General features: G+C 47.1%; 29 protein-coding genes and 1 non-coding gene across 30 annotated transcripts; 16 read left to right on the forward strand and 14 right to left on the reverse strand.

Moving 5' to 3' along the window:
* Positions 1–991: 991 nt before the first annotated feature.
* On the reverse strand, positions 992–1312 carry MYCTH_2128640 (uncharacterized protein; the record flags this gene model as incomplete). Its single annotated transcript, XM_003664768.1, has 2 exons — positions 992–1207; positions 1262–1312. The coding sequence occupies 2 exons, from the start codon at positions 1310–1312 to the stop codon at positions 992–994; spliced, it is 267 nt and encodes an 88-aa protein (XP_003664816.1).
* A 21471-nt stretch (positions 1313–22783) lies between these two features.
* On the reverse strand, positions 22784–24632 carry MYCTH_2307982 (uncharacterized protein). The gene is made up of 2 exons (XM_003664769.1): positions 24012–24632; positions 22784–23881 (listed from the first exon to the last, which is right to left on the reverse strand). Exons 1-2 carry the CDS (start codon positions 24186–24188, stop codon positions 23000–23002), a joined length of 1059 nt encoding a protein of 352 aa, XP_003664817.1. The 5' UTR covers positions 24189–24632; the 3' UTR covers positions 22784–22999.
* Positions 24633–25823: 1191 nt separating this feature from the next.
* Positions 25824–26438, forward strand: MYCTH_2307984 (uncharacterized protein). The gene has a single exon (XM_003664770.1). The coding sequence runs from the start codon at positions 25933–25935 to the stop codon at positions 26389–26391; it is 459 nt and encodes a 152-aa protein (XP_003664818.1). The 5' UTR covers positions 25824–25932; the 3' UTR covers positions 26392–26438.
* On the reverse strand, positions 26439–28027 carry MYCTH_2307985 (uncharacterized protein). Its single transcript, XM_003664771.1, has one exon. The coding sequence runs from the start codon at positions 27666–27668 to the stop codon at positions 26487–26489; it is 1182 nt and encodes a 393-aa protein (XP_003664819.1). The 5' UTR covers positions 27669–28027; the 3' UTR covers positions 26439–26486.
* Positions 28028–29669: 1642 nt separating this feature from the next.
* MYCTH_2307987 (uncharacterized protein) lies at positions 29670–31584 on the forward strand. The gene has a single exon (XM_003664772.1). It carries the CDS (start codon positions 29720–29722, stop codon positions 31499–31501), a length of 1782 nt encoding a protein of 593 aa, XP_003664820.1. The 5' UTR covers positions 29670–29719; the 3' UTR covers positions 31502–31584.
* On the reverse strand, positions 31585–32674 carry MYCTH_2307988 (uncharacterized protein). The gene has a single exon (XM_003664773.1). The coding sequence runs from the start codon at positions 32424–32426 to the stop codon at positions 31668–31670; it is 759 nt and encodes a 252-aa protein (XP_003664821.1). The 5' UTR covers positions 32427–32674; the 3' UTR covers positions 31585–31667.
* Positions 32675–34103: 1429 nt separating this feature from the next.
* On the forward strand, positions 34104–35845 carry MYCTH_2307990 (uncharacterized protein). Its single transcript, XM_003664774.1, has one exon. The coding sequence runs from the start codon at positions 34530–34532 to the stop codon at positions 35334–35336; it is 807 nt and encodes a 268-aa protein (XP_003664822.1). The 5' UTR covers positions 34104–34529; the 3' UTR covers positions 35337–35845.
* Positions 35846–36071: 226 nt separating this feature from the next.
* Positions 36072–36738, reverse strand: MYCTH_96254 (uncharacterized protein; the record flags this gene model as incomplete). The annotated part of the gene is made up of 2 exons (XM_003664775.1): positions 36072–36370; positions 36456–36738. The coding sequence occupies 2 exons, from the start codon at positions 36736–36738 to the stop codon at positions 36072–36074; spliced, it is 582 nt and encodes a 193-aa protein (XP_003664823.1).
* Positions 36739–38340: 1602 nt separating this feature from the next.
* MYCTH_55581 (uncharacterized protein) lies at positions 38341–40167 on the forward strand (the record flags this gene model as incomplete). Its single annotated transcript, XM_003664776.1, has 1 exon — positions 38341–40167. The coding sequence occupies one exon, from the start codon at positions 38341–38343 to the stop codon at positions 40165–40167; it is 1827 nt and encodes a 608-aa protein (XP_003664824.1).
* A 332-nt stretch (positions 40168–40499) lies between these two features.
* MYCTH_2139925 (uncharacterized protein) lies at positions 40500–42115 on the forward strand (the record flags this gene model as incomplete). Its single annotated transcript, XM_003664777.1, has 3 exons — positions 40500–40507; positions 41355–41641; positions 41709–42115. 3 exons carry the CDS (start codon positions 40500–40502, stop codon positions 42113–42115), a joined length of 702 nt encoding a protein of 233 aa, XP_003664825.1.
* Positions 42116–43738: 1623 nt separating this feature from the next.
* Positions 43739–44975, forward strand: MYCTH_88807 (NADP-dependent dehydrogenase-like protein). Its single transcript, XM_003664778.1, has one exon. It carries the CDS (start codon positions 43851–43853, stop codon positions 44592–44594), a length of 744 nt encoding a protein of 247 aa, XP_003664826.1. The 5' UTR covers positions 43739–43850; the 3' UTR covers positions 44595–44975.
* Positions 44976–45631: 656 nt separating this feature from the next.
* MYCTH_84164 (sugar transporter-like protein) lies at positions 45632–47671 on the reverse strand (the record flags this gene model as incomplete). The annotated part of the gene is made up of 4 exons (XM_003664779.1): positions 47381–47671; positions 47068–47277; positions 45857–46942; positions 45632–45750 (listed from the first exon to the last, which is right to left on the reverse strand). Exons 1-4 carry the CDS (start codon positions 47604–47606, stop codon positions 45632–45634), a joined length of 1641 nt encoding a protein of 546 aa, XP_003664827.1. The 5' UTR covers positions 47607–47671.
* A 109-nt stretch (positions 47672–47780) lies between these two features.
* MYCTH_2128653 (uncharacterized protein) lies at positions 47781–48080 on the forward strand (the record flags this gene model as incomplete). The annotated part of the gene is made up of 1 exon (XM_003664780.1): positions 47781–48080. The coding sequence occupies one exon, from the start codon at positions 47781–47783 to the stop codon at positions 48078–48080; it is 300 nt and encodes a 99-aa protein (XP_003664828.1).
* A 4690-nt stretch (positions 48081–52770) lies between these two features.
* On the forward strand, positions 52771–54080 carry MYCTH_2307998 (uncharacterized protein). The gene has a single exon (XM_003664781.1). The coding sequence runs from the start codon at positions 52801–52803 to the stop codon at positions 53917–53919; it is 1119 nt and encodes a 372-aa protein (XP_003664829.1). The 5' UTR covers positions 52771–52800; the 3' UTR covers positions 53920–54080.
* A 375-nt stretch (positions 54081–54455) lies between these two features.
* Positions 54456–54758, reverse strand: MYCTH_2040301 (uncharacterized protein; the record flags this gene model as incomplete). Its single annotated transcript, XM_003664782.1, has 2 exons — positions 54456–54521; positions 54609–54758. Coding segments are annotated over 2 exons (216 nt in total), but the record flags the coding sequence as incomplete, so codon positions are not given.
* An 850-nt stretch (positions 54759–55608) lies between these two features.
* Positions 55609–56935, forward strand: MYCTH_2128656 (uncharacterized protein; the record flags this gene model as incomplete). The annotated part of the gene is made up of 4 exons (XM_003664783.1): positions 55609–55764; positions 55879–56070; positions 56178–56808; positions 56898–56935. The coding sequence occupies 4 exons, from the start codon at positions 55609–55611 to the stop codon at positions 56933–56935; spliced, it is 1017 nt and encodes a 338-aa protein (XP_003664831.1).
* Positions 56936–58488: 1553 nt separating this feature from the next.
* On the forward strand, positions 58489–59229 carry MYCTH_2308000 (uncharacterized protein). Its single transcript, XM_003664784.1, has 2 exons — positions 58489–58795; positions 58905–59229. Exons 1-2 carry the CDS (start codon positions 58601–58603, stop codon positions 59046–59048), a joined length of 339 nt encoding a protein of 112 aa, XP_003664832.1. The 5' UTR covers positions 58489–58600; the 3' UTR covers positions 59049–59229.
* Positions 59230–59333: 104 nt separating this feature from the next.
* On the reverse strand, positions 59334–60766 carry MYCTH_2128658 (uncharacterized protein; the record flags this gene model as incomplete). The annotated part of the gene is made up of 2 exons (XM_003664785.1): positions 59334–60321; positions 60459–60766. The coding sequence occupies 2 exons, from the start codon at positions 60764–60766 to the stop codon at positions 59334–59336; spliced, it is 1296 nt and encodes a 431-aa protein (XP_003664833.1).
* Positions 60767–61628: 862 nt separating this feature from the next.
* On the reverse strand, positions 61629–63152 carry MYCTH_2308003 (uncharacterized protein). The gene has a single exon (XM_003664786.1). The coding sequence runs from the start codon at positions 62838–62840 to the stop codon at positions 61920–61922; it is 921 nt and encodes a 306-aa protein (XP_003664834.1). The 5' UTR covers positions 62841–63152; the 3' UTR covers positions 61629–61919.
* A 536-nt stretch (positions 63153–63688) lies between these two features.
* On the forward strand, positions 63689–64741 carry MYCTH_2308004 (uncharacterized protein). Its single transcript, XM_003664787.1, has one exon. The coding sequence runs from the start codon at positions 63857–63859 to the stop codon at positions 64508–64510; it is 654 nt and encodes a 217-aa protein (XP_003664835.1). The 5' UTR covers positions 63689–63856; the 3' UTR covers positions 64511–64741.
* MYCTH_2308005 (uncharacterized protein) lies at positions 64742–68528 on the reverse strand. Its single transcript, XM_003664788.1, has 2 exons — positions 68003–68528; positions 64742–67936 (listed from the first exon to the last, which is right to left on the reverse strand). Exons 1-2 carry the CDS (start codon positions 68193–68195, stop codon positions 64974–64976), a joined length of 3156 nt encoding a protein of 1051 aa, XP_003664836.1. The 5' UTR covers positions 68196–68528; the 3' UTR covers positions 64742–64973.
* Positions 68529–70323: 1795 nt separating this feature from the next.
* Positions 70324–75168, forward strand: MYCTH_2144606 (uncharacterized protein). Its single transcript, XM_003664789.1, has 5 exons — positions 70324–71504; positions 71571–72113; positions 72165–72407; positions 72470–72656; positions 72708–75168. Exons 1-5 carry the CDS (start codon positions 70908–70910, stop codon positions 74228–74230), a joined length of 3093 nt encoding a protein of 1030 aa, XP_003664837.1. The 5' UTR covers positions 70324–70907; the 3' UTR covers positions 74231–75168.
* A 42-nt stretch (positions 75169–75210) lies between these two features.
* On the reverse strand, positions 75211–75973 carry MYCTH_2082154 (uncharacterized protein). The gene is made up of 2 exons (XM_003664790.1): positions 75847–75973; positions 75211–75760 (listed from the first exon to the last, which is right to left on the reverse strand). Exons 1-2 carry the CDS (start codon positions 75953–75955, stop codon positions 75591–75593), a joined length of 279 nt encoding a protein of 92 aa, XP_003664838.1. The 5' UTR covers positions 75956–75973; the 3' UTR covers positions 75211–75590.
* Positions 75974–76259: 286 nt separating this feature from the next.
* MYCTH_2308011 (uncharacterized protein) lies at positions 76260–80976 on the forward strand. Its single transcript, XM_003664791.1, has 3 exons — positions 76260–76505; positions 76573–76880; positions 76938–80976. Exons 1-3 carry the CDS (start codon positions 76447–76449, stop codon positions 80543–80545), a joined length of 3975 nt encoding a protein of 1324 aa, XP_003664839.1. The 5' UTR covers positions 76260–76446; the 3' UTR covers positions 80546–80976.
* A 543-nt stretch (positions 80977–81519) lies between these two features.
* Positions 81520–81603, forward strand: MYCTH_t134. The gene has a single exon. It is a non-coding gene; the product is annotated as a tRNA-Lys (tRNA).
* A 294-nt stretch (positions 81604–81897) lies between these two features.
* MYCTH_2308014 (uncharacterized protein) lies at positions 81898–84083 on the reverse strand. The gene has a single exon (XM_003664792.1). The coding sequence runs from the start codon at positions 83839–83841 to the stop codon at positions 82168–82170; it is 1674 nt and encodes a 557-aa protein (XP_003664840.1). The 5' UTR covers positions 83842–84083; the 3' UTR covers positions 81898–82167.
* A 1231-nt stretch (positions 84084–85314) lies between these two features.
* Positions 85315–85857, reverse strand: MYCTH_2067166 (uncharacterized protein; the record flags this gene model as incomplete). The annotated part of the gene is made up of 1 exon (XM_003664793.1): positions 85315–85857. One exon carries the CDS (start codon positions 85855–85857, stop codon positions 85315–85317), a length of 543 nt encoding a protein of 180 aa, XP_003664841.1.
* A 943-nt stretch (positions 85858–86800) lies between these two features.
* On the reverse strand, positions 86801–87499 carry MYCTH_53945 (uncharacterized protein; the record flags this gene model as incomplete). The annotated part of the gene is made up of 1 exon (XM_003664794.1): positions 86801–87499. A coding segment is annotated over one exon (699 nt), but the record flags the coding sequence as incomplete, so codon positions are not given.
* A 1877-nt stretch (positions 87500–89376) lies between these two features.
* Positions 89377–90946, forward strand: MYCTH_2308015 (uncharacterized protein). The gene is made up of 2 exons (XM_003664795.1): positions 89377–89950; positions 90033–90946. Exons 1-2 carry the CDS (start codon positions 89455–89457, stop codon positions 90605–90607), a joined length of 1071 nt encoding a protein of 356 aa, XP_003664843.1. The 5' UTR covers positions 89377–89454; the 3' UTR covers positions 90608–90946.
* Positions 90947–91940: 994 nt separating this feature from the next.
* On the forward strand, positions 91941–93713 carry MYCTH_2308016 (uncharacterized protein). The gene is made up of 3 exons (XM_003664796.1): positions 91941–92261; positions 92345–92903; positions 92977–93713. Exons 1-3 carry the CDS (start codon positions 92079–92081, stop codon positions 93420–93422), a joined length of 1188 nt encoding a protein of 395 aa, XP_003664844.1. The 5' UTR covers positions 91941–92078; the 3' UTR covers positions 93423–93713.
* Positions 93714–136745: the final 43032 nt, after the last annotated feature.

Here is a 136745-nt window from a genome sequence, read left to right on the forward strand (position 1 = left end):
CGATTCCTTAGGTGTCGGTTGTCTACGATCTATCCTGCCTCTACGTGACTGTGAAACCCTACTACCTCAAGGCTAGGAGAATCGAAATTGGCGGCGCATACTCTCCTACCATATCCCATTCGGCAAGACCTGTCTCTAGATCTATAGTGACTAGTTCGGAGTATAGTGCTTGTTCATCTTCACCGTTGCCGTTATATCTAAGACTATCCGTGTCACTGCCCTTGTCTTTGTAGCTCGTAGCCGCTATTTCGATGACGTTCTTAGTAGTTTCGTCGATAGCCGTAATTTCCTTCCTAAGGGCTGGTTTCTATTCTTTCTTCGGGCTTTGGTATTCTCGCTTATAGTGCCCTTTCTTTCTATAGTTATAATAGGTAACATTAGACTTGTCTTTGGTCGTCTTCTTCTGGTCCTGCTTTTACGCTATATCTATATCTATAGCTCTAGGGTATATCCTATACGAGGTACTGACGTATGCTCGCTTTTTCTTATCGTTAGCCTTAACCGTAGTTCTATTTATTTAATCTCGTTTCTGCTGCTCTTGTATATAGAGTCGATCATCGATCCTAATAGCCTATATAATATATTTATCTAGAGTCTTAGGCCGATCGTACTTATATAGCTCGTCCTTAACCTTTTCCTTTAGGCCATTATAGAACAATTACATTAACACCTTATTATTAAGCTAAGACTTGAGTATATCCTATCTAAACTATATAGCGTAAGAGGCTGCTAACTTAGTCTGTCGGAGATTAGCAAGTCTTTCTTATATATAAATCTTCTCGTCTTTGTCGCTAAAAACCTTCCGAAGCTCTTCTTCGAAACGGTTATAAGATTAGAAGACTACCTATATAAATACGTCTCGATCGTCTTTATCTTCCTCTATAAGATAGTCGTTCTATATAGGCTCGAACTATCTAAGTACCTTGCCCTCTAATCTTATAGCTATATAGAGGACTTTGGCTTTGTCATCTAGAAACTTGTCATCATTAAGCTAGAAGTAGGATCGGAGGTTTGTCAGGAATCCTGCAAGATCCTCCTTAGTTCCTCCGTATTTGCTAGGTAGTTCGATCTTGATACGCTTCGCTTTAGCGCCCTCAAGTGCCTCGATTTTGGTATAGGCCTCGTTAACCAACTTCTGCGAGTACTTTTCGCGGTTCTCGAGTTCCTTGATTCGAGCTTGAGCAGCCTTGTCTCTCTGGTCTAACTCCTAGATCCGCTGCTAGAGTTGACCAAGCTAAGCGAGCAGCTGTTCGGCCGTAACGTTGGTAGCCATGTCGATGTCGAGGTCGAAGTCACCTCCGTTCTGAACCATGACAGAACAAAGGGAGTAGTAACAACGTGTGACGAACCTAACTTAGACTTCTTCTAAAAGGGTCTAGATAGAGGTAGATTAGGCGGGACAAGCAGGCAGGTTGTCTAAGGGATTCGGTAAAGCTAAAGGGTTTATAATAACACTTAGAGTTATCTCTTATAGTAATCAATAATGCTCGGTATAAGTATTATGATTATAATTATTACCACTAGCAAACTCCTAGAGTCTACTATAACGAGTGACTAGCTAGCTATATATATATAATTGTCTGTCCTTCTTCAATAGTTATCACTAGTACTACTTCTCCTTTCACTTCGTGATTCTGCGTTGTCAACGGTGACATGTTATTATCACCAGTGAAGACCTTAGTCTTGGCGGTGATAATCTTCTGATTGGTCCATCGAGTGATTGGCTGTCGGAATGTCCCGCGTCCTGGCTACAGCCTGCCAGGCTGCCTATGTGCTTATTCGTGACACTAATACTCTTTAATCTATATATTAGTAGCGCTCCCTTTAAACTTCTTAAGTTCTTTATAGCTTAAGGGAGTTAGCTTATATATACTAGGTATATCTAGCCTATATCTTCTTACTACCTTTCTAATATATTAGTTATAGACTAACTATATCTTATATATAGGTCGATCTTAAATTACCCTAATACCAAGGAACTAACTAATATTACCCTGCTTATAGACGTTATATCAAGCTATAATTCCTTCTATCACCTACTTAGCCGCTATAGCATTACTTTTATAAAAGAAGACTAAGAAGTCATCGATATAGAAAATTAGGATAACGTATTTATTATAGCTTAGGAAGAGGCACTTCTCTTTGCCTAATGATTCTATACCTAGATCTGATAGCGTTTTATAGAACTCCTTATACTACAAGAGTAGCAAGTTTCTTAAGCCGTATAAAGCTCTTCGTAACTCTATATATTTCCTTAGCTACTTAAATCCTTCTAGTAATTCGTAGATAATAGGATCGTCTTCCGGTCGTTTGGCATTAAGGAACGCTTATACTATATTAAACTACTTGACTTCCAAGTCGAAATATATAGCGATCGCTATCATTATACGGAATAACTATACTACTAGAGTAGCTACGTATGTACTTTCTACTAAGCTAATATCTTATAGATCTCCTTATATATAGATCCTTGTCTTGTACTTCTCTAAGAAACCGTCCTTATCAAACTTATACGTAAAGACCTATTTTAACGGGATAGGTCGTGCTTTCGCCTACTTATATAGTACGATCTTCTATATTCCCTTGCTCTCTAAGTTATATATCTCCTTACAAGCTATATCTTTGAACTATTATTCTAATAGGTAGTTATATAGGTCTTACTAATTAATAGGAACGCGAGTAAGATCGTTAATATACTAATATAGCTTATTTAAAGCTACCCTAAGGTATATAGTATCTTTCTATCATATAGTAGTAGCAAACATTATATATATTATTCTTATGCTCTAGTCCTCTAGGTAAGCTTCCTATTGATTAGGTAAGTAAGTCTTATGGAACTATTACTAGAGTTCCTTAGTTATATAAATAAAAGAGTAGTAATAATTGACCTTCTCTTTGTTTTATAGCTATTTACTTAACTATATAAGGTCCCTAGGTATATAAGCCCTCCTCCTACCTCTGCCTCTTCTTATATGAGGTTACTAAGTAGCTTCTCCTTTGCTTCTACCTTCTAGAGAATACGTTAGCTAGTCCGGACTTTACTTAACGCTCTACTCCTCTAGCCTAGCTAGGTATAATATATTAGTAGTACCGTCCCTAGCTTCTAACTCTTTCGTCCACTTATCGCGTATACTAGATTCTTCTATAGAAGGTATCCCTCTATTAGATTCGACGGCTCCCCTGCTCTCCCTAGCGTCTAATTAGCTAGCTAGCGACTAAGAAAGCCCTAATTCAAACCTTCCTACTTCCTAGTAGATATCCCTTTTACTAGCTATCGTAAGGCAAGTTACTAAGGGCTTAGGTATATATTTAGGGGTCAAGAGTCTTCTAAAGCTCTCTATCCATTTAGTAAGTTTATCTATTACCTATATTTCTATTATAAGAGTTTCTAGAACTAATTACTTGCTTATAAGCTATATATTAGAGAGCTCCCTTACCCCTAAGTCTTGACCCTATTAGAGAGGTTAATCTACTACTAGACTCTCTTACAATAGGGGCGGCTAAGCTACTATAATAGAGTCTTCTACTAGTTATCAGGTGTAACGAACCCAACTCAGACTTCTTCTAAAAGGGTTCAGACGGAGGTGAATTAAGCGGGACAAGCGTACAGGTCGTCTAAGGGATTCGGTAAAGCCAAAGGGTTTACAACAACACTAGAGTTGTCTCCTATAATAGTTAGTAATGCTTAGTATAAGTACTTGTGATTATAGGTTAGGTTACTATCACTAATAAACTCCTAGAGTCCACCATAACAAGTGACTATTTATATATATATATACTTCTGCCGATCGCTCATAGTCCCTTTTTATCCTGTTCTTGGATCGCCTTTAGTAGCTAGCTATCCTCTGCTATCTTTCCCTTTTTAGTAATCGTTCGCCTGTGGTAGCCCGCGCTCCCTAGCGATCCCATGTCAGCCTTGCTTCGTGCCCTTCTTGATTAGTGGCTCATTTAGCCTTCTGTGCCCCACCGGGTCGTAGTATATAGTTAGCTCGTGATACGATGCCCCCTCTTTAGGGCTTTCGACCCGAAAGCTTCTTATAACTTGTTTTAAATACTACTAATACCCCCTTTTTCTAGTAAGTAATATCCTTCTTCTATTAACTTCCTTTTATTATAGCTAATCGTGTTCCTAGGAATCATCGCGATCTTAAACGCAAACGACATACTATTACGATCAAGATTAAGCGAGAGGGTTACAAGGTTACTATACCTTGTAAGCGTTATTAGAATGTAAAGCTGTAAAAGCATTATATAATGATAGAGGGTTTAAACAAGTGTCAAAACTGTATTTATATAGGCAAGAAGTATAGTAGTCTAAACATTGTAGATACCTATAGGTTCCTCAGTTTTTTTTTTTTTTTTTTTTATAGTCTTAGGTTATTAACTATCTTAGTCCTTTCGAATTTGTCAGAGCAAGAGAAGGTTTCGAGAGAGATTACTAAGACCAAGGCGCTACTTACTCAGATACTAAGCCGTTTAAGTCGATTATATCGTTTATAGTAATCCCTGCGCGATCGTAGTACCGAAGTTTTTCGTCGTGGCGTAGCTCGTCTGGAGGAGGAGGAAGAACTAGATATTCCTCTGCCGATGTCGGAGACGCAGACCCTTGCGGGTCAGGCTTAGGCGTTAGGTGCTTTTGACGTGTTCGATTAGGAGTCGATTAGGTTAGATCCTGGTCCTAATTCTAGCGTATTCCCCTCTTTTTCTATCGAGGAATAGGCTTTGGAGCCGGTTCTTATAGCCGGTTAGGATTCCGTCGGTAGAATTACTCTAGTTTCTTAGGGTAATTTAGGTTCTTAATAGGTTCCTATAAGTTGTCTTCTAGTCCGAAATTAAGCCATTTAACCAGATACTATAGTTCTCTATTAATAATGTGTAAATCTAGAATTTCTTTAACATCCTATTCTTCCTCTTTGTCCTCTGCTTCGATATATATAGTAATCTTAGCGTTCTTTAGTGCTGGTTCGAGAAGTGAAATATAAAAAATATCTATCTATAGTTATATAGATGACGGTAACGATAGTCGGTAGTTAGATGTCGAAATTTGTTCCTTGATAACGAAGGGTCTAACCTTCTTAAAGTCTAGCTTTATGCTTAGTTATTTAGTTTATGAGTTTCGTGTAATCAGGTAGACTTTGTCTCCCCTCTCTAGGCAAGGTCCCTTAAGCCTATATTTATTATAGTAGTTCTTTATTCTAGTTCTAACAAACTTAAGTTCCTTTTTAAGCTTTTCGTATAGTACGTACATTTGTTCTGCTTTGAATACTACTCTTGGCACTATGACCTCTAGTCCTTGCCTAAGGTCTGCTTTGTATCTGTAGTTCGTAAAGAACGGTATAACTTTAGTTATTTCTGTTAGCGTTGTGTTATAGGCGAGTTATACTATTAGTAATAGCATGACCTAGTCGTCTTACTAGTAGTTAACATAAGAATAAAGGTATTACTTGATAACTTGGTTCAGTCGCTCCGTTTGTCTGTCGGTTTATAGGTAATATGCTATTAATAGCTTGCTATTAACGTCTAATCGTTATATTAACGCTTGCTAGAACTTCGATATAAACTTGGTATCTCTATTAGTAATCTATTCCTATAGCCAAATGTATACTAATACGACTTGCTAATAGATTATATCTACTAACTGTTCCACTGTCTAGGACTCCTTATAGGGAAAGAAGTATACCTATTTAGTTAGGCGGTCTACTATAGTAAGAATACTATTATAGATTACCCCTATGGCCGTGTCCTTAGATTCTAGCAGTTTTGTAATAAAGTCTATCGTAACTAAACTCTATAGTTTGTCGGCTATTAGTAGTGGCTAAAGTAGCCTATATGGCTTATATTGTACCGTTTTGCTTCGATTACAGATATCGTAGTTCCGTACAACTTCCTTAACTTGTATCGTTAGCTATAGAAAGTCGTAGTGTTTCTTGACTTGTACGATAGTCTTCGCGACTCCTTTATGTCCTCCGAGTTTCGACTTATGGAGTTTTCGAATCATTTGTAGCTATTAGTCTTTATCGTAGATATACGCTTTGCCTCGGTACTAGAGTTTCCTATCTTTTTCTTCTACTCCGTTAGGTACTACTGGTCCGGGTGTTACTTGATACTATATCTCGTTAATCCTTTGTTCTCGAAAGATTATATAATATTCTAGGAACGAGTCAAGTAGATCGTCCCTTATAGGTGTCTACATTTCGTGATATAGCGTCCCGTCTATTCGTTCCTTGAATAATAGTAGCGTTATTTCTATTCGTCCTTCTGTATAATCCGTTTATTAGCTTAAGGCATCTGCTTATACGTTCTCTTTGCCCTTCTTATAGCAGATCTCAAAATTGAATTCCGTAAGGAATTCTACCTATTATATTTATTATCTATTAAGCTCCTTTATCATTATAAAGTATCGTAAATTCTTATAATCCATATATACTTATACTAGTTCGATCGTACTACTAAGGTATAGTTACTATTCCTTAAAAGCTTTGACAATTACAAGTAGTTCCTTATTATAGATCAAATAATTAAGATATAGTCTATCGAGCTTCCTTAAAAAGAAGGCTATAGGATATAGCTTCCCTTGTTCGTCTTGTTATCCCAATTGTCCTCCGATAGTATAGTCTAAAGCGTCCGTTTCCACCTTAAATAGCTTCTTAGGGTCTGGTAGCACTAGTACTAGATCTTTAGTAATAGCGTCATAGATCTACGTAAATGCTTGCTCATATTGCTCTTCCTATTAGAATTTAGCGTTCTTCTTGGTAAGTTCGTATAAGGGTTGTACGATCGCTCTAAAGTTCCTGATAAACATCTGGTAGAAGTTCGTAAACCTAATAAAACTTCGTACTTCTGTAACTAACGTCAGTTATAGCTAATCCTTAATAGCTTTAACCTTTAAGGGCTTTATCTAGATTTGTCCTAGGGATATTTTGTATCCTAAAAATACCGTTTTCCTAATATAGAATTCACTCTTTTCCTTGTTAACTAATAGCTTATATATATATAATGTGTCTAGTACTACTTTTATATACTTCTGGTGCTTATCTATCGTTTTGGAGAAGATAAGTATATTGTCGAGATAATATACTATAAATTTGTCAAGAAAGGGTTAGATAGCTTGATTAATCAGGGCTTAGAACGTTACCGGCATATTTATCAGTCTAAATAGCATGATGAGGTACTTATAGTGGCTATAGGGTATCCTAAAGGCCGTTTTCTACTTGTCGCCTTCTTTGATCTATATATAGTTATAGGCTAATAGCAAGTCAAGATGTATAAAATATTAGGCTCCTACTAACTAATCTCGGAGCTGTAAGATTAGCGGTAATAGGTATCGGTTTTTCATAGTCTATTTATTAAGTTACTAATAGTTAATGTATAACCGTAGCTTTCCGTCTTTCTTAGGTATAAATAGGATTAGGTAGCCTACTAGCGATATCAACAGGCAGATATATCCTCTTCGAAGGTTCTCCTCTAAATATCGCTTAAGTTCTTCATTCTATATCTAGCTTATATAGTAAATCTTAAAGAACTTCAATTATACTCCTTCCTTAAGCTTGATCTCGTAATCCTATAGGCCGTATTCTAGTAATCCTTCTAGATGCTTTAGTTCGAATGCTAGATGTCCTTTATATTCCTTCGGTACTTTCCTAGTCTTGTCTTGTCTCTCGGCTTTCTAATAGTATACGAACTTGGTTCTATCTATAGCGATACTAGCGATTTCTCCTATCTTAACCTACTACTCTAGTTATAGTGTTCCGCATTCGTTAACGGAGAGAACAGCTATCAGCGGTTTAGCTTATTCCTCCTATCGCAACGTTGGTATCGTTATACCACTTCTTCTAGAGTCTGTAGTAGTCTGCCTACCACTGTCTGTCTCTTACGGTAGATCTATAGGATATGCCTTCCCCTGAGTATCGTCCGCTCGCGATCCTTGTATACTCCCTATCTTGCTAGTTAAATACGACTCCGTTCGGGGTCGTAGGTAGCTACTATTCTTCTAGCTAATGTCTAGATTATAATCTTTATACTATAGTAATCCTAATATTATATCTTTGTCATTGCCTATATCTACGATACTAAATATGACTATTATAGTTTTCCCTACTATAGTAATATCGATTAGTTCGGTCTCCTTATATACCTATTATATTAGAAATAGCCCTTTGACTATACTATACTTCCGCTTCATTCTCTAGGGTATCTATAGCTAATTTATAAGCGTTGGCGAAATCAGGTTTATCTCTACTCTACTATCTACTAATACAAGCATTTCGTGCTATTTCCATTATACTGTTATCTATAATCGCTTATCTTGCCGCCGTTATCCAAAGATTACGGCGACTTCCTATATTTCTGCTGGGAAGTCTCGATATAGTGGTCTCTTACGCTAGTTCCTCCTATACTACGCTACTACTTGCTACTATACGGGCATTAATGGTTTTCGGGCCCCTTAAAGAGCCCTAACCCGTTTCCTAGGTTAGTGCTAACCTCTTCGGTTATTTAGCTAATAGTAGCTTCGTCAATTATACTTATTTCTATAAGCTATTAAGTACTAGTAACTTCCTACCATTAGGTCTGTTCTACTTTCCATTGTATATGCCATAGCTTCATCTGAAGCTCCTAGATCTGCGATTTCTTTTCGTCTATGTAGTAGAGGTAGTCGTTACTCTAGCACGAGTCCTATATATCTCGTCCTGTTCCGTAGTGCCTAGGCTAGGCTCGTTTTAGAACTACCGTAATGCCTTCTAGATCGCAGGCTTCGATCTTCTAAAGCAATTCGGCCGCTCTGTTTCCTATATCATAGACCTATTCCACAGGGCAGAGGCTTCCGTCCTCATTTCCTTGTTAGGTCAGCTAGTAATTGTTTTCAAATTTGTCGCGAAAGTAGTATTAGCATTTATATACTACACACTAAAACTAGGGCATTTGTATATATGTCTCATATTATAGGTATAGTCGTATAGTGTTACCTAGAAGGTATTAGAATTCTTTTCCAAATCCTTCTTACTATATATAGACTATAGATACTCTAATGCTAAGGTAAGAGTATTTCTTCTAATAGCTTTCCTATATATGCTTATCTTTTCTATAGTTTGTGTATATAAACTAGTACTCGGGGTTCTATACGTCGTAGCTAAGTTGCTAATTGTCAAAATGCTTAGCGTAGCTATTAGGCCTATTGTATATCACAGGCTGTTCCCCTTTAATAGTTTCTACAATATATCGGAGTTTCCTTATCTTGTCCCTTATTTCATTGCTCTGCTAGGCAAGTCGAATCAAGCGTCTATCCTGTTCGCGTAGTTCCGTATTAAGCCGGGAAACTTCGTTATAGTACCATTCGATTCGTTCCTAGAGGAATAGAACATTAGGTCTAGGTCTTTCGATTCCTTAGGTATCGGTTGTCTACGATCTATCCTACCTTTAGGTAACTATAAAACCCTACTACCTTAAGGCTAGGAAAATCGAAATTAGTAGTATATATTCTCCTACCATGTCCTATTTGGCAAGACCTGTTTCTAGGTCTATAGTAACTAGTTTAGAGTATAGTGCTTACTTATCTTCGCTATCGCCGTCACGTCCGAGACTGTCTATATTGCTATCCCTATTCTCGTAGCTTGTAGCCACTACTTCGATGACATCCTTAGCGGTTTTATTAATAGCTATAATTTCCTTTCTAGGGACTAGTTTCTAGTCTTTCTTTAGGCTTCGACATTCTTATTTATAGTGTCCTTTCTTTCTATAGTTATAGTAGGTAACGTTAGACTTATCTTTAGCTATCTTTTTCTTGTCCTACTTCCATATTATATCTATATCTATAGCTCTAGGATACGTCCTATGCGATATACTAACATATGCTCGTTTTTTCTTGTTATTAGCCTTAACTACGGTTCCGTTTATCTGACCTTGTTTCTACTACTCTTATATATAGAGTCGATTATTAATTCCAATAGCCTATATAATATATTCATCTAGAGTCTTAGGCCGGTCATACTTATATAGTTTATCTTTAACCTTTTTCTTTAAGCTATTATAGAATAGTTATATTAATATCTTATCGTTAAGCTAAGACTTAAGCATGTCCTATCTAAACTATATAGTATAAGAGGCTACTAACTTAGTCTATCGGAGATTAGCAAGTCTTTCTTATATATAAATCTTCTTATCCTTGTCGCTAAAAACCTTCCAAAGCTCTTCTTCAAACCGGTTATAAGATCGAAAGACTGCCTACGTAAATACGTCTTAGTCGTCTTCATCTTCCTTAGTAAGATAATCGTTCTACATAGGCTCGAACTATCTAAGTGCCTTGCCCTCTAGTCTCGTAGCTATATAGAAGACTTTAGCTTTATCGTCCGGAAACTTGTCATCGTTAAGCTAGAAGTAAGATCAGAGGTTTATTAGGAATCTTATAAGATCTTCCTTAGTTCCTTTATATTTGCTAGGTAGTTCGATCTTAATATAGCTTACTTTGGCGCCCTCGAGTGCCTTGATTTTAGCGTAGGCCTCGTTAGCCAGCTTCTATAAGTGCTTTTTGCCGTTCTCGAGTTCCTTGATCCGAGCTTAAGTAACCTTATCTCTCTAGTCTAACTCCTAGATCCGTTGCTAGAGTTGACCAAGCTAGGTAAGCAGCTATTCGGCCGTAACGTTAGTAGCTATATCGATGTCAAGGTCGAAATCACCTCCGTTCTGAGCTATGACAGAATAAAGGGAATAATAGCAACGTATAACGAACCTAACTTAGACTTCTTCTAAAAGGGTTCAGATAGAGGTAAATTAAGCGGGACAAGTATATAGGTCGTCTAAGGGATTTGGTAAAGCTAAAGGGTTTATAATAATACTAGAGTTGTCTCCTATAATAGTTAGTAATACTTAGTATAAGTACTTATAATTATAGGTTAGGTTGCTATTATTAGTAAACTCCTAGAGTCTACTATAACAAGTGACTATTTATATGTATATATATTTCTGCTGACTGCTTATAGTCCCTTTCCATCCTATCCTTAGATCGCCTTTGGTAGCTAGCTATCCTCTGCTATCTTTCCCTTTTTGGCAATTGTTTGCCTGTAGTAGCCCGTGCTCTCTAGCGATCCTATGTCAGCCTCGCTTCGTGCCCTTCTTGATTAGTGGCTCATTTAGCCTTCTGTGCCCCACCGGGTCGCGGTATATGGTTAGCTCGTAACATTAGGTCTATTATAACACTTCCTAGAGAAAATTAGTATCCTAGGAATCTTTGCTAAGATCAAATTAATTGACTTCCTAGCTTGCTACTACTAGCGACGACTCTATCGGCTACTCTTTACCTAGACAGTAGAAAGTCTTCTTATTAAAGCGAACGTTATAAGTTATAATGACCTTGTCAAGCTTAGGTATCTAAATACAATAGATATTGGAAGTATAATATTCTATAAGATACCCTATTAGCCTATATAGTAGTACCTTAAAGTCCTTTATATACTACTTAGCTTCCCTATCCTTATAGAGGATATATACCTAGTATTTATATATAAAGATACTACTCTAATCTAGATATAAGTTACTAGTTAATGTAATTATTAAGCTAGGTTTGTACTAGCGAAAATACCATTTAAACTAGCTATAAAGTACCTTATTAGGAGTTCTAAACAAGTAAGCACAGCTTAGGCTTATTATATATAAGTACGCTACTACTTATATACTTTTTAACTAGAGCTTTATAGGGAGATTCGTACCATTAAGTATCTTAATTAAGCGTAAGATCAGTTCTTGCCTTACTTACTCTGCTAGTCCATTAGGCTTATAGGTATATAAAGATAAGAGTTTAAGATCAATATTACTTTCTATAGCCTAAGCCTAATAGCGTATTAATATACGCCTTACTAAACTAATTATCGTAATATTATTATCCTACTTAATCTTATAGATAATAAGCCTATATTAACGTCTTACCTAGCTCTCGAAGTTCCAGATAACTCCTATAATCTAGTCTAGCGACTTCGTCGTCAAGAGGAAAGGGAAGAGCTTCCTACTATACTTATTAATAATTACAAGTAGCCATCGTAATCTATTAATCGCTTTAGGATAGTCGAATAGATCCTAGGCTACTTGCTAGAACAGGTGTATAGACTTCTACTTAGGTAGTATTTTTCTAGAGATAACCTTACTTACGTAAGTACAAGCGTAGCTCTTATACTTAATATACGCTATCCCCTTAATATAGACGTTTCTAGCGTTATTAATAAGCGCTTTTAACGCTTCTAGTCCGAGGTAGCTAGCTCTTAAATACTAAAGATCCTTAGTATCCTCTCTTATAGTAGGTAACGCTTATATCTAGGACCTTCTACTATATATAGTAAATACGTTCTATAAGGATATATAAACGTTCATAATACCTACTTTACTAATTAAGATATAGTCTAGGAAGCTTAAGTAGTAGGAAAGTAGCTTATATTTAAGGAAGGTAAGATTATACTTACGTTCTAACTTACAAAGGATAACATTATTTTCTAGTGTTCCAAAATGTAGTAAGCAATCTAAGCTATAATACTAAGCGTCTACCTTAAGTAATAGAGCTTCTGAGACAATATTAATATAGAATCCTTCGACGATAGCGATATCCTTAAGTGTTAGGCTCTTAGTACACGGTCTATATAGTCTATCTAGAACATTCTTAATTACCTAAGTACCTTTCCTACTAATAGGAAAGGTCGTTATACCTACTTTAACAAACTTAGGATCTTCTACCTTGATAAACGTCCTAGGTAAAAGGAACTTCTTATCGTTAACTAAGTAGGTCGTATTATATAAGTCTAGTAAAGTGCTTTCTAAAAGAGGATAATGCTATAGAGTAACTATACTAAACGCTCTATAATAAGTTAAGAGCTTGCTAAGTAGCTAAGGGCTAATAATTAACATATTAAGGGAACTAGGGTATCTTACCCTTAATTACTTAGAATAAGATAGCTCCCCTATGACAAACCCAACTCAGACTTCTTCTAAAAGGGTTTAGACGGAGGTAAATTAAACAGGACAAGCATACAGGTCGTCTAAGGGATTCGGTAAAGCCAAAGGGTTTATAATAACACTAGAGTTGTCTCCCACAATAGTCAGTAATGCTTAGTATAAGTACTTGTAATTATAGGTTAGGTTGCTATCACTAGTGAACTCCCAGAGTCCACTATAACGAGTAACTAGCTAGCTATATATATATAATTATCTGTCCTTCTTTAATAGTTATTACTAGTACCGTTTCTCCTTTTACTCCGTGATTCTATATTATTGACGGTGACATATTATTATTACTAGTGAAGACCTTAGTCTTGGCAGTGATAATCTTCTGATTAGTCCGTCAAGTGATTGGCTGTCGGAATGTCCTACGTCCTGGCTACAGCCTGCTGGGCCGTCTATATGCTTATCTATAACACGATGCCCCTTCTTTAAAGCTTTCGACCTAAAAGCCCTCTTAGGCCATTTTAAATAGTGCTAATAACCCTTCGCTTGTAAGTATTATATTCTTCTTATTTCTATGTTGTGGTTGCCTTGTTAATAAAATGCCGATAGAGAAATAGAAGTCGTATTCTACATGTTACCGTGCTTCCCTTGCTTAGAATATCGCTAAGAACGGTTTTATCGTTATACCTTGCTCTTAATACGCGTCGTAAGGCCTCGTCTGCAAAATGATCGCATGTATAAAGCGTTACAAAGCCTACGTTTGTCAAGGTCGTTCTTACGACGGCTCTAGTATACTGCTTTCTTCCTATAAGTACGTCTCCTTTGTTTTTTTTTTTTTTTAAATGTAATTCCTAATGTTTGTTCTAGTAGATCGTATTCTCTAGGAGTAGCATTATATCAAGGATGCTAAACGTCGTACTAAGCTTAAGCTAGATAAATCCTAATGCTATCTAGAAGAAGCCTAGTACAAGTTATCTAAAAAGCTTACACGGCTCTGGCGTCTTCGTTAGTAGAAGGAGTTTTTAGTAGAGAAAGGTACTAATATAGTAGCGCGTAGTCTATCGACCTTAGACGAGTTAGAGGAGGTTAAGCAGTAAGAGCAGTAGGAGGCGCCTACTATACCCTCGTCACAGATTAATGATACCGTCGATGCTATCGACTAGGGCGCTATCTTTGGTTCTATCCTAGGTTTTCCTTTAGTCGATCCGGGTTCTGCCGGTAGAACTATTCTAGTTTCTTAGGGCAGTTCAAATTCTTAATTAGTTCTTATAAGTTGTCTTCTAGTCTAAAATCGAGCTATTTAACTAGATACTATAGTTCCCTATTAATGATACGTAAATCTAGAATTTCTTTAACATCCTATTCTTCCTCTTCGTCCTTTACTTCGATGTTTATAGCAACCTTAGCGTTCTTTAGTACTAGTTCGAGAAGTAAAATATGAAAAACATCTGTCTATAATCGTATAGATAACGGTAACGATAGTTAGTAGTTAGATATTAAGATTCGTTCCTTAATAATAAAGGGTCTGACCTTTTTAAAGTCTAGCTTCGTGCTTAGTCGTTTAGTTCGTAAGTTTTATATAATTAGGTAGACTTTGTCTCCCCTCTCTAGGTAAGGTCCCTCGAGCCTATATTTGTTATAGTAGTTCTTTATTCTGGTTCTAATGAACTTAAGTTCCTTTTTAAGCTTCTTATATAGTACGTACATTTGTTTTGCTTTGACTACTGCTCTTAGCACTATGACCTCTAGTCCTTGCCTAAGGTCTGCTTTATATCTGTAGTTCGCGAAGAACGGTGTAACTTTGGTTATTTCTATTAGCGTTATATTATAAGCGAGTTATACTATTAGTAATAGCATGACCTAGTCGTCTTACTAGTAGTTAATGTAAGAACGGAGGTACTATTTGATAACTTGGTTTAGTTACTCTGTTTATCTATCGGTTTATAGGTAATATACCGTTAATAGCTTGCTATTAACGCCTAATCGTTATATTAACGCTTACTAGAACTTCGATACGAACTTGGTGTCTCTATCGGTAATCCATTCCTATAGCCAAGCGTATATTAATATGACTTGCTAATAGATTACGTCTGCTAACTGTTCTGCTGTCTAGGACTCCTTATAGGGAAAGAAGTATACCTATTTAGTCAGGTGGTCTACTATAGTGAGATTACTATTATAGATTACCCCTGTAGTCATATCCTTAGATTCTAGCAATTCCGTAATAAAGTCTATTATAACTAAACTCTATAGTTTATCGGCTATTAGTAGTAGCTAAAGTAGCCTATACAGCTTATATCGTGCCGTTTTGCTTCGATTGTGGATGTCATAGCTCTATACGACTTCCTTAACTTGTATCATTAGCTATAGAAAGTCATAGTGTTTCTTGACTTGTATAACAGTCTTTGTAACTCCTTTATATCCTCCGAGTTTCGACTTGTAGAGTCCTTAAATCATTTATAGCTATTGATCTTTGTTATAGATATACGCTTTGCCTCGGTACTAAAGTTTCCTATCTTTTTCTTTTACTCTGTTAGGTACTACTAGTCTAGGTATTATTTGATACTATACCTCGTCAATCCTTTCTTCTCGAAAGATTATATAATATTCTAGGAACAAGTCGAGTAGATCGTCTTCTATAGGTGTCTACGTTTCGTAATGTAGTATTCTATCTATCTATTCCTTGAATAACGGTGGCGTTATTTCCGTTTGTCTTTCTGTATAATCCGTTCGTCGGCTTAGGGTGTCTGCTCGTACGTTCTCTTTACCTTTCTTATAGCAGATCTCAAAATTGAATTCTATAAGAAATTCTGCCTATTATATTTGTCGTCTATTAAGCTCCTTTGTCGTCATAAAGTATCGCAAGTTCTTATAATCCGTATATACTTGTACCGGTTTGATCGTACTACTAAGGTATAGTCGCTATTCCTTGAAAGCTTCGATAATCGTAAGTAGTTCTTTATTATAGATCAGATAATTAAGACATAGTCTATCGAGCTTCTTTAAAAAGAAGGCTATAGGATATAGCTTCCCTTGTTTGTCTTATTATCCTAATTATCCTCTAATGGCATAGTCTAAAGCGTCTATTTCTACCTCAAATGGCTTCTTAGGGTCTAGTAGCACTAGTACTAGATCTTTAGTAATGGCATCACAGATCTATATAAATACTTGCTTATGCTATCCTTCCTATTAGAATTTAGCGTTCTTCTTAGTAAGTTTGTATAAAGGTCTTATAATCGCTCTAAAGTTCCTAATAAACATCTGGTAGAAGTTTATAAACCCGATGAAACTTCGTACTTCTATGACTAACGTTGGTCGTGGCTAATCCTTGATGGCTTTGACCTTTAAAGGTTCTATCCGGATTTGTCCTAGGGATATTTTGTATCCTAAAAACACCGTCTTCTTAACGTAGAATTCGCTCTTTTCCTTGTTAACTAATAGCTTATACACGTATAACGTGTCTAGTACTACTCTTATATACTTCTAGTGTTTGTCTATCGTCTTGGAGAAGATAAGTATATCGTCAAGATAATATATTGTAAATTTGTCAAGAAAGGGTTAGATAGCTTGATTAATCAGAGCTTAGAACGTTGCTAGCGCGTTTGTAAGTCTAAATGGCATAATAAGGTACTTGTAGTGGCTATAGGGTATCCTAAAGGCCGTTTTTTACTTGTCGCCTTCTTTGATCTATATATAGTTATAGGCTAATGGTAAGTCAAGACGCGTAAAATATTAGGCTCCTGCTAACTGATCTTAGAGCCGTGAGATTAGCGGTAACAGGTATCGGTTTTTTACAGTCTATTCGTTAAGTTACTAATAGTCGACGTATAACTATAGCTTTTTATCTTTCTTAGGTATAAATAGGATTAGGTAGCTTACTAGCAATGTCGACAGGTAGATATATCCTCTTTAAAGGTTCTCTTCTAAATATCGCTTAAGTTCTTCGTTCTATATCTAGCTCGTATAGTAAATCTTGAAGAACTTTAGTTATACTCCTTTCTTAAGCTTGATCTCGTAATCCTATAGGCCGTGTTCTAGTAATCCTTCTAGATACTTCGGTTCGAATGCTAGGTGTCCTTCATATTCCTCTAGTACTTCCCTAGTCTTATCTTGTTTCTCGGCTTTCTAATAGTATACAAACTTAGTTCTATCTATAGCGATACTAGCGATTTCTCCTATCTTAACCTACTACTCTAGTTATAGTGCTCTATATTTGTTAACGGAGAGAATAGCTATTAGCGATTCAGCTCGTTCCTCCTATCGTAACGTCGGTATCGTTATACCGCTTCTTCTAGAGTCTATAGTAGTCTGCCTACTACTATCTGTCTCTTGCGGTGGATCCGTAGGACATGCCTTCCCCTATGGATCGTCCGCTTGCGATCCTTGTACACTCCCCATCTTACTAGTTAAATACGACTCCATTTAGGGTTATAGGTAGCTACTATTCTTCTAGCTAATGTCTAGGTTATAATCTTCATACTATAATAATCCTAATATTATATCTTTGTCGTTACCTATATTTATAATACTAAATATAACTACTATAGTTTTTCTTACCATAGTAATATCGATTAGTTTAGTCTCCCTATATACCTATTATATTAGAAATGGCCCTTTGACTATACTATACTTCTGCTTTATTCTCTAAGATATCTATAGCTAATTTACAAGTGTTAGCGAAATCAGGTTTATCTCTGCTCTACTATCTACTAGTACGAGTATTTTATGCTATTTCTATTGTGCTATTGTCTATAATTGCTTGTCTTGCTGCTATCGTCTAAAGATTATAGCGATTTCCTATGTTTCTACTAGGAGGTCTCGATATAGTGGTCTCTTATGCCAGTTCCTCCTATACTATGCTACTACTTGCCGCTATATAGGCGTTAATGGTTTTTAGGCCCCTTGAAGGGCCTTAACCTGTTTCCCAGGTTAGTACTAACCTCTTCGGTTATTTAGCTAATAGTAGCTTTATCAATCGTGCTTATTTCTGTAAGCCATTAAGTGCTAGCAACTTCTTACTATTAGGTCTATTCTACTTTCCATCGTATATACTATAGCTTCATCTAAAGCTCCTAGATCTACGATTTCTTTTTGTCTATATAGTAGAGGTAGTCATTACTTCGGCACGAGTCCTATATATCTTGTCCTGTTCCGTAGTACCTAGGCTAGGCTCGTTTTGGTACTACTATAATGCCTTCTAAATCGTAGGCTTCGATCTTCTAGAGCAATCGGCTGCTCTGTTTCCTGCATTATAGACCTATTCTATAGGGCAGAGGCTCCCGTCCTCATTTCCTTGTCAGATCGGCCAATGATTGTTTTTGAATTTGTTACGAAAGTGGTATTAGCATTCGTATGCTATACACTAGAACCAGGGCACTTGCATATATACCTCGTGTCATGGGTATAGTCATATAGTGTTACCTAGAAGGTATTAGAATTCTTTTCCAAATCCTTCCTACTATATATAGACTATAGATACTCTAATGCTAAGGTAGGAGTGTTTCTTCTAGTAGCTCTCCTATATACGCTCATCCTTTCTGCGGTTCGTACGTATAAACTAGTACTTAGGGTTCTATACGTCGTGGCTAAGTTGCTAATTGTCAAAATACTTGGTATAGCTATTAGGCCTATTATATATTATAGGCTATTCCCCTCTAATGGTTTCTACAATATATCGGAGTTCCCTTATCTCGTCCCTTATCTTATCGCTCTACTAGGTAAGTCGAATTAAACGTTTATCCTATTTATATAGTTCCGTATTAAGCTAGAAAACTTTATTATAATACTATTCGATTCGTTCCTAAAGGAATGGAACATTAGGTCTAGGTCTTTCAATTCCTTAAGTATCGGTTGTCTACGATCTATCCCGCCTCTATATAACTATAAAATCCTATTACCTTAGGGCTAGGAGAATCGAAATTAGTAGTATATACTCTCCTACCATGTCCTATTCGGCAAGACCTATCTCTAGGTCCATAGTAACCAGTTTAGAGTACGGTGCTTATTCGTCTTTACTATTACCATCATATCTAGGATTATCTATATCGCTATCCCTGTTCTCATAGCTTATAGCTACTACTTCGATAGCATCCTTAGCGGTTTCGTTAATAGCCGTAATTTCCTTTCTAGGGACTGGTTTCTAGTCTTTCTTCGGGCTTTGATATTCTTGTTTATAGTGTCCTTTCTTTCTATAGTTATAGTAGGTAACGTTAGACTTGTCTTTGGCTATCTTCTTCTTATCTTACTTCTATACTATGTCCATATCTATAGCTCTAGGATACGTCCTATGTGATGTGCTAACGTATGTTCGTTTTTTCTTATCATTAGCCTTGACTATAGTTCCATTTATCTAACCTTATTTTTACTACTCTCGTATATAGAGTCGATCATCGATTCTAATAGCCTATATAATATATTTATCTAAGGTCTTAGGCTAGTCATACTTATATAGCTTGTCTTTAACCTTTTCCTTTAAGCTGTTATAAAATAGTTATATTAATGCCTCATTATTAAGCTAAGACTTAAGTATATCCTATCTAAACTATATAATATAGGAGGTTACTAACTTAGTCTATTAGAGATTAGCAAGTCTTTCTTATATATAAATCTTCTTATCTTTATCGCTAAAAACCTTCTAAAGCTCTTCTTTAAACTAGTTATAGGATCAAAAGACTACCTATATAAATATATCTTAGTCGTCTTCGTCTTCCTTAGTAAGATAATCGTTCTATATAGGCTTAAACTATCTAAGTGCCTTACCCTCTAGTCTTATAGCTATATAGAGGACTTTAGCTTTATTATCTAGAAACTTGTCATTATTAAGCTAGAAGTAAGATTAGAGGTTCGTTAAGAATCCTATAAGATCCTCCTTAGTTCCTCTATATTTACTAGGTAGTTTGATCTTAATATGGCTTGCTTTAGCGCCCTCAAGTGCCTTAATTTTAGCGTAGGCCTCGTTAACTAGCTTCTACAAGTGCTTTTTACCGTTTTCGAGTTTCTTGATCCGAGCTTAAGTAACCTTGTCTCTCTAGTCCAATTTCTAAATCCGCTGCTAGAGTTAACCGAGCTAGGCAAGCAGCTATTCGGCTGTGACGTTAGTAGCTATGTCAATATCGAGGTCGAAATTACCTCTGTTCTAAGCCATAATAGAACAAAGGGAGTGATAGCAACGTGTAACGAACCTAACTTAGACTTCTTCTAAAAGGGTTTAGACAGAGGTAAATTAAGTAAGACAAGTGTATAGGTTATCTAAGGGATTTGGTAAAGCTAAAGGGTTTATAATAATACTAGAGTTATCTCTTATAATAGTTAGTAATACTTGGTATAAGTACTTATAATTATAGGTTAGGTTACTATCACTAGTAAACTCCTAGAGTCTACTATAACGAGTGACTAGCTAGCTATATATATATAATTATCTGTCCTTCTTCAATAGTTATTACTAGTACCGTTTCTCCTTTTACTCTGTGATTCCGTGTTGTCGACAGTAATATATTATTATCACCAGTGAAGACCTTAGTCTTGGCAGTGATAATCTTCTGATTGGTCCGTCAAGTGATTGGCTGTCGGAATGTCCCGCGTCCTGGCTGCAGCCTACCGGGCCGTCCATGTGCTTATCTGTGACATCTCCTTACTTAGTGATAAGTTAATTTTTCAATCTAGCCTACTTCGGCTTATTAAGCTCCTAGCGAATCCTCTTACATTCCTTGTCAAAAAGGTATAAGTATTACTTATTACTATAGACGGCTTACTTAAGTATATAGTAGTCTATTAGATCCTATAGATATCTTAGACACTTATAAGGACATCTCGTATTACACCTCTAAGTATACAAGTCTCTACCTCTCTCCTTACCACTCCTTTAAGCTATAGGAAGTATTAATATATAAGTTATTAAAAAGATTCTATACTTCTAAAAGACTCTAGGTTATATATTATTATTAATTAGGATCTTAGCTATTATAACAAGGGTACTAAGCTCTAGAAGTAGCTATCTTATACCATTAGCAAGCTCGATTTCTATCCTCTTATTTACTACCTAGGTTAACAAGATATATATAGCGATAGTATTAAGAAAGGCGTAAAGTCCTTATATACCCTATACTTCTAGGATATTATATTAGATAGCTCACTAGAAGGCGATATTGAAGTTACAAATCTAGCGCTACAGATTAACTCCCAAATGCTTAGCTACGTTAAGACTAGTTATATATTATATAGTAACCATCGTATAGAGCGTCATGATAGATAGCGTAAGTATAGAGCAAAGCGCCTAGATAATCCCCCTAATAAGGTTAATATCCTTCTTCTTACATGCTTTTATAGCTTCATAAAGTTTAAGATCTATAGTATATATTAGCTAGTATTATAGCTATCCCATCTACTTACTAATATCCATAGTATATATAATATCTTTATAAAAGGAGTCTTATAATTATACGAATTTAGCTATAATAGCTATATTAGAAGGCATTAAATCTATAGACATCAAGGGCAATAATCCTTCTAAGAGTTACTCCTAGGAAGCTAAGATAAGGTTATCTCTAGCTTACTTATAGGTTAGATATCATAGAACTTCTAGATCTAGCTTATAGTTATTATTAAGGTCGATAAATCCCTATATACTAGCAAATTTAGCCTATAACTATAGTTCGATATACTATAAGTTCTAGGAACTAGGCCCTATAAGGCGTATAGAAGTCTTAACTAGGATCTCAGATATAATAAACGCGTCGTCGAAAGCGTATTAAAGTAAGGTAAGAGAGTTCGTAATAGAAGAAGCTACTACTAATATTAAAGATACGTTAGCAGAGGAGTAATTAAGGCATTAGGCTTATAACTGCTAAACGTAGTAATGAGCTTCTGGGAGCGTTGAAAGCAGTCTCTAGTAGGTGGCTGTACGAAGGAAAAGAGTGCCTTGTTGAAGCTATCTACAAAGGAGACAAAACGAGTGGTATTTATAGATAAAGGGACCAGCTAATGCGTTAAACAGCCTTATATAGCTGTGGCAAACACGTGGCTAATACGCTTGGAAGCTCTATAGCTTCTGACAATTACTTATATAAGATGGGTAGGTAAGGTACCTTAGCTACCTAATTACCAATTAATTATATAATTAAATATTCAGCTGTTGGATCTATGCATTTACTATCTAGAATATTCGGTCTGAGTAAAGAATAAGGAGATGAAGATAATCACTTCAGTGCATTTTCCTGGTCCTCGGGAGCATTTGATGATTATTTGGCAATATAAATAGGTAATTACTATTGAAAGAGCATCGCGTGACAACTCTGACATTGAGGGAGAGATTAGGAAGGACCTTTCAGTACCTAGGGAAGCTGAAAAGCGCCGAGGGAACATGTCCCTCGACTCAACTCCAGCCGAACCACAGAGGGGGAAGAAGTCCCAAACGAAGCGGTCAGCCTCGCTTTTTCCCTTCAGCTCCCAGGATCACGAGCAGGTTCCTTATAAAAATGCCAGTAATTATGTCCGGCTCTATAAGACGCCGGCACATTCCCATGAGCGGCCGTTCGAGGTCGGTTGATCTCCAAAGACCACACAATAGATATATTGAGAAAGATCCTAGTAGTTAGGCGCAGTGTTATTTAGCTGTTAATTACAGGACCTGGCTTAACGCGGGGAGAGTCGGGTACCAACTCTGACCGATCGCTCCACTGTCAGCAAGGCCCGGCCAGGGCCCTGAGTCTTATTTAATTAGACTACCTGCCTTCCACATGCCCCTGGCATATGGGAATATTAATTAGCCTTTACCATCAACTTCTGAGGCTCGTAAAGTACATCATCTACTAATATGCTCAATAGGAAATTTTTCAGAGACAAACAGCGGAAAGAACTGCTTCGGTCCGTCGTCAGTCGCTCACGCGAGGACCCCGATTGCACGTGGAATCAGCAGGTCAAGAAGGATGGGTAGGTAGGTTGTTAAGCAGAGATTGGGTTGATCTAATAGCATAGGTATTAAGCCCGGTTTCTCTTTATATTCTTTAACAACAAGCATCCCCCAATTCTAATACCCTCTCTATTTATTTAGGTACCAATGCCCCCCCCCTTCTCCAACGTCTAATTAGTTCCTGTCCCGCCCGAACGTGTTGACGGGCTTCGGCTTGTTCTGCAGCACCCCCTCAATCTCGTCGAGGATCTCGGGCGTCAGCTTGTCGATGAGGTCGAGGGCCTTGAGGTTGTCCTTGACCTGCTCGACCTTGGTGGCGCCGAGGATGACGGTGCTGACGTTGGGGTTCTTGGCGGCCCAGGCGATGGCGAGGTGGGTGACGGAGGCGCCGAGGCGCTCGGCGATCTTGGTCAGCTTGCGGACCTTTTCGATCTTGGCCTGGCCCTGCTCCGACTGGAGCTCCTTGACGGTGTTGGCGAAGAAGTCCTTGTTGGTGGCGAAGCGCGAGTCCTCCGGGATGCCGTCGTTGTACTTGCCCGTCAGCAGGCCGCTGGCGAGCGGGCTCCAGATGGTGGTTCCGTAGCCGTGCTGGCGGAACAGCGGCGCGTACTCGACCTCGAACCGCTCCCGGTGGAAGGCGTTGTACTGCGGCTGCTCGACCACGGGCGCGATCAGGTTGTGCTTGTCGGCCAGCTGGATGGCCTCGGTGATCTGCGCCGCGCTCCACTCGGACGTGCCCCAGTAGTAGGCCAGGTTCAGGTTGATGGCCAGCGTGAACGCCTGGACGATCTCGAGCATGGGCGTGGCCGGGTCCGGCCGGTGGGCGAACACGACGTCCACGTAAGGGGTCTGCAGCCGCTTGAGCGACGCCTTGAGGCCCTCGATGATGTGCTTGCGGCTGAGACCGCGCGTGTTGGGCTCCTTGCGCCCCGTGCCGAAGAAGATCTTGGTCGTCAGGACGTACTCGTCCCGAGGCCAGCCGAGCTCCTGCAGGGCTTTGCCGATCTCAACTTCGGACCCTCCGTTGGCGTACCCCTCGGCCGTGTCGAAGGTTTGCTGAATTACAAAAAAAAAGAAAAAAGAAAAAAAGGAGGCTCGGTTAGTTCAAAAGTTCAGGAACTGGTCATTGGGTTGCTTGCTGGGCCGGGCGAGCAATCAGGGGGGAACCGGGAATGGGAGAGCGTACAATGCCATGGTCCCAAGCGGTCTTCAGAATCTCCTTGACGTTGCTGCCCTTTACGGTGCCGCCGAGGGTGAGCCAGCCACCGAGCGAGAAGAGCGATACCTGGAGGCCCGTGTTCCCCAGGTAGCGGAACTTCATGCCCTTGGGGTCGTAGGCCGTGGGAACGATCGGGTCGGACATGGTGTGACGGTGCTTGACGAAGAGGAATTCGGGGAGGGTCGCTTGGCAAGGCAGTGCGTCTTGTTTTGCTTGAGGCCTATCGAGGAGGTTCCTGGCAGCAGAAACAGGGACGGGGCCGACTGCTGCTCTTTATATGAACGACACAATTTCTCTGATCCCCGTTCCCATTGCGGAAGAGCTTGCCCGGCCATGCTGCCCACGCGGTGGGTCGAGCGCACCATTGCTGTTGGCTGTCACGACATTGGAAGGTTCCAATGCTATCGGATTTCGGACTTTAAGGTGGGGTGGAACTTTCGAAGCGGCCGTGCAAAGCAACGGAACCATGCAAATGATGCGGACGTTGGATGCTGCAGTTAAGGGGAAAAAAGAGGTCGGAGTGGTCGGGGCATTTTGTGTTTCGGCATAGGAATTAGGAATTACAGCCTTGTTTTTAGTCGATGGCGCATATGGCTTGCTTGAACTACACCGTAAGCCAGCTTGCAGTCAGCTTTCGCGCACGACGTTTCCGCAGTTTTCTTGCATCTGGTCAGGTACAGTATGTATGTATGTAGTCCGTACATACATCAATATACTACTAGGTAGGCCCTGGGAACAGAAAATGGCCCCGCCCCCTGCCACCCCGCGCTGGCGCCGAAGTGAGGGGTATTTTCGATGAAGCGGGGACCGGGTTCATCAATGTACTGTGTAGTGGAATACGGATTACGGAATACTCTGGTCCAGGCGCGCAATACTAAGCAATGGTCCACCAGCACCGGATATCTCCGGTTCCATCGGCGATGGGCCCGAGGGGCACGGCCCGCGACCCGGCCTGCGGGCTCAACATGCGAGATATCATGCCGCAATCGCGAGTAATTAGGCAACAGTCTGTATACTGGATGGACTTGTCGTGTCTTCGAAGGGGGGGACATTGCGCTCTACCACGTCTCTTCACATCACTCCTGTTACTCTAGTGGAGACGGTTTGTTGTCGTCCATACAAAGATCAGGTACATACATTACCAACCCCTCCCCCCTAGTTAGTTGGTCACTGCTTGACCTCGGGAGAGAGAAGCGGGTGGATGACCAATCTGTATGGGAGGCATCCTTACGAGAAGTTAACGGCTCAGGGAGATAAACCTTCTACCTGCTCTTGATGGAGAATGTTTCCTTTCTTTGCCTGGAAAGCTTGAAACCCCATCATCATCGCTTTCATTCCGGCCCCGTTCTTTATCTCTAGACTGTATTCTTCTCCGCTCTATATTTTAGAGGCAATAGCCTCCCTTGTGTCGTCATCTGTGATGGGCGGGGGTCTAGGAAGTGTGTATGTATGTACATGTCTGTCGCTATGGTTGGTTTGGTTTGCTATGTAGGCCCTGCATTATGCATATGCCGGGTATAACAAATCTCCTCATGTGCCCCTGTGCATCGACGCTTGTGCGGACATGCCACATGAGACGCGATCAAGCCGCCAAGAGAGCATCAGACGACCGTGCTGCAGGCCGCGTCCAATATGGACCAGAAACTCGACCCCCCTCCCTTATGGGTTAAGACAGGAAAAATAACGCACACGAGATGTACTCCTTCTCATCAACTCGTGTCTTTACGGATTAGCCTTACCTTGGTGGATGCGGAAGCATTAGGCGCCACAAGTGCTACGTAGGCCATGTGCAGCCTCTCACTGCTTAAGACCTTATTTTAATGTACATACCTAGGCAGTTAGCACAGTCACCAGGCTCACTCGTAGTACATCAAATCTGTTGGGGGTCATGTTAGAAGTGGTGTGCAGAGAGCCAATAGTCCGAGACGCGTTTCCCAACGTTTGGAAGGGCCTGGTATGGCTCCAGAGCACGCAGGCGTCACGCTATCGGAGACTTGACGTTAGAAAGTCGGGTCAGAACCGGAGTCGAGAGGGAAGGCCTGGGAACCTGATCAAGGCTGAGAGGGCCGACTCGCCAAGGCTTCATGAGGCATCTACTCTCGTGCAGGACATCGTGCTGGATGTCAGTAGTCACCGTCATTGGCCGGGAGACCACGAGGCACAGATGGTCAGACCGTCCGGGCCTAGGATGTATCACAACAAACGAGGGCTCCCGGGGCTATTGCCCAGTCACTGCGGAGCAGGGCGTGTGGGAATAGCCTCGCCAAACATCGACGGCATTTCCAAGCCCACTGTCACATCAAAAATCAAGGAAACTCCAAGGCGAAAGAGAACATTACCGTCATAACCAAGCAAGAATATGTACAACAGGACATATGTACAGAGGGTATCGGAGCGCCCAACCACCAAGCCTCCTGAACGCCATGAACGCCGCCGTATATGCTAGCTGCTCTCGGCCAACTTCCGGCCTCGAAATCTGCAATGTCCCGAGTCGGCCAGCGGCTTCTGTATCCTCGTAACCGAGTCCATCGGACTCCCTCGCCTCCTCCGCTGTGCTGCCGGACTGCACTCCCTCTCCTTCCGGCTGAGTCTGGAACGCTGCCGGTTGCGGGGATCCCGGTGGGCGGTGAGAACTTCGTCAAGTTCTCGAGGCGACAGGGGATGCGGGCGAGACGGCGAGAGACTGCGATGTCGTCGTTGCTGAGATGGCGATGGCTTCGTGTCGCAAAAGAAAGACGCTGTGTGCGTCTCGGGTCGAGGTGTCGGCGTTTCCGAGTCGGTGACATCGAGAGTTGCGCCAGGGAGTGTGGCCTCTCCCCTGGTTGATTCGGGTTTTGGTTTGGCGTCGACACCACTGTCAACACCACGAGTAGCTATCGTAGGTACCGTGCCAGAGCTCGGTTGACAATCCGACTCTCGGTCGCGGTTGCAGCACCTATCAGTCCCGGGAACCGAACAGCAGTCGGGTTCAGATTCGGAGAAGGAAAGCGCGCGGGCAGGTGCCGACCGCTCAAAATCGAACTCGTCATGTGCCTCGTCGATTGGCGAAGCGACAGAAGAGTCGGAGCACATAGTCATGGACCTGGGTGACGGGGGAAGGAGCTGCTTGGGATAGCTCGGATACTCGAGCGGCTCGTCCATAAAGGGTATCTCCTCATCCTCAGAGGAGCCATGAGAGTCCGTCAGCGAGCCGACACTGCTGCCCGCCTCCGACTGGGAGGAAGAATCCGCCGACTTGTACCATGGGTGGTCTGATGGGAGGTATGATGCGTAGTATCGGACGAGAGAATCGAGAGACTTCGTCCGAAAGAGCTGAACCGCATGCTGCCACTGCTCGGTGCCGATGAGTGAAGGGTTGGCGATGATCTCGAAGGCAGCTGACTCAAGCGTCTCGTTCAGCTCGCGAAGACGCTGTTCCTTCCGGGCATTAAGCAGGCGATGGAACTCATCGGTACTGTTGGCCTGCTGGGAGATTTCGTAGACGTCGTGATGGAATGCTTCGGGGTCGAGAATTGGCGAGGCAAAAGTGTTATAGCGGTCGTGCAGGGTACCGAACAGGTCGTCCTTCTTCAGCCCAAACTTCCAAAAGGGCCAGGTCCAACAATGATCGCCTGGGTCGTCCATTCTACGGATGCGGGGTACTTTGGATAGGGAGGTAAAGTCGAGTGATGGGTTATACGAGTGCGAAAGAGGAGGCCAGAATCGAAAACCGGAGATGAGAGACGCTTGCTGAGATCGGAACACGCGGGTATGGTGGTCGCGCTGGAAGCCATCTAAACAAGAGGTATGGTGGCGAACATTGTGAACTGCGTGCTGTGATTGATCGCGTTGATTTGGGGTGGTTCTTTTGCCGCCGAATCTCAAAGTCGACGAGATGGTGCAAGCAAGGAATGATGGATGATGGAGACAAAATGAGCTGGGTTCGTAAGAGAAAGGGTCGCTTCGGACGGTGGGCCGGGGCTGGGGGGCGGCCAGAGTGTTTGGAAATTTGGCGAGGAGAAGGTGTTGGCTACCCGATCCGGAGTGTCAAAGCTGTGTGGCACGCCAACTTCCGAGGGGCCACATATCCGGGCCAATGAGGATCGCAGGACTACGGCCGGATAAGCACACCACCGCCAGAATGCAAGCACAGCAGGGCGCTAGTGGGGGTTTAGCCAATCGCAAAGCAGGAGGATCATGCAAGCGCTGTGGGTCAGCCCAATCAGCCCCAATGGCAGCCTACGGCGGTGCCGCCATTATGTCGTAATTCTGGTCAGGCCGTGAAGTGACGCCCAAAAGAAACAAGAAGCTGTTGGGCGATTGGATGCCAGGAGGTGAGGTGAGCCTTCCATGTCTGCCTCCCTCTCCTCTCCCACTTCGCCAGCTACAGAGGCAAGAAGTCTCGGAAGATGTCGGCTCTACTTCAGGTGCCCAGTTCCTCTCGCGTCTCAACACGTCTCAACGCATCTTACAAGTACATAGACGTTGAAGAGCATCTCATATATCTTTCAAAACGTGATGGCGAGGAGTTTTGGGATTTGTGCCTCGAAGCATGGGGATCGACCAAAGCCGGAACGGGAAGCGCTTTGCCTTCTGACCTCGGGTGGCCCGGCCGGCCAGCCCTAGGTTCTGGCCTCTTGGATGTGGTAGGCCGCATGATGACGCCGCCTCGATTCGACAGACACTGGCAGGGCACAATGGTGTGAGACTCGCATCGATGTACGGACTACAGTACTTGTATGCGGGTTGATGCATTGAGGGGAATTGCGCAGGATCACGTGAATCGCGGCTGGCACCCGGTCTCTCGGGATTACGGGTGGTACCAGACGGCAGCGGCCCAACACGGGGTGGCAGGGCTGCTTCGCCAACTGTCAGCTATCCACCTCTCCCTAAGCCAATCCTGACGAATGAATTTGAGCTGTCCCAGTTCCTGAACCAAGGAGGGGCGGGGCGCTCCCTCACAGGGCGGCCCTGGGCAGACTTGCTAAGACAGCATGGTTCATGGCGACGGGAGCTCCCGGTATCTTTTATATCAAACCAAACCGTCCCACAAAAATAACTACACGCCTGGACGGCGCAAGTGACAGCTTTCCGAGATGGCCATGTCATGTGCGCGGCTCACCAGCAGCTCGAAGTCGAGCGCAGGGCGCACACAAGCATCACGCTAACAGGCCATTTCCAAATGCGACAGCGGCCCGGTGTCAGGCACCCGTCGCCGATTCTCTTCTCGGAGCTTCGATGGCACTCCAATCACCGCCCACCGAGTGAGGCTGATGCTCCATCAGCAGGGCTGCCTCCGCTCCCCGCGCTCTCTACTGTGTAACCGCAGCCCATCTGACTTGCGTTTCAATGGTCATTTTTCTTCACCACGGTGTTCTTCAACGCCGAACCCTGGGCATGCGCAATTTCGCTCTCGTTCTGGTATCTTCTGTTTAATCTGTCGCATGCCCGCCGACTCTGTTTTACCGTCAGGTTTATTCTGGCCTTCTCGCAGTTTTGTCGTGTCGCAGCGTTCCCAGGCATTCCTTGCTGCCTCCCTGCATTTTGTCTCACAGTTCGCCGCGTCTGCGCTCTGTTCCTGAATCTGCGCCCGCCGATCCACTGTGGGCTGCCCGTCATACAGATACCCCTTTTTTTTTTTTTTTTTTTTTTTTTGTTTGTTTCGATCTCCGTTCGCTCTCCCCGGGAGCGTCGTTATGGGCGACATCAGGGAGTCCTCGGGGCTCTCCGAGGATAGAACGGAGCCTTTCTCGCAGACCGAGATCCAGGCTCGCCTGCAACGCTCCCGGATGGAGCAGTTGGACGCTATCAACAGCGCAGTCCCGCTGGACAAGCTAGTGGTGCCCCTAGATGACGATATCCGGATTCTCATGAGGCCGCTCGCCCGAGACCGCACCGTCCGCGAGAATCGCAATGTCGTGCCCCTCTCATTACCCGCCGAGACGGAAGAAGACGAGACGACCCAGCAGGTCCTGGCCGTCCGTCAGACCGACAGGGACGTCAATTTTACCGTCAGCATCCCCGACTACCGAAACCCGGACCGGAGGCTGGCCTGCATTCTCTTCTACGACCCAAGCAGCGACAACCAGATCCTTGTCAACCGCTCCAACGTACCTTTTACTCTCTCCCGGATATCCCAGGAGCCCGAGGAGACCCGTGGGGTGCGGTATGAGGTCAATCCAGAATTTGAGAAGTCTTTGTCGCCAGGCACCTGGCGTATCACTATGGACGGAACTGATCTGTTGGATTTCCGCCTCCTCGAGAGGAGGCCGGTGCGGTTGCGGGCCGTGTCGACCGCCTCCTGCGACTCGTCATCTTCGGGGTCAGGGTCGGGTAGTGATGTGGTGAACTCCTCCGGCAAGAGGTCCTTCGTGCCCGGCGAGGACGACCCCGCTAGCCCCGAGAAGAAGCGGCGACCGACAAACGGCGCCGGCGATAAGAAGGAGGACAGCGTCATCATGTTCGTGCCGGCTGGCGCCAAGGGAAAAGAACTCGTGGGCGCCACCGGCCATCCGCTACTAGATATGCAGTCCAACGAGACGATAGAGGTTTCACGCGGAGCGGGACTCGTCGGTTATACCCTCACCAAGAAAGACCCTATCGCATCAACCTCCCTGTCCAGTGTATTTACGGCTGAGTACTCCGGGGCTCCCGGTCGCTATGTCGTGGCCAAAGTCCTAAAGACGACGCTGCCCGCAAACGCCAACGCCAACGAGGGCGCTCTTGCCAAGACGGTTATCCGACAGGCCCAGACGTGGTTGCGAGAGCTGGAGAACCAGGAGAAGGTCAAGCACAAGAACATTGTCCAAATATACGGCGGCGACGCTCGGTTCCTATCCCTGTACATGGAGCCCGTCGAGGGGCGGGATCTCTCCGCCCGGGGTGTCTGGCGGACCCAGGGAACGGACCTATTCGCCGGCGACCGGTCCGACGCCCTGCGCATACTCAAGGACACGTCAAGCGGCCTGCACTATCTCCACTCCCTGCGCCTAGAGCATAACGACATCAAGCCCGGGAACATCCTGTACAGCCGGGAACGCGGCGCCGTCGTCTGCGACATGGGCTTGTCGTCGGAAAAGGGTGCGAGCACGGGTGGCGGAACTCCGTGGTATGTGCCGCCGGAGTACATCGGTCTGCGTCAGCGTGGCCCCCCGAGCGATGTGTGGGCGCTGGGGGTCGTGATGCTGTACGTGATGCGCAAGATCTCCTGGCCGGACATCCGGGGTGACCGCCGACATCCCCGTCACCTCTACTGGACCATCGCCCATGTGCACGAGAAACGGCCGAACCTGCAGGTTACGGCTGTTTCGCAGATGCGAAGGTGGCTGAGCGAGGTTAACGCGGTGCGCAGCAGCCTTGACCTGAACGATAAGCTGGAGCGGCTGGTGCATGGCATGCTTGCCCCCAACCCGAGGGAACGGTTGACCATGAAGGAGATTGTCAACCAATTATTTGTTGATCAAGGACCGGACAGGTGACGGCGGCAATACGCCAGGCATATTTGCACTAACATTCTACATGACGCCCGTGCCATCAGCAATATCTACAAATCATTGGCCTCACGTCATGCAGATTTGCACCTTCCATCCATCCCAAATTCAACCCCCCTTACCAAGAATCTTCCCGTAGCCCGAGGCGCATAGCTCACATGCTCAAGCCCGCAACAAACACCATCGCGAGCCCAACAACGGACGACAGCGCCGCCGTATTCACCCCCATCGCGGACCCGGCACTCCCCTTGTCGCCCGCGGTTGTGTTGTTCCCGGCCGCATCATCATCTGCCTCCACCACCACGGGCGCGACCGTGACGCCCTCGCTGTTCCTGCACTCGTCCCCGCTCAGCACCTTGGCGTCCTCCCGGAACACGATATCCGCGCAATTGTACAGCGCGTTCCCGTCCTCGCCCACCGTCACGACCTGCAGGCTGGCCGGCGACCCGTCGCGCACGGGCAGGTCGGCGGGCAGCTCCAGCCGGGGCACGCACAGCGTGCCGTTGCCCGTCTCGTTCCAGAAGGGCCGGGTCAGAGTGTAGTTGAAGTTGGACACGTCCGAACCCAGGCCCAGGTTGACGAAGATGTAGGTCCAGGGATGGTGCAGGTCCAGCTTGAGGGAGCCCCCGGTCAGGGGCCACGGGGTAATCGGGCGGCCTGTGAGATTGGAGGGGACACCGGCGCCTGTTTGTTTTACTTTATTAGCATATTTGCTCCCTGGCCGTCTCACCAGTCGCCGTGGGTGGAAGCAGGTGGAAATGTCAAAGGCGGGCTTACATGGGTTGGTCCATTGGGACCAAGTTTCGTTTGCGTGGCTGCTGAGTGTGTCGCCTCGCATCGGCGGGTATTCGATGCCGAAATGGGCGTGGGCAAGGCCCGCTATCGCGAGGGTGAGGAATGTCTGGATCGTCATGTTGGTGGTGTGTCGTCCGGACAATGGGATGGATGGATGGATGGATGGATGGGCGAAACTCGACGGGAGAGGGCTCGAGGTGTTTAAGTCGAGCAGCCTCAAGTGAAGAAGTGATGTACACTAGTCGAGCCAAGAGTCTACACGCGAGAGGAGAACTTGGAAAACAAGGGAGGAGAGTCAGTCGCACGATGCGGCGCAAGCTCCTGCCTTATTACTGCGCTGGAAGCTTGTCACTGCTTCCTTTGCTTGGCTTGGCGCCTTGCAGCTCAGCGACTGCCTTACCTACGCAGTAGGTGTGCGTATCTAGACGGGGGTTTGCATGCGCGAAGCTGCCCTTGTAAAGGCGCCGCTGATGGCTCCAGCAATGACACAACCAATCAACCTGGGGACGGTAGAGCTTCCGCCCACGCCAAGTTCGCCAATTGAGCAAATTTTACTCCGTTCCCGCTCGCTTGACTTCGCACAAGCTCCTCGGACCCAATGTCGTTAGCAAGCTTAGGTCCCAATCTTGTGGGTTGAGCGCGCTCGGTCTGGCGTTGCTTGACCCCACCAGCGCCGGCGTGCCGGGAGCATGGCAGCATGGCAGCCCCGCCCGGCCCAATCACGAGCTGTTGCTGCAGTCCAGGTCGCTAAAAACGCTGGCGGAGGTTTGTGGCGGGGGGAGGGGGAGGCGGGAAACTTGCTCAAACCGACGCGGGTATTGCTTGACCCCAGCTGTTCGACACCAGAAAGCTGAGCATAATTTTTTGGGCTCGGCGCTTTTCCAGTCTTCTGAGTCGTTCAAGAGAATTCAAGCTATCATAGCCTCGGCTGTCATCCGTAGCCCGTCCCTGAGCGCAATCACTCAAACATATACCCCATGGGCAGACAGCCCCAAATATAATCCGTACTGAATAGATAATGTATGTATGCACAGTAAAGTAAAGTACAATACGATGTGTGGGTTATTACACAGTAGTTTGTAGAAGTCTTACCGACTCTGCCACGCTTCGCCTGCCCTGCAATTTTTTCCGTGAGAAGCCGAAAACTTACTAGACAAATGTAACCTGCGTCAAGACCAATCAGATCGAGCTGGATAAGAAACGAAGGAGGCAAGAGAGGAAACAATACCTCGTTCAAGCAATGTAAACCGTACTATTTGTAGTACAGATCGAGGCCATAGACTGGAAACCACTGTATACCTAGGTACCTACCTACCTAGTTAGGCGAGGGGAACAATAGCCCGATATCCGTCGCGCTCTGCTGCTTAACTCTGGTTTCGTCTCGCGCGGCAAAGTTCATAGCATCCTGCCCTTTTAGAAACTCGAGACCTGGGATCGGTCTGTAAACGGAGGACTTTAAATCGGATGATCGCCCTTGGGCGGGGCCCGTGATCGTGAAAGTTACGAGACTGACGAAGCAAGTTTTAGACCTCAATTTTGGTTATTATTACCACATTTGGCATGGTGCTGCGTGAAGGACAAATGTTTAACGGAGGAATGAAACAGCTTTGGGTACCGCAGGGTAGTTGCCCTGGGACGACAATGCTTGGCAGGACCGTTTCGGCATTGCTCGAGGTAGATCGATTGAGCTTCGCACGATAGGTCCGCCAAAACCAAGGCGTTCCCGCATCCGAGCCAAGGACCAGTTGGTCCCGGGTTTCAGAACAGAGTAATGGATGCAGGACCGAACATACCGTCAAAAGATGCGAGACTTCGCATTCGCGCTGTGGTTCGTCGGTTCTTCATTACAACAACAACAAAAGAAACAACACGGGGCACGTGTGCACCGCGTCTAGCACCGAGATGGACTGTTTTCGCGAATATGAGTGTCTCAATCGCATTTCTATACTCCGCGATATCCTGGTTCTGGAGCGCGCAGAGTTGATAACAACCCAACTGTCAAGCCTGCGGAAAAAGTTATATATGTCCTCGCTCTCCCGCGGATTCCAGGCTTCTGAAGACAACCAGGCTTCGCTCCTTCATTCACTTGCCCACTCCAAGTCGTTCCTTTTCCATTCTACCTACTGCGGGGATCCTCTCTCGACTGCTAATTAACCCTAAACATATATATAAGTCTTCAATCATTTATTCCCAAGACACCTTCTCTTGACACATTCCCAAAATGGCACCCCTTTTCTCCTGGCGCCAGGCCATCGTGGCCGCTCTCTTCGTCACCGGGCAGGCTGCCCCCCTTCTCCAGGCAAGGCAGCACGTCCGCAAGTCGGACCAGACTCAGACCGTGGATTCTGCGGCTCTTCAGACTCTTCTGCAGGGACTCGTGGCCGGCATAGGGGCGGGGGCGGGAGCTCCCCCTGCTGTCACGGTCCCTGACATCAAGTCCACCCAAGGCGTGCTCGCACCGCCGGTTCTCCCCTCTCGCGGCCACGACAATGATGGCACTAGCGGCATTAGCAAGAGGGCCGACACTGCCGAGTCCGGCGAAAGCAAGCTCCCAGAGGGGTTGCTCGAAAAGATCAACAAGGACGGCATCACCGTAAAAGGTGTCGTGGACGGCACGGTCAACTTCGTCAAGCCCCTCATCACCAGCCAACAGAGCACCGACGGAACCAACGACGACAACGTGGACCTGGCGGATATCGTCGGTCTTCTCACCGGCAACGAAAACTCCGCAGAGAAAGTTGAGAACGGTTTCGAAGGGCGTGAGAGCTCCCTTGATGAGTTGTTCGGCGAGAAAGAAGGCGACAACGAAAGTGGCAACGACGAAGAAGGCAACGACGAAATCGGCAACGACGAAATCGGCAACGACGAAGAAGGCGACGACGAAATCGGCATGAGCAGCAGCAGCAAGAGCAAGGTCAAACGCAAGGTTGTTGCGCGAGCTGAAGAAGAAGAGGACCCGACCTTGATGGAGGTCCTCCTCAAGCTCCTTGGTGTTCCCAACAGCGAGGAGGAAAGTGGCGCCAACTGACGACAACGAACGCCCATGATGGCCAGAATGATCATGGATACGGGGAACGAACATGTTGATGCCGAGAGGTCGGTGGTTCTTCGGTCGGCCGGGCTGAGGTCGCGTGCCCGGCTGCTGATGCCAACGGCCCTGACTTGATCGTGTGCTTGGGCAATGTCCAAGATAACCATTGAGGATACCAAGCGGAGTGGTGACGTTTCCATTCTGTGGTTGTCTCTGTATTAATTAATTTACACTTACATTACTGCGGCAGTGTTTAGCGGAGGAACATGAAGATGGCTCATCAACTGAAGCAGCTAAGATGTGAAATGGGCAATCTCATATTACCTTGTGGTGACTTATTGATCGGAATAATGCTATGCCTCGGTAGATACTAGATGCCTTTTGGGCGCTTCCGAAGACCGTCTTGCCAGCTCATACCGCTCTCATGGTGTGTAAAGATAGGTTTGGTGAGGATCCCTCTATATGGCAGAGCTTACAACAACAACAACAACAACAAATGACGCTCGGTCCGAATTTACATGACAACCTTGAGTTCGGCAGGCTCTGCAAGGTGGGCCTCTCAGGATGCACCGCGTAGTTGTGCACGAGTTCGATGAGGAGCTCTTCTCCAAGTCTAACCTAAAATCTTCCAACAATTTGGCCAAACAAACTCCGAAACGACGATCAAATCAAATGTCAAACTTCTTCACACCCCCAATCCCCCCCAAGCACCTCGAACAAATGTTTAATTACTCACCGCCGCTGCTGCTGTTCTTTCTTTGTATCCCAGCAGATGCACATGGCCACAATCAGAGCCGCGTCGACCCCGGGCTGTACCGTCACATGGTACGTATCCTGGCCCAGGGCCGTTCTCAGTAGCGTCTTCCCGCTGCCGATCATCTTGCGCTTGATGTGGGCGACCGGTCTTTTCGAGGGTTCTTGAACGATCTCGGCCGACATGCCACCCACCAGGCTGCTCTTCATGGTGAGCTTCACGGGCTGGCCTTCCGCGGTAGTGAACTTTGCGTGGGCCGTACGGCTGATGCTCATGGCTGGACCGACCGTTCTGTTAGCCTGCCGAACCCCCAAAGACAGAATGTGATTAATTGATTAGCGGGGCGATTTCCTGCAACTCACCGCCAAACTTCACCCTCATGATCTCCCCCTTGTCTTGTCCCCGAATGGAGAAGGTAGGACGCATGCGGAAAGGTTTTTGGATAATGTCAAACAGCAGGTTGTTATTCCCATCGTAGACCTTCATGCGGCCCCTCATTGACAGTTTCTTGGCCTTGGAACGCATGAACGTCTTGTTGGTTGCGGTGTCCTTGATGGTGAAGTTGTTGAGCATTTCTTCCACCTGCAGGACTAGTTGCCGATTCGTAATTGTTGTGGATGCTGCTTGGGACTGGTAGGAAGCCATTTTGCATGCGTGAGAGATGGAGATTCTGAATCGAAGAGAGATCTGACTCGTTTGGGTAGGCGTCTGTGGCTGTTATTACAAGTCTTGATCAAATTCCTAATGATTGCACGCGCGAAGTGATGTTGAGGCGGGATATTAACAGCGGCTCATATAAAAACAACAGGAGCAATATCTGATGGCCGGCAAAACATGGACAACGCGGCCGCCAGCATGCTGGTCAAGAGTCTTTGGCCGCATCCCTTCTCACTCATGCCGTCTCGGAGTCATCACACAAACCTGGCACAGCACCGCAAGAGGCCCTTAAGCGAGGTCCCTTTGCCTCGAGACCACCTGGCTTGAGACCCCCAAATTAGCGGCGTGGTTTTCTGATCGCATCCCAACAGTGCGGCGCACCTCCGTCATGGACCAATCATCTGCTATCACCAGCGACCGTTACTATACCCCCCCCCCCTTTTTTTTTTATCTTTTTTCTTTGGCTCTTTCTCTTTCAGTCCTAATGACTTCAGACAACAAATGGGCCATTTGACCCTAGGCGGCCAGTTGAGCGACTGGCCGCCTTCCTTGTTTGAAATACCATCACACCATGTCCAAATTTGGGTTTCTCGGCCAGACATTGTGGCCATGAGAAATCCTTTGGTGTACTCTACCTGACCCCATTGTTTGAAGGCATGGAACTGGGAGTCCCTACAACTCTCTAATTATATCTAACCGAAATGTTATGATCCGATGATCTATCCAATTCTGCCGACCCAGATTAATGAGATACGTAGAACCACGTGGCTACTCTACACTCTCCAACTGCTTGTGACGCCACGAGATGATGTCGTGACAGGACTAGGCGAAGGAAAGGTTGATGAAGCTTCAGAAGGCTCCACTATTGGAATGCAGATATTTGGCAGGACATGGCATGCGCATCACGAGACACGGGGAGTGTGATATTGTGATTTGGTAACACTCCAAAACCTTCATGTCCGGTTGCTGGGACTCGTGATGTCTGGCGGGTGTTGCGGGACCCCCTAGCCTAAGTCGATCCTACTCTTCTCCAAGGTTGCACTCAGTTAGTCTTTACTCTCTAGCCGCGCCAATCATAACAAGCAACTACCGCCGTATTCCTCGAACATGTTGACGGGCTGAATCTTTTCCGCAAATAGTTATCAGGCCATGCTCTGGCGGCTCCTCACTCGCGGCGGAGTTTTTGTCCGCTTTGGCGGTTCTTCGGTCGATAGTGCTGGCAACCCGAGGATGTGATCTTCTGGACGGTTGTGAGCCTGCCTCCTAGCACAAAGATCCGCACCCGGATGGACTGGTGTTTGCCGGGCCGAGCCACTTCTACCCCAGATCTTAGCCACCTCCCGTCAAAAGTCCGGATCCGCATTCCCCCGCAGGAAGTGCAACCAGAGCTCTCTATAAATAGGGGACTTGAGCAGCCTTCGACCAGAAGTCCAGTGGGCCCTGAGGAAGCCAAGGCCCTGGTTGAAGAGAGCACCAGGTAGCTTCGCTTGTTCGAAATACAGCATCCAAGGCGCGAGGAACCTGACGATCATGATATGCTCCCAAGCTCTCGGCCTGCTGCTCGGCCTCCTTGCGGCGGCCCAGCCTACCATGGGACAATCTTCATGGCCACAGCCCTTCGACATGAGCGCCGTCTCCCTGATCGACAGCCGCTGGACGGACAACCAGAACCGCACGGTCACGTACCTGAAATGGGTCGACGTCGACCGCCTGCTCTACAATTTCCGGGCCAACCATGGCCTGTCGACCCAGGGGGCTCGCCAGAACGGGGGCTGGGATGCGCCCGACTTCCCGTTCCGAACCCATGTCCAGGGCCACTTTCTCACTGCGTGGTCACACTGCTACGCCTCCCTGCGGGACGACGCCTGCCGTGACCGGGCCACTTATTTCGTGGCCGAGCTCGCCAAGTGCCAGGCAAACAACGATGCCGTCGGCTTTGGCGCCGGCTACCTGTCTGGGTTCCCGGAGTCCGAGTTTGACGCTCTTGAAGCAAGAACCCTCAGCAACGGCAACGTCCCGTACTACGCCATCCACAAGACCATGGCTGGCCTGCTGGATGTGTGGCGCCACGTAGGCGACACCACGGCCCGCGACGTGCTGCTCGCGCTGGCCGGGTGGGTGGACTCGCGCACCGGCCGTCTGAGCTACGAGCAAATGCAGGCCGTGCTGGGCACCGAGTTTGGCGGCATGAACGACGTCCTGACCGAGCTCTCCCTCCAGACCGGGGACCCGCGGTGGCTCGAGGTCGCGCAGCGGTTCGACCACGCCGCCGTCTTCGACCCCCTGGCATCCCGGCAGGACCGGCTCGACGGCCTCCACGCCAACACGCAGGTGCCCAAGTGGATCGGCGCCGTGCTCGAGTACAAGGCGACGGGGACGGCCCGGTACCGCGACATCGCGGCCAACGCGTGGAACTTCACGGTCGGCGCCCACAGCTACGCCATCGGCGGCAACAGCCAGGCGGAGCACTTCCACGAGCCCGACGCCATCGCCAAGTACCTGCTCGAGGACACGGCCGAGGCGTGCAACACGTACAATATGCTCCGGCTCACGCGCGAGCTGTGGATGCTCGACCCGGCCAGCACGGCCTACTTTGACTTTTATGAGCGCGCGCTGCTGAACCACCTCCTCGGGCAGCAGAACCCGGCGGACCCGCACGGGCACGTCACCTACTTCACGCCGCTCAACCCGGGTGGCCGCCGCGGGGTTGGCCCGGCCTGGGGCGGCGGCACCTGGAGCACCGACTACGACTCCTTCTGGTGCTGCCAGGGCACCGCGCTCGAGACCAACACCAAGCTGATGGACTCCATCTACTGGCACGACGACGACGACGACGCCGACGACGACGGGGCGGCGAACCTGTGGGTGAACCTCTTCACCCCATCGGTGCTGCGGTGGACGGAGCGCGGCGTCACCCTCACGCAGGAGACCGCCTTCCCCGCGGGGAGCGACACCATCACGCTGACGGTCGGGGGCGAGCCGACGGGCGGCTGGGACATGCACGTCCGGATCCCCTCGTGGACGACGTCGGGCGCCGAGGTCCTCGTCAACGGGGAGAAGGCGGGCGTCGCGGCGGCGGTGCCGGGGACGTACGTGTCCATCAGGGGGCGCGATTGGAAGGCGGGCGACGTGGTGACGGTGAGGCTGCCCATGACGCTGCGGACGGTGGCGGCCAACGACAACCCCGGCGTCGCGGCGCTGGCGTACGGGCCAGTGGTGTTATCGGGCGACTACGGCAGCGCGTCGCTGGCGTCGCTGCCCACGCTCGATCTGGACTCGGTGAGGCGGGCCAAGGGAAACGGGTTGGTGTTTACCGCGACCGCCGACGGGCAGTCGGTGACGCTGGGGCCGTTTTACGACGCGCATGATAGCAATTATAACGTGTACTGGGTAACGAAGGGACGCCTGCCGGAGTGAGGGATCAGCATCAGGTATCAAAAAGATGGGCGGTGGAAAGCCAGATGCCGTGAGTACCGCTCGGCTACTAGTGCATAATTACAGCACTTTCGCGTTCATCTTGTGTTCTTATTCTCTCTTGGATTTTTGACGTCTAAGGCCAGAATTGCTTGGTATTTTTTTTTTTAACCTGCATAATTACGCAGTAATTAGTCGCCCGTCAGCCCGCACATCAAGCAAGGCGACTGATTTGCTATGATGATCAACGTGTCAACCCACCTGAGTAGTGATCGCGCCAGGGCCGGCTGATAATTAGCACGTCCGAAAATAGTAGCCAGTTAAGAGAAGCTTCCATGGCTGCGTTGAGCTGCATCGACGGCTTTGTACATACATACATATGTACATACAAACTCGGTGCAGTGGCCGACTCAGACAAATTCCCGGTGCAAGCAACGAAAATTGAGACACGCGAAAGCAATCAGACCCTGGTGAGTATACTACACAGTACTAGATCTTCGAGGGCAAACGCCGATTCATTCCCGATGGCTAAAGTTGTTATGTAGGCCAGGCACGGAGCCCTCAGAATGGCGATTTGCAGTCACTGCCCCGCATCTGCGTTTTCTATCGACCACGCTCGTGTTGTGCACGGCGGACGAGTCAGCAGCTCATCTGCTTGACTGCCGTCGCCAAGTCGTCCGGCGCGCTTGGCGAACTTGGCAGCGGCCGCGGGAAACGGTCCCGACGTCTTGGTTCATTGTTCGAAACCCCCTGAGCGCAAAGCTGAATTATGTCAGGCTCGGTCGTCCCTGGGCTGATATTCTCGGCCGACCAAACGACATCCGAACTCACAGTGCTCCAGAGTCCTTCGCTCCCGATAACGCAACCGAAAATCTTATCGCGCGTGAGACACACGGCAACGGACACAGCTGCCTGCATTCGCAAGGGTGGCAGCCATCTGAACTTTCTGGAATTCTGCATCGGGGTCTGGGTTTTGTGGTGTTGACTCTTAGATATAATTACACTCGAGCGACCGCGTTTGTCGAACCAGGCTTTCGGACGTCTGGTTCACATCACCTTCGGTCATCGCGCTGGCCGACCACAAATGCGACAACAACCTCGGTGGCCCTTCCGCCATCGTCGACACCCTTAACACCACTCACTGCACGCCTCTCAAACAATAAAGCAAACGCAATACGCGGTATGGCCAGACCGGCAAACGCTGCCGTGAGGGAAACCAGACGCCAGTCAACGCCGCTGGAGCTGGAAAGGATGGATGTGTCCAAGGCACTTATCGCGGCGGAGCACTCGCGACGCCAATTTATCCTCAACTTCGCCGCCAGCCGAAACACGCAGCTCCTCATTCCTGGCAAGAAGTCCGATGCTGTCAAGGTAGCCGAGGAGTGGGTTGCAGCCTGGCTGAGCCAAAACGGATACCAAGCGGTGAAGAACGATTTTTTCAGGTATACAGTCGACGCCCGCTTGTGGGCGACTCATGGTAGGCCGCATATCCTAATGTTGCCCACTCTTCCATCATCTAAAACGAAACTTACCTCTTTTTGCAGTGGGAGACGACATCGATTTCCCATTTGCATTCATGCGAGGAAGATTCGAGACGTCCGTGAGCGACAGCTCAGAAGCCGACGACAAGCGCCCGGACAGTAAGACCTCTCTGGTTGCCAAGGAGATCGAGATTGGCGAAGGAGACATAAATTCGACGCCCCCCGCGCAGCCCACGACCCCTGCTGGGCTTCGTTCTCCGAGGAAACAGCAGTCAGCCCCGTCCACGCCGCTAGCCCGCAGGCAGAGATCGACTACGTATCCCAAGCCCCACGAAATCTCCCTCAGAGACCGAAGCATGTCCCTGACAGGCTTCGATGCCATGAAGTCCCCCAAGGCTGGCCAGGACAAGGTCCCGTTCCTTACGCGCTTGGGTCGCTCCTGGTCACGACGCCTCCCATCCGCTTCCTGAGACCCGCGACCAAGCCGGATCCGGCAGTCATTCTTTCATTTTCGGTCCTCTATCCGGGGTACCGACGTTCAGCAGCTGCCAACCACGTCGACACCAAGGGGCCCACATGATGCGTGGAAAATGGAGGCGCTCCCCCGTACGCTTCCGCATGTCGCTCTTTACTGGAAGAGAAAGGCTGAGACGGAGCACATGGCGCTGCGTCATTGCGGGGAAGTGCGACCACGGGCGCGTGGAATCCGTCCGAGTCAGGGAAGACCACGACCAGTGGCGGCTTGGCCAAGGACTTGGCCGACATTCGGCGTGACGAGCATCAGTTTGCAGATTCTCTTGTGCGCCTCGACTTATTAGTACTTCCACCCGCATCTCCACCTCTCCGACAATTGCCGACGACATCACTGCTGCCCGTCCTTGGCCGGTGGCCGGATGGCGGGAAGGACCGTGACGGTCGAGTTGGCTGGCTTGGCCGGACTTGGCTCCCCTTGGTATTGGATGCTCCGGGTCTTGGCTGGCAATCGACCTCCCGAGGTGTTGAGTTCCCAGTTTTTCAGCGCTGGCTCTTCTTAGTGGTATTACCATCCTGGCCTGATTTCACAGGGCGTCTAGCTCTTTCCACGGTCGTTGTCCTGCTGCCGAGGGCTGAGCTGCTGAGGGCGCTGCAGGCGATCAGGAGGAAGGACATGTGGGAAGGACGCTCTCTCGCTCATTTCTCTCTCTCTTTTTTGTGTCGTGCTTTTGCCCACTGATCGGACATGATTAGTAATTCAAGAATCACGGTCCTGCGAGCACTCAATCAATCATGATTGACTTATCTTGATTCGGACTCGGAAGTATGACTCAGAGGTTGTTGTATTGAAACCTCGCAAAGAGTATGGGAGCGAGGGACTTGGTGTTGTTGCTGGCGCCGGGGATAGCGGATTTATCAACCAACACAGGCCCGGATACAGTGACACTACTCCGCACCTACCTTACCTCATTTCTTCCGTCGTCGCCGCCGGCCCGTCCGGCCCGCTCTTCCGGCCGGCGCTCCACTTGTTTCGACGGCAGGAACGATAACTATATTATACTAGGATCGGTATTTATAGGTAGTAGCCTAACTATACCCCCTAGACTTGGCATTTTAAATAAATTTAAAAATAAATCTACATTAATTATAGTTTATTTTTTATATAATTTTTATTTTTAAAGTTAACTTGACCAGTAGTTAAAACTAGTCTATAGAATTGAGGTTATAGGCAAGTTTTATACTAGTTAAACCGTATCACGAATGCTTGGTTAAGGGGGGTTTGGTCAGGCCAAGTTCCCAGGGGTATGTTCAGGCCACCAAATACCTGACTAGGATCGTGGGCTGGATGACAAATAGAACATCTGGCACCATCGTGATGTGGTATTTTCGAAGGGACTAGAACCACATAGACTGACACTGAGACGAGCTCGAGCTCGGAACGCGGACGAAGATGACTCCTCGCCGTTCAAATGGAATGGCGATAGCGTCGGACAGGTTAATTACCATGACAAGCAACACCCCGCATGGAAGACACGGCGAGGGAGGTCGCCAACGACGATATATACCCTGAACGATATCATCCCAGACCGGCAGTGAGCGACCGCAACCCGAAGACCAGAGAGCACCGCAACGTCCATCCTTCCTCCGGCCACTTCCCCCTCTCCGCAAGCACAACCTACCTACCTGCCTACCTACCTACCTACCCACCCTACCTACCCTACTTAGCTCACCATGCCCGTCTACGTGATCACCGGCACCCGTGCTGGAATCGGCCTGGAGCACGTCCGCCAGCTGTCGCAGGCCGCTTCCAACACCGTATTTGCGCTCGTCCGCAGTGCGGCAGGCGACCTCGCGACCCTGAAATCCATCCAGCAGACCGCCGCCGCCAAAGTGCACATCCTGGAGTGCGACGTGTCGTCCGAGTCCTCGATCGCGGCGCTCCCCGACCGGATTCGCGAGGCGTCGGGCGACGCCAACATCAAGATCAACACGCTCATCAACAACGCCGCCGTCCTGCACGCGCGCGAGCAGACGGCCCTCACGCTGACGCCCGCCGCGCTCAACGACCACATGCGGTCCAACCTGCTGGGGCCGGCGCTCGTGCTGCAGGCGCTCCTGCCGCTGCTGGCGCCCGGCGCGCGCGTGGCCAACATCTCGTCGGGCGCCGGATCCCTCACCCTGCTGGCCACGGGCCGGATCACGCCCGAGATCACGCCGTACAGCCTCAGCAAGGCGGCGCTCAACATGCTGACGGTGCACCAGCAGGCGCAGCTGCGGGCGCGCAGCGGCGGCGGCGGCAGCGGCATCGTCGTCGTCGCCGTCGACCCGGGCCACGTCAAGACCGAGATGGGCGGGCCCAACGCGGTCGTCGAGGTCGAGGACAGCGCGAGGGCGGTCCTGAAGCTGGTCGAGGGCCTGACGGAGCGGGACGGCGGCAAGTTCTGGTTGTATAACGGGGAGGAGTTGCCGTGGTAAAGGTCAAAATATTTCTTCTTCCCTTGGCTGAGACAGTTGAGCTCCCGATTGGGTGGAAATAGTGTGGAAGTGAACGAGGGTCGAACTTTGGAAAGGAGTAATTAGCATGTAAGCTATGTAATTACATACATCCAGGGGGTGAGGGCACAGATGGCCTTGATGCAACACCACCCCGCCTCTTTTATATCCCTTTTGAACTCTTGCGCACTGCATCTTGAATCCTGTCAAGGCGCCTAGGAGACAACCGGCCCCAGTTACTGGAGGCCTAGACGCGGATGTGTACCGCCATTCTTGGCGGCGTTGAGATCTTGATGTCTCCAGCGTGGGCTCGCAAGGCAGTTCGGGACGGCTTCATGCAACGAATCAGAGCTCTTCATCATGCCCATTTATGGCAATATGTATGTGCAGTACACTAATGAGGAACGGTCAAGCTACTACCTAAGGTATCTGGCGATGGAGGCTGTGTGCCGAGGTGGAACATCAGGCAACAAGTCAGAATCTGCGTGTACATGATGGGTGTTTGTAACCTAGAAGGAAGGAACTATAAGAAAGTAAAGCACGCATGGCTTCTTCACTAAGGAAGGTAAACAATCAGTTGCCATCCAAGGAGCCTCGCAGGAGCGGGTCGCACTTGCAGAGAGTGCGATGTCTTTTGGGTGCACCGGCAGGTGGCCTAGTTTGGTGTAATTAATTAATACGGATATAGGTTATTCTTTTCGACCAAGTTTTCATTTCGAAACCATCGTCACAAAGTTCCTTAAAATCTCTTGCTATGTTTTCGACAAGATTGCTCACTGTAAAAAGATGGTTGTTTGTGCCAATCCCCCTACCTACATGAATAGAACTCCAGATGCTCCAGTTCACTTGCGTAGCGATGATGGCTTCCAACACGTTTCCCACCCTGAAAAAGGAAACAGCTCAATTTCCAGCTCAGTAGGTAGTAATACTAAGACATCATGACTAAAAAAATTGCCTATCCCCCAACCCCGGGTATATTGATGCTTCGGCATTTCCAACCGGGTGGTAGTACAACACTCTTAGACGACGCTCTTGGCAGCCGGCTGTCCCTCCTCGTGCACGACCTTCTCGTCCCCGTAATGGATCTGCTTCTCGACGGCGGCGGCGGCCTTCTCGTTGAGGCTGGCATCCTCGAACACTGTGGTAGGTAGGAAACCAAGGGTTAGAGTTGGTCTGTCACGACGGTGTGGAAAGAAAGGAAGGGCCCGTCTAAGGCACAAGAAGGGAGAAGAATAGGAACTTACGGAAAGCCAGCTCCTCCAGGGTGCGGCCGCTGGTCTCGGGGTAGAGGAAGAAGACGATGAGGAACTCAAAGAAGATCCAGCCGCAGTAGATGGCCATGTACTTCCAGCGGATGGCGTCGAGGGCGATGGAGTTGACGTTTGTGGAGAAGAAGCCGCCGAGCTTGCCAAAGATCTGCTGGACGCCGATGCCACGGCTGCGGTGCGAGTAGGGCCACAGCTCGACCAGGTAGGTGTAGGTGAGGGCGTTGTTGCCCATGTTGTAGCAGGGGGCGAAGGCGAAGTACCAGAAGAGGCCCGAGATGCCGGCGGCCGTGTTCTTGAAGCCGGCGTCCTGGGCCGCCTGGGTGCGCTCGAGCGAGACGGTGATGGCGATGAAGACGGCGCACATGGACAGGGCCGAGGTCATGAACATGTGGCGGCGCTTGAAGTAGGGGACCAGGAAGGCGATGGTGGTGGCGTTGAGCAGACTCCAGCACGCGTTGGCCACGTTGATGCGCGTCTTGACCGAGGCCTCGGTGTAGCCCATCATCTCGAACAGCTTGCCCGAGTAGTACGAGAGCAGGGTGTTGCCCGAGAGCTGGGTGAAGAGACCGATGAAGAGGGTGATGACGAGGCGGCGGCGCATGCCGTACGTGCTCACGAGCTCCATCCAGCTCTGGTTCGACACCTCCATCTCCGTCCGGATGGTCTCGCGGATCTGCACGATCTCGGCCTGGACGAGGAGCGAGCTGGCGTCGCCCTCGGCGTGGTACTTGATGAGCACCTCCTTGGCGTCGTCGTCCCGGTCCTTGGAGATGAGGAAACGCGGCGACTCGGGCAGGAAGAAGACGGTGACGATCTGCAGCAGCGAGGGGCAGATCTGGAGCAGGGACGGGAGGCGCCAGGCCCAGTTCGTCTTCATCTCGGTCGTTCCGATCGTGATGGCGGACGCGAGAATCTGGCCGATGAAGTAGGACGAGTTGAAGAGCGAGGTCAGCACGGCACGCTCCTTGGGGTGGCCGAGCTCGCCGATCAGGGCGGCGCCCGAGATGATGCAGAACAAGATGCCCATGCCGAGGATCATGCGGGCGATGATGTACATGGCAACTAAAACATTCAGGGTGACACACATCACCCGTCGTCACGTCAGCCTGCGATCAACAACAACAACGACGACGACGACAACAACAACAAGAGAAGAGTCAGCAAAGCGCCGAGAGGGCAGGGCCTACCATGTTGCGCGAAGCCCTGGATGATGGCACCGCCGACCATGATCAGGGATCCGAGCATGATGGACCACCGCCGACCAAAGCGCTGGGCGAACCAGGGCGCGATCGGGACGGCGAAGATGGATCCGAGCTGGTAGCACGAGTTGACGAAGCCGAGAAGACCGGGCTCGATGGCGTAGTTTCCGTCCTCATCCTTGCGGCCGTTACCCAGGTCTACGAGTCCTTTGTTAGCCCATCGCGGCGTGGATCGACAACGGAGCGCCCGGGATCAGAGAGAGAGAGAGAGAGAGAGACAGAGAGACAAAACAAGACGTACACTTGTGGAAGGTCTCTGCGTACTGGAGCGTGTTGATAAGCTGCGAGTCGAAACCCGAGGTCATCTCAACGCCCATGCAGCACAGGAAGAGGAAGATGTACATGCGCCGCAGGTTCGGCTTCTTGTACCATGGGATCTTGTCCTCCTGCACGAGGCGGGTGACGATGGGGTCGGCGGACGTCCCCACGTTCACCTTGACGGGCACTCTGGATCTGGCTTTGGGCATCTTGACGACGACGGTATGGCAGCTCTCGTCTGGGCTTGGAGACGAGCGTGACAAGGACAGAGTCGAGTCGGAAGGGCTAGCTGCTCTCGGCGCCGTCGCGTCGGCGTGATGTATACATTATATATGTTTTTTTTTCTTTTTTTTTAGCCTCCCGTTGGCCCAGATCCACCGACGATGAACACGCTCGGCTACGCTACCATTCTTCCCTCGCGCTCCAGCAAGCAACATACCCTCGACTTGACGAGCCAAACCCCAGAACTGCAACCCGCCTCAGTTCCCGACGTCCCGTCGTCCCCGGCCTCCGCACCCCAGCTACAGGGTTCTCCATCCTCTATGTGCGCCCGGCCGTGTCTTGGCGCTGGCGACCTGCCAGTCGGTCGCTGGCTCGGGTGTAATCCCCGCTCCCCGGTCGCCCAACCTTGGTTCGTGCCGTACCGGGGGGAGCCTGTTGCACACTCTGTACACTACGCCTAGGGGGGTTAGGGGCGCGGGATGGTAGGAAATTTGTCCAAATCAGCCGGAGGCGAGCCAGATTGAGCCGGACGGCCGTCACTGGTCTGTCCCGCGTTTGCTTACCCCAGATGCTACCCACCGATGCCGAAGCGAATTGGAAACGTCCGGGGTAGGCTCTGGAGCAGGTTGGGGGCGACTACACTAGTCGGGTTGGCCCGTCTTTAACGAAATCGCTACCCCGCTCAAAGCCTCCCCTTCCTCGGTTTCCCGGCACTTCAGCTGCGTTCCAACGGCCAGGTTTTGGCATCTCCAGGCTGTCTAGGCTGAAATTGCAATCAATAATCGTCCATTCTGCTGGTACGCCCGATGCTGCGCTGACTGTGCATACAGTGTGTGTTGAAAAAAAAAAAAAAGTGGACCGGGTATGCGGAGCATACATTTGCATTCCTTACTTGGTATGTATGTACTTGGGGCCGCTCCTTCCCCCCCACCCCTCCCCCCCGCAACTCGCGCGCCAAGCTTAAAAGGCCAGAAGTCGGACAACCTCCATGCCTGCGCCAAGCCAGAGGGTGCCCACTCTTTTATACCTTCGAGTGGTCCAAATCCATCCGCTGCATCAGATATTGTTTGTTGGCGGCACGCGCAGCCGTCTCGCCGGTCCAAGGGGGGGTGGTGGTGGTAGAGGTCATGGATGGCCACTCGCAAATCTCACCAATGCCGACGCCACGATGCTCCTGGCCGAGGAAAAATACCTGGGGTAAAGTTGATGCCTCGCCCGCCCCCTTGGGAAAGCGCGCGGTGAAATTCACCTCCGCTCGATATTGCCTTGCCTGCCCAGGAGTTAGGCGCTCTTGACTTCTCCGCCCCAGATGCCGATCTTTTCCACAGGCTGCGATTCTAACACTTCCAAGACTCACTTTATCCCTATTGACCCGAGAGTGCGGAATAGTGCAGTGGGTGAAAGTGTAGCGCATCCGCTAGACTTATCGATCGTTGTATCTGGGTACACTAGTGGAATCCAGATCAGTGTGATCACCACAGGCCAGCGGCGACCTTACAAGTAATTAAGGCTGGGACAATGATCTGCGAGCGGAGCAAGGCTGGGGGGGCCGATCCTCTCCACGTGGATAGAGGGGAGAAAGAAACTTCGGTGCAGGAGAGCGCAGACCGTCGTAGTGTAGTGTACCAAGTATCCGTACTCTGCGTACTCTCCATGTAATCCGTAATTAGCCCAGACACTTTCCATGTGCGGTTCCCACCGCTCTCTGAACCAATTCCGCCAATGGGAAGCCCCGGGCGTTTGGGGGATTTCCAATCGTGCCCCTGCACACCAAGAAACTGAAAGTATTCCGTAGTTACTCTCAATGCTACTCCGAACACGACGGCATTCTTGGGAAGCGAAGGTGGCACCTCGGGTTCTGAACTGGAGAGTTCCAGACCTGCGCAACAATTCATCCTCCTTCAGGATTTTACGGAAGTAAGGTACGTAATACATACAGGGCACCGCACAGCGGCATGATATGAGCCCGCGACCCAGTTTCAAAGAGAAGTGCGCAAGTTGAATTTCATACAGGCTCCAATGAAGAGGTTGAAAGAGTCCATGGGCCCGTTATCCAACTTTTCTTCGGTCCCAGCACACATGCAGAAGACCCAACTGGCAGTTTCACCTTAATACAACGAAGGCAAACGTCACCCAATCACTGAAGGTGTTGGAGTCGGCCTTCGTGCCTGTCTCCACGACTTTCCCAGGCTCGGGACGAAGCGTGACCACGGAGTACTGTAGCAATATACTCGCGAAAACATTCCATATTATACTAGAATTGCTACGCAGTTTTCCTGTGAGGAACGGGGGCGTGCAGAACCGAGTTCTCGCTTTTGCCATCTCCCCCCTGTCGCTAAAGGCACGCTCCCCCGACTTGATCCGGCTGACCATTCGAACCAGAGATCAGAGTCAGATCAAGATGACAAGTAAGGCGCCTAGACGGGAGAGGCAATGCCAAGTTTGAGGCACGGCATCGGTCGCGGAGGATGTGTGCGGAGGATGTGTGCGGAGGATGTGTGTGTGCATACCCGATGCCCCCCTTCTTCCCTTCTTCTCCTCTTTCTCTTTCCTCTATCCTCCTTTCTCACTGCCTTCCGAGACCTTATTGGTGGCTGCCGTGGCATCGGTCCGAGCTAGGGAGCAATTGGTTTTGTGGTTGCTGGTCCGCCTGCCGAGTGCCAAGTTGCTTGGCCTCATCGGAGCAGCCAGTTGCTGCCGCGGAAGCTCGTGAATGAGTCCAAGTTCGGCCAAGCCAGGCAAGTCGTCTCCTGTGACACGGGTCGTTGGTTGCTGGGGGAAGCCAATCCATTAATTAGTAGTCTGTACTGTACACGACGCCCTCCCTCGGAACGTAAAAGAACTTCCTTTGTCTAAAAAAAGCCCGAAGCAATGCCAAGACCAATAGCAACTTGACAGAATCCTGCGTCGATCCGCTTGTCAAGTTAAATCCATACGTGCAACCCCTGAACTCTCCAATTCCGTAGGCACAGATAGTTCAATGCCGGTTTGATCCTTCGCGCTAACCTTACATAGGTGTTTGAGTCCAAGCTGGGAAACGCATCTCGCTTGGCAACCCATCTGCACTCGACAATATCCGACGAAAACTTAACAGAGGTCGGAAAGTCAACAGCCAAAAGTTTGATGACGGGAGGAGGAGGAGGATGAGGGAGTAATTATCTGAACATCGGAGACAAACTCTAGGGTAAACAGGAGACAGAGAAAAGGAGGGAAGGAGAATAACAGGGAACAAAGGAACAGAGAAGGGGAAGGGGAGAGGAATATGGAGGCACCATCCCCAGCATAAGGAACCTTCGGAGTTGATACTCTGCCGTCCAAGCACCACAACTCTGGCAGACACGCGTGTCAAGAATAGTGTTGCAACAAGCCTCGACTGTGGTCTTGTGTTTGCTCTGGCTGAAATGGGATCATACTTGTAGTGGATGTCTGAGAACATAATTAGGCAGTGAGGCAGATTTTTGTCATCATTTTGCAGCTGTCATTGCTGGCGACCAAAACAGTACCGGGGAAGAGCTCCTCGACGGAGTCACCTGTAGCAGTCCATGCAAGCCCAGACATATTTCGGCCCACTTCACGCTCAGTTGCCGCACATTAGGTATCTAAACACGCTCTGTCTCTCCTCGAAAATACGCTCCCTTACACCCCAAGGCCACCTCTCCGAGCGCAAGCGCTGCTACCACGACCGTTGACATTCAACCCAAGTGCTGGTCCTCCATTTACCCCTCTCTACAGCTTAACCGGGCTCATATAATTAATTATCGGCCTCTGTGTTCACCCTGCACTCACAGGCCAAGTATAAGTACGGAGTTCGGAGCAAGAACCCACCATCGCCCTATGCTACTGTTCGTGTCCTGTCCTTCAAAACCAGGACCCCAAGACCATCAATTTATTGCAGTCGTTGATGGCGGACAGAAGAGTAGAAAGGTAGAGGTGAATCTGTTATTCATTTATTCTGTCCGTCTGCCTCGTCCTGAGTGCTTAATGCCCTCGACAACCCTGAGCGAAAGGTGCCACAAGTACCCACATACGTACCATTCATTGTCATGGCTTGAATCGAGAGATACAATGCACAAACAAACAGATTCAAAGGAATGTCAGGTTCCAATATCCATTTGGGAGATTATCAAGGGAGGAGAGTTGGCATTTCAAAACGCCAAAAGACGACCAAGCTCTTGTGTCTACTGCGGTACTGGTCCGCAGTCAAGCATCTCGCCCCGTTTTATCGGATCCGAGGTAGAAGCGTAGCGCAGGTTTCCGCGTGCGTCTTACATCATGTCGTTGAATCGGCCCCAGCCGCGGAGGGCCCAGATCACTCAGGAGAAATTGCCCATTTGCGGGGCATTTCTTCCGGAAGTTGGATGTCGTCCGTTCGCCTGCCGGCGGCCCGCTTCCAACTTCCCCATCATGAGGTCATGCATCTCTCAACTTCGCCGGTTGTGCTGGACCCGAGCTGATGGTATTCGTCGAAGTTGACAACGGACCGAAAAGGGGGGGGGGGGGGGGGCGAATTGGGATGATGCGAACGTAACCACAACAACAATCCTAGCCCAACAGGAAGAGCGCCATGTCGATATCTTGCCACGGCCCCGGTCCTTGCAACGAACGACCTCATAAGACGACAGCTACGATGGCCTCCGATATTGCTCCGTCATGACGCTCTCAGCTGGTCGTGACATCATATCCGCAGGTCCTTCGAGCAGGGAAGGGCTCCAGCTCGCCGTGGGATAAGAAGGGAGAAGCCGTGAGGGTTTGGCTTTTGGGTGCCGGTGCCGTTGCATGACTTGGAACTCGGTAGTTCGCTGTACTCGGGGTGCCCTCACGAACGGCATCATCACCCACCGCCCCCTTTTCTATCTCCCTTCTGTCTCAGGCACTGCACACATGGCGCCGAGTGTGGCTTTCGGGGCCACAGGCATACTACTGGCTCTAGCCAGCAACGTGGGCGCCGTTCCGGTCGTGTCCGAGCCGACCACTACCGTCTTCTCGGAGCCCACCAATCTGCCGTCTCCCTACGCCATCTCACATCACAACGTGACTTCTCACGGGCCCTATGACGGCCCACCGGCCACCACGACAGGGGCGCTCTCTACCAGCGTCCTGGCACCCTCCATCGCACCGGCGCCGCCCCCGCCTCAGATTGTCGAGTATGAGGCCGACGGCAAGCTCCATGGCGACCAGCCGATGCCCTACACGCCCAGCGGCGGCATCGGCACTAACGGCTCGGACCCCATCTACAAGGTAGCCAGCGACTTTGATTACCAGTCTCTCGCGCTGGCGCTTTACCACGAGTGGATCGAGCTCGACCTGTTCCACTGGGGACTGGCGACCTTCTCGGATGAGGAATTCGAGGCGTACGGCATCACGGGCGAGGACCGCCACCTGCTGCAGCACATGGCCGACCAGGAGATCGGGCACGCGTCCGTCGTGGCCAACATGCTCGGCCCCAGCGCGCCCAAGCAGTGCACGTACAACTACCCGGTGTCCAACGTGCGCGAGTACATCGACTTCAACCAGAAGCTCACCCGCTGGGCCGAGGCGGGCGTGTACGGCTTCCTGCCGCACCTCAACTCGGGCCCGGCCGCCAACATGCTGCTCCAGAGCATCACGGTCGAGGCCCGGCAGCAGCTCATCTTCCGCCAGTTCGGCGGCCAGTTCCCCATGCCCGAGTGGCACACCCCGGGCATCCCGCAGAGCTGGGCCTGGACCCTCCTGGCCCCCTACATCAGCTCCTGCCCGCACAACCAGACGCGCCTGGTCTGGCAGAACTTCCCGGCCCTGCACATCCTCAACCAGCCCAACCCGGCCCGCATCGACGGCTCCGCCGTGTGGGGCGAGACCACGGGCGGGTACGCCAACACGCTCTCGACCGAGGGCATCCCCGAGGACGAGCTCTGCGTCAACGCGACCGACGACGAGCTGTCGGACTGCCCGGCCGCCATCTCGCAGAACCGGTCGATCCCGCTCTCGTACCCGGGCCGCGAGGTGTTCCTCCGCTGGGACGCGCCCGGGCAGCTGGTGGGCCCCAACAACAGCTACGTGACGACGACGAGCGCGGCCGAGCCCAGGTTCGCCGCCTGGCTGTCCCAGCTCAACGTCACCTACACGCCCCTGCTCGGCGTCAGCCTCGAGCACCGCACCGCCTACACCATCCAGCCCAACGTCTCGACCTGGAAGAACGACCCGGCCGTCAACGGCACCATGTTCCTCGCCCTGACCGACGTCGACCTGTACGTCACGCCCTACAACGTCTCCATGATCAACCCGCACGTTGCCGCCCTGGCCGTGTACCAGGCCGGTTGATTAATCTAGGTTTCTTTCGTCGTTTCGGTAGAGGAGGAGAGTGGTTTATGGAAAAGATTCGGGAATGATGAACGAGGAGACGAAAAGACGGAGCGTACCAAGGGGCGCCAGCGGTGTGCTCATTTGTATAATTGACGTGACTCTAGCCAACGAGTGTGGCTGTATTAGTTGGACATTGGTGGTCCTAACATCTCTTAATTTTGTAAATGTTAATTATCTCGCAGCACGGTTTTCCTGTCCTCTACATGAATCTTGAACTTCGTGGTCGTAAGTTCTACAAGATCCAAACGCTGCTTTTTTCTCTTGGAAGGCTTGTTGTTATTGACCCGTGACCATCAAAGAGACGAACACATGGAAGCGGGCCAGCTGCGCTATCGAGCTTCCCTGTATGACTTCCCTCCAAACCTTAAACCGCTTTACTTTGTTAGAATTTGCCTCCGCTCAAACTTGGTTGACACATGTCTTGACTCCAATACACCAGTCCTCCACGTCGGTACATCCTCAAAAAGAGACTTGCTCCCGAGCCCTCCTTAGGAACAGAATCGGTTTTGCCTGACCCAGTTGCACATGACATCTCCCACGCAGCTACAGCATAGGCAGGCCTGCAAGAGTAGGTAATCAGTTGGTTATTAGCAGCTCCGGCCCTAAATGTTAAGTAGAGATTTTTGAACATGGCAGAATTCACATACCCTCCTCTTCCTCTCGGCATCGTCTACGCCGTCGATGCAGCTCAGCGTGCGCGAGGTCCAGCGGAACTGGTTGTAGCAGGCGGTCGGGTTGATCACGGCTGCGCAGTCATCCGTCCGAATCAGTTCTCTGGTGCATTCTTGGGACTCTTGGCCCAGAGCGGCCCCAGGAAAGATGGCGAAGAGCGCGAGAGAGGTTGTGAATCTCATGGCGGAGGAGCCAAACTGCATGTGGTTGACGAGAGATGAGAAGCACCTGGACCGCTAATTAGGGGTAATCACTCGCTCACACACAAACAGACAGACAGGCAGGCAGACGGACCGACGCCTGGTATAATTATCACATCCCAGGGTGCGGCCATGTGTGCTTCACCTCCAATTACCGGTTTCACGTGTTGATCATGTCCCACACGGGGTGTCTTGGTATGGGCATTAGGCGGGACTGCCGAGTCAATCGGCTGTTTGCCGCTGATTAATCCCACATCAAAATAAAGTTGGATGCCACGCTCTCCTGCCATCACTTCCTGCCGGCAGAGATCAACGAACCCCCCATGCTCATCAACCCGGTTGCCATGTCACGGCAGGGAAGTCCTTTGACAGCGCTCCCTCTTTATACAGCTCCCTTTCCCACCATCCATGACCCGTGGAGGAACTCGGGGCCATTGGTGGACATGTCCCGCCCCGAGATGAAGGTCATATTGAGTCCTTGGGAGCGGCTCGGTTGTCGGAAAGTTTCTTGCTTCCCTCCGCTCTCCACTTTGTGCATCAACCCAGAGCCATCCCGGTTCCGGCATTTCTTGCCTCGCGTTTCCTGGTTGAACGGATGTCCCAGGGGAGATCGAGACGTTTTTCGAAGAACCATAAGTCAACCCGTCCCCTGCTCCGTCATCCTTCTCCGGCCTTTTGCGCTTTCCCTCTCCTCCCCCCCCCCCACCCCCCCGTCTTTGTCCCTCGGTGTTGTCCCTCGACCACGAGTTGCTAATTACGCTTCGAGAGCCGCAAGATGAAGTGGAACGTCCTCACAGCCGCCGCGGGGCTGGTCGCCCCTTCGCATGCTCTCCTGCGCTTCGGCTGTTCCCAACTGACCGTCCAGCGCCTGGACCCCCTGGTCACGCCCGGGGAGAACCCGTCGCCGCATCTGCACCAAATCATCGGAGGGGTACGCTATTAATCACTCAAGGATGGATTAGCAGATGTCTCTCTATAAATGATGAAATAATGAAAGAGAAAGAAACAAGACAGTGCCAAGCTGACTGGCGATCTAATTAATTAGAACTCGTTCAACGTGTCCATGCCCTACCCGGAGCATGACCTCCCGACCCGGTCGACCTGTACGAGCTGCCAGTTCACCGAAGACTTTTCCAACTACTGGACCGCCGTGCTCTTCTTCCGCGCGAGGAATGGAACCTTTAAGCGGGTCCCCCAGCTCGCCCAGGCGGGCATGGAAGGCACCAATGGAGGCATGGTATGTTCGACCGTAGGGATGAGGAGAACAATGATGATGATGATGATGATGATGTTTGGGATGGGATCCGATTCCCGGCTGACTGGACTCTCACTCCTCCACGACAGGTGGTCTACTACATGTCGGACGCCCTGTTCGACACGGCGCAGCGGTCGAGCGTGACGGCGTTCAAGCCGGGCTTCCGGATGCTGATCGGGGACGCGACGTTCAACACGCGGGAGCAGGCGCGCGAGTTCCGGCAGATCACGTACACGTGCATGGAGAACCAGGCGTCGCGGCAGCCCGAGAGCGTGGGGTTCCCCAGGACGCCGTGCAAGCTGGGCATCATGGCCAACCACCGGTTCCCGACCTGCTGGGACGGCGTCAACCTGGACTCGCCCAATCACCGCGACCACGTGGCCTACCCGGAGTCCGGCACCTTCGAGTCGGGCGGGCCCTGCCCGGCCTCGCACCCGGTCCGCATCCCCCAGATCCTGCTCGAGACCGTCTGGGACACGTCCGGCTTCAACCGCGAGGAGGACTGGCCCGAGGACGGCAGCCAGCCGTTCGTCTGGTCCACCGGCGACAGCACCGGCTACTCGTCCCACGCCGACTACGTCTTCGGCTGGGAGGGCGACTCGCTCCAGCGCGCCATGGACGCCCACGCCTACGTCGTGGCCCCGATGCTCAAGACCCAGACCATCGCCGACCAGAACAAGTGCACCGTCAGGGACATGGTCGGCGAGGACATTGACAGCTGTACGTCTTTTATTTTTATTTTCTTTTTTCTTTTTCTTGGAAAAATTACGGTATGAACCATGACGCTGGTTTCTAACTCTTACTCGCAGGGCTCCCCGAACTTCCTGGTGGAAACCAGATCTATTGATTTCCCGGCTTGGGGGCTGCTTACATCATTCGTGTCTTTTTGTGCTATTAATTATTTTCTCTCTTCTGTTTCTGGAATCATCACGTGGGCACTGCGTTATCAACGTCAAGGAAAGCGTGACAACAAGCTCTCTCGTCGATATCATAAGTAATTATGTTCAAACGCCTGACTCTTACCCCCTGGCATGGGCCTCTCTGTCAGGATCCGATCACATACATTTACCAGGTGGTGGAGTGAACGACTAGGATTCCCCTAGGTCGCACATACCCAAGAGGTGTGAATAAAGAAAACCACTATCCCCTCCCAAGAAGGTAATGGTTGCCCTCTTGCTCTGGAAGGGGCATACGAATGCACTTGATTGGCTCGTATTGCTCGCTTCATCATATTAGCCATTGGGGCTCCTCGCTGCTAACCACCTGTAAACCATCCTCGAGCTCAGAGCCAACAGGCTTGCTTATACGGAGTACGAATGTGGCGCAGTGGCTAGACAGAGATGATCCTATCTGTAACCTTCCGTGCCCCCCCGTCTCAGGGTACAGCTGCCGAATGATTGGTTGAACATCGGTGTGAGTCAGAAACATTCTTCCCCCGCAGGCCAGACATGGTTCGCGAGAATCTTTAACTACATTCCCATTTGGGAAAACGCGGGAGAGGTATCGCTTGCTATGTATTGTATGTACATACATGACCGGTGTATGGCGAAGCAGTAGACCCATGAGAATGCACCTCGTCTTCCGTCAATGCACTTGGCTCTCCAGTCCAGTTTAGTATTCGGCTTGGCAGTTTAGATAATCGGTAGAGAGTGCACGTTTGTATCTATTTATACCTACTCAGTACAGACATGCATGATATCATTATCGATCTTAGGTAGCAGGGGTAGGAGGGCTGAGGCCATTTTAACCCCCGAAGTTCTGAGGGGACATCTCGACGGACTCGACCGCATAATTATAATTATCCCAAAGCTGTCTGGAGAATTCAGGACTCAACCGCAAGCCTGATTCTTTCTTTCTGCCAAGGCCTCAAGTCACGCATTCGTGGCCCAAGAGCATCCTTGCAGCGACAACAAACAGCAGGTCACCACCTCCTACCCCACGGCCTGACACACACACACACACACACACACACTCTCTCTCTCTCTCTCTCTCTCTCTCTCTCTCTCTCTCTCTCTCACAAACACAAAGATGGCAGACAAACTCGACAGCATACTCAAGAGCTACGTCGCCGATCCGGAGCTGGCGCGGTGGTCGCGGTGGGCCGGGCGGACGGACGACGTGAACAGCTGCACGGTCGAGGGTGGTCGACGCCGTTCAAGTTCCCGCCCGGCGAGGGGTGGTACTATGGCACGGGGCCCGACTGGGCCGGGCAGGCCCTCGAGCGCGTCACCGGCGCCCGGCTCGGTCGGTACATGGACCAGCACGTCCTCGGCCCGCTGGGCCTCCGCGGGACGACCGGATTCCGTGCGCACGAGCTGCTTGGGGAGCGGGGGACGGCGGCGGCGGCGGGTTGGAGGAGCGGCCGGTACCCTTCCCCGCCGACCGGCCGTGCGAGAGCGGCGGCGCCGGGCTCTACTCGAGCGCGGCGGACTACGGGAGGGTCATGCAGGAGCTGCTGCGGGCGCTGGCCGGGGAGGAAGGGACCGTGGTCCGGCGGGAGACGGCGCAGTAGATGTTCCGGCCGCAGCTCGACGACAAGCAGAGGGAGTGGCTCAGGGCCATTGTTTGGAACTTTGGCTCGGCCGCCGAGGTGCCCCGGGGCTCGCGCATCGACCACGGGTTGGGGGGCATCCTGGTCCTGGAGGACGTGGAGGGCAGGAGGAGGAAGGGGACCATGTTTTTCTCGGGCATGTGCAATACACGATGGGTAAGTTAATTAGTTCATCACCCCTCGTTATTATCACCGAACGACAAAGACCTCTAATAACTGACAACTTCCCCCCCTCTCCCCCCCCTCTTCTCTTCTCTCTGGATAGTGGATCGATCCCGAGACGGGCATCGGCGCCATCATGCTTGTCAATGTCATCCCCTATGGCGACTCAGCCGCCCTCGCCTTGTTCAACGAGCTGGAGCGGGCTGTATACGGGAACCTCGTCCCGGCTTGGAAAGCCTCAAAGTGAACGGCCCTTTTATTTTCTGCCCAACTGATTCACTACTCGGGTCACTGGGCGGTCGATAATTAATCAGATGACGACGCATGACATTGGCTTCATCGCTCATGGAGACCGTGCTGGCTTTCTTGCATAATGAACCTCAAAAACAGAAGAGAAGACAGTAAGAAACAAAGAAAAGAAAAGAAAGAAAATGAAAACGAGGGTTCCTCGGCAAAGAAGATTCCGAACCAATAATATGCTCCCAGAACGCCAAGTTGTCTGTCCAGTTCCGCTTTATTCGGTCGGGCCCGCTCAAAAGTCCACATACTTCTCGTTCTTGCCCGTCATGGTGGACCACCGCCTTCGGTGTCCCAGCTCCTTCTCGTCCGCGTCCCTCCAGGGGCGACTGTACCGGTTGTAGTACCCCCAGCCCTGGTCGTTCGCCTTCGTCTCGGTGCCCCTCAGGATCAACCGGTACTCGGTCACGGGCATGTCGTGCGGCGGCGGTGGCGGCGGCGTGCGGCACGTGCTGCCCCTGCTTTCCCTCCTCCCCCACCTCCTCCTCCTCCCCCCCTTCTCTCTCTCGCCGAAGGCCCGGAACCCGGTCGGCTGGTCGGTCAGCTCGCCGCCCGGGACTTCGGTCAGGACGACGACGCGCCAGTCCCGGCGCCGGAACGCGTTGCTGCTGCTCTGCACCCGGTCGCTGAGCAGCTCGTAGATCTCGTCCTGCACCTTCCAGTCCAGCCGCCGGATCCGCTTCTCAAGGTCCGCCGCGTACACGGCCGCGTCCCAACTCCCCGTCCCGATCCCGATCGCAATCCCGGTCTTAGCGGTCCCGGTCCCGGTCCCGGTCCCGGTCCCGTTCCCGTCGCCGCCATCCTGGGCTTCTTGGTCATTGACATACCAACAACCACCACGACCGCGACTCGCCGCGCCGGAGCCGGAGCCGGAGCCGACCAGCCGGGGCTTGCAGAGGGTATTAGCAGTGGTCTTCGGCCGCCACCACCACCGCCGCCCTTGTCCCTTGTTTCCCTTGTTGCGCCGCGCCACGTGCGCCGCCACCGAGGCCTCGTGCATGGCCACGGTCCCGGCCAGCTCGTCCTGCGAGAAATGCGTGTTGGGCACGACCGAGAGGACGGACCCGCCCTCCCCCTCCCCCGGGCTGCCCTCGGACGGGCGGCCCGAGAGGCGGAAGAGGGTCAGGCCCAGGACGCGGACGCGCACCGGCGGGCGCGGCGCCGGGTGGTGGTACGTGATTGTCCACGATTCGTAGACCTTCTTTTTGGATGATGGCAGTTGTCTAATTATGTTTTGTCATATGGAACTGGTTAGCTTGTTTCCCTTGTATTCTTTCTCACCCGTGTTGTTGTCTCCTTCCCAGGGGTTAATTACAGAGAAAGGGAAAGGGAGAAGAAAAAATGAGTCAAGAAGACGTACAGAGGCTGGACCTGACACGTAACGTCGTAGTGACGCGGGGACACCGGGAGGGCGGCGTAGAATGCCGGCGAGGTGCTGCTGCTCGTCGACGGAAAGCGGGATGGCAGGACGGTCCGCCGCGGTTGACGCGAGTTCTGGGTGCTGGTGCTGTGGGAACGGGCCGGGCGGCACTCGTCATCTTCGAACGTGACAATGGTCTCGCCGGTTGAGCTGAGGGCTTCTTCCAGCTCCGGGATAAGGTGCTCAGTCTCTCCCTGCACCATGTCCGGGATTGCGGGCAGGCCTGGGGAACGGTTGTTGGGCGCCATCTTGAGGGAGGTGCGACGACCTTGTTGTGTCTCAAGCACGCAGCTTCTCCGGGTTAAATACAGGAGGTCAAATAGAGGAGGTAAAATACAGGAGACGTCGACGGCTGGATGTCGCTTCTTCCTTTTTTTTTTTTTTTTTTGAGGGGGGGGGTTGGGGGGATGCGAGGAGGGTACAGAGTCCTACTTCATGTGTTGCCCCCAAAATGCCAGCGGAAGGCAAGCTGGAGTCTGCAATTCACTTGAGCTTGCCGCCGCGAGGCTGAGGTCGAGGAGGTAGTCGTGATGGGTGCGCCATCGTATGCGCAGGCCTCGCGGAGGCCTGGCTTCCCAAACCTTATTATATTCATACCAGTTTGGACTTGGGTCTTCCGTATAATTATCCACTACGGCACGGATCGTAGTTGGTGGTTCCCTCCTGCTGACGACAACCCCGTTGGTGTGGCTCTTTGTTCCATGGTCATGGCGTAGGAGAGGCAGCACTGCTATTTCTGGCTATACTCGGTTTCGTCCCTGTGGCGTGCGGCGCAGGAAGTAAGATCTATCTGGATGCCCACGGCTGTAACATGTTTCAGATTAATTCTGCCTGCGGTTCTCTGTGTGCTCCTGTAAGGTGTTGTCAGCAAGCTGTGCCGCCGACCCGCTGATGGGGCACGATAACATGTATGTGGGATGGGTAATTATACCCTTTTTGTCAGGATCCGACTGCTGATTAATACATAGAAGGTGACGATGAGAAAAAAAAGATTAAGGAAACAAAAAGGAAAAGAAAAAAAAAAGGGGAGGGGGGGTTAGGGGGAGAGATTAGTACGATATGTGTCAGAATACCCATACTTAAGGTGCAATTGCTGGCGGGCAATTGCGGCGTCGCTTTTGCTTTTCGACAATATGAACATATTCGAACACATCGGGTCTTGTTTCCGTTCACTACAATAGGGTAATTAATACATATTTGGGGGAGCTGGGATCTCGTTGCCCCTTAACAGGGAACAGACTGGCCGACTGGCTCTGTCCCTGTAAGGATTCAGATTATTGACAAACAAATAATTTACATGAGGTAATACAGTCTTTCTCGGAGAGTGCAAAAATAAATAATTAGAGCCCCTCCTGAGGAACGCGCGAAGCAGTCAAACAACAGCGCCCCAACCAACCTTAATTACTGCTTGAGCCACTTGCTATCGTTCCGCAGCCAGGACTCCAAGTTCTGCACCGGCGCCTCCTTCTTCAGGGCCTCGATATCGGCGCCGTAGCCTTCCTTCTCGAAAAAGGCAAACATGTCGCCCATCTCCTTCATCCCCCACAGCACTCCCCTGCCCAGGAGGGACCAGGTCTGCGGCAGCGGCTTGCCCACCACCTTCTGAAAGACCTCCCTCGCCTCGGCCAGCGTGAGCTCGTCGCCGGCCAGGCTGACCGCCTTGCCGGCCCACCGGGACGGATTGCTGAGGGCCTTGGCGGCAAAGACGCCGATGTCACGCGTGCTGACCAGCTGGAGCTTGGTGTCCGGGCTCAGCGCCGTGTCCCACATGGACGTGAAGAGGGAGCACAGGAAGCCCGGGTTCAGGTTGTCCATGAAGGCGACGGGGCGCAGGATGGTCCAGGTGAACTTGTTGCCGCCTTCTTTAGCCGCCTTGTCGCGCAGGTAGATCTCGACCTTGTGCTTGGCGAGGAAGTGCTTGACCTTGGTCGGGTTGTCCCAGCTCTTGGCATCGCCGCCGCGATCGACCGACGTGAAGACGATGTGCTTGACGCCGTGGGCCACGGCCTCGTCAATCAGCGGTATGGCCTGCTGCTCCTCCGAGATCTTGCCGCCCAGGGTGGTGACGATGAAGATGCTGTCGATCGACCCCGCCGGTTGGGACGCGAAGATGGCCTTGGGGTTGGCGACGTCGCCCTCGACCAGAGACACGGCGCCATTGTGGGCCGACATCAGGCGCTTGGCTCGCTCGGATTCGACGTCGCGACTGAGGGCGAGGACGTGGAAGCGGGAGGCGCTGTCGGGAAGCTCGAGCAGCGCCTTCAGGGCGGCGCCGCCTTGCTGCCCCGTTGCACCGACAATGAGGATTTTCTGGACAGTCATGGTCTGTGACTCGGGATGGAATCGTCTATGTTGTGTGTTGTGTGACAGACGAGGTGTGAAGTCGAAGAAGAGGGGGCAAAAGGGGAAACGGTACTTTTAGTGTAGGTGGTGTAGATTGTAATCACTTGTCTGACGTCACGGCGGCCGCTGTTTGAGAGGGCGTACTGAGCAGTCGCCCGATCATGCAAACAATCTAGAATGACGTAGGGTGGATATTGGGGAGTTCGTTCGCTTCTGTAGCTACGGGCTGGCTTCCTAGATAAATATCGGTTATTCCCCGTGTTTGCATGCGCTATTGATGCTTGGTACACCAATTGTATCGCTGCTGACCAATACACCTCCTCTTAGAAAGTTGCTTGGTAAGCTGAAATCGAAAACACCAAAAAGGCAATATCTTCGTGTTTAGTGCCTTAGCGGTCCGGCTCTCTCCGATAAGTGATTAATGCAGGCAAAAATACATCCTATGCAGACAATCGTGAGAGAATGATCTTTGATGCGTAATTACTCTAGATGCCTAGGTTAAAGAAAGCAAGCCGTAATTACTCCGTACTCTGCATGTTTGTATGTGCTCCGGAGGTAGCGCGCGAATCAGCGTGGAATGTTGAGATGCTTGGCAATCGATGCTGCGCACCAAGTTCAGCAGTTCAGCGAACGCCTGGGGGGCGGCAGGCTGCAGGAGGATGATGCATAACTAATGCCCCACCATGCCCCACCATAGCTTGCTGGCCCGCACCGGGCAGTTCTCCCTACTAACTAAATTGTGGAGTACTGCTACTGCTACAGAGTACGGAGTACTCCGTGCAGTAATTACACTATCACCCCACATCATGGCCAAGCCTGCAGTGGCTACACTCTGATACACATCTATCTTGGCGATCCAAACCGAAAGGCAGAACTACCGGACTACCAAAACGTCGCAACCCCAGACATTCGCATCCTCATAGCCCTCGGAACGTCCCGCCAAGTCTTTCCTCCCTCAATCTGACCCCGCGCCGACTCTCACGTTTCGCCCGGAGATGAACCGGCTATTCGGCACCAACGCGCCCAAGGCGCCGAAACCGACGCTCAACTCGGCCATATCCAACCTCGACTCGCGCATCTCGTCCATCGACGTCAAGCTGGCGGCGATCAACGCCGAGCTGCAGGGCTACCAGGCCAAGCTGTCCAATATGCGCGACGGGCCGGGCAAGACGGCGCTCAAGCAGAAGGCGCTCAAGATCCTGCAGCGGCGCAAGCAGTACGAGGCGCAGCGGGACCAGCTGCAGTCGCAGGTCTGGAACATGGAGCAGGCGCAGACGATGCAGGACAACCTCAAGAACACCATGGTGACCATCGACGCGCTCAAGAGCACCAACAAGGCGCTCAAGAAGGAGTACGGCAAGGTGGACATCGACAAGATCGAGCGCCTCCAGGACGAGATGGCCGACCTGCTCGACGTCGGCAACGAGATCCAGGAGAGCCTCGCGCGGAGCTACGACATACCCGAGGACGTCGACGAGGCAGAGCTCGACGCCGAGCTCGAGGCCCTCGGCCAGGAGGTCGAGCTCGAGCGGGAGATGGCCGGCCCCGGGACCGAGGGCGCCTTGCCCAGTTTCATGCAGGACGAAGTACCAGAGTTCATCGACGAACCGCCCGCGCAAGCGGGCAAGGTCAGCGAGGCCGCCGGCTGAGATTCTCCGACACTGCTTTCTTTTACAAGATGGGTTGCCTAGTGGCTCAAGCTTTCAGGGAATGGCGAACAGGTCCGGAAGGAGGAAGGTCGGTGGCGGGTTGGGAAAAGGAGGAGAGGAAAGGGTGGGGGAAGGGGGAAACGGGTGGAGAGGAATGAAGGATGGCATTTCCGTAGCGGCAAACACACACGCGCACACACACACACACACACCCTGGCGAGATACCAATTTCGGCGAGAAATGAACGGGACAATATTTTCGGGTTGGTCATTACAGTAATGATATTTACAGGCCGCTGGACTCTCTTGGTCATGTCAGGTGGACAACCGTCACCCCATTACGTTCGTCAATCGTGTATCGTTGATAAAAAGGAATCCCTGGCAGCGTAGCCATCCTGCAGCCCGCAACAACGCTTTCCCCATATTCATGTTTATATTTCGACGCTTCCTTCCCATCGGCCCGTTTAGTCCACGGGTCCGAAGAACCGACTCGCCTCTTCTAGTTCCGAGTCTCCGTTGCAAAAGTCCCACCCGACGATCACGCTCCTTTGACTACAGCAGATGATGCGCCGAGCGTCGTATTGCAGCTTGAACACCCGCGCCGGGTTAGCTGGGTCATGGACTTCGAACGGTGAGGGTGCATGGGCAATGTGTGGATGGTGGTGGTGCTGCTGCTGTGCCTGCGCTTGCACTGGGAGCTGGGGGCCAACGGGAGGAGGAGCAGCGGGAGCGGCCCCCAGCCCGGGAGCAGCGGTCGATCCGCCAGCAGCGGAGCCCCCAAAGGAGCCGAGACTGGAAGCGACAGCGCCGGCGGCGGGGGCAACAACAGGAACAGGAGAGGGTACCTGATGCATAGGAGCCCCGTGAGGGACGTGCGCGTGCGCCTGGTGCGCCGCTGCCGCGGCCAGCTGGGCGGGGGTCAGCCGGGCGCCCGACTGAGCGGCTGCAACGCCTTCGGCGGCGACCTGGCCTGCTGCCGTGGCTGTAGAACCGGTGGCTTCCTGGCTCCTCAACGCCTCGCGTCTCTGCCTTGCCTGCTCAAACTGGTCCCGCATAAGGGCGGTAGCATACGTCTGCCGCAGCTGGCTTCTGACAACTGGATTCTGTTGGCGGTCGATGGCGGTTTCCACGTAGGCGCGGCAAGTGAGGATTGCCGGGTGGGCTGCAATGGCTTGTGCCAGAGCTTGCTGTCCCCCCTCAACGGCGCTGTCGATAACCTGGCGGAGCTGCTGGAATGCCGCTACAGAACCGTCGGCTTGGTTCAGCTCCGTCGTGAGCGCGCTGATAGGGGGCAGTGTTGGCCCTGTCAAGCCACCAGGCGGCGCGCTGGCCGTCTGCAAGCGGGATCCTGTGCTAGGGGCGGGCATCGATGTTCCCGTGCCGTCGAAAGTCCCCGTGGAGACCCCGGAGCTTGCTGCTCTCATCGCCCTAAGTGCCTCACGGCTAGCTAGGCCCTGTACCGAAGGGTGTAATGGAGTGGGAGCTTCCTGCCGGTCCTGTTGGAGGGCGGCCATGGCGGCTGTCTCCTGCTTGAAGTGATGTTGGTCCTTCCATACGCCCTCCTTGTCTCTCCTCCAGATGATGATGCTGGCGTCGTAGCTGCCGCTGACGATCCGCCCATACTTGCCGCCCCCGCCTCCAGGAGGCAGCTTTGCCCCGTAAGCACAGATGTCCTCTGGCCGCCTCGACCCGGCATTGCCGGAACGCCGGCCTGGCCTGGGACGGTCTCGGTCCTTCAACAGACCCAACTCCAGCGCCCGAAAGTACTCCTGGTCCACCTTCTTCGCTTCCGCCAGATCGTCCTCGACGCTATGAGGCAGATCGCCAAAGCCCGCCTGAACCGTCCGCACCAAGCTCGAGTGCGCGCGAAGGTTGGCGACCTCTAGCCCGGTCTGGCGGTCAAATACCTTCACCTCGTTGTCGCTACTGCCGCTCACAATTCGGCGGCCGTCGTACTGAACGCAAGCAATCCCCTTATTGTGCCCGACAATAGTCCGATTGCACACCTGAGTCGGCCAGTCCCAAACCTTGATGTGCCGGTCACCGCTCGCCGACACCACCTCCCGGTCGCGTATTTGGACGGCGTTGACAGCGGCGCTGTGCCCCTCCAGACATCCAATCATGGTCCACGCTGGGATCACGGGGAAGTCGTCGGGGGTCATAGGGATACTGTAGCCGTAGTTCTTCACATTGGTCGGGACCGGGTCCACCTCTCGATATCCAAGGTCTCCGTGGCGGAGAGGCTTACGGTTGAAGATTTTGATCGTCTTGTCCTTGGAACAAGTTACCAAGATGCGCTTATCGAATTTGACGTTGAGAACCGACTCCCGATGTGCGTGGTTGAGCGTCTGCAAAGCTTCTCCTGTCGAGAACCTCCAGATGATCACGTCCGAGTCCGAGCTGCCCGAAACGATCAAGTCCTCCTCCGGGTCCGAATCAAATTGCAGGCAGAGCACAGATCCGCGATGCTTGGCTAGCGTTCGGAGACAGCGTCGGGTCTTCATGTCCCAAATCTTTATTGTACGGTCCCGGCTACCGCTGACAAGGTACCGCGAGTTGAACTGGAGGCTGTAGACGCATTCTCCGTGGCCCTCCTCCGGGTGAGCGGGATGGGGGAACTGAAAATTCAGGAAGCGGCCCCGCTCCCAGTTCGACTCAAGCCTGCGCCGCATGGTGTAAAGATACTTCCAATTGATCTTGTATCGCCCCGACGGGCCGTCCCAAGTCCATAGTGTTGACTTGGCCAGCCGCGGTGGCTCCATAACCGTTTGCAAGAAAGAATTCCTGATGCTGCCATGGGGAGCTTCGGGCCACGCAGACGAAGGGGCCTTTCCTTTGCCCTTGTCTGCTGATTTGCCCTTGGAGTTGGAGCGCGACACCGCACTCGACATCTCGAGATCTCCCATTAGCTGGGAGATACCGGTTTTCAGCACAGGACGGCGTGGGCCACCGAAAATGCTGGTTTCTGTCGGACCTGTCTCCGTTGCTTCCTGGTGGTGTGCATTGGTCTCTGCGTCTGCCATCACGGTGTCCGTTTGGCCGCCCAGTGGCGGCGATAGCGATATAGCACGCTTTTTGTGGGCGTGCGCGTCTTCTTCCGACTGCATCCTCCGGAGCACACCGTGGGTCGACGAGAACGGGCCGTTCATCTCCCGTTCAGCCTTTGCGATCTCTTCGGGATTTGCCTTCCATCCTTCCAGGAAATAGAGTTGCTCCCACAGCTTCCGGTCGAGAGCGAGGACATACCAGGCGCGGCAGCAGCGAGCCACATTAATGAGCGAAACGGGATCGAGGTATTCTAGGATCTTCAGGCATACTTCGGGGGGCAGATACTGGACAAAGTCGATGTAGAGTCGAGGGTGGAGATTCTCGACAATCTGGGAGATCACGCTCGTCGGGAGGTCGTTGAGGAGGGCCATAGCAAGTTCTGTTCGCATGAGGCGGTCAGGACACGACCGTCGCAGGCAGCAAGTCCAAGGGAAAGGCGACTTACCGGTCTTGCGAGCGAGCGAAAGGTTGGATATGTGTTCAACTAACCATAGCGGGAAATCGTCGCGTGATCGTGCCGAACCCAGCGCCGAGACGGCGTCCTCGCGCGACTTGAGGGATAAGGGCGGCGCGGAGGATAGGGCGGTCAAGGGATCTTCAGAGTAACCTTCGTCAGGCTGCGGATTGAATCCGGCCATCGCTTGTCGGGTGCCACGGATCAGTGCTCAGATTTGTCAAACTTGGGCTCTTGCTCGCATCCGGATATGTGAAGCGAAACAAGGCGAAACCACAAAGCCGAGGGGGGGCTGCTTCCAACGGGGCAACGGGGACTCGCTGTCTCGCTGGCGTCGTGTAACGAATCGCTGCCGGGATTGGTATCGTTGTGCTGCAGTACCGTGGCGCAGCTTTGCTCGTCAATTGTAGAACAGCAGGGGACTGTTCCTTGCTGCCCAACAATATGGCTGCGTTAATTTACAAGACGAAAGAAAATGTTTTCCGTGGACCTGCGGTTGCTTGCGTGCCTGTGTACGGAGATGAAGGTGTTGAGAAATGCAAGCTTCCCGTGCCCTTACTAGTAGAGGCGGCTGACAAACTCCCGCGCCTCAGGCTTGCGTTGGCGGGGTACTGAAGTAAGCTAGGCTGTATGTAATACGTACGGTACAGTACAATACATACAAGCTATGTCGGTACCTCCATACCGTCATGGTTACACTAATAATGCTGGAAGAGGTGTACTATGTAGAAGCTGGAACCCGACCTTGCCCAGAGCGACTTAGCGTTAAACCTGTGCCGGATCGCCGAGCACTCGACCTACATGGCACCTCACTTCTGTGCACTATTCCGCAAGTATTGCGGTTCGGTGAGCCGAAGGATCGCTGGTGTCTAACTATTCCGTATCACGGTCTTCAAATCTGATCCCACTCCGACGGATTGTCCAGAAGCAAAGTGTGAAGAGAGGGTTGATTAGCTTGTGCAAGTCGCCAGAGGCGTCAGACCTAGTCGAGAATGCTCTAACATTGCATTCTCAGGTGAGAGAGCTAGGTGAAATTACTCCTCGATGCTGACGAATTGTAACAGCAGCGTGCTGTATTTTCTCGAAGAGACACCGAATCATCGAACATGGGTTAGGGGACAATCTACACTACGGATCCGTACATAGTAGGTACCGCCGCTCCACGAATTAGTGGGTCCCACGATGAATCACGTTGGCAATGTTTCTTGACGGGCGGCCCTGGACGCCTAACCTTTGTCACCATCAACTTGTTGGCTTTCAGCTACCTTGATGGCCACATTGTTCTTCCTAACGAAGTGTTCTTTAACATGCCAGGTACTGAGACTTCGATAGGGAGTCCTTGCTTGTGTGCTGGGAATAATCCGCTCCGCTTTTGTGTTGTTCAATCGGAACTTTTAGGGTAACCAAAGTGGCTTAGCGTACAACGGCTCGAGCTCCTGAAACAGGCAGGCCATTTTGAATCAATGCCTGAATGGAAGGCAAATAGCAGCAGGTGATGCCGATCATTCTAATCACCTCCACTCCGCGCGCGGCTACAGACATCGTGAGATTTTTGGAGGTGATGTTGTCAAAGGCGTTGCCATGCTCGAACAAGGTGGGTAAATCATTTACACTACAGATACGTCTGGTATTCGATAGTTAACCATTTCCATAGTGGGAAGAACCTAGAATAAGGGATGGCATGCATCCCAAGAGGATTAGGAATCCGCTGCACTTGGAACTCGCATCATTGCCATGAACAGGGCACCTCAGATCCATTGTATCCCGCCATTGATTTCCACAGCCCCCCGTGAACTTGCTGGCTGCTTTGCTCGACCACTCGGGATATTGTACTGTGTAATTCAGTGCTGCTCTTGATCCTGGCGAGCCGGATCTTTGCATCGGCCCATTTGGAACCGGAAAACCTCAATCGCTGCCATGCAACGGGTAAAAGCCGTCTTAGCCACAAGGAAGAATCTAGACAAGGAGCGATAGACAATAGGCGGATGCATTTTGATGCGTTCATCCGTTCAGTTCTACCTCTGGTAGAGACTACGTCTGCCATTTCTCCATCAGGCTTGCAGAATGGTTTCTGTTTCGAACCTGGCAGATGATGGTCGGGTTCGGTTGCGGATGCACACCTACGGAGTACAGTAACATATAACTAGTGCGGTGCATTGGTCACACTCGCCCAGTTACCCCCGCCGCACTCCGTGGGCCCCATTCTCCACCCACTGTGAGCCCACACCCACCAGCGCCTCCCAACTGACTAGGCTGGCTTTCCCGCCCGCACCTTTTACATGCCAACCAACCAACTCCGAGTGTGGTCACTTGTCCCGACCCTTTCGTTTCAAACCGCACCTCGACACCTCACATTGAATCCGAACTTGCGAGATTGCTTAGCGCCTACAATCCCCGCTTTTGGGATTTTCGACAATCGGAGGTTGTGGAGCCACCGACGGAAGGGACAACCGCCTACAACGGCGAAACAAGGAGCGACCGAGCGAGGACGGCCAGCCGAAGAGGGAGGGGAATTGTCGGACAGGAAACAAGTCGAGCCCGCAGTCGGCGACGCGACGCAGCACTCAAGAATCAGCAGCCACAGAATTAGCGACAACTACCGATACAACCCTGCGCCGACATTTCGAAACGGGTCGCTGCCCTTCCACGCGTCAGCATTTACCATACCATCAGCGCCAACCCGATAAGGTCCCGACGAGGCCAACGCTGGAACAGGGCCACCGACAAGAACCCGATCCCGTCTTCGCTACTTCCTGATAGCCCGGCGTTATCCCCCCCGCATCTCATACAATTTTTCGACTGAGCAGGAACAGCGGTATTAGCAATCTAAGCAGGCTCGTCCTTACCTTCCGCCTGCTGGATTCTCCGCTGGCGTTGTGCGGACGGAGAGCTGGTTATGACCCATGCTTCTCTCCTACGCATGAACACGGGCCCTGCTGCAACCATGGATGCTATTGACAGATCGAATACTATGGGCGTGCCCAGCGCTCCTCGCACCAGTCAACTTTCTGGCTCAGCAACGTTCCCCACCACGAATTCGTCCAGCTCGGTGAACTCGGCCTCGACTGCGCCGACCCCGCCATCGAACGGCCAAGTTGTGGCAACGAGCAACATCATCAACCAGAAGGCTGATGCCTCCCGATCTCTCTATCAAATATGCCTTTCGCTGAAGCAACGGCTGGCCAAGGTGCCAGGCTTCGAACCGTACATGGAGCAACTCGAGCAGATGGCCGCAGACCCTGATGAAGGCGGGCCTGTCGAGTCTCTGTGGAAACTCCTGCGGACTGGTTATCCGCTCCTTGCCATATACAACTGCCTGCAGCCGGAGACACCGTTGCAGGTCCAGGAAGGCCCAGAAGTGTCTCAGGCAAAGAGGTCTAAGATTGCCATCCTTCGGTTTGTGGAAGCTTGCAAGTCCAAGCTCATGCTTCCAACGAGCGAAGTCTTCATCATTACCGACCTTGCTGGTAATGATACTACTGGTTTCGTAAAGGTAAGTCTTCTATCCTTTGGTTGCTTGGGGGTAAACCCCGGGCAAGCTGACGTGGAAAAATTCTAGGTAACCTCGGTGATCAATCATGTTCTTGATCTGGCAGAGCAGCGGGGGCTTCTTCTCCAGATCCAACCATATCCGGAAGATGATACGATAGAGTCGGGCTCGCAGATGAGCTATCGCGATTACATTGTGCGTGAGCTTGTCGACACCGAACGCAAATACGTCCAGGATCTTGAGAATCTCCACGATTTGAAGAAGACGCTGGAGCAGAATGGGATCATCACTGGCGACATTGTCCACGATATCTTCCTCAACATCAACGCTATCTTGGATTGCCAAAGGAAGTTTTTGATCCGGGTGGAAACGACAAACTCGATGCCGCCGTCAAGACAGGAGTGGGGCAGCCCGTTTGTTGCGTATGAGGAGACGTTCACTACGTGCTACCAACCGTTCATCGCCAACCAGCGCAAGGCCGGACAGGTAGCCAGTCAAGTCTTTGACAAGATCCAGGCGGCTGATCATCCTGTTGCCTGTGACTTCAATACCCTCGATGGTTTTCTATTGAAGCCCATGCAGCGCCTTGTCAAGTATCCTCTCCTCCTGAAGGTATGTTGTTGATTTTTTTAAGAGGCTGGAACTTCGCCTAATATGCCACAGGACCTCTTGAAGAAGAGTGAGGACGAAGCGACAAAGGCCGACCTCACAGCTGGAATAGAGGCCGCTGAGCGCGTCCTTCAGAAAGCCAACGAGGCGGTGAATCGGGACCTCCTGAACGAAGCAGTGAAAGACTTGGTCAACCGTGTCGAGGACTGGAAGAAACACCGAGTGGATCAATTTGGGGAGTTGCTACTGCACGGCGTCTACACCGTCGTTACGGGCAAGGGCGACCAAGAAAAAGATGTGAGTTTATCAAGGTGGCTTCGCCCGCTCCCCATTACATGCTTGCTAACGCCCCGATCTAGTATGAAATCTACCTCTTCCAATGCATATTGCTGTGTTGCAAGGAGGTTGTGCCGGGGAAGACCAAGGATAAGAAAGACAAGACACGGTCGACGGGCCCAAAGGTGCGGAACAAGAATGCAAAGCTGCAACTTAAGGGCCGAATCTTCATGACGAATGTGACAGAAGTCGTCGCCATGTCCAAGACCGGTAAGTTCAGATTGTCCCGACTTCGGTTCTGACAGAAGTCTGATCAAGCAGGCTCGTATACTGTCCAAATCTGGTGGAAAGGTGACCCGGGGGTGGAGAACTTCACCATCAAATTCCAAAACGAGGACACGATGAGAAAGTGGGCCGCGGGCCTTGATAAGCAACGTAAAGAGAACGCACCGCAGCATCGACCGAACACCGATGCGGCAACGCAGTTCACTTATCTTGACATCGTTGGCTCGATGGAGAACCCCTACGCGCAAGAAGCACAAGAAGATGACGACGACGAACCCGACGGGAACAGCACGGCCTTGGCAACCACTCCCCAACAGAACACTCTTGCGGCGATGCCAGGTACCATCCAACGCAACACTTCGAGCACCAGTTTGCGTCAACGCTCGATGACTGGTGATAGCACGCATTCTATTCCGGCCAGTTCTAGGGTGCCGCCTCCTCGATTCCCAATGGCCCTCCCCCCCACTCCTCTGAGCGTTCAGACCCAGGGAGCTGGCCAAGGATCACCGCTCCCAAAAGCTGGGGAGTCGTATTTTTCGCCCCTTGTCGAGTCCCCGGCGTCCAGTCGTGCTAGCACGACCAGCGGAGTCTTTGCCAATTCCGGATATCCGTTCCCAAAGACCACGACGCCTCAACCTTGGAATTCAGAAGATCGATACACCGCTCCAGCGATGCCTCGAGCTCCTTCCCGAGACGGGTCATCGCCTGCCAACGGGTTTGGCGCTGCGAATGGGCGCAACCCTCGAGGACCTTCAATGCCGGTCATGCCCCGAGATAATACGGCGCAGTCAAGCCAAGGCCCCGCGCGTGTTCGGAGCCACAGCACTCCAGACATCAATGGACAGGCATCACGGAATGCTCAGGCCATACCCAACGTCCCCAGCATCCCAGCTCATCTCCATCAGAATCATCCGCCTTACCAAACCCACGCACGGCATGACTCAAACATCCCACGCAGTAATACGGGCAGCCCAGCGAATGAACTGCCGCTGCGGACGAACACCAACTCACCTGGGACACAACGTGGGAGGCCATATGGAGGGACCATGGCACAATTCCCTACGCAACCGGTATACCCTCGGCAAGGAACACCTGGGAGCGCGACAAATCTGCCTCCACCTGGCCCTCCCCCACCCGGCGTCCCACCGCTTGCACCTGTGGATCCATCGAGGTCGATCACTCAGGGACTCGGCACTGCACCCCTCACGTCGAGTCAGGGTGCGATCCCGCCCACACCAGACATCGCCATGCCGAACCAGCTTAAGGTGAAAGTGCACTATTCTAGCAAACCGAACACCTACGTCACACTGGTTGCGCAATACAACATTACCTACCAGAGTCTAGTCGACCGTATTGACGTCAAGCTCGCTCGGCTCACCAACAGCAGCATCGCTAGAGGCGACCTGAAGTTGCGGTACCAAGACGAAGACGGCGACTTCGTCACCATCGAGAGCGACGAGGACATTCAGATTGCCATCTCTGAATGGCGCGAAAGCCAGAGCAACATGCCAGGAGGGCTTGGCGAGATTGAACTGTTCTGCGTCGGTGACCTGAACTGATCAGCAAAACGAAGAGTTAGAGCGAAACACCAAACACAAGCAATTCTGCAACGACGACGAAGATTTTATTCAGCGATTAGACGGCGCCTCGGCTTTGGCATTCGATTTCGGTTTCTGCATTTCGCATAGTCTTCCACACATCTACACGACTGCTTGGCCTACTCCTTAGTATTGTCACGGCGTCAGGAGGGATATTTGGTCCTTTTCTTTTTCTCTGAACAACCAAGCAGCAATCGGATACCCCATTCCTACGTGTGGCTCCCCGTCCGCGGCTCGGCTGATCATTGGTCTAACCAAACCGACATTTCGACATACGCAAGCCTAGTCGCACCAAAGATAGCGACGCTATTTCTACTTGGGTTCCTGGCAATGGTTGGCTCTTTTAGAAGCTACTGAACCAACATGGCTTTCCTCATACCTTCGTTCCTAACAGGCTTCCATATCATCTTGATGACAACGCCAGGCTAGAGCAAGGGATGTACATCCGCATCTTTTTTCCTTTGTTGCTTGATCTTGTCCCTGGCAGACCTCGCCTACATTTCCCTCCTTTAGCACTGTTTTTTCCTTGGAAACACATCTCGCGATTATTTTTCTCACTTTATCAACGGCGGGGCCTTCCCCGTCTCCTATCCCCTCCCCAAATTGTCTTTTTGGGGATCTCGTGGACTTGGCGAAGCGATCCATCCCGAGTCCGTGTTACCTTACCTGTGCGGACTTGATACGTCGTGTATCGCCTGTGAAGGCAGACTATGAAAGGCCTGAGACGGAGGAAGGCCGAGGAGAGGACAGCGGGGTAAAAGGAGACAGGTGATGGAGGGGTGTTTAGCCGTGCTATCTTGATGTCCTCATCTGGCTGTTCTGCTTGCTTGCTGTTTGTAGATAGGATGAATACCCGGAGTGCATTCCTGTCCTTAGACATCTTTATTTCCTTCTGTTCGTATTTGCCGACTGTGCTGGCACTTGGACTAGTTATGGTGTTTGGGCAATGCACCTGATCATTACTCACGATGGTTTGGGTAATATTTCTTGTAATACATTGTAGTACACGGCTCAAATGGCCCACTCTTCCCAAGCTCATCTTCGTACATCCGGTTCCCCGGCCATGTGTTTGGCGTGCGCCGGCCATTGATCTTGCAGTCATAGAGGTTGGACGAGACGCTATGGGCGCCTGGTACAGCCCCGATACTGCCTCTTGTATACCCCGTTGTGCCCCTCCATCTTTTCTGGGCTGGAAATAGAGCGTGAGAGCCCTAACCCTTCTCGATATCCTCGGAGCATATCCCACAATGGCCCAGTGTGTTGTCCGATGCCTTAGTGCAGGGAGGCCACTGCACTTATCGTCAATGCAACGGCGTGCATTCTATTTCTTCTTCTTGCCCTGAGCAATGAGTCTCTTGGAAAACCGGGCAAGATGATAGTTGATGGTGTTGGAGCTCTTTTTCGGCGGCGGCGGGGCGTCCATGCATGCGCGCAGAGCCTGCTCGACGGTCGTACAGCCCCTGCCAGTATGACCAGCGGACGCCCAGCATGCTGGAGAAAGGGTACAAGTGTCAGAGTGGCACCGGGAGAGAAAGCAGAGAAAGAGGGAGGCCACTGGGGGGAAACGGCACGCATACCGAGGACTGAGGACATCACAGTCAAACAGGGATTCGACTCCGGGCGATTTGGATGGCGCACGCGGAGCACGCGCAGGGGTGGCAACCGAATCGGGTTCTTGTTGGTCATGTTTGGTCGCGCTCGAGCGGGTGCTGAGGATGTGACTACTGCGGCAATGGCATCCCGTATTGTCAGGCGTCGCTGGCGTTTACGAGTCGAGAGACTTCCCGACGTCGCACGCTGCTTGAATCTTTGGTGGAGCCGGAAGATTTCAAGTCACGTGCTTCGAATCGGCGTGGTCCTGAAAGTGGGGTGGAGCCGGGACTCCTAACTACTAGTACCCAGAACGGCCACTTTCAGGGTCTGCTTTACGATGATTGGCCCTAGCTCTGTCATGTAAACAATGCATTCCAGATCCGGATTGTTCTTTGGAGGCTGCTCCATCTGGATCCATCACGACTCTCGCGATTTCGTCGATTTGACGCGTCGCACGATTTGTTGTTTTTGCCCACACACCTCTTATCCGCTTCGTTAACATGACCGGGTGGTAATACTGTCCTTTTGTCCATATCGCGACCGTTATCCGCTTTTTATTTACTTTGCTATCTTGAATCTTGATCATGACCGAGTCAAATAGTGGCGTTCAGGCCACGCCCGCTGCCGACATGCTGTCTCAGGAGTACGTCGCAGGCGATACCGCATTCCACATTCCACACTTGAAACGGAAAGCTAACTTGCAATAATAGCAATCCGATCACGGCCGAGTGTTTCTTGCCGCCTCGGTTTTCTTGCCCGAGAGCGTGGCAACGCGTTGCTGTCGCCCCCGTCCCGGGCATGCGACGACAATCCAGGATTTGGAAACGAGTTGGGGGCCTCACCGTTGGAACTGGTCAAAGTCCGTACATCCGCGCCATGGCAGAGCTCGAGAGACAAGGGATGGGTCCGAGAAAACGGGCGCGACACGCGCATCATTTGCAGGCTTGGGGCGACGCGAAGTGGGACCCGAGAGCAGAAGAGCGCCCTGACGGGCATCAGGATATTGTCGAGGCACAAGGTATGAGATTCCGTCACTTTTTTCGCCCGTCGGCACATCCTAAAGAGCGGTGTCTAGGCATGGTCTCCGACGCCGCGCACAAGCCGACTACCACGACAAACAATACCAAGACGAAACCTGCTACGTACCCCGAGGAGAGTTTGAAGTGGGTTCCCAGGAAGCGCCACAATTCGCGCTGGCCGCTTGCGCCGAAGAGTGAGGCCGGAAGCCCGACAACTCATCTGCAGCACTCGACCGAATCCGAAAGACTTGTCTCAACCGAGCCTGTCGAAGCCACTGCTAAAGTGGACGAAGAGCAAATGAGCAAGCGATCTACGCGCCGCCTTAGTAGGCGTATCTCTCTCTTCCCAGGAGACGAGTCGCCACGCAGGCTCTCCACAATTGCTCTCTCTCCCGCGGGAAGTTCTGCCCCAGCGGCTTCGCCAGTCAAGAGGTCAAGCGTCGCGCTCTCGCCAACCAAGGTTGCCGACTCGCCTCTTCGCTCATTCAGGGTTAATGCCACTCCTACGAAGGTCGTACTGGAGTCACCCAAGGTCAGCCCACCAGAAAAGTCACCGGCGAAGCTTCAAGCCCCGCTCACCCCGGACACGCGGCCTTCGAGTCCACCGGCCTCTCCTCCTGCGAGCCCCGCGCCGCTGATGTTTGACCAGCCAGTTCCAGATGCGCAAGCCGAACCTCAACACGAGGTTCGCAGGCGCCTCTCGCTCCAGTCAGCGCGCAGGAGCGAGCGCGGCTCAAATGGCGCTCTGCGCTTGCTGGCGCTCAAGCGTGGGACGGACAATCTCAATCGCCGGCACAGCCTCACGACTATCCCGGCCATCGCTGTGGGAGACGGCGTACGTGGCGAATCCAAGAGCCGCCGGAAAACGATGGACGTCTTCTCTTCCGGGCTTGAAGCAACCGGCGGAAACGCCGAAGACGCAAGGACTACTGGCGCCACTCCGGATCATCACAGAGCCGAAGACGTGGTTGAAATTGACATGAAAACGAGACTTGATATCTTCGGCCAACCGCCCGTGACCGCCGCGGCCAACCCACCACTGCTCAGCAGCGATGGTCAGAGCCCATTGACTTCCGGCGAGTTGGGTGTGGCGGAGAAGGTTGAGGTCGAGGCAGAAGCGGAGCAAGCAACTCCCTGTTGTCAGGCGGCCACCACTTCAATGGCTGCCGAAACCAATGAGGTCCCTGCCCTCACGCGGGAGACCTCTCCTCGTCTCGCCGAAAGCGCCAGTGTTGAAGGAGGATCCGAAAGCGACGCTGTGCGTCTTCCCGACGCCAACGAGCTGCCTTGCGCTGCCCATGAAGTGTCATCCGACGAGGGTAGCCCAGCTCCCGATGACGACCTCCAGGAGGCTACTCAGAACCTCGCAGTTGAGACTAATCCTCACGCTTGCGTCGAAATGGAGCACCTGTCTGAGCAGGAAATGATCGAAGCGCAGTTCACCAACGGCGGAAGCCCGGTCGCCAACGTGGAGCAGTCAGAATCAACCACAAATGCGGACTCATCGGCGTCAAGTCCTGCCTCCCCTCGGCTCCGTTCAGACACGCCGAATTTGGGAGCCAAGGCGACCGACGCGGTTCAGGATGAACAGCCCGTGGTGGCCGCCTCAGTCACTGAATCGCATGTTTGTTCTGGCAACGTTGTCAGCGCCGCAAATGGGACGGCTGTTGGTACTGAACTGCCGCAGCATAGTACTGAGAATACCGCAACGGACGACTTAGATGAGAATGCGCGCGCCACAGATGACCAAGCTGCGAATCCGCCGAAGGACTGTGGGGTGAATCCGTGTCCTACGGGGATCGCCAACATTCAGCTCCCAGAGTCCTCATCTGGGACAGATCGCTCTACGCCTCCATCACCCGGGACTCCCTGCAGCACTCCCACTGCACGTTCCACGGAGCCCATGGAGGGCGTGTCAAACCCCCAGAATCAGGGGGATGGTCTCAGCCCATCAGGGGAAAGCTCGGGGTTTACGCCCATCAACAAACGGCGAGTTCCGCCTCCGAGCGACCTTCCTACCGGTCTCCGTGATGACGAAGAGCCTGCAGCCGACCATGAATCGGATGAGCTAGATGCCGATGAAGTGGTTGAGGAAGATGTGCCGCAAGAGGAAGGCGACGAAGATATCGTCGCCATGGATGAGGACATGACTGTCGAGGCACCGAAACCGGAGTGCGACACGCTCCAACTCCACGCCAGGCAAGACGACTCGGAAACGGAGATGCTCCGGAACTTTGTGACGAGGGTAGCGGCAGGTAAAAGTGCCAAAGCGGCCGCAGCCGCAGCCGCGCTCGCCAAGAAAATCGCCCGACGGTCCAGCTCTCTCGGCTCCATCTCCTCCTCCACGGGCTCGCCCGTCGGCAGGGCAGGGTTAGAAACTCCTGGTAGCAGGCAACCATTGGGCGTCCGGAGTCCCAACAGCGCCAGTCCAGCAAAAAAGCGCAAGGCTGACGCTTTCGAGGACGACCTCGCGAAGGAGGACTCCTCTGCCGAACCGTGTGCCGAACCCACTGACGGGCCCCGGCTCAAGAAGCGCCGAAAGTATCCCGAGTCAATCCTCAAGACCGCTCCTGAACCCGCAGCTCCCTCCTCCGAAGCCAATTCTGCCCCTCCTTCAAACATCACGACCTCCCTCCTCTCACCCAAATCGGGCCCTCGCCGATCCACTCGCGCGCGGAGCACGCGGGTCGCGCTTAAACCAAGCGCCCCCTCGGCCAACTCCATCGCCTTTTCCATGATTCCCGTGCGATTGCCGGGCATGGGTGCGATGGACGAGCCGGCGATGGCCTCAGACGCCCACCTGTCCGCAGCGCGGCAGCGTAGCGAGGAGAAGGACCTCGCCGCGGTCACGCGCGCGAATACCCGCAAGAACAAGGGCGGCGCGGTGCCGCCCCCGGTCGTGCTTGCCAAGCAAGCGGAAGACCCGGCCGGTTGGAGAATGAGGGAGTTGAAGGGGGTCTGGGAGGCCAAGGAGCGGAGGAAGGGGGCGGCTCTGTCTGAAAAGGGGCCGGAGGCCGAGGAGGAGGGCGGCGGGAAAGGGAAGAAGGGCAAGAAGGTCAAGGAGGTGAGGTGGGCGGAGGAGCTGGTTAGGTACCAGCCGTATGAAGAGGGAGGCGGGATGTTCAGCGGGATGGCGAGGGCGCTGCTGGCGGACGTGATGGCGGACGACGGGGTCGACGAGATCGCCGAGGCGGAACCGCCCGCGCTGGCTGAGCCCGCGGTTGAGAAAACGGCGAGGGTGGCAGCCAGGAAGGCCGGGAGCGGCAGAAAGAGCAGCACCACCGGTGAGGCGGCGCCCGCGCCGCCAGCAGCGCCCGCATCCACGCGGCGGACGAGGTCCTCGAAGTTGCCGCCTCCCACGCCGGTCAAGAAGTTACGGGGCGCCGGTAAGCCGGCGGCGGAGAAGAGCCCCCCCGCGGAAAAGACGGAGCCCGCTGAGAAGCCCGCTGCCACTCCCAGCCTCCGCACGAGAGCGAGATCGCTTCCCAAGCGGGCGGCTGCTCCTGCGCCTGCAACCGCACCCGCGACGGTTGATCCGTCACCGGCTACGGCGTCATCTTCCACCAGGACCGGCATGGCTACGAGACGGACGAGGGTTACGAAATTGGGGATGAGCGGCAATGGGACTCCGGCGCCAAAGCGAAGAGGCAAGGCTGCTGCTTAATGTGGGTTGTCGAGAACGGACGTTTATTTGGTTGGTTGTTTGTCTTGTTTTCTTCCCTCGGGCGCGGAGAAGATTTGGCTTTTTTTACGTGCATGTGTTCATATGAGAGTATCTCTTGAGGAGTAGGGAATACCCGTCATAGAGGCTTTAGAGATGTGGCCTGAGTTCGATTGTTCTCGGTGTACCAAGATGCATGTCTCGTTGATATTTTTGACCTGATCACGCGTTATCCTGTGTGGTTGTGCCCGAGGAGAAACATGAAAGGAGGAAAGGGAGCTTTGAGGTTTCGCTTGTTTATCACTGTTTAATTATTTGTTTCTTGGGTCAAGCCGATGCACAGTGGCCTCCATCCACCCGCAGATCGGCGCCCGTCATGAACGAACTCCCGTCGCCCAGCAGAAACACAGCGGGACCCTTGAAGTCGTCAGGGGTACCAAGCCGGTCCAGCAGCGCGCCAGCCATCCATATCCTCTCCAGCTCGGGCGCCGTGGCGAGCAGCTCGTCCGTCATGGCCGTTCGGATGTACCCGGGCGAGCCCTGACAGGTTGTGTGTTCTCTTGCCTCCTCTCTAGTATGCAGCGCCTGCCGTGCGCATGGGGGCTCTCCAGCGTCTACAAGCCATCCACATCGCCACCCACGACAGCATCGGCACCGGCGAGGACGGCCGGACGCATCAGCCGATTGAGCTCGCAGCCCTGTATCGCGCCACGCCCAACCTGCTATACATCCGCCCCGCCGTCGGATACGACGAGAACCTCATCGCGTCGCGGGTCAACGAGTTTGTGAGCGAGGTGAAGAGGGTGCGCATAGAGAGCGTTCGGGGAGAGTTCAGAGATCTGAATCTCGTCGACCACTGAGGTGGGAATCAGTTGCTTTCCTATCATTCGGTTCGGGAAAAAAAATTCGATCAATGCTGCGTTGTCTGCACATGACTCGCTCTTCCGAACGGCCCAACAACAACAAGCCGAGCCAGCGCCCGGCTAGCTCAATCGGTAGAGCGTGAGACTCTTAGATCTCAGGTCATCTCAAGGTTGTGGGTTCGACCCCCACGTCGGGCTCAATTCCCGTCAACGACTTCTGTCTTGGACACCTTTTTTTCTCCCAAAATTTTGTCCCCATCACCTAAGTCCCCAACTTCTTGCGATGCCTTTAACCCGAACGGTTTATTTTATTTTATTTTTTTTTTTTTGAAATAGCGAAAAAGAACTCCGAGGCTCGATCTTGCTAATCCATTTAACTTCCACTAAGCGGCGTCATGGCTTTTCCCTGATCCAGGGTCTTTTTACAGCGAGTCAGTCTCCACATATTATGTTTCAATAGTTTCATATTATACCAAGATGATAAGGGTGGTATGTTCGCCTTGATATTATCGTCTATCGTCCAACATTCTTTGTGTGGACGAGGTGCTGAGGTATTACCATCAACAATATTGCCGTTTACATCCCCATGATTATTAAAGGGTATAATTACCCCTTCTATGGACGCCACACCAACAATAACCACCCAGTCACCTTAACCTGTCAAACACCTCTCCATATAAATTATGCTCGTCTATCCGGTGATAGTATACACCCGTCTCCCTCTAATTTGGATTACGTTGGAAAGGCCCTCATCTTTGCAAATCATTTCTTCCCGCCCAGCCCCTTTTCCACATCCTGATCGGGTCGCACGGGCGTGTCGGGGGTGGGCAATTCAACCTCTTCGGCAGCAACGTGCACCCTCCTCCCGGCGTGCCACGCCGCCTGCCCAGACGCACCACCACCACCACTACTAATACCGCCGCCGCCACCACCACCGGGAGCAGAAGGAGAGGAAGAGGAGGGAGAAGAAGCGGCAGGACCCGGACCGTGACCCCCCACTTCCCCTCCTCCTCCTCCTCCTCCTCCGCCTTCCTCGAGCCGGCACAGATCCGGCGACGGCAGCTCGGCCGCGCCCAGCCGGCTCGGCGTCGTCTCCCCCATCCCACTGCCGCTGCCGCTGCCGCCGCCGCTCCCGCCGTGGGCCCTCGCGGACCGCCCGCTCCCGCTCCCGCTCCCGCTCCCGTCCATCTCCCGCGGGTTCTCGGGCCCCGGGAGCGGGGGCTCCAGCCCGCCGAAGCCGAACGGCGAGCGCGCCCACTGCGCCAGCGCCGTCGCCACGCTCCGCGCGCTCTGGATCCCTCCCGTGCCGTGGTGATGGTGGTGGTGGTGGTGGAGATGCGGGGACCAGAGCGCGATGGCGGGGTGCGTGTGCTGGTCGTCCCTGCCTCCGTGGTGGTTCGCTTCGTCGTCGGCGGCGGGGGATGACGAGGAGGAGGAGGAGGCGAAGCCGCCGCGGACGTGGGTGTGGTTGCCGAAGGACTTGCGTCGCGGCCGGGTGGTGTGAGTGCGCGTGCCTCCGCCGCTGCCGCCGCCGCCACCGCCGACCCCGCCAGCGGTTCGGGCGAAGTAGGAGCGCGGCGGGTAGGTGTGGTAGGTGTCGGACGTCTTTTCCGTGTTGGTCCCGTCGTCCACGTCGTCCCCGTCCCAATCCCCGCCTCTACCGCCGCCGCCCTTGCGCCTGCCCGAGCCGTGCCGCCCCCCGCTGCGGGAGTGCAGCGGCTGCGCGAGGAGGTAGGCCACTGCGAGGAGGACGAGGAGGATGGGCACGCCGATGCCGAGGCCGATACCCAGACCGATCCTGAGCGAGTAGCGGACGTTGTCGGAGTCTGAGGAGGAGGAGGAGGAGGAGGAGGAGGATGAGGAGGTCGAGTCGTCGTTCGCTTGCGAGGGGACAATGGTGCCGGCAGGGAGGGAGATCCAGGAGGCGGACTCTTCGCAGCAGGAAGACGGGTCGGGGCCGCAGCAGAACTTGACGTCGTTCGTGTCGCTGTTGAAGCTCGCCGGGCAGGGGACGAGGGGGATCTCGGTCAGTTTCTGGTCTGGGGGAGGGAGGAAGGCGTTAGTTTGGTGGGAGTGGGCGCCAGCTCGTTCGAAGTCCGAAGGCGGAGAAAAGAGCTTACCATCGCTGGCCGGGCAGTACTTCTTGCACGACCCGCCCCAGTTCTTGTCGGTGCATCCTTGCTGCGTCATGAGGTTGCTCGACCCGGGACTCAGACAGAGGCCGTTGGAGAGACAGGTGTCTCCCCGGGCGCAGCACCAGGTCGCCTCTCCCGCGTCCGCGTCCGCGCCCGGTGCAGAGCATGGCTGCAGGTTCGGGTCTTCCTCCCCGCGCGTATTGTAGCATGTTGATTGGGCCGTCGCCGCGTTCCCAAGAAGCAAACAACTCAGCCCGGCGAACAGGAGAAGGCGCGGCCGCCGTGTTGTGTTTGCTTTCATGGCTGCGAGATCGACGCTCTGAAGCGACCGCTCTCTTCAGATGCAAAGAGCCGAGCTAATTAACATTCCTTTCTAGCGACTTCCGGGAAGGATGGTTGACAAAACACAATGATGGAGCCGCTTTTGGTGCGATGACGACTCGAAGCTAGGTACGGCACAGCACTTGGACATTCATTCATAGCGTGTTTTCCTGGCGGCACGGGGGGCCTTAAAGGGAGAGTGAGACACGCCTGCTGAGGTGCACCATGCACTGCCAATTACCAACGGGGCAGGGGCCCGTTCCGGTATCCCGGAACCAACAGTCGCGCGTATGCATTGCCAACTTGACGGTTGGTGATTTTAGTTGGTGTGCGAAAGCAATGATGGGTCAAGTGCGAGCAGTTTCTTTCCTTCTTCCCATCTAAACAAGAGTGAGAAAGACAGACGTCTTTTGGTGCTCCGTTGTGTACACCCCTTGAGTCAAGCCCGTCGAGCATCGTGCATCAAGATTGCGTGGAATGGGGGCCGAAATGCGGCGGCGCGACTTCAGCTCTTATTAGGCTACAGCCGAAAAGCCATCTGGAGTAACTAGTGGGCCCTGACACAAAAATGATCAACAAGCGCGTGTTGAGGCTGCAGGTGACGGGTCCTGTTTCAAATCACTGCAGGCTCCAGCCGCCGAGCACGCAGCGCTGCCGCAGCTTCCACCAACCAACGGTTGCTCCCCGCGCTTTGTGGCTGCGGCTAATAACTAACTTGCGTTCAAAAGAAGACTGGCGCCTGTCGCCGAAACGTGGCTCGAGGTGCAGATGCAGCGCGGCCTTTGCACACACACTGGCACACCCCTGCATTGTATGTGCACAACCGCCGCATCATAAACGTATATACAGTTATAATTATATCCTGTACCTTGCCGTGTCAGTGTACCAAACTACTCGAATCATCACGAAACTGCGGTGGGTGGTCAAGTCCTCCCAAAACACATGCTAATTGGTTTAACTGTCAGCCTGTGGGAAAGTCTAGCAAAACGGCCATAACTAAAGGAAGGCCCCGGAGTCGCCGATGAATGAAACGCTGTTGGAGGCTGAGTTTGTCCAACAGTAATTAACAAGACCCCAAGAGCCGCTGACGTTATCAAGTCACGGACAGGTCATGCGAGTAGCCTGACTAAGCCCACGATGTATGCTTCGTATCCAGGCGAGAAACCCAGCGCAAAAGGATAGAGGCAGTAAGTAGCGAATAAAGAACAACTAGCATCATATGGAGTTGGAGGGCGAGAAGCCTATCCAGAATCTTCTCCGGCGTTCAGGCTCCCTCCATCGTAGGCTGTATTATGTATCCATGGTTGCCATCCATATCTTCCCATGTCAACCAAGTTCAGCTAGGTAATGTACCCCGGTTTCTACTTTAACGTTCTGTGCTCCTTACTCCCTTTGATTCGCCTCTTCGGCACTTAATTACGCACCGGTAGTATCCGTTGGAGGCTGCTGCTTATCAACGGTCGAGCGGGGGCTGCTCCTCGTCGTAAGCCCACGCCGTCTCCGCACGGATGGCCTCCTCCTGCTCCGGGGTGAAATCCTTGCTGATCCCGAGCATGCGGCGGATCTGCTCCGCCGACTTGCCCATGATCATGTTGACGACGACCTGGCAGGCCATGTTGTACAGCGGCACGATGCCGAGGTAGTCGGTGAGCATGAGGAGCTCGTAGAGCTTCTCCGACGTCGTGATCGCCTCGCGGAAGAAATGCATGTCCTCCGCAGCCAATTCGACCTGCTTGTTGTTGTCGGCGTTCTCTCCCTTCTCTGGCGCGGTCTTTGTGTTCTCCGCCCACTGAAGTACGTCGGACAGGCATTGGTCGCTGACATGGATCTTAATGGGGATGCATTGTTCTTTTTTCCAGAGATCGATCCCTTCAAAGTCCTCGATGAGCGCCCGGAGGATGGTCGAGTGCTGGGCCGCCTGTCGACTCACACGGAAGACGCGACCATCGGGGCTCATGTCGTTCTTGATCCAGAGAAAATCAGGTTGAGCAGCCATGGTGCTTGTTTCTGAGCGTGTTCGTCTACTAGCGTTCGTGACCTATATGTCGGTTGATTTGTTGGAGAACAGAGCCAGAGTGCCAGAGAACGGTAGACTAATTACCCTAAAGTACAGCACCATTTAGGTGTTCGGGGACTCGTGTGGTTCTTTTTATATCAGATGGAATTCCACCCACATTGTTCTATCCAAGGTGTTCTTGAAAAACGGCGCCGTCATGCCTCTTGGATCAAGAGACTGTTCAAGAGGAGGCGTCTTGGCAGTCTTCAAAGCCATTATTCTTCCTCTCAGAGTAGCGTAACACGGAGTGCCAAAGAAATTTACCCGTGGTCCAAATGCTAAACAAAGAGACTTCACTGCCTTGGTTCAGACACGAGTTTTCTTAGGAATGTGTCGAGGCGGTTTGTCAAAAGGCTGTTGACTCCCAGCAGGGGGCGCGGGGCTCTCTTTGTTTACAATGCAACATTGGATGTCATAAATACGACAAATGGCTTCATTCCTTGGGATAAGGTCCGAAACCGAGGAGGGTCAGAGGCGGCCAGAAAAACTGAGATGTCGCCCAAGGAAGAGCTCGTCAAGGACCGGTAGTGATCCGGCCGGTTGTTCACAGTGATGCACGCCGGTAAGGGGCTGTCTGTAATTATCTCGGCATCCAACCCGCTTCCCCCCAACACCCCCTCCCCCCTCCCCCTTCCCCCCAGAAATATGGACCGAATGCCGGCGCAGCTGCGGCAAGGCATGCAGGGGGCGAATCATTGGGGGGGGGGGGGGGGGGGTTGGTGGCTTGATCTGACGCGGATCACACGCCGCGATTCCAGCTACAGCAGACAGGGGCGGGAGATCGAGGCTGAGCCGACAACGTCAACGAGGTCTCGGCAGGGCGACCCGATTAGGAGGAGTTTAAGAGAACAGCAATCAAATGCCTTGTGTAACATCAATTATCTCAAGGTTTTCCAAACAGCTCGCACAAGCGGTAGCGCGGGGATGAGGTATGAAAGTGTGTGATGCCTTTCGCGTATGCATCAAAGTTGGCAAGATACTCGGGCTCGTCGGCAAGGGTGGCGAGCACGCGGTCCCGAATGCGAATACCCTCGTCGGCCAGAGTGCGCAGCGCCGCCAACACGTCAACCTTGTCCTTCTGTGCCCGCATCTGAACGTAGTTCGCCTTCTCCCCAGCCAACAGCTCCTTGTAGAAGGAGATGACGTCGTTGACAATGTTGGTGAAGGTGATCACGTCGGCTATCACCTGGACATAGTTCGCTAGCCCGCCCGTAGGCAGCTTCAGGTCTGAAGCCCGTGCTAGCGCCAACAACGAGTACATGGGCGAGAGCCCCGTCTTGAAGCGTAACCAGTCCGGGAAGTTGGGTGCCTGTGGGTGCACAGAGGCGCACTCTGTCAGCTGCTCAATGCCGATGCCATTGATGAAGTCATAGCAGGCCACGACGATCATGTTGGCAACGAGCGGGTCGAAGACGCTCCACAGGCGCGGCGTCAGCTCGCGGGCGTACCAGTCAAGTACCGGGTCGCCGCACGGCTGTCCTGTGGCCACGTTGAGCTGCAGGCGCCGGAGCACGTCGGGCTTGTGCCCCAGCAAGTCCTCGGCGTGGAAGAAGAAAAGGGTGAGCTGCGCCACTATAACCTGGTACTCGAGCGGGTGCGACCACGTAAAGTCGGCCGCCACATAGCACCCCAGGGTGAGCTGGCCCTTTGAGTCAATAAAGTCCAAGTGGGCCCTGAGACTCGATGCTTGGAGCTCCGACACGACAGCGGCACGGAGCTTGTCGATAGATGTTAGAGTAAGGGCCTCTGCGTCTATCGCACGGCCTCCGGTAACCCCGTGGACAAAGTGCGAGAGTGTTTCCCTGAGGGCGGCGACCGAAGCCTATGCCCTTGTCAGCGCGTTGCCAATTCACTCAACATCAGTCACTTTGTGGGAATAAGTGGCTAAGGAGGAAGCATACCTCGGTAAGCATTTTCGCTTTGATGGCCGGTATGGATAATTCGGTATATCAGACTCGGTCAAAGGATGGAACGACGTTGAGGAAGCAACGGTAGGACAACAAAGTAGCAGCTGGCACAGTAGTAGCACCTGGAGTTCAAGTAGACAGGGCGGTTTCCCGGGTTTAGAAGGCAGAAGTGCCTCTATATTGGCTGGGGATGATGACGAGGGAGGCTGGTGCAAAATACAGATCACTCGAAGACGAGAACGAGCAACCAAGCGCGGAGTTTAAGGATTCGAAGGTTCAAAATGAATCCTTTAACCCCTTGGCAAAGCCACCTTCGCCAAGAGGACTTGGATATTTGAAGATCTTCAACCATACTGTATAAAGTTCGACTCACTTCACTATTCAGCGGCCTAGTTCGATTGCCCGCTGTTTCCAGCCAAGCCTGCAGCCAAACCTGGCTGCTCAGGGGTGTTTACGCTGCGCGTTTTCAAGGGGTCGGTGGTGGGGTTGGCAGGGAAGAAAGAAGCATTGCCATTGAAAGGCGTCATTGAAGCGAAGCTTCATTGACGAGCTCTGAAATGTACAGATTACAGCACCGTGTACTTCCGTACATGAAAGAAGCGAGGAAGGAATTATTTACTGGGCGTTTTTTTTTCGAAAGCTATCTAAGGATTGTGCCACAGGCTGACCGGCTCGTGCGCACCGTGTATGCACGTGGTTTCTACGTGGCCAGGCCAGTGTCGATACTGGCATGCAGTAGTATTCATTGTCATTAAATATAGGTGTTGGAAGGTTGGCTTGCATGCCAGTATCCAATGGTCACAGAATGCATCCTCTTTTTGGAGTGTGTTGGGTGCTGGGAGCGACAGAGTATGTGAGGGTTGGTGTAGCGTTGTTGCTCAGGGGCATGCACACCCTTGGACGAACATCATCACCGGTTCTGGCGGACGGTGGAGAGGTCATATCCGCCACGACAATCCTGTCAAAAAAACCATCATGACAATTCTGTCATGATGTGACATCCGCTGGTGTTGGCTCTGCCGGCATAAACGTCGCAGGCAAGGAGGAGTCCCGGAGGCGCAGCCCCCTGGCCACTGGGCAAAGACACCATGAAAAATGCGGGATCTGCACGTATGTACGTGTACATCGACAACTCGTGTTTTATAGGTGGAGTGGTGGCAAAGGATTCTGTGCACTACATAGGGCCTTCGAAAACGATTCAATACCCGATTGGATAAGACCCTGCAGGTATTTAAGGGATAGAGGACATGGAGGATTCGAAGCCTCGATGAATGACAATCTCACAGCGAGAAGAAGAGCAATCCCATGTACTGTACGGAAATATCCCTTGATGATTCGAAACAACTGTAGGTACAGTACGTTAACGTACCCTTGCCAAACTACGCTAAAACGGGATGGAACGGGGAGGTAACCAACGTCAAGGTTTAAGTTACCACCTGGGCACTTCAGAAGCGGTGTGGGAAAGCGGGGTAAAGCTCATAGTACCAAGATAGGTAGGTGCTGTGTGCAATAGAGATGGGACTTGTTTACTTAAGGTGGAATGGGCGGCTATCTCAAATTGTCCCGGCTTGTGCTCCAAATTTCCTTTCATCCACTTCTCAAACAGCGTTGAACGAGACGAGAGATAACTATGTCGGGATCAGACAGTGAGCAGCTTCCAGCCCTCCCTTCGGATCTGACCTCCGAGTGGCTGGGTAGCAAGCTCGGGCACAAGATCAAGAGGGCCGAGAACACACGAACCATTTGGGGCACCGCTAGCAAGCTGTTCTTTGCCATCACGTACGAGGACGCAAGTACCGACGAGCGGCCGACCCATATCTGTGTCAAGGGTGTCTTCGACCCTAGGATGATGCAGGCGCAACCGTGGACAGTCAGCCTAGCGCAGCGCGAAGCCGACTTCTACTCCAAACTGGCCCCTAACATCAAGAACATGATCTTCCCGAAGGCCTGGTGGAGCGGTACAAGCGACAAGCAGGGTATAGCAATTATGAACGATCTTACTAAGGAGGGCTGCTCCTTTCCTGCAGAGGTTGCCTCGTACCCAGCTGAGCAGGTCATGAATGGCGTTGAGCAGCTGGCTGGCCTGCATGCCCAGTACTGGGGTCAGAGTCAGGAAGACCATCCCTGTAAGCAAATCGCCCCCCTCCCCTTTCCCCTCCGCCAAGCAGGCGGTCTGTCAGCAAAGCTAACCAGGTGCAACTACCCCAGGGATCTGGAATAACTACGACCCCGCTATGAAATTCATGTGTGCATCGTGGGACGAAGTGGTGCGGACTCCGGGCCGACCCCAGCTACCGGAGTACCTGATGGATGGCAAGCGATGCAACGAGGCGCTGGACCGCTACTACGCCGAGCGCAACCCGCGATTCCGCACGCTGCTGCACGGCGACACACACATCGGCAACGTCTACTTCACGGCCGACGGCCGCATTGGCTTCCTGGACTGGTCTGCGTTCCACTTCGGCTCGTGCTTCCACGACGTTGTGTACCACATGACGGCTATGCTGAGCGTCGAGGACCGCCGCGCGCACGAAATGGAGATCCTCGACCACTACCTCGAGACGCTGCACCGGCTCGGGGGTCCCAAGTTTGATCGTCATAACGACCCCGAAGTCATGATCGAGTACCGACGCTCCTTTATGACCAACGTTATCTGGCTCATCTGCCCCGACGGTCTGCAGTCCAAGGAGCGTGTTGCTGTCTTGTGCGAGCGCACCGTTGCCGCTTACGACGATCATAAGGTCATTGATTGCATTCTTGGCCAGCCAAAGCCGCACGCTTAAGACACGAGGACGAGGTGTATCTGTTCAATGTGGATTCCTTGAACACATGACAGGCTCGGAGGTAACGTCTTCCACACCCGTTTTGGTCATCCTAGCAATTTGGCCACCGGTCCGCCACAGGTCGCAATGAGCTGTGAAACAGCCGATAACGGACGGTTTCAGACCGGAGGCCAACTTGCTAGGGTTGACTAAAATGAACATGGGGAGACATTATGTTGCGCTATAGGGCAGCGCTTACGCGGTAAATTCAGGGTCAATCTCAAGGTGTATTTGGAAGGTTAACACTGTCGGAAATAACTCCCACTGGCTCTAAGTTAAATCAACCTGATTGACTGCGCGCCATGACTGGCTGCCAATTTGCTGCTGATCGTCTGCTTCTATACGTAGCGATTCCGTCTTTTCAAGTGCCTTGTGCAACGACGTGGCAATTCACTGTTGGTTTTTCTAATAGGACCAGGTATATACGTGCTCTAACGTGACTGTGTAGTTATATATCCTATAGCAGAATTTACCACAATACTGTTGAAAGATGTGGCCCTCAAAACACGGCCTTGGAACTGCGGGAGCTGTGGGAGTGGTTTGGCAGGCTTGGAAGGTCAGGGCAGTCAATTCAGGGGTATCAGTGGCTTGGCATGGCAGGTACGGATTACTTCAGGGTCTGGGCTATGCCCAGACCACTGTTAATGGCCTAACTGCCCTGCAGCTCTCGGAAACTGCATCCGATACGACCTGTTGTGTCCCCCCACTCCTAACCCCTGCCTCAACGGCCGGGGAACTGCCCCGGGCCGGGGAACTGCCCCGAGCCGGGGCCTCACAGTCCCACATCAGGCGTGTGTCTGGTGGAGTAGCGGTGTCCAGGCAACGTGACACTCCCGAAGATGGGCCGATTCGGATATGGGTTGCTGAACGGGGGCGGGACAGTCTCGTAGTGCATATTCATGGCAACATATCTGCCTACTCAGTAGTTATACCTGAGGTCTCGATTGCCATCCTGATTGGGTAAATGGGCAAGAACGACGGTGCTAGCCCTCGATCACTGCGTCGTGCCTGACTTTTGACCGTTTGGAGCTGTTATCGCGCAGCCGAAATGCCCAGGCACGCAGGCACGGCACCGCTGCTCCCCCTTAACCGTGTGGCAATCTGCACGGCAAAACTTCAAGGGTCTGAGTGACCAACGCCTCCAGCCGCTCAGCATTTAATCAGGTACTTACCTGATAATTAGTTTTAAGCTTGGTTTCCTTATCCTTGACCCTGGTCCTGCGAAGGGATTAAGGAACGGTCTGCACATTCATAACGTGGCGGTCTGCACATTCATAACGTGGTTTATTTGACCACCTAACCAATGTTAGATGGTCCCAGGGGGCAACGGGCCGCTTGATGGAATTTCACATAGACACATACAGAATGTCTTTTTTCCCGCTCACGACAGTTTCCTCCTCCTCGTACCCCGAGGATCAAGTCAAAGTGCATCATGGCCAAAGATTTGACGACGACCACGTTTGAGCCCATCCAGCCCGAGGGCCTGGCGCTCTCGATGTTGGTGACAACCGTCGTCTTCACCATCTTGTCCAGCATCATGGTCTGCCTACGATTCTACGTCCGCATCACACTACGATCCTTCTCCGTCGAGGACTGGCTGATGCTTGCTGGATGGGTAAGTGCTTGCTGCCCTGTTCTGTTCCGATGAACCAAGAATGCTGGATTGCGGACGCAGGACTGATCGTGAACTCTCCCTAGATCGTAAACCTCGGACATAACGCCGCGGTTATTGTTCTTTCGTTCTGCGGTATCGGGTCCCACGACGACGTCATCACGGTCGGCATGATGTACAAGATGGGACTGTGGACGATAATCTGGCAGTTCTTGTACGTCTTGGACGGCGCACTTATCAAGTCGAGCATCATCTGGACGCTCCTTCGGCTGGCCAAGGGCTTGAACAAAACGTATACATACATACTCTGGGCACTGTTCGCCTTGGGCTGGGTTGTCTGGCAGATTTCATGGCCCGTAGCCATCTTCCAATGCAAACCCGTGGCTGCGGCCTGGGGCGAGCCGGGAGACTGCACTTCAGGCCAGAGGGTCATTCTGAACGTGTCGTACTTCGTCTCGGCGGCGAATATTTTCACCGACGTCAGCACCTCTCTGGTGCCTATCTTCCTGCTCCGCCACACCCGTATGCCCACGAAACTGAAGCTCTTGACCATGGGCGTTTTGTCGCTGGGTATTTTTGCGTCCGTGGCCACCGTGATCCGGATCGCCTACACATGGGCTTACACGGCGACTGTTGACAAATATTGTACGTGGTTAAGTCCTAACACTTTCATTTCTTTTCTCAAGATGGGAAGGGAGCTGATGGCGAAGCGCTGCAGACACAATCGCAAAGATCGTCATGTTGACAGTGCTCGAGTGCGACTTGGGCATTATAGCTGGGTCGATGCCTATGATCCGCCGTCTCTTCCGCGCCCTCGCAACCTCACATGGCTCCAATGAGGTAACGCCCGGCCATTCCGGCGATGTGAACCTGGTGACTATCGGCGGCACCGGCGGGCGCGCGCGGCGCACGACCCGCATCAAGCTGGCAAACACCGCCAACGACACAATCATCGGCGAGCATCAGGATAAAGAAAGCAATGACGATAGCGACTCGACTCGCCGCATCATTCAAGTCACCCGCGAGGTCAAGCAGGACACTAGTGTCTCGCATCGCGGCGGGCCTGACAACCAGTTCCAGGTCGCCGTCTCCGGCAGCGGCGGGCCAGGCCAGAATTTCCATCTCCCCATCTCAACCCGCAACACAGGCCCGAGCTATGAATGATGACTTGGCGCTGTTGAAACCAGGAGTTACCAGGATGGCGCCAGGGATCGCCAGGGCTGGCGCACCTCGATAGATCTGGCCTAGGAGTGTGGTGTTTTGGGCAAATCGAGCATTTTTCTTCGCACCCACAGGATCTTCCATAACCCAATCGAACCGTGGTATATACTTTTTCTTCGCGCCGAAGCACTCGGGAGCGGATCGACATTACATACTCTATCACAGAATAATACTCAGAAGGCTACGTAACGCTTTGTCTTGGTCTTGGTACTGCAAAACGATTACCGATTGTAGATAAACGGTCTGGTCGAGGTGGGTAGTGCTGAGTCCCCTCTAATGTTACCACATTAGGAAGGACGCTCTATTTATGCCTGGCACGAATGAGCAGACATAATATTCCACGGCATGGCTACCCAGATTAAGGCAACATGCTTACAAAGATTCCGGCATGGGATTCGTTTCCGAGCCCACCAGCAAGCTGTTTCGGAATGCTAGCAAACGCCAGGAGCAATTGTCCTCCCGAGGGTTGGCTCAAATTGCATTAGTATACTTCAACGAGATTGGCTGTGAAAGATGCCGGTAACTATTCTTGAACATCTCGATCGAGTTGGGAATATGTAGCGGTGCAGGACCTCTCCAAGAGCGCCCCTGTGGTAAGTCCGTGCACCCACCAATGGATCAGGCCACCAATAGATTAAATTTTTACCACACCCTGATTTGCCACCCATATGTTTTAAACCACCACAGTTCTACCAAAATAAGCTCAAATTAAGCCTTATTATTCTCCTTTAAATCTTCTATCACTATAGTCTCTAAAGATATCATCTAACTTATAATATAGGCCGTCTAGGCTAGCCAGATATACAAGGTCTCCTTTTCTACCCTTTATAATTAGATTGTCTTTACTACCTAACTAAAGGGCTAGTATAAGGCCTAGGTAATATAGAGGCTTAGCTATAATTAAGAAAAATACTTAGCTAATTAGATCTTAGCATAGGAAGCTCTAAGGCTCCTAATAAAATATTAATAAATCTAGGTCTTTATTAACTATATCCTTTATACCTTTAGATTTAATTAGACTATTAGGAAGTATTAGCTTTAGAAGTTTATTAAGAGATACCTGGTCTTAAAGATTAAAAAAGATAAATATAAAAACAGGGTATCTAAGGCCCTCTTAAAGGCTATTTATCACTATAAGAAAGCTAGATAAAGGGTAACCCTCTAGGGGGCCTAGAATAACCAAACGCTACTCTAGAAGCTAGAATAGTAGGCCCGGCTTAAGAGTTTTACCCCTATTGACCCCCTAAAGCTCCTAGCCCTCTAGGATCCCTAGGGGGGCCCTGACTTTATAACCTTCGAGGCTAAGGCTTATACCCTTATAAGCCGGTTCTTTCTAAACCTGGCTACTGGCCTTAAGGATATCTAGGACCCTAGCTTGACTAAAGAGTGGCCTAGCTACTTTATTATTAAATAGAGGGTTACCCCAAAAGATATTAACTATACCCTATAGAGAGCTATCCCTTAGAAGGCTTTAGGGGCTGACCTATTACCTATAGGCCTATTAAAGGCCTATAGGGAACTGTTACCCTAGATACTTATAGTTTTAACTACTAGGTACCTATAGCTAGGGTAGTTCTTATTATAGTTTAAGGAAGCTAACATTATAGTCCTATAGAAGCCTAGTAAACTCTTTATAGCTTATAGGACCCTTAGAGGCTATAGGCTTATTACCTCATTATTATTAGAGCTAAGGTTATAGAGGTAATAGTAGTAATAAGGGTTACTAAGGCTATAGAGGCTAATAGGCTTTTATTAGATAAATAGATAGGAAATAGGGCTAATAGGTCTATAGAGCTAGTAATATAACTAGTAATAGTATAAGTATAAGAGGCATAGAGGTAAAAGGTAATTACCTCCCTCTTATAGCTTAATATATCTAGGGCCTTTAATATTATTAACTATACTAGGGTATTAGCTACCCTTTAGGATCTAGGCTACCTAAGGTAGCTAGTCCTCTAGGTTAGGGTATAGCTAACTAACTAGTTAGCTTCTCTCTAGTTTAATAGCAAAGTAATAAAGCCTATCCTAGTTCTAATAGGAGTCTCTTAAGGGTCCTCCCTTTCCCTAGCCCTTTTTATATTCTATGTTAGCACTTTATATAGGGTACTAAAGGAAGAGTACCTATACCTAGGTCTAATAGGCTTTACAGATAATATAAACCTACTAGCCTTTAGTAAGACCCCTAAAGTAAATACTTAATAACTAGAGAGAGTATAAGATACTTACTTATAGTAGGTAAGGACCTATAGGATAGCCTTTATAACAGAGAAGAGCAGGTTAAACCACTTTAATAAGAGCTATAAATAGTAGTATAGGCTAGTTAACCTTACCTTACCCTAAGGGAGGGGTAAGCCCTATATAGCCTACTAGTTTAGCTAGATTCCTCAGAGTCTAGTTAGATTAGAGGCTATATTAGTTAGCCTATAAAGGTATTATAGAATATAAGCTTAAGACTTAAAAGTTTACCCTTACTAAGATCGCTATAAAGACCTAAGGCTTAGCGCTTACTTAGGCTAAAGAGATATATACTAAGTATATATAGACTACTATAGACTATAAGGCCTCTAGTTTCTATACCCCTATCTCCCTAAGGGGTAACCCCTAAGGCCTAGCCTAGGGCCTAGCCAAGGCTTAGAGCTATAGCCTATGGATAGTTATAAGGGCTTACTAAGCTATACTAATTTATATTAGACTAGGGCTAGTAGCTCTTAATATAACCAGAGGGACACAGGCTACAGTTTTGTTTTTCCGGTTCCGTAGAACTTTATTATATATAATAGGTATAAATAAGGGTTGCCTATCCAAGGGCACCAATAGGAGGCAAGCAGAGAGACAGGGACAATAGATAGTTTTTAACACTTGTTTGCTTTAATAGATTTAAAGGACAAGATATAGTTCTTCTTTCTTTTGTAAGTTAGGACATCTTTTTCTACATAAGTAGACTTTTTTACGTCTGTCTAGAGGGACATCACTACCGCCACCTTCGCCTCTATTACTGTTGTCGTCCAGATAGTCGGACTTACCTACTATGACTACGAATACTTAGATGCCCTAGACATTTTAAGCTAACGCTCTTCCCTATCCAACTAGATAGAGGTTTAGTTCTAGAGGTACTAAGTAGTACCCTAGAAGGTTAGTACTAGCTTATATTTTAGGGGCTTAATTAGGGAAGAGCTTAGCTCTAAGTCTAAACTAGACTACCAGACTTTGAGTATAGCAGGATAGTAATGTTTATAATGGAGGAGCAAAGACATACATACGGAGGTATATATAGCAAGACTATTAGGAAAGCGAGAAGAGCGAATGTAGGTGCCAAGAGATCGGCATATCTAGTGGTAGGCTAGGAAACTACTCTTGCCCTAACGTAATAATACTACTAGTAGAGATAGTAGGAATTACGGAACGACGAGTTTAAAGGAGTTTGATATCTATCTAGAGGGATAAAAACTCTAAAATATAGATTAGCGATACTAGAACTATTCGGGTTATAGAAATAAGACTTTAGAGTTATATAGATACTAGAGGAGAGCTTTATAGCGATCCTAGCCCTGGTTACCTTAATACTAGTACTTACTAATAAGGGTATAACTATCTATATACTACTACTCTTTAACGGTCTAGTATAGACTTGTCTTATTATTTTAGGAATTCTAACCTTAGGGGTTAGATCGGTATTATTATAAGGTATCCCTTATTAGAAGGTTTAGGGATAGCTTTACTAGGTATACTCTAAAGGAGTAAAAGCGATAGACTAAGTTTACCCTTAATCTTACCAATTGTAAGAAGATTTAAAGGAAAGAAAAAGGGCTTCTTGGATTAATTACTTAGATAGAAGAGTCGTCTTTAAGGAAGTTACCTAAATAGGAAGATATAATTAAGGATAGTAACCTTAGCTACTACTCTTCTTATCGGCTTAGTAAATACCTTAATCGAAATTACTATTCTTAATGCCTCTTATGTCCAGGTATATTAAAACCTTACTAGGAAGGACGTTATTAGAATCGCCTTAATTACTAGAGTTTAGAAACCTTACTTTAGACTTAGAAGTCAAGTATTATACTTAAGTAGACATTATAATAGATAGACTTGCTAAAGTTATTTAGGTTATATTCCCTTTACCAATAGATAAGGGATTACCTAGTCTCTTCTCTAGTTATAACGCTACTAAGTACCTCAAGCGTTTTATAAAGGCCTATAAGATCTTTAGTAGAGATAATAGCGATAAGATCTCCTACTTCGAGTAGTAATGTATAGATAACCTTTAGGAAATCCTAAACTAATGGCTAGAGTTAAAGAAAAAGGATTAGGCTACTTTCGAAGCTACTATTAAGGAACGTTGGAAGTAAAACGACTCTTACTAAGAAACTTCTACTTAGGAACTAGAACGTCTCTTAGATTCCTAGTATATAGATTTAGCCAAGTCTATCTATAACTATCTAGAGCACGTTAATATCCTTTTTACCTAAGTGCCAAAGAAGAAGAAAGCGGTCTATTAGTTATCGGCTATCTAGAAGGTATAGGACAGATTCCCCCCTACTCTCCAGACTAGTCTTTAGGTCTATAAGAAAGGTAACTTATAGGTTAATAATATAGAGTAGGAGGACTTCCATAACTTTATATAGGAGTGTCTATATAAGGGAGTTAATACTAGGTTAATATATTATAAGTTAGATCTAAAAGGAGGGCAAGTTAAGCTATAGGTAAGCTAGATTATCGAGAAAAGTCCTTCGGTTCCCTAGATCTAGGAGAGTCCTTTAGGTTTATTTGCCTAGAGAGACGCTACCTTCGATAAGATCGTCGACGGACTTATAGATACCTTATATAAACTCCGGATTAATAAGGGCAAAGTTGGCTATAAATCCTTAGATAGAGGTAGGCGTTCCTGTGACTAGACGGGCGATCTAAGTAACGACAAGATCAAGGAGATCCGAACCTTCCTATCGGCTGTTTAAAAATCTTAGTAGAAGAAAAAGAGCGGTAGATTCCGGCTAAGTTCGACCTTAGCTATACCTTATGGCTGCTACTACTATAGTAACTGGACGTACTTTGCCTATAGGTATCTAGCCCTAGTAGAGGATATCTATAATGGTCTTATCTATTAGCTTAGTTTTAAGTAGATCTTAGGAAAGAGAGATCCTAGTCTTCTAGAGAGCCAAAAGGTCGAAATCCTTAGTAAGGATATAGCTACTATAGCTAATTAAGGGACTTAATAACATATTATTTATATTTATACCTCTCTTTAGCTAGACCTTCCTAGCTAGGAGCTATACTAATGGTTTATACAGAGCTACCAGAAAGAATATAGTTAAGAGTACTATCTAAACCTAAACCTTATTACTAATAAGGCTTTTCTTTAGTATACTAAAGGTTTATATCTACTAGAAGTAGTTATAATCTCCCTTAATCGCCTTTCTAATATTAAGAGAGTTTCTCTAGAGTTAATTTATAACTATACTAAGGCTAGAAAGATCAATTTTTAGATAGACTATAAGTAAGGTAGATATACTCTTATCTAATAGGTAAAATAGATAATATCTCGGATAGACGACCCTATTTTTTCCACCGACTATGAGAACTTACTAGTAGACGTATCACGGTCTGACTAGATAGCGATATAAGCTTTTAATACTATTAGGTTAGAAGGTAATAGTAAAGATATTTCTAATAAGAATAGCGATATAGTAACTATAGTATAGAGCGCTGCCCTTATAAAGCACCGTTTTATAGAAATAGAAGATAAGCTAATATAGAATCCTATCTAATAAAAGGGGACTAATGAAGTAAAGACTATTCGATTACCGAAAAGGAATATAGAAGTAGGAAGAGCTTACCCTCTAGCTATAAGCTAAAGGGTAATAGCTATTACTAAGAGGGCTACCGACCCTACTAGTAAGGGAGCTTTCCCCCTAGCTGGATAGAAACGAATCGTTTACTTTAGAGAATTAGAGAAATTAACTAAGGAGAATACTACCTATAATATACTCTCTCTAGTTAGTAAAGCTCTTTAAGTAAAGATACTTACTATTGACAAGGTCTTAGGGATTTTCCTAGCGTTTAAGAACATACTAATTATATTCCTTAAGTAGCATTATAAAAGTCCTTAGGAGGTAATTAAGTATAAAGGCTCGGCTGTTCCCTTCCCTAATAAGCTAGCTTTACAAGTAAGAGGGAGAACGCTATAAGAGGTTGAGATATACCTTAGCTATCTAGATAGACAGAGTAGCGTTACGGGAGAAGAGTCTATGATTACGGTTCCGGCATTTCTAGGGGTTACTAGTAATAGCTAGTAGGCCGTCGTAATGGATAGGTTTTAAAGCGACTACCTCATTAGACGGCAAGACTAGCTAGATTTAGAGGAGATCGAAACATCCTTCCGGGCTCTAATCTATACGCTCTCTACTAGCTAGAAGATCTAGATAGGTATACTTATATAGATATATACGCTACCGACATTCTATTATAACTTTAAGGATCCAAGGGGTAAAAAGGTGCTTGCCCTAATCGATACCAAATCCGAGTATAATATAATTACCCTTAGCCTAGTGTAGGAATATTGTCTCCCTATATGGATAACGATAGTAATTTCCTAGGGTCCTTATAATAGTAGGGCGTTTGCTAGGGAAACTGTTAGTATAATCATCTTAGGGGCTATCTTGATCTGTAAGCATTTCTTCATTTTAGATAGGGATACTAGTAGCTATTAAATTTTACTAGGTATACCATTTATCTATAATATAAGCCTAACGTTTAGCTATAATACTAGCTGTCTAGTTATAGTAAACATTATTGTTAGGGATAAATTAATTAAAGCGTCGGTTATCTTAGACATTATAGCCAAAACGACATTCGAAAGAAAACATTAACTTATAGGGGACGAACTTTAGCATCTGGTTATAACGACTACTACTACCCCTACCTTTGCTAACATTTAGGATAGTAAAATTCTACTTAGATTTCTTAATAATTAGGCTAGAGAAGCCATTTTTAATATAGTATTAAGGGTTTCTTACCTACCTCTTATCGATATGCTTGCTAAAATTTCAATGTATTATCTTATGGGATAGGACATTAATACCCTAAAATATAGATACTAGGAAATGGAAGGCGAAACAGAGGTACCTAGTCATCTAGATAGATAGAAAACACTTAGAAAATTTGTATTAGAGGTTAGAAAAGACTTATAGGAGGTATAGACGTTTACTATATAGAAGTCTATAGCTAAAAAAGTCTACCCTATAGATATAGCTATTAGTGACGGTTTGGTACCTAACGGTAACCCTAACCAGTAGGAATAGCGCCTAGGGGAAGCCATTAAGAAGATAAAGTTTAGGTTAGAGTAAGATAGCATTATTATACTATAGTTTTTAGACTTAGAGCCTAGGACATGGCTTATAGCTAAATAGCTTAATACATTACTTATATCCATAGGAAGCTTTCTATCTAACCAGGAGAAGGAACTCTTTATATAGGTCCTATAGAATAGGGAGGCTACCCTAGTATAGGATTTCACTAAATGTAGGCAGATTTACCCTAACATTGTCCCTCCTTAGGTTATCTAGACCATTCCTTATATAATATAGTAATCAAAGAGTATCCCTATCCTAAAGCCGTTAATACCAAAGGTTATTAATCTCCTAAAGTAGCAGATCTAGTATAGGATTATCGAGCCTAGCTATAGGAGCTATTATAATAACTAGTTTCTAGTACTTAAAAAGGATAGCAGTCTCTAGCTAATCAATGACACCTAGAAAGCTAACGCTATAACTATATAGGACGTATTCATACCACCGGCTATAGAGGAATTTAGTAAAGACTTTAGGGGTTATAAAGTTATCTCTCTCTTAGATCTCTTTTCTAGGTATAACTAAGTTAGCCTTGACAAATAGAGCTAGGACCTTACTATCTTCTAAACGCCTATCGGTCTCTTCCGGATATATACCCTCCCTATAGGCGGAACGAACTCTATTACCTAGTTTTAACGAGCGATGACCTAGATCTTCTAGAACCTGATTCTGGATGTCTGCTGCGTTTACCTAGATAATATCTATATAAAGAGGCTATAGTCTGACTATAACAAGGAAGAAGTTGCCCCTAGGTTATAGAAGTTCGTAGTTAAATACCTCTAAAATGTTAACGTAGTTCTCCTAAATGCTAAACTTGCCAAAGCTACCATTGTAACTAGGAAATCCTAGTAATATTAGCTATAAGTAGGATTACTTGGCTACCTCTATATACCTAAAGGGCGACTACCTAATAATGCTAAAGTTATAAAAATCCTTAAGTAGACTTTCTATTTAGATTTAAAGGATGTTTATACCTTCCTAGGGATCATTAGCTATTATTAGATCCAGATAGAGCACTTTGCTACCATTGCTTGGCTATTATATAACCTAATAAAGAAGAATGCCTATTAAGAATAGGGCCTTGCTTAATAGCAGGCTATAAAGGAACTCTAAACTCGAATAACCACTGCCCTAGTCCTTGTACCGCTCGTTTTCGATGACCCTAGGTATAGTTAGATATATCTAATGACTAATATAAGTCTTTTTGGTTAGGGAGGAGTCATTAAATAAGTCGGCCCTAATAAGAAGAGATACCTATGCCGATTCAAGAGTAGGATATAGTCTAAGGTAGAGAAGCAATATAACCTTATTAAATAGGAGCTCTAAGGACTGCTTTTCTTATTAAAACGTTTCTAATAGTACCTCTTTAGCGTTTACTTTATTGTAGAAACAGATACTTTTGTCCTAGTTCACTAGTTAAACGGCGTGGCTAGTGATGTGCCTAGAGCCTTAATAATATAGTAGATCGTATAGATTTAGCTATTCGACTTTAAGGTTAAGTATATTTCGGGTTCCAAAAATGCTATTACTAATAGGCTTTTATAGAAGCCTCCTAGTCTATCTAACTAGATAGAGAAGGCAAACGAGGAGGATATTGATGATTAGGTTAACGTATAAATCTATACTAACCACGTTAGCGACCTTCCTAAACCTATAAACCCGAACCTTAAGGAAGGATACCCCGAATACTCTAGAGCTATTATACGGTATTTAGCCACTCTAGAAAAACCTATAGCTATCTGACTACACTGGTAGCGACGTCTATTTAAGAAGGAAGCGCTTAAATATTTGGTAGATAAGGGCTATCTATTCCTTTGGCTAGCGAATAATACTTAGAACCCTTGTTATATAGTAGATACCTTAGAAGAAAGGCAACGGATTTTTCAAGCCTGCCACAATAAGATAGGCTATAAGGGTAGAGAAGCTACCTATTAGAGGGTTACTAACTACTATTACTAGAAGGGAATATATACTAATATAGTAGAGTAGATTCGTACCTACCTAGAGTGTTAGGCATAAGATACCAGAAGATTTAAAGAGGTATATTTATATTTAAAGCCTTCTCTAATCCCTTTTACAAAATGGCACCTAGATATCTAGTTTATACCCTCTAGCTAGAGGGGGAAGCCCTATTTCCTCCTCAAGGCATGTAACGATCTCTTAGGATTTATAGAAGCCAAAGTCTTACCTAATAAGTTAGCTAGAGCGGTAAAGAACTTTATTAGCCGTAACATTCTCCTTTATTAGAGACTCCTAATAGTTATAGTTATTAATAAGAGATCTAAATTCAAAGGAGAAGCGAAAGCTATCCTAGAGAAACTAGGGATAAAACGCGTTATCATTTCTCCTTATAACTCTAGGGCTAACAGTATTAGTAAGGCTAGGTATATACCTATTATAGCTGCCCTAGCAAAGATAACTATAAGGACTAGAAAGAACTAGCGTTAGCTTCTTCCCTATTGTAACAAACCCAACTTAGACTTCTTCTAAAAGGGTGTCACGGAAATATGCATGCAGATGCCGCCTGAGCCACTGGCACGAATGGGCCAATCAAGTCGAAGGAACAAAAGGACCAATTACAGCATAGGAAGCATAGTGATCACTACGCTCACTAGTGATCAGGGTGATCACCACCATGCGATCACTCACGATCACCGTGATCAGGAATGATCACTAGGATTATATATACATGTAGATAGTCACTCGTTATAGTGGACTCTGAGAGTTCACCAGTGGTAACAATCACAATCACAGTACTCATACCAAGCATTGCTGATTACTGTGAGAGACAACTCTAAGTGTTGTTGTGAACCCTTTGGCTTCACCGAATCCCTCAGACGACCTGCCTGCTTGTCCCGCTTTACCTACCTCCGTCTGGACCCTTTCAGAAGAAGTCTGAGTTGGGTTCGTCACAAAGGGTTTAGACAAAGGTAAGTTAAGCGGGACAAGTATATAGGTCGTCTAAGGGATTTAGTAAAGCCAAAGGGTTCATAACAACACTAGAGTTATCTCTTACAATAGTCAACGATACTTAGTATAAGTACTGTAATTGTAAGTTACTATTACTAGTAAACTCCTAGAGTCTACTATAACGAGTGGCTATTTACATGTATATATACTTCTGTCGATCGCTTATAGTCCCCTTCTATCCTATCCTTAGATTGCCTTTAGTAGCTAGCTATCCTCTGCTATCTTTCCCTTTTGGCAATCGTTTGCCTGTGGTAGCTTGCGCTCCCTAGTAATCCTGTGTTAGCCTCGCTTTGTGCCCTTCTTGATTAGTGGCTTATTTAGCCTCCTATGCCCTACCGGGTCGCGGTATATAGTTAGCTCGTGATACGATGCCCCCTCTTTAGGGCTTTCGACCTAAAAGCTTCTTATAACTTATTTTAAATACTATTAATACCCCCCTTTTCTAGTAGGTAATGTCTTTCTTTTGCTAACTTCCTTTCGTTATAGCTAATCGTATTCCTAGGAATCGTCGTAATCTTAAATGCGAATGATATACTATTACGATTAAGATTAAGCGAGAGGGTTATAAGGTCATTATACCTTATAAGCATTATTAGAATACGAAGCTATAAAAGCATTATATAATAATAGAGGGTTTAAACAAGTATTAAAACTATATTTATATAGGTAAGAAGTATAGTAGTCCGAACGTTATAGATACCTATAGGTTCCTCGTTATTTTTCTTTATAGTCTTAAGTTACTAACTATCTTAGTCCTTTCAAATTTGTCGGAGCAAGAGAAGGTTTTAAGAGAGATTACTAAGACTAAGGCGCTACTTGCTTAGATGCTAAGCCATTTAAGTTAATTATATCGTTTATAGCAATCCCTACACGATTATAGTACCAAAGTTTTTCGTCGTAGTATAGCTCGTCTAGAGGAGGAGGAAGAACTAGATACTCCTCTGCCGATGTTAGAGACATAGACCCTTGCAGGTTAGGCTTAGGCGTTAGGTGCTTTTGACGTGCTCGATTAGGAGTCGATTAGGTTAGATCCTAGTCCTAATTCTAGTAGGTTCCCCTCTTTTTCTATCGGGGAATAGGCTTTAGAGCCGGTTCTTATAGCTAGTTAGGATTCTATCGGTAGAACTGCTCTAGTTTCTTAGGGCAATTTAGGTTCTTAATAGGTTCCTATAAGTTATCTTCTAGTCTAAAATTAGGCTATTTAACTAGGTACTATAGTTCTTTATTAATAATATATAAATCTAGGATTTCTTTAACGTCTTATTCTTCCTCTTTGTCCTTTGCTTCGATATATATAGTAACCTTGGCGTTCTTTGGTACTAGTTCGAGAAGTAAAATATAAAAGACATCTATCTATAGTTATATAGATAATGGTAACGATAGTTAGTAGTTAGATATTAAAATTTATTCTTTAATAATAAAGGGTCTAACCTTCTTAAAGTCTAGCTTCGTGCTTGGTCATTTGGTTTATAGGTTTTATATGATTAGGTAGACTCTATCTCTCCTCTCTAGGCAAGGTCCCTTAAGCCTATATTTGTTATAATAGTTCTTTATTTTAGTCCTAATAAACTCGAGTTCCTTTTTAAGCTTCTCGTATAGTATATATATTTGTTTTACTTTGACTGTTACTCTTGGCACCGTGACCTCTGGTCCTTGCCTAAGGTCTGCTTTATATCTATAGTTTGTAAAGAACGGTATAACTTTAGTCGTTTCTATTGGTGTTATATTATAGGCAAGCTATACCATTAGTAATAGCATGACCTAGTCGTCTTGCTAGTAGTTAACGTAAGAACGGAGGTACTACTTAATAACTTAGTTTAGTTGCTCCGTTTGTCTGTCAGTCTATAGGTAATATGCTGTTAATAGCTTGCTATTAATGCCTAATCGTTATATTAACGCTTGTCAGAACTTCGATACAAACTTAGTGTCTCTATCGGTAATCTATTCTTGTAGTCAAGCGTATACTAATGTGACTTGCTAATAGATTACGTCTACTAACTGTCCTGCTATCTAAGACTCCTTGTGGGGAAAGAAGTATACCTATTTAGTTAGGTAGTCTACTCTAGTAAGAATATTATCGTAGATTACCCTTATAACTATATCCTTAGATTCTAGTAGCTTTGTAATAAAGTCTATTATAATTGAACTCTATAGTTTATTAGCTATTAGTAGTAGCTAGAGTAGCCTATACGGCTTATACTATACCGCTTTGCTTTGATTATAGATATCGTAGTTCTATACAACTTCTTTACCTCGTGCCGTTAACTATAGAAAGTCGTAGTATTTCTTGACTTGTGTAATAGTCTTTGTAACTCCTTTATATCCTCCGAGTTTCGATTTATAGAGTTCTCGAATCATTCGTAGCTGTTAATCCCTATCATAGATATATACTTTGCCTTGGTACCAGAGTTTCCTATCTTTTTCTCCTACTCCGTTAGGTACTACTAGTCCGGGTGCTACTTAATACTATATCTTGTTAATTCTTTTTTCTTGAAAGATTGTGTAACATTCTAGGAATGAGTCGAGTAGTTTATCTTCTATAGGTATCTACGTTTTGTAATGTAGCGTTCCGTCTATTCGTTCCTTAAATAACGGTAGCGTTGTTTCTATTTGTCCTTCTATATGATCCGTTCGTTAGTTTAAGGCGTCCGCTTATATATTCTCTTTGCCCTTCTTATAGTGGATCTTGAAATTAAATTCTATAAGGAATTCTACCTATTATATTTGTCGTCTATTAAGCTCCTTTATCGTCGTAAAGTATTATAAATTCTTATAATCCGTATATATTTATATTAATTCGATTATACTACTAAGGTATAGTTATTATTCCTTAAAAGCTTCGATAATTATAAGTAGTTCCTTATTATAGATTAGATAATTAAGATATAGTCTATCGAGCTTCTTTAAGAAGAAGGCTATAGGATATAGCTTCCCTTGTTTGTTTTGTTATCCTAACTATCCTCCGATAGTATAGTCTGAAGCGTCCGTTTCTACCTTAAATAGCTTCTTAGGGTCTGGTAGCACTAGTACTAGATCTTTAGTAATAGCGTCGCGGATCTATATAAATGCTTGCTCGTGTTGCTCTTCCTATTAGAATTTAGCGTTCTTCTTAGTAAGTTCGTATAAAGGTCGTACGATTGCTCTAAAGTTTCTAATGAACATCTAGTAGAAATTTGTAAATCTAATCAAACTTTATACTTCCGTAACTAACATCGGTTATAGCTAATTCTTAATAGCTTTAACCTTTGAAGGTTTTATCTAAATTTGTCCTAGGGATATCTTATATCCTGAAAACACTATCTTCCTAACGTAGAATTTGCTCTTTTCTTTGTTAACTAATAGCTTATATATATATAATGCGTCTAGCACTACTTTTATATGCTTCCGGTGTTTGTCTATCGTCTTAGGGAAGATAAGTATATTATCGAGATAATATACTGTAAATTTGTCGAGAAAGGGTCGGATAGCTTGATCGATTAGGGCTTAGAACGTTACTAGCGCGTTTATAAGTCTAAATAGCATAATAAGGTACTTATATAGTGGCTATAGGGTATCCTAAAGGCCGTTTTCTACTCGTTGCCTTCTTTGATCCATATATAGTTATAGGCCGATAGCAAGTCAAGATACGTAAAATATTAGACTCCTACTAACTAATCTTAGAGCTATAAGATTAGCGGTAATAGGTATCGGTTTTTCACGGTCTGTTTATTAAGTTACTAATAGTCGACATATAACAATAGCTTTCTATCTTTCTTAGGTATAAACAGAATTAGGTAGCCTACTAGCGATATTAATAGGCGGATATATCTTCTTTAAAGGTTTTTCTCTAAATATTGCTTAGGTTCTTCGTTTTATATTCAGCTTATCTAGTAAATCTTAAAGAACTTTAGTTATACTCCTTCCTTAAGCTTGATCTTATAATCTATAGGCCGTGTTCTAGTAATCCTTCTAGATACTTCGGTTCGAATGCTAGGTGTCCTTCATATTTCTCTAGTACTTTCCTAGTCTTATTTTATCCCTTGGTTTTCTAATAGTATACAAACTTAGTTCTATCTATAGCGATACTAGCGATTTCTCCTATCTTAACCTACTACTCTAGTTATAGTGCTCTGTATTTGTTAACGGAGAGAACAGCTATTGGCGGTTTAGCTCGTTCCTCCTATTGTAACGTCGGTGTCGTTATATTGCTTCTTCTAGAGTCTGTAGTAGTCTGCCTGCTACTGTTCGTCTCTTATAGTGGATCTATAGAATATACCTTCCCCTAAGCATTGTCTGCTTGCGATCCTTGCGCGCTCCCTATCTTGCTAGTCAAATACGACTCTATTTAGGGTTATAGGTAGCTACTACTTCTCTAGCTAATGTCCGGGTTATAATCTTTATACTATAGTAACCCTAATATTATGTCTTTGTCGTTACCTATGTCTACGATACTAAATATAACTACTATAGTCTTCCCTGCTATAGTAATGTTAATTAGTTCGGTCTCCCTATATACCTATTACGTTAGAAATAGCCCTTTAACTATACCATACTTCCGCTTCATTCTCTAGGGTATCTATAGCTAATTTATAAGTATCGGCGAAATTAGGTTTATCTCTACTCTATTATCCACTAGTACGAGCATTTTGTGCTATCTCTATTATACTATTATCTATAGTCGCTTATCTTGCCGCTATCATCTAAAGATTATAGCGATTTCCTATATTTCTACTAGGAGGTCTTAATATAGTAGTCTCTTGCGCTAGTTCCTCCTATACTATGCTACTACTCTCTATTATATAGGCATTAATGATTTTCGGGCCCCTCGAAGGGCCCTAACCTGTTTCCTAGGTTAGTGCTGACCTCTTTAGTTGTTTAGCTAATAGCGGCTTTATCAATCGTACCTATTTTTACAAGCTATTAAGTACTTATAGCTTCCTACTATTAGGTCTGTTCTACTCTTTATTGTACGTATTATAGCTTTATCTGAAGTTCCCGAATTCGCGATTTCTTTTCGTCTATATAGTAGAGGCAATTGTTGCTTTAGCACGAGTCCTATATATCTCGTCCTATTCTATAGTGCCTAGGCTAGGCTCGTTTTGGAATTACTGTGATGCCTTCTAGATTATGGGCTTCGATCTTCTAGAGCAATTTGGCTGCTCTGTTTCCTATATTATAGACCTATTCTATAGGGTAGAGGCTTCTGTCCTTATTTCCTTGTCAGGTCGGCTAGTAATTGTTTTCGAATTTGTCGTAAAAGTAGTATTAGCATTTGTATAATATATACTAGAACTAGGGCACTTGTATATATGCCTTGTATTATAGGTATAGTTATATAGCGTTGCCTAGAAGGTATTAGAATTCTTTTCTAAATCCTTCCTACTATACGTAGACTATAGGTACTCTAATGCTAAGGTAGGAGTATTTCTTCTAGTAGTTTTCCTATATACGTTTGTCTTTTCTGTGGTTTATACGTATAAACTAGTACTCTAAGTTCTATATATCATAGCTAAGTTACTAATCGTTAAAATACTTAGTATAGCTGTCAGGCCTATCGTATATCATAGGCTATTCCCCTTTAATAGTTTCTATAATACATTAGAGTTCCCTTATCTCGTCCCTCATCTTATCGCTCTACTAGGCAAGTCGAATTAAGCGTCTATCCTATTTATATAGTTTTATATTAAGCCGGAAAACTTTATTATAATACTATTCGATTTGTTCTTAGAGGAATAGAATATTAGGTCTAGGTCTTTCGATTCCTTAGGTATCGATTGTCTATAATCTATCCTACCTCTAGGTAACTATGAAACCCTATTGCCTTAAGGCTAGGAGAATCGAAATTAGTGGTATATATTCTCCTGCCGTATCCTGTTTAGCAAGACCTGTCTCTAGGTCTATAGTGACCAGTTTAGAGTATAGTGCTTATTTGTCTTTACTATCGCCATTACATCTAAGACTATCTGTATTATTATCCTTATTTTTATAGCTTATGGCTACTACTTTGATGACATCCTTAGCAATTTCGTTAATAGCTATAATTTCCTTTCTAGGGACTAGTTTCTAGTCTTTCTTTAGGCTTTGACATTCTCGTTTATAGTGTCCTTTCTTTCCGTAGTTATAGTAGGTAACGTTAGACTTATCTTTAGTCGTCTTCTTCTTGTCTTACTTCTATGCTATATCTATATCTATAGCTCTAAGATACGTCCTATATAAGGTATTAATGTATGCTTGTTTTTTCTTATCATCAGCCTTAACTATAGTTCTATTTATCTAACCTTATTTCTACTACTCTTATATATAGAGTTAATTATTAATCTTAATAGCCTATATAATATATTTGTCTAGGGTCTTAGGCTAGTTATATTTATATAGTTCGTCTTTAACCTTTTCCTTTAAGCTATTATAGAATAGTTATATTAATGCCTTATTATTAAGCTAAGACTTAAGTATATCCTATCTAAACTATATAGTATAGGAAGCTACTAACTTAGTCTATCAGAGACTAGCAAGTCTTTCTTATATATGAATCTTTCTATCCTTGTCGCTAAAAACCTTCCGAAGCTCTTCTTTAAAATAGTTATAGGATCAAAAGACTGCCTATATAAACATGTCTTAGTCGTCTTTATCTTCCTTAGTAAGATAGTCATTCTATATAGGCTCGAACTATCTAAGTACCTTGCCCTCTAGTCTTATAGCTATATAGAGGACTTTAGCTTTATTATCTAGAAACTTGTTATCATTAAGCCGAAAGTAAGATTAGAGGTTTGTCAGGAATCCTATAAGATCCTCCTTAGTTCCTCTATATTTGCTAGATAGTTTAATCTTGATACGGCTCGCTTTGGCGCCTTTGAGTGCCTTGATTTTGGTGTAGGCCTCGTTAACTAGCTTCTACGAGTGCTTTTTACCATTCTCGAGTTCCTTAATCTGAGCTTAAGTAGCCTTATCTCTCTAGTCTAACTCCTGGATCTGCTAATAGAATTGACTAAGCTAGGTAAGTAGCTGTTCGGCCGTAATGTTAGTAGTTATATCGATATTAAGGTCGAAATTACCTTTATCCTAAACCATAATAGAACAAAGGGAGTGATAATAATATATAATAAACCTAACTTAGACTTTTTCTAAAAGGGTTTAGACAAAGGTAGGTTAAGCAAGACAAGCGTATAGGTCGTCTAAGGGATTTGGTAAAGCTAAAGGGTTTATAATAATACTAGAGTTATCTCTTATAGTAATTAACGATACTTAGTATAAGTACTATAATTGTAAGTTACTATTACTAGTAAACTCCTAGAGTCTACTATAACGAGTGGCTATTTATATATATATATACTTTTGCTAATCACTTATAGTCCCCTTCTATCCTATCCTTAGATTGCCTTTAGTAGCTAGCTATCCTTTGCTATCTTTCCCTTTTGGCAATTGTTTGCCTATAGTAGCCTGCGCTCCTTAGCAATCCCGTGTTAGCCCCGCTTTGTGCCCTTCTTAATTGGTGGCTCATTTAGCCTCCTATGCCCTACCGGGTCGCGGTATATGGTTGGCTCGTGACACCTATATCCTATATACTAACTATACTACCATTCGAAATAGCTATAGCCGCTTACCCTTTAACCTTATCTATAACTATAATCCTATTAGCCTGATCGAAAATAATGTCCCTACCTAGCAAATTTTTTACTAGGACTCTATAGCCGTCCGACTAGATAGGGAAAATCAAGCGGAAGCCTGTCTACGATTACTAGAACTCTATACTAAGGTATTACTCGCTATAGAGTTTGATCTAGAAGTTACTACTAAAAAAGTTGCCAAAGCTAGATAAAAAATGGCTAAGCGCCGAAACAAAGCCTATAGCCGTAAATTTAGAGCTAAGAATGCCTAAATTAAAGTAAGCAATCTTATTCTAGTTTACAATAATATTTGGCAGATCGATATAAGTTCGTTTTAGAAACTCTAATATCGGTAGTATAGCCTATACTAAGTCTAGGAAGTTAGGAATAGAAATACCTACTACCTGGAGACTCTTAACGATATGACTATATAGATATTATATACTACGAATCGTATTAAGAAGTTTTTTAAGCGGGATAGAGTTTAGCTTAAAGCTAATAGATCTAACAGTTTTCCAGGCAAGTAGAACTCCTAGAATTAGGGAGTAGGTTCTTTGCTACCGGAAGCGCTTAAAGAAGTAATAGTAGAAGAGGAAGCTCCTAGCCAAACTAGGTAACTATAACCAAGTGACCGACTTACTAGATCTAAAGCCTAAGAGTAATGACGATAATGGTAAGAGCTTATAGTCGAACTAACTAGAGGGAAACTACCTAGATTCTGATATTTACGTTATTAATAGAAATATAAGTTAACCCCTTCGATTTTACTTCTATTTATTCTTTACTACCGTACCCCTATTTACCCCTTTTCTATACCGCCTTTGCCCCTTTTTCCCAATCCCCTAATTCCCTAGTTCCCTACCTATACCTATCATTTACCCCGTTTATAAGCTACCTATTAATCCCAAACCGTACCCTCTGAATCTGCTAAAATCTAAGAGCCCTTCTTCTACGTTACTAGCTAGACATTCTTTGGCTAGCTATTAAGGTTAAATTTAGCCTGACCTATAAGCCAAGGGTTAGGATCTTAGGAATTACCATTAACTATATCTTCCTATAAGCATTTTTTGTCACTCTAGTAGCAGTTTCTATACCGTCTGTCTAGGATAGGACCTACTAAGATATAGCTATAGAATGGCTATATAGTATAGATAGTTATAGGCTTCTTGTTCCTTAGAGGGGTGACCTTAGTCGTCGACCTTTGGTAGGACTGCTTGTAGGCCTAGTATAGTATAGGATTCCTATATCCCTGATTAGATCTTCCTCTGACTAGAGGGAGGGAGTTATTCTTATATATCTCCGAATACCTAGATAAATAGACCGAGAACTCGAGCCTAGTAGGTAACTATAGTATGGATCCATCGGCCAAACGGACTACTGTTATTAATTTCCGTAAAAACCAGGTGTAACCGCTTCGCTAGAGCTCCCTTATAGGTATAGAAGAAATCTATATAAATAGGAGTAAGTCTTAGGATTCTAAATATTCGTTCTAAGGCATTAGGATTTAGGTCTAGTTCCTAATAAATATATAGGACTACCTATATCTTAGGGTGCTTAATGAAGAAGAATCTATAGTATGAAAGAAATAGCTTATACTAGTATTATATCAAGGCTACCTCTAGATAGTCTAAAGGCATTAGAGGATCTTCTAGATAAGCCGCTCTCACTACCTATATAAACTTAGGAGGCGTAATAAACCGGTTATCCTAGGTAGTCGTCAAATCTACCGGCCGGTTAGTTATAGAAGGAAGTATAGGCTTAGTATCCTTGTCGATTTCTATATCTTCCCAGATAGAGGATTTATATCTCTAGTGCTTAATTCTCTCGGTAGACATAGTAGTCGAACTTGCTTATAGGAGCTTATAGCAAGTTCGAAGGGAAAGTAATATAGGAAGAAGCAGTACTAGCCGTCTAGGTAGAGAGAGACGATTATAAGCAAGAGTTAGTTAGAGGAGTGGAAAAGTAGGAAGAAGTTCAAGGAGAAATAGAGGATACTTATCCTTTAAACGTTTAATAGTTAGGGTATTAGAACTACTAGACTTCCATTCGAAGAAGGTACGCCTGGGCCGGAATGACCTATTATATAAGAGGTTATACTTCTTTATTATTAACCAGATAAAACGTAAGTCAAGGTCATTCCCTAAGGTCATAATGAAGAATGACCTAGTCATATAGAGGCTAATATAACTACCTTATTAGATAGCTCTAGAACTAGTAAATACAGCCTAGAATAGCTAGATAAGGAAGGCATCTAAGAGGAATTAGAAGGTCTATAAATACCTTTAACTTAACCCTCTTCTCCTCTCTCTTTTCTATAACCAACAACTATAAACTATAAATCGCTAACTTACAAAAACGCTAAACATAATGTCTTCTCCGCCTAGTCAGATAGCTAGGCGCCATTAGGTAAGTGTCCCTCCAAGCGATTTTTTTCCGAATGTTAATAGTCTAGGTTTTAAGCGACTCTATATAAGTCTTCCGATGGTAAATATATATAGGAATAACGTTAGAGAGTTAGATCGAAGAAGAAGAGAAGGATCGGTTCCTCTCCCTCTGACTAGAGGGCTAAGCTAACCGAGTATAGGACTACCTTTACTCCTTCTAGGAGAAGATCCCGAAACCCTAAAGCTCTTTCTTTGGTACCTCCTTATAACTTAGGTTCCGGGGGAAGAAATTGCTAACTACCTAGGGAGTAGTAATACCTAGAAGCTCTTTAATAAACTATATATTAGGCCTATTCCCTACTCTAAGGAAGTAGTAGTAAGAAGGCTAGAGTGGCTTATAAGCCCTAGTCTAGAAACTAACAAGTAGATCGTTAGTTACCTATTCCCCTTATATACTAGGCTATATAGCTAGGGGAAGATATACTTTAGTATACGTTAGTATAATATTGCTATAAGCCTATATAATATTAAAGGGCTTATATTAAAAAAGGAGTACCTAAACGGTTATAACCTCCTAAACCTGCTTTGATATACGCTAGTGGCTTATAAGCTATATGTCTATATCTTTCTAGAGGCCGTTACTAACTTAAAGCCTAAGTAGTTAGTACTACCCTTATAAAAACAGAAGGAAGCGGCCGGAAAACGATTCTAGGTAATCGTTTGCCACTTATAAGCATTATACTGAGTAGTAGCTATATATGACTAGATAGAGTCTTATCTCTATTATATAGACTTTCATCCTTCTGACAAGTAGAGTCGTAAAGACCTATTTAAGACTCTATAGGATAAGGTCATTTACCCTAGCTTTCTTTTTCTATTATCTAGGGCCTATATATACTAGATAATGGTATAGGCGATATTAAGATAGAAAGGCTAATAGGAATGCGGTATCTAGGTTGCTAAGTTCTATCGTTTCTACTTCTAGGAGGTACGACAAGGAGACAAGGCATAGCTTAAGCTCCCCTAGCAGAAGGGCCATCTATATATAAGGCTAAAAGTAATAGAGGCTAAGAACAAGATATTAATACTCTGGCTTAGAATAGTCTAGATAGCTTTAGGCCATTGTCACAGATAAGCACATAGACGGCCTGGCAGGCTATAGCCAGGACGCAGGACATTCCGACAGCCAATCACTTAACGGGCTAATCAGAAGATTATCACTACCAAGACTAAGGTCTTCACTGGTGATAATAACATGTCACCGTTGACAACACGGAATCACAGAGTAAAAGGAGAAATAGTACTAGTGATAACTATTAAAGAGAGATAGATAATTATATATATATAGCTAGCTAGTCACTCGTTATAGTAGACTCTAGGAGTTTATTAGTAATAGCAACCTAACTTATAATCATAGTACTTATACCAAGCATTGCTAATTACTATAAAAGACAACTCTAAGTATTGTTATAAACCCTTCGGCTTCACCGAATCCCTTAGACGACCTGCCTGCCTGTCCCGCTCAATCTACCTTCGTCTAAACCCTTTTAGAAGAAGTCTAAGCTAGGTTCGTCACACGTTACTATCACTCCCTTTGTTCTATCATAGTTCAGAATGGAGGTGACCTCGACCTCGACATCGATATGGCTACTAACGTTACGGCCGAATAGCTGCTTGCCTAGATTAGTTAACTCTAGCAGCGGATCTAGGAGTTAGACTAGAGAGATAAGGTTACTTAAGCCCGAATTAAGGAACTCGAGAACGGCGAAAAGTACTTATAGAAACTGGTTAACGAGGCCTATACTAAAATCGAAGCGCTTGAGATTGCTAAAGTAAGCTATATCAAGATTGAACTACCTAGTAAATACGGAGGAACTAAGGAGGATCTTATAAGATTCCTAATAAACCTCCGATCCTACTTCTAGCTTAATAACGACAAGTTTCCGGACGACAAAGCCAAAGTTCTCTATATAGCTACAAGATTAGAGGGCAAGGCACTTAGATAGTTTAAGCCTATATAGAACGACTATCTTACTAAGGAAGACGAAGACGACCAAGACGCATTTACGTAGATAGTCTTCTAATCTTACGACCGTTTCGAAGAAGAGCTTCGGAAGGTTTTTAGCAATAAAGACGAGAAGATTTATATGTAAGAAAGACTCGCTAATCTCTAATAGAATAAGTCGGCAGCCTTTTATACTATATAGTTTAGACAGGACATGTTCAAGTCTTAGCTTAACGACAAGGCATTAATATAACTATTCTATAACGGCTTAAAGGAAAAGGTTAAAGACAAGCTATATAAGTACGATTGGCCTAAGACCCTAGACGAATATATTATATAGGCTATTAGAATCGATAATTAACTCTATATATAAGCGTAGCAGAAATAAGGACAAATGAACGGAACCACGGTTAAGGCTAATGACAAGAAAAAGCAAGTGTACGTTAGTACCTTGTACGGGATATACCCTAGAGCCATAGATATAGATGTAGCATAGAAGTAGGACAAGAAGAAGATAGCCAAAGATAAGTCTAACGTTACCTACTATAACTATAGAAAGAAAGGACATTATAAACGAGAATGTCGAAGCCCGAAGAAAGAATAGAAACTAACCCCTAGGAAGGAAATTATAGCTATCGACGAAACCACTAAAGACATCATCGAAGTAGCGGCCACGAGCTACAAAGACAGGGGCAGTAACACAGATAGTCTCGGACGTAACGATAATGGTAAAGACGAACAAGCACTATACTCCGAACTAGTCACTATAGACCTAGAGACAGGTCTCGCCGAATAGGATATGGCAGGAGAATATATACCGCCAGTTTCGATTCTCCTGGCCTTGAGACAGTAGGGTTTTACGGTTACGCAGAGGCAGGATAGATTGTAGATAACCGATATCTAAGGAATCGAAAGACCTAGACCTAATGTTCTATTCTTCTAGGAATATATTAAATAGTATTGTAACGAAGTTTTATAGCTTAATATGGAACTATACGAACGGGATAGACGCTTGATTTGACTTGCCTAGTAAAGCGATAAGATAAGGGACAAGATAAGGAAACTCTAATATATTATAGAAACTATTAAAGGGGAATAGCCTATGATATATGATAGGCCTGATAGCTATGCCGAGTATTTTAACAATTAGTAACTTAGCTACGATGTATAGAACCCTAAGTACTAGTTTATACGTGCGAACCGCGGAAAAGATAAGCGTACGTAGGAAAGCTATTAGAAGAAACACTCCTACCTTAGCATTAGAGTATCTATAGTCCACGTATAATAGGAAGGATTTAGAAAAGAATTCTAATACCTTCTAGGTAACGCTACACGACTGTACCTGCGATACGAGGCACATGTACAAGTGCCCTAGTTCTAGTGTATAGTATACGAATGCCGATACTACTTTCGCGACAAATTCGAAAACAATTACTAGCCGACCTGACAAGGAAATAAGGACAGAAGCCTCTGCCCTATAGAATAGGTCTATGATATAGGAAACAGAGCGGCCGAATTGCTCTAGAAGATCGAAGCCTGCGATCTAGAAGGCATTACGGTAGTTCTAAAGCAAGCCTAGCCTAGGCACTGCGGAATAGGACAAGATATATAGGACTCGTGCCAGAGTAATGACTGCCTCTATTACGTAGACGAAAAGAAATCGCGGATCTAGGAGCTTTAGATAAAGCTATGGCATGTACGACGAAAAGCAGAACAGACCTAATGGTAGGAAGCTATAAGCACTTAATGGCTTATAGAAATGAGCACGATCGACGAAGCTACTATTAGCTAAATAACCGAAGAGGTTAGCACTAACCTAGGAAACAGGTCAGGGCCCTTCGAGGGGCCTAAAAACTATTAACGCCTGTATAGCGGCAAGTGGTAGCATAGTATAGAAGGAACTAGCGTAAGAGACCACTATATCGAGACCTCCCGGCAGAAATATGGGAAATCGCCGTAATTTTTGGACGACGGCGGCAAGACAAGCAACTATAGATAATAGCATAATAGGAACAGCACGAAATGCTTGTACTAGTAGATAGTAGAGTAGAGATAAACCTAATTTCGCCGACACTTGTAAATTAGCTATAGATACCCTAGAGAATAAAGTAAAAGTATGGCATAGTCAAAGGGCCATTTCTAATATAATAGGTACGTAGGGAGACCGAACCAATCGACATTACTATAGCAGGGAAAACTATAGCAGTCATATTTAGCATTATAAACATAGGCAACAACAAAGATATAATATTAGGATTACCATAGTATGAAGATTATAACCCGGACATTAGCTAGAAGAATGGTAGCTACCTATAACCCTAAACGGAGTTATATTTAACTAGCAAGATAAGGAGCATACAAAGATCGTAAGCGGACGATGCTTAGGGGAAGGCATGTCCTACGGATCCATCGCAAGAGACAGATAGTGGCAGGCAGACCACTACAGACTCTAGAAGAAGCAGTATAACAATATCGACATTACAACAGAAGGAACGAGCTAAACCGCCGATAGCTATTCTCTCCGTTAACGAATGCGGAGCATTATAACTAGAGTAGTAGGTTGAGATAGGAGAAATTACTAGCATCGCTATAGATAGAACCAAGTTCGTATACTACTAGAAAACTAAGAAACGAGACAAGACTAGGGAAGTACCGAAGGAATATAAAGGATACCTAGCATTCGAACCGAAGTATCTAGAAGGATTACCAGAACACGGCCTATAGGATCACGAGATCAAGCTTAAGGAAGGAGTATGACTAAAGTTCTTTAAGATCTACTATATAAGCCAGATATAGAACAAAGAACTTAAGCAATATTTGGAGGAGAACCTTCAAAGAGGATATATCTGCCTATTAACATCGCTAGCAGGCTACTTAATCCTGTTTATGCCTAAGAAAGACAGAAAGTTACGGTTATATATCGACTATTAGTAACTTAACAAGCAGACCGTGAAAAACCGATACCCGTTACCGCTGATCTCACGGCTTTGAGATCAGTTAGCAGGAGCCTAATATTTTACGTATCTTGACTTGCCATCGGCCTATAACTATATATAGATCAAAGAAGGCGACAAGTAGAAAACGGCCTTTAGGATACCCTATGGCCACTACAAGTACCTTGTCATGCTATTTAGACTTATAAACGTGCTAGTAACGTTCTAAGCCCTAATTAATCAAGCTATTCGACCCTTTCTTGACAAATTTGTAGTATATTATCTTAATAATATACTTATCTTCTCTAAGACAATAGATAAATACCGGAAGTACATGAAAGTAGTGCTAGATGTGCTATATGTATATAAGCTATTAGTTAATAAGGAAAAGAGCGAATTCTATATCAGGAAGACAGTCTTTTTAGGATACAAAATATCCCTAGGATAAATCCGGATAGAACCTTTAAAGATTAAAGCTATCAAGAATTAGCTATAACCGACGTTAGTTACGGAAGTACGAAGCTTTATCGGATTTACAAACTTCTACCGGATGTTCATTAGGAACTTTAGAGCGATCGTACGACCTTTATACAAACTTACCAAGAAGAACGCTAAATTCTAATAAGAAGAGTAATATGAGCAAGCATTTATATAGATCCGTAACGCCATTACTAAAGATCTAGTACTAGTGCTACCAGATCCTAAGAAGCCATTTAAGGTAGAAACAGATGCTTTAGACTACGCTATCAGAGGACAATTAGGATAACGAGACGAACAAGGGAAGCTATATCCTATAGCCTTCTTTTCAAAGAAGCTCGATAGACTACGTCTTAATTATCCGATCTATAATAAGGAACTACTTGCAATTGTCAAAGCTTTTAAGGAATAGCGACTATACCTTAGTGGTATAATTAAACTAATACAAGTATATATAGATTACAAGAATTTACGATACTTTATAATGACAAAGGAGCTTAACAAACAACAAATACAATAGGTAGAATTCCTTATAGAATTCAATTTTGAGATCTGCTATAAGAAGGGCAAAGAGAACGTACGAGCGGACGCCTTAAGCCGACGAACGGATCATACGGAAGGACGAACGGAAACAACGCCACTATTATTTAAGGAACAAATAGACGGAACGCTACATTACAAAACGCAGACACCCGTAAAAGACGATCTACTCGACTTATTCCTAGAATGTTACGTAATCTTTTAAGAAAAAAGGATTAACGAGGTATAGTATTAAGCAATACCCGGACCAGTAGTACCTAATAGAGTGAAGGAAAAAGATAGGAAACTCTAGTACCGAGGCAAAGCGTATATCTACGACAAAGATTAATAGCTGCGAATGATTCGAGAACTCTACGAGTCGAAACTCGGAGGATATAAAGGAGTTACGAAGACTGTCGCACAAGTCAAGAAACACTATGACTTTCTATAGTTAACGATACGAGTTAAGGAAGTCGTATAGAGCTGCGACATCTACAATTAAAGCAAAACGGCATGATATAAGCTGTATAGGCTACTTTAGCTACTACTAATAGCCGACAAACTATAGAGTTTAGTTACGATAGACTTTATTATAAAGCTACTAGAATCTAAAGACACGGCTATAAGGGTAATCTATAATAGTATTCTCACTATAGTAGATCGCCTAACTAAATAGGCATACTTCTTTCCCTATAAGGAGTCCTAGACAGCTAAATAGCTAGTAGACGTGATCTATCGGCAAGTCGCATCAGTACACGCTTAGCCATAGGAATAGATTACCAACAGAGACACCAAGTTCGTATCGAAGTTCTAGCAAGCATTAATGTAACAATTAGACGTCAATAGCAAGCTATTAACGGCATATTACCTATAGACTGACAGACAAATAGAGCGACTAAACTAAGTTATCGAGTAATACCTTTGTTCTTACGTTAACTACTAGCAAGATAACTAGGTCATGCTATTGCCAATAGTATAACTCGCTTATAATATAATATTAACAGAAACAACCAAAGTCATACCGTTCTTCGCGAACTATAGATATAAAGCAGACCTTAGGCAAGGACCAGAGGTCATAGTGCCAAGAGCAGCAGTCAAAGCGGAACAAATGTATACATTGTATAAGAAGCTTAAAAACGAACTTGAGTTTGTTAGAACCAGAATAAAGAACTACTATAACAAATATATGCTCAAGGGACCTTGCCTAGAGAGAGGAGACAAAGTCTACCTAGTTATACGAAACTTACAAACCAAATGACTAAGCACAAAGCTAGACTTTAAGAAGGTCAGACCCTTCGTTATCAAGGAACGAATTTCGACATCTAACTACCGACTATCGTTACCATCATCTATACGATTACAGACGAATGTTTTTTATATTTCACTTCTCAAACCAGTACTAAAGAACGCTAAGGTTGCTACATATATCGAAGCAAAAGACGAAGAGGAAGAATAGGACGTCGAAGAAATTCTAGATTTACATATTATTAATAGAGAACTATAGTATCTAGTTAAATAGCTTGATTTTGGACTAGAGGATAACTTATAGGAACTAGTCAAGAATTTAAATTACCCTGAGAAACTGGAACAGTTCTACCGGCAGAACCTAGATCGACTAAAGGAAAACTTAGGACAGAACTAAAGACGGTGCCCTAGTTAACAGCATCGACAGCATCATTAATCTATAACGAGGGTATAGCAGGCGCCCCTTGCCGCTTAACCTCCTCTAACTCGTCTAAGGTTGACAGACTACGCGCCACCATATTGGCACCTTTCTCTACCAAAAACTCCTTCTACTGACGAAGACGCCGGAGCCGCGCAAGCTTTTCAGACAACTTGTACTAGGCTTCTTCCAGACAGTATTAAGATTTATCTAGCTCAAGTTTGGCACGACGTTTAGCATCCTTAATACGACGCTACTCCTAGAGAATGCGATTTACTAGAACGAACATTAGGAATTACATTTAAAAAAAAAAAAAAGGGGGAGACGTGCTTATAGGAAGAAAGTGGTATGCTAGAGCTATCGTAAGAACGACCTTGACGAACGTAGGCTTTGTAACGCTTCGTACACGCGATCATTTTGCAGACGAGGCCTTATAACGCGTACCAAGAGCAAGGCATAACGACAAAACCGTTCTTAGCAATATTTTAAGCAAGGGAAGCACAGTAACGTATACAATACAACTTCCGTTTCTCTATCGGCATTTTGTTAATATAGCGACTATAACGTAGAAACAGGAAGAATGTAGTACTTACAAGCGAAGGGTTGTTAGCGCTATTTAAAATGGCCTAAGAAGGCTTTCAGGTCGAAAGCCTTGAAGGAGGGGCATCGTGTCACGGATAAGCATATAGACGGCCCGGCAGGCTATAGCCAGGACGCAGGACATTCCGACAGCCAATCACTTAACGGGCTAATCAGAAGATTATCACTACCAAGACTAAGGTCTTCACTAGTGATAATAACATGTCATTGTTGACAATACAGAATCACAGAGTAAAAGGAGAAATGGTACTAGTGATAACTATTAAAGAGGGATAGATAATTGTATATATATAGCTAGCTAGTCACTCGTTATAATAGACTCTAGGAGTTTACTAGTGATAGTAACCTAACTTATAATTATAGTACTTATACTAAGTATTGCTAATTACTGTGAGAGACAACTCTAAGTGTTGTTGTAAACCCTTCGGCTTCACCGAATCCCTTAGATGACCTGCCTGCCTGTCCCGCTCAATCTACCTTCGTCTGAACCCTTTTAGAAGAAGTCTGAGCTGGGTTCGTCACAGCTATCTACCTAGTAGTCCTCTATAGCTAGAGAAGCCAAAGAACCCTTAGGCTAATAATAGCCCCTATTAACTACCTAGATAGCTAGTAAATAAACCACTTTAGAGGCTACTAATTTCATAGCTATAACTATAGCTAGGACAGGCAAAATCGGTTATATCTATCTAGATAGAGGAAAGAGAAGACAATCTGCTACCGATAAAGGGGTAATTAGCCGTAAAGAAAGACTATTAGGTTCCTATAGATAATACTATCTAGTAGTTCCTTAGTAAGGCGCCTAAAGGACTTAGGCTACCTTAGCTACTCTAATAGGCCCTTAAGTACCTATATAAGCCGAAGATAGCTATCTACTAGTAAGCGATAGAATAGGTAAAAGAGGAGCTTATAGTAGTAGAAGGGCAAGGAATGACCTCTAGACCTTAATAGTAGTAACGAACCAAGTAAGCGCCTTTAATAACACGATAGCCGCCTAGTTAGACCAAAACAAAGCCGAGTAAGGTAGTATAGACACAGGAGACGTGCTTGACCGGAGCCGCTAAGAAAGGACAGGCTTGTCGACGTCGTCCTGATAATAATCTAGCCGAATAGACTTGGCCCCTACTATTCGAGCGTCTAAAGCCTAAAGATCTTAAACTAGTCCCTAAATACCTGCTATAGTTCATAGGCTAGGATGTATTGGATGCTAAAGTAGAGGCCTAGCGAAGGCGTCGGGCGTCTAAGAAATGGCCCTTGCCTAAAGGTAATAGTAGAGCTAAGCAGGCTAAGCGTTATAGGGAACGCAAGTAAGGTTTTAGGTCCGAATTTACTAGTAGGAGCCTTAGGCGAATTCGAAGGGGAAGTATAGACTAGGGCTAGTAGCTTTTGATATAACTAGAGGGACATAGGCTATAGTTTTGTTTTTCTAGTTCTATAGAACTTTATTATATATGATAGGTATAAATAGGGGTTACCTATCTAGGGGCACTAATAGGAGGTAAGTAGAGAGATAGGGACAATAGATAGTTTTTAACACTCGTTTGCTTTAATAGATTTAAGGGACAAGATATAGTTCTTCTTTCTTTTGTAAGTTAGGACATCTTTTTCTACGTAAGTAGACTCCTTTATATCTGTCTAGAGGGATATCACTACCACTACCTTTGCCTCTATCGCTATTATCGTCTAGATGGTCAGACTTGCCTGCTGTGACCGCGAATACTTGGATGCCCTGGACATTTTAAGCTAACGCTCCTCCCTATCTAACTAGACGGAGGTTTGGTTCTAGAGGTGCTAAGTAGTGCCTTAGAGGGTTAGCACTAGCTTAATATACTAGAAACTAAGGCTTAGGTCTTATTACTTAACTTATACCTTAATAAATAGCTTATGAACTTTAAGGCTAGAATATAATAGCTAGTTATTTAAAGAGGCTAGAAGCTAGTAAGCATTGTAAAGAGGGCCTATTTAAGGCTCTATAAGAGGTTCTAGAGACCTAGGGGCAGGGGAGAACTATGGAGGCTAATAGAGGTTAAGTAGTAGTCTATAAAGGCACTATAGTAGGCTAGTAATAATACCTAAGAGGTACTTAGGGGGGCTTAAGAGAATCGGTAGAAGCAAAGGACCTAGAGAGAAGGTAAGAGGCCTAGGAGGCTAGCTAAATAAGACCTCCCTAAATATCTCTTTACTAATAAGGCCCTAATCTAGTACTAGGGCCTGACAAAGGCCTAGAGCTCCTTACTAACCTAGGCTAGGTTAGGGGCTATTAGCCTCTAAGACTTCCTCTTTAGGGCTAAGGTCCTAGAGGTTAATATCCCCTCTATACCTATAAAGAAGGATAGGAAATAGTTAACCACTTAGTAATATAATATGAAACCTCCCTAAGGCCTAGACCCTAGGTAAACTAGGTAATATAAACCTACCTAGACCTCTATTATATACTATATGGTAAGGGTGCCTAGTATAATGTGCTAGCCTTATAGCAACTACAGATAAGCGCATAATATTCTATTTGACTACCTTAGAGAGAAAAAAGAGAAGGAATACAAGAGTTATACAGAGGGGCGCCTTTTAAGTGTATACGTTATGACCTAGGTAGGGCCTGGTTAGGCTCCGGGTCGGGCCCTAACCGGGCCTTAGCCGCGTGTCTACCAGACAAGTTACAAACGAGCAACAAACGCTCTATAGACCCGTAGGTGTGACGAACCCAACTTAGACTTCTTCTAAAAGGGTTCAGACGAAGGTAGATTAAGCGGGACAAGCAAGCAAGTCATCTAAGGGATTCGGTAAAGCCAAAGGGTTTACGACAATACTAGAGTTGTCTCTTATAGTAGTTAACAACGATGCTTAGTATAAGTACTATGATTATAAGGGTTACTATCACTAGTAAACTCCTAGAGTCTACTATAACAAGTGACTATTTACATGTATATATACTTCTGTCGGTCGCTTATAGTCCCCTTCTATCCTGTCCTTAGATCGCCTTTAGTAGCTAGCTATCCTCTGCTATCTTTCCTTTTTTGGCAATTGTTCGCCCGTGGTAGCCTGCGCTCCCTAGCGATCTTGTGTTAGCCTCGCTTTGTGCCCTTCTTGATTAGTGGCTTATTTAGCCTCCTGTACCCCACCGGGTCGCGGTATATGGTTGGCTCGTAATACGATGCCCTTTCTTTAGGGCTTTCGACCCGAAAGCTTCTTATGACTTGTTTTAAGTACTACTAATACCCCTCTTTTCCTAGTAGGTAATGTCTTCCTTTTACTAACTTCCTTTTGCTATAGCTAATTATATTCCTAGGAATCATTACGATCTTAAACGCGAATAATACATTATTATAATTAAGATTAAGCGAGAGGGTTATAAAGTCGCTATACCTTATAAGCGTTATTAGAATACAAAGTCGCGAAAGCGTTATATAATGATAGAGAGTTTAAATAAGTATTAAAACTATATTTATATAGGCAAGAAGTATAATAGTCTAAATATTATAGATATCTATAGGTTCCTTATTATTTTTCTTTATAATCTTAGGTTACTAACTATCTTAGTCCTTTTAAATTTATTAGAGTAAGAGAAGGTTTCGAGGGAGATTGCTAAGACTAAGGTATTACTTACTTAGACATTAAGCTATTTAAGTCGATTACGTCGTTTATAGCAATCCCTGTGCGATCGTAGTACCGAAGTTTTTCATCGTGGCATAGCTTATCTAGAGGAGGAAGAAGAGCTAGATACTCCTTTGCTGATGTCAGAGATATAGACCCTCGTAGGTTAGGTTTAGGCATTAGGTACTTTTAACGTGCTTAATTAGGAGTCGATCGGGTTAGATCCTAGTCCTAATTTTAATAGGTTCCCCTCTTTTTCTATTAGAGAATAGGCTTTAGAGCTAGTTTTTATAGCTAGTTAGGTGTCACGGATAAGCATATAGACGGCCCGGCAGGCTATAGCTAGGACATAGGACATTCCGACAGCTAATCACTTAACAGACTAATCAGAAGATTATCACTACCAAGACTAAGGTCTTCACTAGTAATAATAACATATCACTGTTAACAACGCGGAATCACGGAGTAAAAGGAGAAATGATACTAGTAATAACTATTAAAGAAGGATAGACAATTATATATATATAGCTAGCTAGTCACTCGTTATAGTAGACTCTAGGAGTTCACTAGTAATAGTAACCTAACCTACAATTACAAGTACTTATACCAAGTATTACTAGCTATTATAGGAGATAACTCTAATATTATTATAAACCCTTTAGCTTTACCAAATCCCTTAGACGACCTATATATTTGTCCCGCTTAGTTTACCTTCGTCTGAACCCTTTTAGAAGGAGTCTAAGTTAGGTTTATTACACGTTGCTATTACTCCCTTTGTTCTATTATAGTTTAAGACAAAGGTGATTTCGACCTTGATATCGACATGGCTACTAACATTACGGCCAAATAGCTACTTGCTTAGCTTAGTCAACTCTAGCAGCGGATCTAGGAGTCAGACTAGAGAGATAAGGTTACTTAAGCTCGGATCAAGGAACTCGAGAACGGTGAAAAGCACTTATAGAAGCTGGTTAACGAGGCCTATACTAAAATTAAGGCACTCGAAGGCGCCAAAGTAAGCTATATCAAGATTAAACTACCTAGTAAATATAGAGGAACTAAGGAGGATCTTGTAAGATTCTTGACGAACCTCCGATCCTACTTCTGGCTTAATGACGACAAATTTCCGGACGACAAAGCTAAAGTCCTCTATATAGCTATAAGACTAGAGGGTAAGGTACTTAGATGGTTTGAGCCTATATAGAATGATCATCTTACTAAGGAAGACGAAGATAACCGAGACGTGTTTATGTAGGTAGTCTTTTGATCCTATAACCGTTTTGAAGAAGAGCTTTAGAAGGTTTTTAGTGACAAAGATAGGAAGATTTATACGTAGGAAAGACTTACTAATCTTTAATAGACTAAGTTAGTAGCCTCTTATGTTATATAATTTAAATAAGATATACTTAAGTCTTAGCTTAATAATAAGGTATTAATATAACTATTCTATAATAGTTTAAAGGAAAAGGTTAAAGACAAGCTATATAAGTATAACTAGCCTAAGACCCTAGATAAATATATTATATAAGCTATTAGAATCGATGATCAACTCTATATATAAGAGTAGTAGAAATAAGGTCAAATGAATAGAACTATAGTTAAGGCTAATAAGAAGAAAAAGCAAGTATACGTTAGCACCTTATATAAGACGTATCCTAGAGCTATAGATATAGATATAGCATAGAAATAGGACAAGAAAAAGACGGCTAAAGACAAGTCTAATATTACCTATTATAACTATAGAAAGAAAGGACACTATAAATAAGAATATTAAAGCCTGAAGAAAGACTAGAAACCAGTCCCTAGAAAGGAAATTATAGCCATTAACGAAGCTACTAAGGACGTTATCGAAGTAGTAGCTACAAGTTATAAAGATAGGGATAGTGACACAGATAGTCTCGGACACGATAGCGACGGTAAAGATAAACAAGCACCATACTCCGAACTGGTCATAGTAGACCTAGAGACAGGTCTTGCCGAATAGGATACGGCAGGAAAATATATACTACCAATTTCGATTCTCCTAGCCCTAAGGTAATAGGGTTTCATAGTTATATAGAGGTAGGATAGATCGTAGACGACCGATATCTAAAGAATTAAAAGACCTAGACCTAATGTTCTATTCCTCTAGGAACGAATCGAATGGTATCGTAACGAAGTTTTCCGGCTTAATACGGAACTATACGAACAGGATGAACGCTTGATTTGACTTACCTAATAGAGCGATAAGATAAGGGACGAGATAAGGGAACTCTAATATATTATAGAAACCATTAGAGGGGAATAGCCTATAATATACGATAGGCCTAATAGCTATGCCAAGTATTTTGACGATTAGCAACTTAGCTATGACGTATAGAACCCTAAGTACTAGTTTATACGCGCGAACCGTGGAAAGGATGAGTATATATAGGAAAGCTATTAGAAGAAATACTCCTACCTTAGCATTAGAGTATCTATAGTCTATATATAGTGGGGAGGATTTAGGAAAGAATTCTAATACCTTCTAGGCAACGCCACGTAACTATACCCGTAATATAAGGCATATATACAAGTGCCCTAGTTCTAGTGTATGTTATATAAATGCTAATACCACTTTTGCGACAAATTTGAAAATAATCACTGGCTAACCTGACAAGGAAATAAGGACAGAAGCCTCTGCCCTATAGAATAGGTCTATGATATAGGAAACAGAGCGGCCGAATTGCTCTAGAAGATCGAAGCCTGCGATCTAGAAGGCATCATAGTAATACCAAAACGAGCCTGGCCTAGGTACTACGGAATAGGACAAGATATATAGGACTCGTGCCAGAGTAATGACTACCTCTACTACGCGGACGAAAAGAAATCGCGGATCTAGGAGCTTTAGATGAAGCTATAGCACGTACGACGAAAAGTAAAACAGACCTAATGGTAGGAAGCTATAAGTACTTAATAGCTTATAGAAATAAGTACGATTGACGAAGCTACTATTAGCCGAATGACTAAAGAGGTTAGCACTGACCTAGGAAACGGGTTAGGGCCCTTCGAGGGGCCTGAAAACTATTAACGCCTGTATAGCGGCGAGTAGTAGTGTAGTATAGGAGGAACTGGCGTAAGAAACCACTATATCGAGACCTCCTAGTAGAAACATAGGAAATTGCTATAATCTTTAGACAATAGCGGCAAGATAAGCGATTATAGATAATAGCATAATAGAGATAGCACGAAATGCTTGTACTAGTAGATAGTAGAGCAGAGATAAACCTGATTTCGCCAATGCTTGTAAATTAGCTACAGATACCTTAGAGAATGAAGCAAAAGCATGGTATAGTCAAAGAGCCATTTCTAATATAATAGGTATATAGGGAGACCGAACTAATTGATATTACTATGGTAAGGAAAACTATAATAGTCGTATTTAGTATTATAGATATAGGTAACGATAAAGATATAATATTTGGATTACTATAGTATAAAGATTATAACCTGGATATTAGCTAGAAGAATAGTAGCTACCTATAACCCTAAATAGAGTTATATTCGACTAGTAAGATAGGGAGTACACAAGGATCACGAGCAGACGATACTCAAGGAAAGGCATATCCTATAGATCTACCGTAAGAGACGGACAGTGGTAGGCAGACTACTACAGACTCTAGAAGAAGCAGTATAACGACACCAACATTACGATAGGAGGAACGAGCTAAACCGTCGATAGCTATCTCTCCGTTAACAAATGCAGAGCACTATAACTAGAGCAGTAGGTTAAGATAGGAGAAATCGCTAGCATCGCTATAGATAGAACTAAGTTCGTATACTATTAGAAAACCAAGAAACGAGACGAGACTTACACCTAGCATTTGAACCGAAGCATCTGAAAGGATTACTAGAACACGGCCTATAGGATTACAAGATTAAGCTTAAGGAAGGAGTATGACTAAAGTTCTTTAAGATTTACTATATAAGCTAGATATAGAATGAAGAACTTAAGCAATACTTAGAGGAGAACCTTTAAAGAGAATATATCTGCCTGTTAACATCGCTAGTAGGCTACCTAATCCTGTTTGTGCCTAAGAAAGATAGAAAGCTATAGTTATACGTTAACTATTGGCAACTTGACGAACAGACCGTAAAAAACCGATACCCGTTACCGCTAATCTCACGGCTCCGAGATCAGTTAGCAGGAGCCTAATATTTTACGTATCTTGACTTACCATCGGCCTATAACTATATATAGATCAAAGAAGGCGACGAGTGGAAAACGGCCTTTAGGATACCCTATAGCTACTACGAGTACCTTGTTATGCCATTCGGACTTACGAACGCGTTAGTAACGTTCTAAGCCCTAATTGATCAAGCTATCTAACCTTTTCTTGATAAATTTACGGTATATTATCTTAACGATATACTTATCTTCCCTAAAACGATAGACGAACACCGGAAGTATATAAAAGTGATACTAGATACATTATACGTATATAAGCTATTAGTTAATAAGGAAAAGAGCAAATTCTATATTAGGAAGATAGTATTTTTAGGATACGAAATATCCCTAGGACAAATCCGGATAGAACCTTTAAAGGTCAAAGCTATCAAGGATTAGCTATAACTAACATTAGTTATAGAAGTACAAAGTTTTATCGGGTTTACGAACTTCTACTAAATGTTTATTAGGAACTTTAGAGCGATCGTACGACCTTTGTACGAACTTACTAAGAAGAATACTAAATTTTAATAGGAAGAACAATACGAGTAAGCATTTATATAGATCTATAATGCCATTACTAAAGATCTAATACTAGTGTTACTAGATCCTAAGAAGCCATTTGAGGTAGAAACGGACGCTTCAGACTACGCCATCGGAGGATAATTAGGATAACAAGACGAACAAGAGAAGCTATATCCTATAGCCTTCTTTTTAAAGAAGCTCGATAGACTACGTCTTAATTATCTAATCTATAATAAGGAACTACTTACAATTGTCGAAGCTTTTAAGGAATGGTGACTATACCTTAGTAGTATGATCGAACTAGTATAAGTGTATATAGATCATAAGAATTTGCAATACTTTACGATGATAAAGGAGCTTAATGGATGACAAATACAATAGGTAGAATTCCTTGCGGAATTCAATTTTGAGATCTGCTATAAGAAGGGCAAAGAGAACGTACAAGCAGACGCCCTAAGCTGACGAACGGATCATATAGAAAGACAAACGGAAATAATGCCACCATTATTTAAGGAACGAATAGATAGAACGCTATATTATAAAATGTAAATACCTATAGAAGATAATCTACTCGACTCGTTCCTAGAATGTTACGTAATCTTTTGAGAAGAAAGGATCGACAAGGCATAGTATCAAGTAACACCTAGACTAGTAGTACCTGACGGAGTAGAAGAAAAAGATAGGAAACTCTGGTACCAAGGTAAAGCATATATCTATAATAGGGATCAATAGCTACGAATGATTCGAGAACTCTACAAATCGAAACTTGGAGGATATAAAGGAGTTACGAAGACTGTTATACAAGTCAAGAAACACTATGACTTTCTATAGCTAACGACACAAGTCAAGGAAGTCGTACGGAGCTACGACATCTGTAATCGAAGCAAAACGGTATAACACAAGCCGTATAGGCTACTTTAGCTACTACTAATAGCTGACAAACTATGGAGTTTAGTTACGATAGACTTTATTACGAAACTACTAGAATCTAAGGACACGGCCATAGGGGTAATCTATGATAGTATTCTCACTGTAATAGATCGCCTAACTAAATGGGTATACTTCTTTCCCTATAAGGAGTCCTAGATAGTAGAACAGTTAGTAGATATAATCTATCGGCAAGTCGTATTAGTATATACTTAGCCATAGGAATAGATTACCGATAGAGACACCAAGTTCGTATCGAAGTTCTAGTAAGCGTTAATGTAACGATTAGGCATCAATAGCAAGCTGTTAACGGCATATTACCTACAGACTAATAGATAAACGGAGCGACTAAACCAAGTTGTCAAGCAATACCTCCGTTCTTATATTAACTACTAGCAAGACAACTAGGTCATGCTATTACTAATAGTATAACTCACTTATAACATAACACTAACAGAAACGACCAAAGTCATACCGTTCTTCGCGAACTATAGATATAAAGCAGACCTTAGGTAAGGACTAGAGGTTATAGTGCTAAGAGTAGCAGTCAAAGTAGAACAAATATACGTACTATATAAGAAGCTCAAAAAGGAACTTAAGTTTGTTAGAACTAGAATAAAGAACTACTATAACAAATATAGGCTCGAGGGACCTCGCCTAGAGAGGGGAGACAAAGTCTACCTAATCGTACAAAACTTACGAACCAAATAACTAAGTATAAAGCTAGACTTCAAGAAGGTCGGACCCTTCGTTATCAAGGAACGAATTTCGACATCTAACTACCGACTATCATTACCGTCATCTATGCGATTATAGATAGATGTTTTTTATATTTCACTTCTTAAACTAGCGCTAAAGAACGCCAAAATCGCTACGAACATCGAAGCAAAGGACGAAGAGGAAGAATAGGACGTCGAAGAAATTCTAAATTTATATATTATTAATAGGGAACTATAGTATCTAGTCAAATAGCTTGATTTTAGACTAGAGGATAACTTATAGGAACTAGTTAAGAATTTGAACTACCCTAAGAAACTAGAACAGTTCTACTAGCAGAACCTAGATCGACCAAAGGAAAACCTAGGACAGAACCAAAGACAGCGCCCTAGTCAATAGTATCGACAATATTATTAATCTATGATAAGGATATAGCAGGTGCCTCTTGCCGCTCTTGCCGCTTAACCTCCTCTAACTTATCTAAGGTCGATAGACCACGTACTACCATATTAGCACCTTTCTCTACCAAAAACTCCTTCTACTAACAAAGACACCAGAGCCGTATAAGCTTTTTAGATAACTCGCGCTAGGCTTCTTCTAGACGGCGTTAGGATTTATCTAGCTTAAGTTTAGTACGACATTTAGTATCCTTGATATAACGCTGCTCCTAGAGAATATAATCTACTAGAGCAAACATTAGGAATCACATTTTAAAAAAAAAAGAAGAAAAAAAAAAGGAGACGTGCTTATAGGAAGAAAGCGGTATACTAGAGCTATTGCAAGAACAACCTTGATGAACGTAGGCTTTGTAACGCTTCGTGCGTACGATTATTTTACAGATAAGGCCTTGTAACGCGTACTAAGAGCAAGGCATAACGATAAAACCGTTCTTAGCAATGTTCTAAGCAAGGGAAGCATAGTAACGTGTAGAATACGACTTCCGTTTCTCTATCGGCATTTTGTTAATATAGCGACTATAACGTAGAAATAGGAAGAATATAGTACTTACAAGCGAAGAGTCGTTAGCGCTATTTGAAACGGCCTAAGAGGGCTTTCGGGTCGAAAGCCTTAAAGGAGGGGCATTGTGTTACGGATAAGCATATAGACGGCCCGGCAGGCTGCAGCCAGGACACGGGACATTCCGACAGCTAATCACTTGACGGACCAATCAGAAGATTATCACTGCTAAGACTAAGGTCTTCACTAGTAATAATAATATATTACCGTCGACAACGCGGAATTACGGAGTAAAAGGAGAAATGGTATTAGTGATAACTATTGAAGAAGGACAGATAATTATATATATATAGCTAGCTAGTCACTCGTTATAGTAGACTCTAGGAGTTTACCAGTGATAGCAACCCAACCTATAATTACAAGTACTTATACTAAGCATTACTGGCTATTGTAGGAGATAACTCTAGTGTTATTATGAACCCTTTGGCTTTACCGAAGCCCTTAGACAACCTGTACGCTTGTCTTGCTTAGTTTACCTTCGTCTAAACCCTTTTAGAAGGAGTCTAAGTTAGGTTTGTCACATTAGGATTCTACTGGTAGAACTGCTTTAGTTTTTTAGGGCAATTTAGGTTCTTAATAGGTTCTTATAAGTTATCTTCTAGTCTGAAATCAAGCTATTTAACTAGGTACTATAGTTCTCTATTGATAATATATGAATCTAGAATCTCTTTAATATCCTATTCTTCCTCTTTATCCTTTGCTTTGATATATATAGTAACCTTAGTATTCTTTAGTACTAGTTTAAGAAGTGAAATATAAAAAACATCCGTCTATAATTATATAGATGATAGTAACGATAGTCGGTAGTTAGATGTCGAAATTCGTTCTTTAATAACGAAGGGTCTGACCTTCTTAAAGTCTAGCTTTATATTTAGTCATTTGGTTCATAAGTTTCGTATAATTAGGTAGACTTTGTCTCCCCTCTCTAGGTAAGGTCCCTTGAGCCTATATTTGTTATAGTAGTTCTTTATTCTAGTCTTAATAAACTCGAGTTCCTTTTTAAGCTTTTTATATAGTGCGTACATTTGTTCTACTTTGACTACTGTTCTCGGCACTATAACCTCTGGTCCTTGCCTAAGGTCTGCTTTATATCTGTAGTTCGCGAAGAACGGTATAACTTTGGTTGTTTCTATTAGCGTTATATTGTAAGCAAGTTATACTATTAGCAATAGTATAACCTAGTCATCTTGCTAGTAGTTAATATAAGAGTAGAGGTACTGTTCGATAACTTGGTTTAGTTACTCCGTTTATCTATTAGTCTACAGGTAATATGCTATTAACAGCTTACTATTAATGTCTAATCGTTACATTAACGCTTACTAGAACTTCGATACGAACTTGATATCTTTGTCGGTGATCTATTCTTACGGCCAAGTATATACTAATATAACTTGCCGATAGATTACGTCTGCTAACTGTTCTACTGTCTAGGACTCCTTGTAGGGAAAGAAGTATGCCTATTTAGTCAGGCGATCTACTATAATGAGAATATTATTGTAGATTACTCCTGTAGCCGTGTCCTTAGATTCTGGCAGCTTTATAATAAAGTTTATTATAATTAAACTCTATAGTTTATCAGCTTTTAGCAGTGGCTAAAGTAGCCTATATAGCTTGTATTATGCCATTTTGCTTCGATTACAAATGTCGTAGTTTCGTATAACTTCTTTAACTTATGCCGTTAACTGTAGAAAGTTATAATATTTCCTGACTTATACGATAGTCTTCGTGACTCCTTTATATCCTCCAAGTTTCGACTCGTGGAGTTCTCGAATTATCTATAGCTGTTGATCCCCATTGTAGATATATGCTTTGCCTCGGTACCAGAGTTTCCTATCTCTTTCTTCTACTCTGTTAGGTACTAGTAGTCCGGGTGCTACTTAATACTATATCTCGTTAATCCTTTCTTCTTAAAAGATTGCGTAATACTCCAAGAACGAGTTAAGTAGATCATCTTCTATAGGTATCTATATTTTGTAATATAGCGTTCTGTCTGTTCGTTCCTTGAACAATAGTAGTGTTATTTCCGTTCGTCCTTCTATATGATCCGTTTGTCGGCTTAAGATATCTGCTTATATATTCTCCTTGCCTTTCTTGTAGCAGATCTTAAAGTTAAATTCTATAAGGAATTCTGCCTATTATATTCGTCGTTCGTTAAGTTCCTTTGTCATTATAAAGTATTACAAGTTCTTATAATTTGTATATACTTATATTAGTTTAGTTATACTGCTAAGGTATAGTTACTATTCCTTAAAAGCTTCGATAATTGTAAGTAGTTCCTTGTTATAGATTGGATAATTGAGATATAGTCTATCGAGCTTCTTTAAAAAGAAGGCTACAGGATATAGCTTTCCTTATCTGTCTTGTTATCTTAATTGTCCTCTAATGGTATAGTCTGAAGCGTCCGTTTCTACCTTAAATAGCTTCTTAGGGTCTAGTAGTACTAGTACTAGATCTTTAGTAATGGCGTCGCGGATCTATATAAATGCTTGCTTGTGCTATTCTTTCCATTGGAATTTAGCGTTCTTCCTAGTAAGTTCGTATAAAGGTCGTACGATCGCTCTAAAGTTCCTAATAAACATCTAGTAGAAGTTTATAAATCTAATGAAGCTTCGTACTTCTGTAACTAATGTTAGTTATAGCCAATTCTTAATAGCTTTAACCTTTAAAGGTTCTATCTAAATTTATTCTAGGGATATCTTGTATCCTAAAAATACCATTTTCCTAATGTGGAATTTGCTCTTTTCCTTATTAACTAATAGTTTATATACGTATAGTGTATCTAGTACTACTTTCACGTGCTTCCGGTGTTTGTCTATTGTCTTAGAGAAGATAAGTATATTATCGAGATAATATACCGTAAATTTGTCAAGAAAGGGTTAAATAGCTTGATTAATTAGGGCTTAGAACGTTGCTAGCACGTTTATAAGTCCGAATAGTATGACGAGGTACTTATAGTAGCTATAGGGTATCCTAAAGGCCGTTTTCTACTTGTTGCCTTCTTTGATCTATATATAGTTATAGGCTAATGGCAAGTCAAGATATATGAAATATTAGGCTCCTACTAACTAATCTCGGAGCTATAAGATTAGTAGTAATAGGTATCGGTTTTTTATAGTCTGTTCGTTAAGTTATCGATAGTTAATATATAACTATAGCTTTCCGTCTTTCTTAGGTATAAATAGGATTAGGTAGCCTACTAGTAATATCGATGGGTAAATATATCCTCTTCGAAGGTTCTCCTCTAAATATCGCTTAAGTTCTTTATTCTAAGTCTAGCTTATATAATAGATCTTAAAGAACTTTAGTTATACTCCTTCCTTAAGCTTGATCTTGTAATCCTATAGGCTATATTCTAGTAGTCCTTCTAGATACTTCGGTTTAAATGCTAGGTGTCCTTCGTATTCTTTCGGTACTTCCCTAGTCTTATCTTATCTCTCAGTTTTCTAATAATATACGAACTTGGTTCCGTCCATAGCGATATTAGCGATTTCTCCTATCTTAACCTACTACTCTTATTACAGTGCTCCGCATTCGTCAACGGAGAGAATAGCTATCGGCGGTTTAGGTTGTTCCTCCTATTACGATATCGATATCGTTATACCGCCTCTTCTAGAGTCTGTAATGGTCTGTCTGCCACTGTCTATCTCTTACGGTAGATCTGTAGGATATGCCTTCCCCTATGCATTGTCTGCTTATGATCCTTGTACGCTCCCTATCTTACTAGTCAAATATAACTCCGTTTAGGGTTATAAGTAGCTACCATTCTTCTAGCTAATATCTAGGTTATAATCTTTATACTATAGTAACCCTAATATTATATCTTTATTATTAT

The sequence above is a fragment of the Thermothelomyces thermophilus genome, chromosome 5 (genome assembly GCF_000226095.1).
Source record: "Thermothelomyces thermophilus ATCC 42464 chromosome 5, complete sequence".
NCBI lineage: Eukaryota > Fungi > Ascomycota > Sordariomycetes > Sordariales > Chaetomiaceae > Thermothelomyces > Thermothelomyces thermophilus.

Coding starts and splice junctions, on each gene's coding strand:
- MYCTH_2082154 (XM_003664790.1), bottom strand. CDS start 75,955: ATGACCAACAAGAACCCGATTCGGTTGCCACCCCTGCGCGTGCTCCGC. Junction 75,761..75,846: donor TGTGATGTCCTCAGTCCTCG/GTATGCGTGCCG, acceptor CCCTTTCTCCAG/CATGCTGGGCGTCCGCTGGT.
- MYCTH_2308016 (XM_003664796.1), top strand. CDS start 92,079: ATGGCCAAAGATTTGACGACGACCACGTTTGAGCCCATCCAGCCCGAG. Junction 92,262..92,344: donor GGCTGATGCTTGCTGGATGG/GTAAGTGCTTGC, acceptor AACTCTCCCTAG/ATCGTAAACCTCGGACATAA. Junction 92,904..92,976: donor GGCGACTGTTGACAAATATT/GTACGTGGTTAA, acceptor GAAGCGCTGCAG/ACACAATCGCAAAGATCGTC.
- MYCTH_2307990 (XM_003664774.1), top strand. CDS start 34,530: ATGGCACCCCTTTTCTCCTGGCGCCAGGCCATCGTGGCCGCTCTCTTC.
- MYCTH_2307982 (XM_003664769.1), bottom strand. CDS start 24,188: ATGTCCGACCCGATCGTTCCCACGGCCTACGACCCCAAGGGCATGAAG. Junction 23,882..24,011: donor CCGCTTGGGACCATGGCATT/GTACGCTCTCCC, acceptor TTTGTAATTCAG/CAAACCTTCGACACGGCCGA.
- MYCTH_2308005 (XM_003664788.1), bottom strand. CDS start 68,195: ATGGCCGGATTCAATCCGCAGCCTGACGAAGGTTACTCTGAAGATCCC. Junction 67,937..68,002: donor TTCGCTCGCTCGCAAGACCG/GTAAGTCGCCTT, acceptor TCATGCGAACAG/AACTTGCTATGGCCCTCCTC.
- MYCTH_2308003 (XM_003664786.1), bottom strand. CDS start 62,840: ATGACTGTCCAGAAAATCCTCATTGTCGGTGCAACGGGGCAGCAAGGC.
- MYCTH_2308014 (XM_003664792.1), bottom strand. CDS start 83,841: ATGAAAGCAAACACAACACGGCGGCCGCGCCTTCTCCTGTTCGCCGGG.
- MYCTH_2144606 (XM_003664789.1), top strand. CDS start 70,908: ATGACCCATGCTTCTCTCCTACGCATGAACACGGGCCCTGCTGCAACC. Junction 71,505..71,570: donor ATACTACTGGTTTCGTAAAG/GTAAGTCTTCTA, acceptor GAAAAATTCTAG/GTAACCTCGGTGATCAATCA. Junction 72,657..72,707: donor CGTCGCCATGTCCAAGACCG/GTAAGTTCAGAT, acceptor CTGATCAAGCAG/GCTCGTATACTGTCCAAATC.
- MYCTH_2308000 (XM_003664784.1), top strand. CDS start 58,601: ATGTTCCGGCCGCAGCTCGACGACAAGCAGAGGGAGTGGCTCAGGGCC. Junction 58,796..58,904: donor GCATGTGCAATACACGATGG/GTAAGTTAATTA, acceptor CTCTCTGGATAG/TGGATCGATCCCGAGACGGG.
- MYCTH_2308004 (XM_003664787.1), top strand. CDS start 63,857: ATGAACCGGCTATTCGGCACCAACGCGCCCAAGGCGCCGAAACCGACG.
- MYCTH_2307988 (XM_003664773.1), bottom strand. CDS start 32,426: ATGACGATCCAGACATTCCTCACCCTCGCGATAGCGGGCCTTGCCCAC.
- MYCTH_2307984 (XM_003664770.1), top strand. CDS start 25,933: ATGTTAGAAGTGGTGTGCAGAGAGCCAATAGTCCGAGACGCGTTTCCC.
- MYCTH_2308015 (XM_003664795.1), top strand. CDS start 89,455: ATGTCGGGATCAGACAGTGAGCAGCTTCCAGCCCTCCCTTCGGATCTG. Junction 89,951..90,032: donor GAGTCAGGAAGACCATCCCT/GTAAGCAAATCG, acceptor CAACTACCCCAG/GGATCTGGAATAACTACGAC.
- MYCTH_2307987 (XM_003664772.1), top strand. CDS start 29,720: ATGGGCGACATCAGGGAGTCCTCGGGGCTCTCCGAGGATAGAACGGAG.
- MYCTH_88807 (XM_003664778.1), top strand. CDS start 43,851: ATGCCCGTCTACGTGATCACCGGCACCCGTGCTGGAATCGGCCTGGAG.
- MYCTH_2307998 (XM_003664781.1), top strand. CDS start 52,801: ATGCCCTACACGCCCAGCGGCGGCATCGGCACTAACGGCTCGGACCCC.
- MYCTH_2308011 (XM_003664791.1), top strand. CDS start 76,447: ATGACCGAGTCAAATAGTGGCGTTCAGGCCACGCCCGCTGCCGACATG. Junction 76,506..76,572: donor GCCGACATGCTGTCTCAGGA/GTACGTCGCAGG, acceptor TTGCAATAATAG/CAATCCGATCACGGCCGAGT. Junction 76,881..76,937: donor GGATATTGTCGAGGCACAAG/GTATGAGATTCC, acceptor AGCGGTGTCTAG/GCATGGTCTCCGACGCCGCG.
- MYCTH_2307985 (XM_003664771.1), bottom strand. CDS start 27,668: ATGGACGACCCAGGCGATCATTGTTGGACCTGGCCCTTTTGGAAGTTT.